The sequence below is a fragment of the Callorhinus ursinus genome, unplaced genomic scaffold, assembly GCF_003265705.2.
Source record: "Callorhinus ursinus isolate GAN/ISIS: 27379988/994484 unplaced genomic scaffold, GSC_fseal_2.0 scaffold12, whole genome shotgun sequence".
Classification (NCBI taxonomy): Eukaryota; Metazoa; Chordata; class Mammalia; order Carnivora; family Otariidae; genus Callorhinus; species Callorhinus ursinus.
This window is the reverse complement of record NW_027397074.1, coordinates 48318824-48463002: the sequence shown is the minus strand read 5'-3', so window position 1 is coordinate 48463002 and position 144179 is coordinate 48318824.

Sequence of the window (144179 nt, the reverse complement as noted above, 5' to 3'; positions counted from 1 at the left end):
ATTCTTGACCTACTGAAATGTGGAGAATAACAAAATATGTTGAAAAGTCATATTACTACAACTTCAACTTTCCCTTTTATCCAACTTTCCCTTCCATCCAACTCTTTCTCTTTCGTCCAACACAACAAGCTAAACACAGTACATCAGGTCATTCAAATTCCCTCTTCCTTCCCAAGAGAAGCTTCTGGAGCCATTTTAGTAAGCAATGATATTTTATCAATAGTGGATCTTGGAAGGGTCCAGGGAAGACAGCTGCAGAAAACTGATGGTCCAAGGGTACAGGTAGTAGAGAAGTAGCCCAAGCCAACTACATATTCCTCCTTCTGGCCCTCTAACTAGTGGACTTCTATGGTCTTGGATCATAACTGAGACATCTTGTTCCCAGACTTTGGATACAGCTGGCCTGCACCTGCCTGCACCTGTGGCCTCTCCAGCCTGGGCAATCATCCCAATGCCCCTTTCAAGCCATTCTTGATGTCCTTGCATTTGTGTTTATCTCCCTGCTTCCTAGATTTCTGGCTCCATTCCTTATGCTCTTACATGTGACCCTTTTGATCAGCAACTCACCAGCTTCCTGGTCTGAAGATTTAGCCTTCAATTTCCACCTCCCCCAAAACGTGTTCTCAGTTCTATTTAATTCTTGGTTGGATTATCTTTTATAGTCTGAAAAAACAAAACAAAACAAAAAAAACAACTCTAGTCCTGGCCCCAACAAGTTCCCCTGGACAAAGCATTCTTAATACTTTACTGCTCTCTTCCTACTAGATCTTCTTCCTATCCCTAAAACCTAAGCTAACCTGTAATTGTGCCAAACCAAACAGTTTCAGGTAGAAATGATCAGCTTCAGGAAACAATGAAGTTAAATACAGTTCTAATCACTGGAGTACTATGTGGAGAGTTTTTCACTAAAGCCAAGAGGACAGAGTGATTTATGATCTACAGCACCCTGAACAGGACATCGCCACTACAGCTGGTGACGGCAGTGTGGCTGCGCCACATGGTGCAGGGAGGAGGACAGGTGTGCGAGATGTGGTCAGACAGGCTTCCTGTATTACCTGCTCTAAACTGTGCCAGGCATATGAAGACAGCCAACAGACACAAACAGCTCAACCACCCCTCCAATAATCATGGCAAAGGGAGCGTTCACCAGCACAGAGGACTCTTGCAACCTGGCTTTTAAAGAGGACCCTCTGGCTGCAATGAGAAGGGTGGTGGAGAGGGGGAGCACAGAGGCGCAGTCCTGTCACAAGGAGAGCAGACAGGAGTGCCCAAATGGAGCAGTGGCGTTGGGAAAAGGAAAGACGGTAGAAATCAAGAGATCCTGCAAAAGCAGAATGGAAAGGTTTTCATGGCGAAGGAGAGCAGGAAAGGTGAATCCCAGGTCTCTGATTTGGGTAAATGTGTGAATGCTGACGGCTTTAGCTCTAATGGAGGTTGGGGGCAATGTGGTGCTGAGTTTGTTTTGGGACATATTATGTTCAAGGCCCCGGAGGGACTTGGAAAATGTTTACATCATCAGAGATCTCTACCTGAGAGTTAAAGCACTATTTCTTTATAACTTGATAATATAGTATCAAGACAAGGGTGCCTGGGTAGCTCAGTCAGTTAAGCGTCCGACTTTTGGTTTTAGCTCAGGTCATGATCTTGGGGCCCTGGGACTGAGCCCCATGTTGGGCTCCACACTCGGTGAGAAGTCTGCTTGCGGATTCTCTCTCTTCCTCTGCCGCTCTCCCAACTCGTGCTCTCTCACCTCCCCCTCTCTCTCAAACAAATAAATCTTTAAAAAAAATATGGTATCAAGACAAAGAAAACAGTATCATATATATTTCCTGACAAAGTTGCTTTCATAGGAGAACTGCTCTATGAACTCACCGGAGTATGAGAAAGAGATAACAAAATAATGGATAGCATAAGGTTTTAGGCAAAGAATATTATGTTCCTTGTGAACTATAGAAAGGGGTGTGTGTGTGTGTGTGTGTGTGTGTGTGTGTGTGTGTGTGTGTACATCTGTCTGTCTACATGTGTCTGTAGGGCCAGGACTAGAAGGGGTCTCCAAAAACCACAGTAATCAAGACAAATAATTTTTTCTCCATCATTTTAATGCAATATTTTTTAAAATAAAAATTAATACAAAAATGCATAATAAACAAAATATCAAAGTTTTAAATGAATACAGGATCAGTTACAGCGCCATTCCATGCTGAACTATTTTGGAACCTAAAGCAAAGGAAAAATCAATAAAATTAACCCTGCCTCTATTTATAGTTTTTTATATTCTATTCATCATGGGGGGGTTGCATTAATTTTGATTTTTAAAAATATTGCATGAAAATGTTATTTATCTTGATGTGTGTATTTTTTGGTACTCCTTTAAATTTTATGCCCAGGGCAAGTGTCTCCCTCACCTCCCTTTAATCCCGACCGTATGTGTGTGTGTGTGTGTGTGTGTGTGTGTGTGTGTGTGTGTGTGTAGTGTGTGTAAATGAGAGAGAAAGAGTGAGAACAAGCACATCAAGTCAAGCAGACTTTTACAGAAAATTTAAGATTCTTAGTATGTGCTGTCATTCTGCCCCAAGCAAAACTTTTAACCTCAGATTTCATGCTGTCCATTATGGTTGTCCAAGATACAGATATAGGGCTCAAGACCACATTTAAACACCAGCAGTCTGATACAATCATCTTTAAGCACATCAGTAGTGTTAAAGAGTCCATGGCCTTCCTTCTACCACCCAGCAAACTATTCTCAAAACTGTGCTGCCTGGATCCCAAGAGGACCTGAGCTTCTCCTCCCAAATGGGCCCCTCTTTTATGATCCTTAATTATCAGAGGCCACATAGGTACCGGGGACACAGGACAGAGCTGGCTGGAATCAGTGACTGGCACTTCGTTGGGCCCATCACAGTACAAAGGCTTCCCCATGTCGACATATCTTTTACTGGACGCAGGAAGTAATACAGCCACAGGCAAAAGAGAGTGGCTCAGATCACCTGAGTTGTGCAGATCATCTGAGAACATGTGGAAACATGTCCAAAAAAACAAGGCTCCAGGCCTTCAAGGTCAATGATAGCCCAGAAGCAGAGTAATAGAAAGGAAAAGATGGCTGCCACTACAGTGGCCAGAGAGAAGGCAGCACATTCAGGACCATGCGGCAGAGCAGAGAGGCGCTGGGTGTAGAAAAGCAAAAGGCTTGGAATCTGGGCTCTCCTCCCTGCCTGATGGCTCAGGCTGAGATCTCCGGGTTTCAGAATAAGGGAGCATGAGACTTGTTCCTAGTCAGCTGCCCTTGCCCAGTATGACATTGGGGGCAATCTAGATTGACACTTATGTCTAGACAATCTAATGTCACCAACAGATTGGATCTCAGTGACACGGGCCCACGTGGGAAAGAGACCATCATCGGTCCTCTAAACTTCATCCATTCTGAGGTGGTGTGTAGGAAAACGAAAGCAAGCCTTTGGCTTTCTAAAACCATTTGACACATTTCCCAGATTCTGAAGGTCAGTTCAGCTGAAATCTGAGCATCCACAATTTGGGTGTTGCGTTCAAAACGGCTAGATGACTCATATGCCAGCCGAATCAATTATCATGACTGTGGTTTGCAACTAGATAATCAAAATGGTTTCTGAGACTGTCTACAGGAATGGCTTCTGCAACCTTTGGGGTGCCAAGTAATGTTACATTTGAAAAGAGCCTGTCAGGCTGCCAAATATAAATTCACCTCATGGTTCAACTTCTTAACACAATTATACTCCTTCAGAATGTGGAAATCCTTAAATCACTTTAATTTTGTTTTAAATGTCGCCTTATTTTATTTGTGGGCGGGTCTTCAATTATTAGCCCTGCATGTTTAGTTTTATAAAAAAAAAAAGACATGCCATGATTATGGAAAGGAGGTATTATAAGCCCTCCACCTGTCAGGTCATAATTTGAGAAGTAGCTAGGGAACTGCAAGGGAAAGAAGTAAAAAAGATCCAGATGAAATCAACCAGCCAGCTTAAGACTCCCTAGAATAGAATTTAGAGTGCTTTTCCCTGTGCCATCTGAAATGGCTTGAGAAATGGGATTTCCAACCCTTCATTAAAAATACATAGCAGCCCAGTGGGTCCAGTGTTTATATTTTTTCCCTGCTGGAATTTCCCTATGCAAAGTTTTATCCAGAATCATGTAGGAATCTGTGCTAAATGAATGCAACTCACTACTTCCTTAATACCTTCAGATCTGAATGTGCAGGGCTACGTTGGGTTCTTTTACTTTATGTGTTTACTGGGCCTTGATTTTTCTTTAGAGCACTTCTTTTGGTTTTTAATTATATATTCATTATCTGCTTGCTTGGTTAATATCTGTCTCTCCCCTTGAACTGTAAGCTCTGTGACTGCAGGAAACCTATCCATTTCGTTCACCACTTATATTATTAGTTTGCTAGGGTGGCTGCAACAAATTCACATAAACTGGCTGGCTTAAACAACAGAAATATATTATCCCATAATTCTGGGGCCTAGAAACATATTATCCCATAATTCTGGGTCCTGAAAACAAGGTGTTTGTTCACAAGGCTGGTTCCTTCTGAGGGCTGTGAGGGAAGGATCTGTTCCAGGCCTCTCTCCTTGGCTCCATAGATGGCTGTCTTCATGTTCACATGATATTCTAACTATTCCTTCACATTGTCTTCTTTCTACATGTATCTCTGTGTCCAAATTTCCCCTTTTTAAAAAGATACCAGTCATATTGGATGGGAGCCCACCATAAAGACCTCACTTTGATTAACTCCATACCAAGTGTATCTCCAAATACAGTCCCATTCTGATTCCAACCTATATTTTGGGATGCAATTCAACCCATAAAATCACTGCATCCCCAGCATTTAACAGTTGGCACTGAGTGGGAGCTCAATAAACATTTGCAGAATAAATGAATGAAATGCCCACCAATTTAGCTCAGGGCCATCCCAAAAGCTTGGCCAGTGTAAGAACCCGTTATAGGCTATCTTGCCTGACTGAGAGAATGGAGAAAAGAGGCAGAACCCAGGCAAAGGATTAAGCACATCTAGGCATAGCCTCAGTTTCAGACTTTCCTCAGCTCCTTAGTTATCTCTCAAAAAGGCAACACTGGTGCTTTGCCATATTGAGCTTTCCTGTTGCATTAGCAAGCAAGACTTTCAGCAACAACATGATAACAAGGCAAACCACCCGTGTTATATGTCAGTTCTGTACATGTGAAAATACATTTCACTAACAAACAAAATTATCTATCTGTATTGTTTTAGTGTGATCAATATTCTCTAACTACTCACATTGGACACATGATCCACAAAAAGTACAGCTTTCCTGGGGCTTATATTCAAGTCAATTAATTTCAAACCTATAAACATTTTACTGAATGACAGCCATGAATAGAGAACAGAACTTTACACTTTGGAGATTGGTAAAAATGAAAAGTCAAGGCTCCTGCTTTCAAATAGCTTATAATTGAATGAGAGATTAAATTGTCTTCTCAGAACGTTTGGTGACAAAGGAGGATGTGCTCAAATACAGAGCAGAGGTATAAATGGGACATGATGTGGTAAGGAGGATCAGAGAATAACTAGTAGGCAAAAGATGAGTTTTCATTCCACAAGCAGAAATAAAAGGGAAAGGATGATACTTCTAAGGGAACAGCATGAGCAAAGGTAGAAATAAGATGAGCCCAGCCTTAGTAGGTATCATAGGTGATATAAAGATGAGTTAGAGCTTAGCAGGGAAATAAACTATGGTGAGAGAGAGAATGGGATGACAGAAGACGGGGAGAGAATGGAGAAGGCTTAATAAGTAAGAGGCAAGTCTTTGAGATAGACCTTAAAAGAAAGTTGCGTTTTCAGAGAGATGGAAGCAGGTCAGTCAAGGCTAAAGGAACAAATTGATGACAGATGGAGAACAAAAGCACAGAGAATGCTTGGGGAACTACAGGACCCCTTTTTCTCATTTTTTTTTTAGCAGACTACATGATGGAGAAAGTAGAAAGGTAAGTTGGAGCTCACTGTAGAGGGCCCTGAGGACCATATTGAGGATTTTGAATCAGATATTGTAAGAAAGTGGAGCCAGGCAAGTTTTTGAGTGAGGGCAGGCAGGCCTATGGTCAGCAGTTCCCTGGACAACAGTGCATGCGATGGACTGGAGAGGTCAGGGGCTGGGCACCTAGAATGCCTCAGGCCAATTCCTCTAGAATGTCACCATCACATGGACATGGATGTTTGTTTTGCTCACTGCTGTATCCTTGATGTCTTGGCCAGTGCCCACTACATGGCAGGCATTCCACTGATTTTGGATTTTGAGCAGGAGCTAGGAGAGAACTTTCCTATGTGACCATGAAGCTATGAAAATGTGAGTCCATATCCACTGATACTCCTGGGTCCCTCCTCATGGCAAAGTTGATGGGCACACAGTTAGAGAACCACCTAAGAATCCTGAAGCCATTTCCGGTCTCTGCTCTCCCTGCATTAGATTGTGAGAACCAGCTTTGGCCCAAGCTTGCTTGAGTTAGGTTTGGTTACTTAACCGAAAGAGCACCACCGTCACTCTGTACAGCCCCGCCTCAGCTTAACCACCTTCATTCAGTGAGAGGTCTTGAAATCAGTGCAATGACAGCTCCTGTGCATTGTTCCTAGTTCTGTCTCCTGGAGCTATGCAGAGAAAGTGCACTTGCTTCTTTACTTAAAGGTGGCTTTCATGGTGTGTGTGTGTGTGTGTGTGTGTGTGTGTGTGTGTGTGTGTGTGTTCTTCTCTTCTACAGGCTTTCATGGTGTGTGTGTGTGTGTGTGTGTGTGTGTGTGCCTTCTTCTCTTCTACAGGCTTTCATGGTGTGTGTGTGCGTGTGTGTGTGTGTGTGTGTGTGTGTGTTCTTCTCTTCCACAGGTAAGAGGCCCCAGTTCTTCCCATTCCATCTCTTCAGATAATCCAAATCCTGGCTGGTCCTCTTTCAGTAATCTCCAGGCTGTCAATATACCTTTTAAAACCTAGTGCCCAGAGATAAGCACATGCTTTCAGGAGTGGTCAGACTCTGAGGTCCCCTTGAGCACCATTATTCATTGGTGGTCACTGTAACTCAATTTACACAGCCTGAGCCTTATCCTAACACACTGTTGTCTCACGCTGATTTAATGTGTTGTCTCATAACAACCAGGTCTTTTGGTTTCCTCACCTGTAAATGGGTTGGGAAGGAGGGAATACTGACTTAACTTTTCTCAGAATTTCTTTCCCTTATGTCATGATATGATTCTAAGTACATGACTGGTCTTAATCAAAGATTGTTCTCCTGGACGTAGCCTTTTGTCCTCTTCCCTGATAGCCAGAACATCCTCTTAAAGACTGACAAAAGATTAACAAAACCCAGGGAGCAGGAGATTCTGACCAGGAAACAAAAATCCCTGATAGATTCCAAAAATTGCCTGGATAGTAGGCAGCTTTTGAAATGGCTTTCAATGATCCCCACTTTGTGGTATTCACATCCTTGTGTAATTCCTTCCACATGAATGTGGCTGGACTAGTGGCTTCAAAATCTATAAATGGAATCCTACAAAAGTTACTTCCAGGATTGGGTGATAAAAGACAGTGACTTCCATCTTGCTTGCCCTGTTTTGTTTTCTTACTTGTTGCTCTGATGGAGTTTGGTTTCTATGATGTGCACAGCTCTGTGGAGACCCCACATGGCCAGGACTAGGGGTGCCCTTCTTCCAAAACCCACCAAGGAATGGAAGCCCTCAGTTCAACAGCCACATGTATGAGCTTGGAAGTGGGCCCTGTTCCAGTCAAAACTTGAGAGGACCACAGCCCTGGCCAACACCTTGACTGCAGCCTGTGAGAGACTGGGAGCTTGAGGACCCAGCTAAGCTGTGCCTGGATTGTTCACTCACAGAAACTGGGAGATAATAAATGTCATTATGGGAAATTCATTCCACAATAAGCAATAATTAATATACTTAGCATATGTTCTGCTCATTAGGTAACACTACAAATTACTTGAGCTGGAATTTCACAGGATAATTTTTTTCACAATTAACTTTGATAGCAACTAGCTTAAGGAAGTAAGATATTGAAAAGAAGATGCTTTACCTCAGAAGTCGACAGCCTCAAATCTCATCCTTATTTACTCCCCACCTCCATTAATGTACCAACCATCCTGCTTGTTCATGATGTAACCTCTTCTCTTCTTGAGTTTATCTGCTCAAGGGATCCTCTGTTGTCTGCTACAGATTCAAGTGTGTTTGCCATTTTTCCAAGCCTTAGAATTAAAGCCCTTGCAGATCAAGACCATGTCAGGTTCAGCAATTATTCTACCTTCTGTTCTGGCATCATATTTAATAGGTTCAATCACATGACATTGCCCATATTTAATTTTTTCTGACCTACAAAGATGGTCATTTCATATGGTTCAACTTAACACCTCTTTGATATTGCTTACTGTTCTGTGTTATCATTCTTTTTCATGTTTCAATCTCCTCTTCTAGACTGTGGCAACTTTAGGGAAAGAAACGGTGATTTACCCATGTTTGAATCCCTGGCACCTGGCCCAGTAGATGCCACATGGCAGACACCGACAAAAATTTCAGAATTGAATTGTTGATTTGTTTCCATTATCTTGTGAAGCAATTAATTATTCATCAATTCAATAAATATTTCCAAAGAACCTGAGTGTCAGGACTGGGCTAGGTGCCAAAGTGACAGAGATGAATCAGTCCCTGTCCCTGAAGTGCTATGACCTAACAGTAGAGAGATATGTAAATAAACAGAAAATTACAATTCAAAATGGAAAGAGCTTAAATAAAGGTATTAACAGTGATTTAAAAGTCACAAACAGAGCTAATTATATTTAGAGTAGAAAAGTGTCTTAAAGGAGGTAAATTCACAGCTAACAGAAAAGTGACTGATGTGTCAGTTCCCAGGCATGCCCAGAGGGCAGGGAAGTTAATACCACACAGGCTTCCCTCAATCAGAGGAAGACAATGTCCCAGCCTCCTTTCCTTCGGGGGACAATTCCGAAGACTCTTCTATTTACTTCCTCAGAGGTCCCAGCATGATGGAACCCCTGAGATTTCCCAGTTAACCTGCTCAATAATACACCCTTTAATGTACTAAAAACCATCACATTGTATGCTTTAAATGTGTGAATTGTATAGTATTCCCTTAAGAATGTAAGAAAAAGAATAAGCTTCCCTTTATCTGTTCCAATTATATCTCAATAAACCTATTACAAAAAAAAAAAAAACCCAACTCTTTATGGGCTGTCCCTGATTTACACTCCTGCTTCCTGAGGTCACCTCCTAAATCAACCACCTACACCCAAGTCCTTGACAAGTTCTGTTTTAGGCAGAACCTAAACTAGGGCAGGCCCATATAATTGCTCACTGAGTCACATTTTCGTTCCTCCACTGACATTAATTGAGGATGCTACAAAAACAGTCTTACGGCTCGTGCAGTGGAGATATTGCCAGGAAATACGTCTGCCTCATCTTTTTTTAAAAATTTTTTTATTGTTATGTTAATCACCATACATTACATACGTTTGCCTCATCTCTTGATGTCAACAGATAAAGTCCCGTATTCGTGTCTCTCAGGTTGAGGGCTCTAAAACTTTGCCTCTACACCACGGAGGGGCTTTGCTTCAGCCACTAGGAAATATCATCCAATCTCAGCTTGACTAATGCAATTAAGTAGGACATTATGGCCTATAAATGTGGGCTCTATTTTTATCTTTCAGTCTTGACACTGTATTTAAGTTTATTTCTTCTTCAATCCTGATTTTCTAATTGTGTTGAATCATTTTATCGTACACATTTCTTATAATTAGCCTCACATTTTTATGGATAAAATGAAGCACAATTAAATTAAATAATGTTACTTTTGTCATACCTTTTAATGAACTGTTCAGTTCTTCAAAAAAAATAACACCACAATTACAAATTTTTTAATTATAAGAGTAATGCATGTTTCTCGCAGGAAACATGGTGCATATGGAAAACTGAGAAAAAAACTGCCATAATCCCACCAGCCAGATATAAACCAAAATGTATTAGTGATTATGTACTTCTAGTCTTTTTCCTGTATATATGTTATTTACCAAAGTTAATTTAATTAATTCATTTCATTCCCTGTTTTTTTCCACTTAACATTATATCGGGAAAATATTTCTTTCTCCATCTCTAAAAAAGTCTTTCAAGGGCACCTGGGTGGCTCAGTTGGTTAAGCCACTGCCTTCGGCTCAGGTCATGATCCAGGAGTCCCGGGATCAAGTCCCACTTGGGCTCCCTGCTCAGCAGGGAGTCTGCTTCTCCCTCTGACCCTCTTCCCTCTTGTGCTCTCTATCTCTCATTCTCTCTCTCTCAAATAAATAAATAAAATCTTTAAAAAAAAAAAGTCTTTCAAAATGATTTTTGTGTCTCCAGAATATGTATGTCATAATTTATTTAACTATCCTCTTATATTGGGAATTTTGTTATTTGTATATATACCTCTATGTATATTACTAATTATGTCCCTAGGATAAATTATGAAAAGAGGCATTACCGAATGACGTGTACAAATACTTTAATCCAAAAACCCGTAACAATTTACAGTCTTATCGGAAATGTAGGAGTATGACCATTTCCCAACCTCTCACCAATGTTGGGTACTATCTTTTTAAAAAACGTCAACTTCATAATGTACTGCTCAAAATTAAGGAGTCCAACTAAAGAGAGTGGACCCCTCTGCAAGTCACTTTCTCTTAAAATAACCCCTCCCTATAAGTTCTTCAGCTTCTATTTAAAAGCAAAAATATTTGATTAGATAAATACGTATTGACCATCTACTGGTGTAAACAAGGTCCTCGATTCTCAGTTTCTTTAGGCAGTACCAGATGAAATTTCTTGGCTCATGTAAAAAGTAAGACTTTGCCATGTGCCTGGGAGGCTCAGCATTACAAATACAGCCAACAAGAGGAAAATCCACAGCTACACATTTTGGTGCCCAATGCCACCATTTGTCAGACACTATTATAAATAATGTCTTTGAGTGTGTTAGAAGTGTGCACTGTGCCTGGGAGGTGGGACATATGTTAAGTTCCCCTGGAGTGTCAATTTTGAAATGAATTCCAATGACAAGGTCACCACTTCAGCTAGATTTCTCCTCCCAGAATGGCAGCTCTGCAGGAACCCCCATAGTCCTAGAGGCCACCACTCGTGGGGGGTGAGAAGGTGAGATGAAAACAAATCTTCTTTGAGGTCTATGTCACGTGGAAAATAATTAACTTTAACAGGTGGTTTTGACATCTTTGAAATCCTGGCTTTAAGGTAACCCATAAAAGGAAAATTTCAGTTGAATTAAGTTGCTACAGAAAAAGAATTTTCCCCCAGACAAGGGCAATCAAGCAACTCGTCAGGCAAGGCTTCGCTTGGGAATCCAGAGTACATTCCAGTACCAGCCATTCTCGGCCAAGAGGTAAGAGGTGGTGGGATGGGGATGGCCTTCGAGCTACATCCCATTGCCTTCCTCTTCTCAGAGATCCATCGTGCTAGTCCACTGTCTGCCCTGATATGCTCCAAACTTCGGGCTCTCCTCTGAGGGGGACACATAGGGACGAGGTCAGATTTCCTGGCTGGAAACTCAGAGGTGATGGCTATTGCTCTTACACAGGCCAGCAAGCATGGGCCCATTCTGGCAGACGTGGAATCCATTCCCTCTGTAACACCCAGAATCCCAGAATCCTCTCTTTGTCTGGCACTGGTTCATTTCCCCCAGTTATCATCCCACTGCACAAGCTCACGTGTGCACACACACACGCACCTACATGCAGTGAGTCATGTGCCCAGTAGGTCCTTTTGCATAGGAACTTACTGTTTGGTTTTCCTGAAATTTAGTTCATTTTTCATTCCTATTTTTTCCACCTTTTAGCATCATGATAATGGGAGGGACTAAGGAAATTCAACAGATCCTTCACCATTCCTTTGGTTTGTGTATTATGTCCTTCAAAAATGAAGAAAATTCACATTACTCAATGTCTACCCATGATATAAATAAATGTTTTATATGCAGCAGAGTATAATTGCTATGCTCCAAGTTAAATTAACCCATTTTAAAACTTTACAGGAAACATGTTGATTTTCTTTAGATTCCCAAGAAAGAAAGACTGAGAAAATAAATATCTCCACCCTTCTACAAAGTATTAAAAAATAGCACATTTTGGCACAATTTGGATTCAGAGAAAAGCCAAGAAAAAAAGAGTTAGCACATGAACATATAGCCACATATTTTTGTATCCCACCTTCTTCCCTAAAGGATTTATCATGGAGGAGAAGAAAACACACCAAGATTATGGCAACTTTCACCTCAATCTGCCAGGGTTAAAAGGAAAAACCCAATCCTCCATTTGGATTTGGGTTTTTAGGACTTTATCTTAACCACTCTCCAAGACTGTGAGCAGAAGTTCAAGGAAACTTAAGAGAGAAAGCAACCAACTCAAGATTTTATGGGTCAAATCTAATTTATTTTTTGCCTTAGGATTCACCATAGTGCAAAACAACTTCCCCTTAACTGCCCCCAAGTTTTGCCCACCAAGGAGAACATGCTCCATTCTGGAGAGGAAGTCACATGTACTTTTTTGGTATGTTTTTCACATCATGAAACAAGCAATCTGAACTTTAGGGCAGGAGCCACAAACAGCCAACAAAATGGAGTGAGGCTATGAGTCAAGAGGAGTCATGAGTCAACAGCAGAAAGGCTGCCCCCATCCTGAGTTGATCCCGCCAGTAGGTGTTACTTTAGCCATTAATCCGGGGCGCTCCATGGATGGAGGATGGTCCCTTCCTGCCAAGAAGCACACAACAAAACTCCAAACCAAACTGAAATCTACCAGTTCTGCAAGTCTCTGAACACAGAGTTGGGCCACTAAGACAGGATGCAGAGCTTGCCTGAGAGGCCTGACAGCCGACCTACCTGGCTGGAATAGCAATGGAGAGCCTCCTGGTCACCACTGCAGGCCACTTCACTTCATCATTCAAAGTGGCTTTTGGCATTGGGATTAGTATGATTTAATGCAATCACAACAATAACCATCCTCACCTACTGTCTGAGGCCACCAGAGCCCATCCAGCACTGTTTATTAGCTTTGGCTTCATACCCCATGATCAAGTTCTTTTCAAGCATGCTTTCCTTGTCCTCCTTTGGTTTTACTTCTCTCCAAAGGAGCTTTACCCTCTAGTTTAAGGACCCAAATTCCCCTAGTTTCCCCAATTAAAGCTTGTGTTTTAGGAATTCAAAGGACTCAGGAGCAAAGAGAAACTTTCTTACTGACCTGCTGTGACCACCATATTGAAAAGGAGTTCGCCAGTGCTCGCTTCGGCAGCACATATACTGAAAAGGAGTTCGCCAGTCTGATTCCTGTACAATTTGTTACTTTGTGGTCCTCGAGTCTACATTACATGCAAAAGGTCCTCCTGGCCAGCAGGGGGCGGTGCAATCTGTCACCTTAGGACAATTGGCTTGTGGATTATTTGCAAGTTGCTTTCTTGTTCACTGACTCAGATCTATACCTCTAACTTCCCCTTTCTTCCTTTCTCACTCTCCTTCTTTTTCCTGAGGTTAGAGGCTTAAAAAATGTAAAGATGTCCTCAGAGATTATTCATGCCAGACATCAGCAAGCTTTTTCTGCAAAGGGCCAGACAGTAAATCTTTTATGCTTCGCAGGTTATACAGTCTTGCCACTGTTCAATGCTGCTCTTGTAGCTGGAAAGCTGGCTGGATAATATGTAAACAAATGAGTGTGACTATGTTCTAATAAAACTTCATTTACAAAAACTGGCAATAGGCAGGACCTGCCCAAAGGTGGGACTCCTTATAATCTAATATCCTCATTTCTTCTTCCTTTCTTTCTTGCTTTCTTCCTTTCCTTCCTTTCTTTCTTTTTTCTTTTTTTTTCTTTCTTTCCTTTTATCTTTTCTGTTTTTTAACAAAACAGAATCCCAGAGAGCTCTACTGATTTGCACAAGGTCACGTGGCTAGTAACTGAGAGAAGGAGGAGGAATCAAGGTTTCTAGACCCCTTTTATAGAGCTCTTTATTCTCTGTGCTATTTTCTATAATGGAATTTTACCCAAAAGGCCTGAAAAAATCTCTTAGGTGTCTGTGATTGGCTAAGATCTATCAAACACCGACTGAATGAAAGCACTTTACTACTCACACAAAATGGTACAGAAACATGATGCTATAAATACTAACTTCCTTGATTCTGGCCCCTGGGTTGGCTCACTCACTGACTTCACAGTAGACAGAAGCAGTTCTGGTTCTAATGCCTGTACAGATCTCTTACCTTTCTTGTAGTTCACAAATCCATATTATATCTTAAACTATGATCATCAACGTCTTATCTATTTCCCAAACTTCACCCTGGTCACAAGAGGACAAGATGAGAGAGTATGTGGAAGCACGGGATAAATCCAACTCCTCCCCACTGGAAAACAACTGAAAGAATATGCTCCCCTTTCAAATAGCTTTCAAATAAACTAATTTGCCCTATTATTAGATGAGTACCACTGTTTGAGAGGTATCATGATGAAGCAGAAATTATGTTGTCAGATCCTTTTTGTGTTGTGTTGAGTTGTATGGGTTGAACTAGTTTTCAGAGACTCAGTGTCCAGATGTGAATAGTGGAAGTAATGGAATTTTCCCTAAAGAGCTCTTACTCAGATTATACATAGGATGACCATATAATTTATTGTCCATACCAGGATACTTCTGAGAGTAAAGGGAGTTCCGTTATTACTTATGCTAGGTCAATAGGCAAAATCAGGGATGTGGCATACGGCCACTTAAGTTATACAACATGGTGTCTGGCACAAAGATATTTGACAAATCTTAGTTTTCTTTCTCTTCCTTTTTCTCAAGAATCCAAGCAATTCTACAGTAAGATCTTTCTCTTCTGTTTCTAAATGTACTCCAGTTGGTCATTCGAGCACTCTGACTGGACGGTGAAGCCCCCATTTACTAGCCGTAGGTAACACTCCCCCTCCACCACCCCTTTCCTAATACTACACAACACTGGAGCTGTGTGATTCCGCACACCCTGCCTTGCTCACACTGCCCTTCCAACTTCTCCGTGATACCAACGATGTTGGGGGGGAGGGCGGCAAGGGTGGGGGGAGATGGCATTCATTATTCTGCCAAAAGCACAGATGGTAATTTGAAACAACAACATTCCTATTTGGGAAGGAGAAACGTTGTGCTGTGAATACAGCTTATGAAAGCATAAAGACTGAACGCCTTGGATGTGGCAAAGGGCCGCGTGGGGGTTTCTGATCAGTTCAACCCATGTACACTGCATGAACTCACTTAGAAATAATAAAGCCTCTATGCTCCCTCAGTCTTGTATTTGTCTTAAACTCAGGCCCACCAAATTGTGCCAAATTATGTGTTGTTCAACTTGCACTGCCCCGAGAACAGTAAGCTCATTTTGCAAGTTAACTGTGCCGTATTTGTAAGATTTCAGCGTTTCAACCAGGAGTTATCGACAGAGAAAGGGAAATAAACAGATAATTTTTCAGCCATTTTTCACTTCAAGCTTGAATCCAGGTTAAATTCGTTCATGTCCCTCTGTGACAGTTACACACACGTAGGCAGAACTCACGCTACACAGTATATTCTATGTATGGGAACATGGAAATAAAGAGGATTAAGATAAACATCATGCATTGAATTTCTGAATTTTGTGTCTATTTTAAGACAGAACATTTTGGATGAACTTTGCTTTCACTCCATAGAGTATCCTTTTTTCTATATGAAAGTGTAATTTGTTCATTTCTATTTCAAGCTAGCTATTTTTCCCAGGCCAAGAAAATAATCATAATTTAATAATTCATTGAAATGTTACATATCCAATAGTTTTTAGAAGTTTCTTCCCCTTCTCCCTCCACTCTTCCAATCCCCTCCAGTATCAGGCACTAAGGCATACACTGTGGTTGGGATTTTGGAGTATGGGATCAGATCCGAGCGTTTCTACTTCCTACAATGTGGCATTGATCAAGTTCCTTGATGCCTCTAAGCCTCAGTTTCCTCATCTGAAAATGGGACTAATGATAGTTCCTACTTCACAGAGTTTCTATAAGGATTTTTTTTTTTTTTTTTAAGCAGGCTCCACATTCAGTGCAGGACCTGATGCGGGGCTCAAACTCACGACCCTGAGATCAAGACCTGAGCTGAAATCAAGAGGCAGATGCTTAACCGACTGAGCCACGCAGGCGCCGTTGTAAGGATTAATACATGCAGAGTACTTAGCAGTTTGGCAGGCACATGGAAAGCAGTCCAAAAAGGCTGGCCCTTACTCCTTCCCCTAATGACTCAGCGCAGTCGCTTCCTCTCCTGTACAACCTCTCTCTCCTCTCTCCCTCTCCCTTCTGTGGTAACCAGAGTTCGGGGCCTCTTTGCTGCACCCCTGCACTGGGGCAGTGGTCTTCTCTCCAGTTTCTGTGCCACCGATCTCATCCCACTTGCCTAGCTGTTCTGTGACCACCTACCAAATGTCTTCCTAAACGAGCATTCTCATTCATGCCGCCTCAAAAACAACTCTGAAGTCTCTCCATTCCTATGGGATAAAATTCAAATTCCCCAAATGTGACAATTTAATGTCAGGCACGCCAATCTCCCTTTCCAACCTTACCTTGATCCCCAAATATGAATTACTAATTGCCTCCCATACCCCAACAAGAGCCAGACCCTTCTCTGCTGCATACTTTTCCTTCTCCAGGGACCATTTTAATTTCCCTTCCTCTCTAAAATTTTGTCTACCTTCTCCATCATCACTGACTCTCCCCTACAGCAAGTGCACTCTGTCTACTATTGCCATAGCTCATTTGGCACTTAGTTATAAACTATTTTGTGACAGCTCTATGATCAATGGACTTAGGGAAAGCCAAGACTATCTTTTAGATTGTTCTAGATCTCTGTCACTTCCACAGAGTAGATGCTCAATAAAAAGTTTGTTGAATGAATGAATAAATTAAGAGAAATTAAAATATAGAATCTAAGAGATCAGGATTTCACAATCTAAGAATCACACTCTGATAAAGGCCCTAACTTATTCTTACTGTAATAAACTTTTCTGCACTATAAATGCATAAAATGCTATCACTCATAAAAATTATATTGAGAAATATGATTGACATTCTTTTGAGCTACTTCTTGTGGATGAATATTTCAGAGAATTTGGTCAAATCCAAAATAAATGCAAAAAAAAAAAGCTATACTTAGCTATCATATTAAACTCATTTCAGGGGCACAATCCCCTGAGATCAATCTTACCTTTTACTAACTTTCCAGGGAACAAAGTCCATTAAATGATATCTAACCTACATATACCAACCCATCAAATATAATAAGTTAGAGATTCAAATGGATCTTCATTTTCTAAATATAAACAAAATACCTCAAAGCCCCCTTTAAACCAACATTCATCGCAAAGGCAAGATAATTTGCTATGCATGGAGAAACTTGATAATGTCTCAACATTGCCCAAATGTCTGAGACATATGCTACCCATCAGACCCCCAAAAAATGTTTAAATGCATCTGTTTTTACTCAGAGCCCCCTTTTACATCTTTATGAAGTGAGCAAAACTGAAAAGTCACAAGGAATAAAAAGACGGTTGTAACATACACAGTACTAATCGCTTAATCCTCTTACTAGGACCCGGGCCGTCAGGGCCAAGGACGGTAATGCCGATGCTAATACACGCTGTCTGCGGGAGCTGTCACTGCCACCCGTGTCGCCGAGGTCTGTGTGTCAATACCGGAGGGATTACAGAGAGACAAAGTACGTAACTGAGTAACATTTGTGTCCAACGTGGATCCCGTTTCCCTGTTTGTCAGTGAGTGCTGACGGAGCCGGGAGGACAGGGATGACACCAGCTGAGCCCTCTGCAGGCAGAATTCCTGTTCCAGCACAAGTAATAGTCCCAAGAGTCCAGAAAGAACAATGCAGCGGACCCGAGCTCCAAAACAGCAGGGCTCACTTAGCACATACTTCAGCAGAGAAGTTCCCCTACAGGTGAAATCTAACAGGAGAAGGTGTTGGCTTTTAAAACATCTGGGTGTTTGGAAACCAAAATTCAAAGACCACCTCCATCGCTGCTGGAGCCAGAGCCGTCCCACTGCCGGCCTCGGCCTCCCCCCGCTCTGTATGAAGAGCAATAGGAAGAACAACTGCTCAGGAGATTCAGTGAGACTCGGGGAAGCAAAAGAAGCAAATGGCCCTGGTCTGGTTCCTGCAATTCCTGGAGACGGCTTGCAAGGTGAGGAGGCAGAACCCACTGTTGGGTGGCCCTGACCTGAGGAGCGGCACAACTCTCTCTCTGCTTTGGCCGGGGATGCCCAGGGTAGGTGTGGCACCATGCTTGGCTCATCTTTATTTAAAGACTGCCATCTAAAACCCCAGTTCTGCCCCACCACACCTTCCTGAAAACCTCCATTCCAATCCAGCTGGCATTCCGAGACAGAACAGATTGGGTCAAGAAGCCAGTCTTCACTGGAGTGAAGGCTGATAACAGCTAGAAGAAAAACAGGGAGGCAGTGAAAGGAAAAACTCCTCTCACCTATAAGCTCTATGACTTTTGGGGCCTCACCTGGAAAGTGGAGATCGTCATGTCCACCACCTCAGTCTAGTGCCAACACTGAAGGAGATGATTTATGTAAAAAGTACCTGGCATTGTTTCTAGAACTTGGTAGCCACTCAAAATTAGGTGATTAACATCATCTTCCTGAACACAGAGGAGTCCCAGAACATGAAATGTTTAGGGACAGTGAGGCCAGAGGGGCTGGTCTTGGACTCTACCAGATCCATGGAGCATAAGAAAAAGGCTGTCAATCCCACAGAAAGAAATACTCCATCAATACCTTCACAGCTGCTCTGACAAAAAGGGGCTTCGTTTTCCACACTCCCCCTGTAGGACATAATGTCACTTTAGCAGGATGTAAGAGGCCTTAGCCACAGCCCTTTGTGCCTCGACAGAGATTGGAAAACACAAAGGTGAAAGTTGGGGGGTTCTCAGTCTAACATAGCAAGGGTCCAGTCAGCTTTTCCAGATACTTTTTTCTCTTACATAACAGAAAAACGTGCTGGGAGGCTCAGTGCATATCCAGCTTAGGGGAGGGACAAATAGATTAGGGGAAATTTCCTGCAGGCATTAACAAAACTGAGGCTTACATTTGCCCAAAGTTTGCTTTCCATCACACTGTTCAATTTTTAATGTGACAGAGAATACCACATGTTAAATTTCTTACTAAACACACTGTGTATGTTCCAAACCTCCGAGGACCATTCCAGGCAAGGGAGGTGGTAAAAGGAAAGACTTGGGGTGAGCTCTAGTCCCTGTGAGTACTGGAAATAACAACCTAGACATTCAGACTTCAGTGTCTCTAGTTCCCTAACTTGCCTGATGGTCTCTGAAGATTGTCCTCTTTATGCCCCCGATGAAGTTAAAGGACACAGTGTCATGTAAAGATTGTGAGAAGCCAGCACCTAGAAATTCGATAACAGTCCCAGATGGTCTTTGATCCTCCACTAGGGTTCACATGAGAACCTGTGCTAGACACAGATTCTGAGCCAATTTTTGTGAGTTATTCTTGTTACACAATCCAACACTGAAGCACCTCCCTGACTTCGTTTCTCACTACTCTCCCCTGGCTCCACACAATCCAGAGCCACACTGGCCCCCTTGATATTCCTTGAAAATGCATGCATGCTCCAACCCCAGGGCCTTTGTACTTACTGTTTCCTCCACTCACAACACTCTTCCCCAGATATATGCATGGCTTGTTTTTCACATCACTCAGTTTCTGCTCATTGTCAACTTCTCAAGAGATCTTTCTCAATCACTGCAACTTACATAACGCCATCAGACCTCACCACCCTCCATCACTCCTTACACTTCAGTGTTTTGCCCTACTTAGTTTTACTTCCCAGCAGTTACTACCTGATATGTTACATACTCATTTGTATTTTGTTTCTTGTCTGTCTCTCTCATTGATATGTAAGTTCCCTGACAGCAGAGGTTTTTCTTATTTTGTTTATTGTTGAATCCTCAGTTACTACATTTGTGTTTGGCACTTACTAGGTGCTCAATAAATATCTGCTGAATAAAGAAAAGAATAGAGTTCTTCATATCAGAGGATGCTAGAGCTGTGAGACTTGTAAACTACTGGTTTCATCCTTTGTTTCATAGATGAGGAGGCTGAGCCTGCTGAAGGGAAATAGCTTACCTCCAGCCAGTAAATCTAACAAGTTGGGAGGCACAAGAGGTGATCTGCATAAAAAAGCAAACATATCTAGTGTGGAGAAAAAGTTCTGGCCAAAAAGAAAAGTGAAAAGGAGAAAGAAAGGAAGAAAGAAGGAAGGGAAGGAGCAAGGATAGCTACACATTTTACTGGCTGAACAAGAGACTCTGGAATCCAAACATGTTTAGATAAGGCTGAACTAAGATTTTGTATCTAAAAATTACCTTGCAAATTGTATCTCTTGCAAGTAGACGGTCCACATTTAGGAATGGCCCCTGAGAGGTCCAGCTCTCCATTCCTCATTGCGGTGCAGTGGGAATATTCTAACAGCTGAGGTTTATCTAAAGAACAATTATCCTCTGGGTTCAACTCTCCTACCTGCAGCAGAACTCCTCATGCTAGACAGAGAAGGGGAAGGGGGAGGAAAGAGGTATTGAACTAGGCACTATGCCAGGGGCTTTCAAGGATCTCAGTTCATTTTTATGACATTCCTGCGACCACTTTACAGATGAGAAAACTAAGTCTCTCAGAGGGTTAAAAAGGCTCAAGATCCCCTAGTTGATCAGTGGCAAAGACAGGACACTAACTCAGGTAGTCCAATTCTAGATCTCACGGTTTTTCACTCTACTTGGCTGTTCTCTCCAATGTGTAAAGAACTTCAGAGGAGAAAACTTCCCCATGTGTGTTTTCACGAGCTTTTTTATACCCACCCTGAGGCAAGGTTGAGTCACCAGTCCTCTTTAGGCACCTCCGCTTTCACAAAAGGATCTGATTCCACCACCCAATCATTAGTCTGCAAAAGCATTCAGATTTGGTGACACAGAACACATGTATCCTTCAGTATCCCCAAAGCCACTTCTAAATAAACATACAATCCAAGTAAAAACAGCGCACTTGCTGCATAAGTGCAATTTTGAAACTCCTGGTGGAGCAGGGTCCAATTGTTTGGGTTTGCCTGGGACTGAGGTGCATCTGGTGATGTGGGATTTTCAGTCCCCAAACCGAGAAAGTTCTGGGCAAACTGGAAAAAGTTGGTCACTCTACCCAACACCCACCTGCAAACCAGACTATCCCTCTTAAGCCTCCACCCCATGAAGAAATTCTAAGGCCACTACTTTCCTTATATAACAACTTTTGATTGAAGCTCCATTGATAAAAATGTCATTTATGGAAGATGGATTAAAACATAGGCATTTTATTCATTTCTAAATTTTAGCTTTTAATCCTGGATTCATTGGAGCTCTAGAATCCATTCATTTATGGAAGATGGATTAAAACATAGGCATTTTATTCATTTCTAAATTTTAGCTTTTAATCCTGGATTCATTGGCACATAGAAATATGTGCCAATGGACCACATTTGTTTAGTGTTTTCACATAATTCTTCTCAGTGGACTGTGCTTTGGTATTTTGCCTTTTTGTGATACTGAAGAGACCACAGAAATACTATTGAATTTAGCAGGGAGGAGGGGAGTCATGAGGACAATGGTCACTACATGATCCAGTGTCATCCTTAATCTCCTAGAGAATTTATTTCAGATCTAAGTGCCAGGGAAATCTCTGTCTCCCTTGAGAAACTGTATTTTCTATGGTGTTTTCTTTATGAAAATTAATATATACCTGATCTTGTTTCCCTTTTTATTTTGACCAGCAGGCAACTAATTGCCAAATTTGTTGTTCAATAGTAAATATTGTACAGGACTCTTTTGTCTGTATGTTCACATTTTAACTTACTACATTTTCCAGATTTTAATTATTTATGTAATATAACAAGGTGATAGGTGAGAATAAGATCATTGGCATACTTCATTATAATTTTCAGTTTCTCCTCACAAGTGAAGTGGGTATTTTTGGGGGGATTTAAAGTTCATGCTGGAATCTGTCAGAGAAAGGAGAACTTCTGGTTCAGCATTGGAATGGGAATTTAAGACAAGAGCCAGCTGAACAAACATAGAAATGATTGGTTCACAATTTCCTAATTTATTTCAACATTTGTCAACACCTTCTATACATTACCTAGGACAGGTAGAGAATACCCAAGTGAAAGTTTCATGGCTCCCACCCCTAATTCACTCTATTCACATGATCTCAGGTAAAGGGGGAACAGACTCAATTCCTGTTGATCAATAGGTGACAAATAATCCGCCTGAGGACATCTGGTTTTATATTCTCAAGTTACCAAAGGGGCAGCCTGGTACAGGGCAGGTGATGGGTTTGGAATGGACTCTCAGCCCCAGTGTTTGTCACCAGTGTGACCCTGGGTATGTCATCTAAAGAGTCTGACTCTCCATTTTCTCTTTGGTAAAGGAGGAGTAGTAATATCCACCTTAGAGAGTTATTCGGAACACTAATTAAAATCACGCATATGAAAGCATCTCCCCCACCCCCACCCTCACCCCCCACTGCACTGTGCTTGGCATATAGTGAGACCTAAAAAAAAAAAAAGATCCTCGTTGTTACTACAGAAAAGTTAATCCTCGGACTGACAGGGTTCACACTGTCCCTGGCAGTGACTGGAGATTTTATCATAAACCTCTGGCAGCGTTGCCTAATATAACTTTGGCCACTTTTGCTCATTTGTTAAAGGATACTACACAGGCCCAAAGCAGGGGCCCCACATTAAAGCGGTTACTATGGCGGGTCACTGGGGTTCTTTTTCCCTAGGCAACAATGAAACTGCATTAACAAGCATTCACCAGGGCAAACCATAGGCAAGGAACATTAGAACTTTGCAAAAATAATAAACTCTTAAAGAGATACACTGCTACACAGGCTAGCCTTTGGTGATTCTTGCTTTTTGCACATGCTAAGCTGGCTGGAGCCCAACCATTAAAGCAGAAGTGTGCTCTGCAACACGATGTGTGTTCATCCTTGGATACCTGAGATCCAGCCTATGAGAAGTTGCAGATACCTCTCAGATTTTGTGAGCTCAGGACACATTGCCTTGTTTGGTCCCTCTCACCTCCTGCTCACTTCCTTCCTGTCTCCACTCAGCATCCCACCCTGACTGAATTCGATATTCTGTGAACTTTCCCACCCACCAGCCTCTCCAAATTCAGGTGCTGAAAGAGGCAGAATAAACAGAACTGATTACAAATTTAGCCCCATCTTTCAGATCCCAGATTCCAACCACCAGAAACAGAGACCAACAAGGAAGAGCAACAAGGTCACAGCTCCTGAATCACCAGTGGGAAGTGTCAGATGCTTCTGAAATGCTCCACACTAGAGAGAGGGAAGGGATAGTGCCAGGAAACAGAATGGCAGAGTACCTCCAATAAGTTCTACTCCAGGGTGTGATTTGAACATGAGGAGTTATTCAAGCACAGATTCTCAGAGCTGACTCTGAGAGGTTGTCTGGACCAGCCCTGATCTGATTTATAAATCAATCTCAGAAAATTTTTACTAACAGAGAAATGAAACCCACCTGAGGCAGCCCACACTCCCTTTGCAACAACTATAATGTACAAACTGGCCTTCCTTTGTCACACTAAGCCTATGCAATTTCTCCTTCATATTGAAACTAGTTATGAATGTGATGAGCACGTGTTGTGGTGTCAGGCTTTGGGCAAAGGGGGTGAAATGGGGAATTCCAAAACAAGAGACACATCCTTTGCCCTGGTGAAGCTTATAGTCTAGACGGCGAGACAGACATTAATCAAACATGACTGATGGGTATGGGATCAATACTCCAAAGGAAAGAGAAACGATAGTTCCGTGGCCTGGTGCCACTTAGGCTGCAGGTAAAGGGGCAGGGGAGAGGGTAGCTGGAAATGCTCCTCAGCTCTCACAGAGAGCTGAACAATAAATAAAGAGTTAACTCTTGAATGCAGGTAGGGACCAAGGACATGCCAGAAAGAACAGCTTGTGGCAAGAGGGATTTGTAGCAGGAGGGATCATGATGCACTCAAGGAACCAAAAGATAGCCCACATGATTCCAGTGTAAGGCAAGTGCAGGAGCCAGAGGCGATGCAAAGATTTCTGTCTTTATTCTCAGACGGCGGGAACAATTCAAGGGGTGGGTGTGTGTGTGTGTGTGTTGGACCCAACATCTGCACATACTGATTCCTGCCTCAATCCTTTCCCGGACCCCTGGCTGCTTACTTTCAGGGAGCCTTGAATGACACAGCCAAGGGAGCTGCCACCTCACTCTGAGCACTAGCCACTGTCTAGGCCCCCCGACTGCATGCATGTCAGTCAGCAGCCTAGGCTCCTGGGTTGGCCCAGCCCGGTCAGTTAGCCCCTGTGGAGGCTCTGTCTCCTCCTACCACTTCTTGGATGAAAGGAAACTCCATGTCTTAGGACTGTTGTCTGACTTGTGCGGGAAATGCATCCTTAGGAGATGGGAAGGAATCAACAAATAAATTCTTTCACCTTGCTTGTCCTCCCTTCTATGGATTGTCAGGAGTGCCAGTGGTTCCACATGGCCTGTTTGGAGATGCCCAGCTGAACGAGCCACTGCCTGTGTTTCTTTGTGGAGCTGTAGCTAGTCTCATGATCACACCATCACCTCATATTTTCTTCCCTTTTTCCCTACCTTACTTCTCTTCTACCTGGCTCCTTGTCCCAGACCTCCAACAAAGCTTTACTTCAGGCTCTGTGTTCCAGAGAAACTGTATGTGGACGACAGGATTATGTAGACGTGTGTGTGTGTGTGTGTGTGTGTGTGTATCTGTGACTGTGTATATGTACATGTGTGCTCCTTGGGTGTATCTGGTGAGGAGGGAAGGAGACAGAACCATGACAAAGTCATACAGAGTCAAAACATTCATGTTTTGAAAAGGTTACATGTGGTTGCATGTGGTAAATGGAATGGGGTGCCGAAGGCAACGGCAGCCCTCCAGGTGAGAGGCGATGTTGACCTCCTGTTCCCCGTTAGCTCTTTTCGTGTCCCAAGACAGCATTCACCCACCTCTGAAGCCTTCTCCTCTTCAGGTGAAATACTTGAGCTCCTTCACTTTACAACTGCTGTGAGTTTTCTCAGCCTCTTGTTCACTCTCATCTGCATAGGTTAGCTTGTGAATATTCCTCTTAAAATGTGTTGTCTGGAACTAGACGAAATAGTCCAGGTATCCTCTGGCCAGCCAGAGTAGAAAGAATTGTCAATTTCCTTCTTCCAGATGGTGTATTCCACCAACATGGCGAAGTGCTAAGCCACCATTTCCTTTCCGGTTGTGCTTCAAGTCATGGAGCCACACCACCAGTCCTGTCGTCAAAGAACATCTTGCTCGTTCTCCGCCTGTATCCTAGTTACTACTATTTTTGTTGTTGTTGTTTTAACTGACATGTTGGGCCATGTATTCATTCCAATCAAATTCCATCCTATTGCTTTTGGTCCACTGCCCCAGCCTGTTGCAGTTTGAAAGGAGATATCGTGTAATGGTGAAGAGCAGGGGCCCAGAAAGCAGACAGTCCTGACTCCAATCCTGGCTCCTTCTCTTATTAGGTATGTGATTTGGGGGGTATTGTTTTAAGTTCTCTAAACCTAAATTTACTCACTGAGGAGATGGGTAGAAAAAGGGTACTGTTGTGTAAGTCAGTTTCTGTTGAATAATAACAAACATTCTCAAAATTTCAATGGCTTACAGCAACACATTTATTTTTACACTCATGGGTCCACAGATTGGCTGGGATTCTGGCAACGAAGGTTGGATTCAGGCTTCCAGTTGCATTCAGATCTGCTTCACCTAAAGTCCAAACTGGTACCTACGCTGAAGGGCTAGACATTCTGGAGCTTGCTCTTCATATCACAGTAGTGAAAGCAGATCACGGTAGTGAAAGAAACCAAGCCAAATGCCCCAAAGTCATATAAACTGCTCTTTTTGATGTCTGCTAATATCCCATTGGCCACAGCAAGTCTCTTAGCCAAAGCTAACATTGATAGGGTGGGAGCTTATACTCTGCCTACACTAATACTGCAAAGTCACAGGGTATAATCATCCTTGGGCTATTTTAAGGAGTACTTAGGTCAGGTCTGTGAAGTGCTTAGCACGGTGCCCAGGCCAGAGCAACATGAGGTCATTGCTAACCCATCATCACAGTTTGTTCCAAAGCTGTCACCCAGCATTCTCACTGTTTTTCCCAGAAATGGGCCATCCATAGACACACCTGTCCTCTTTAACAAGGCAAATTCTTTGTCACTGATATAATTCATTACAGTCTGGTGCAGAAAAGGAACAGCTCTGTAACTCCGCCAGGAGCTTGGGGAAATGAGCAGTAGTAAAGAAAAACAGCCAACCCCATATAGGCAGAGACTAAATGAGGCAGTTATGCCTCCCTTAGGCTCCTGTGACATTGAGGACCGCTTCTTGTAGAAGAAGGATGTGTGTCAGGGAGAAAGGGCAGGCCTTTGAAAAGTTCAAGAATTTTTCAGGAGAATTTTGCCACTAACGGGATTAAAAAAAAAAAAAAAGGCAAGCTTCTTATATATCACCTAGATGACCCTTTCCCAGCTGGAAAAGAGGAGAAAACTGGCAAACTGGCAGAGAAGAAAAAGTGACTTATCGCCCAGACTACAGTGAGCCTTCTCTCACCAGCTTGTTTTGGAGGGATCATCTGAGTGTAAGCACTCCCGGATGGTCGAACGGAAATGTTTATGACAAGAGAGCAATTTCTCAATACAACCTTCACTCTTGTATTTATACAGAAAAAGTAATATGTAAACATACGAAAAAGCGCTCACTCCCAATAGTCTTCGGGGAAATGTAAATTAAAACCACAGTGAGATACTGCTACACACTGAGCAGATCGGCTAAAATGAAAAAGACGGACAATAACAAGTGAAGGTAGGATGTCGAGCAACTGGAATTTTCAAACACATCCCAGTGGGAGTGCAAATTTACACAACCACTCTAGAAAACTGTTGGGCAGTAACTCTTAAATCTGACCATACACACACCCTATGATCCAGCAATTTTACTCCTAAGTATACACCTCTCAAAAATGCTTACATATGTGCACCACCAACTAACATGTACAAGAATTTTCAAAATAGCACTGTTCATAATAACTCCAAATTGGAAACAACACAAAAGTCCATCAACAGCAGAATGGATGAAAAAGCGGTACATGATGAAATATACTATGTATCTATGAAAATTAACAGGGTACTTTACATGTATTTCATAAATAGGGGTGTATTTCATAAATACAATGTAGAATAAAAGAAGCCAGATGTAAAAGACAACACAGTGTATGATTCTACTTATATAGTTTTTGAACAGGTTAAAAATAACCCCTCCTGTTAGGAGGGATAATAATTATCTATGGAGGTGAGAGAGGGGTAGAGCTTGGCAGGGGATGCAAGGACCTTCTATTTCTTGACCTGGGTGGTAGCTATATGGTGATTTGGGCTGGATCATATCCCCCAAAAGATATGTCCACCCAGAACCTCAGAACATGACCTTATCTGGAATAAGTGTCTTTGCACATGTAATTAAGGTAAGGATCTTGAGAGAAATCACCTGGGTGTCCTTCTAAGAGACAGAAAAGGAAAAAACACACAGAGACATGGAGTGGAGAGGGCCATGGGAAGACTTCTGTGAAGACAGAGGCAGAGATTGGAGGGAGGCAGCTGCAAGCCAAGGAATGCTTGCAACCACCAGAAGCTGAAGAGGCAAGGAAAGATTCACTCCAAGAGCCTTCAGAGAGAGTATGGCCCTGCTGAGAATGTGGATTTCGGACTTCTGGCCTCCAGATGTGTGACAGAATACTTTTCTGTTGTTTTATGCCACCATGTTTGTGGTAATTTGTTATAACAACTCTAGGAAACCAGTACAGATTTTGGTCCTGAGGAGTGGGGTGGTGGTGTAACAAAATGCCTGAAAATGTGGAAGTGGCTTTGGAATTGGATAATAGGCAGAAGTTAAGAGTTTTGAGACACAAATGAGAAAAAGCCCAGGCTGCCTTGAAGAGATGGTGGAAATACCGGCTTTAAAGGGGATTCTGGTGAGGTCAGACTAGCAGTGAAGGGCAAGGAAGAGAAATCTTCTAACCTCTTAAGACTACATGTATCATCATAAAGAGAGTCTTAAAAGAGAGGTAAACATTAAAGGTACTTCTGGTGAGGAATACGTTTTTAGAAACTGGGGGAAAAGCAATCCACGTTATAGAGTATGAAAACACTTGGCTAAATTGAGTTCTACTGTTGGGTGGAGGGCAGAACTTGTAAGCTGTGAACTGGATATTTATTTAGCTGAGGAAATCCCCAAGCGAAGTGTAGAAGATGCAGCCTGGTCTTTCCTTGCTGCTTACAGTAACATTCAAGAGGAAAGGGATAAATTGAGGAAGGAACTGCTAAGCAAAAAGGAAGTAGCACTTGATGATGTGAGAGGTTCTTGGCATATCCAGTCGCAAAGGATGCTAAGATTAGGAACTAATACAACAGGCACGCTTGCTTTGTGATAATACATCAAGCTGGTGTTTACAAGTTATACATTTTTATGTACATTTGTTATATTTTTTTAAAGAGCAATACAAGTTCATGGTGGGAAAATTAGGAAATAGATAAGCAAAGTAAGAAAAATTTTAAAATTAAAAATAAAATTAAAAAATTTTTCATTATCCATATTTCTAATCTCTAGAGACAACTCCTGTTGACATTTTGTTTTATGTGCATTAAGATTTTCTTCTACACATTTTTATATTTCTACATATATTTTTGCCAAAATGGGAAATGTCTTATCACACATTTGGATTTATTGGCTACTTTCCTCTCTATTGGCAATAATTTTCCCAATAAATATACTCCTATAGGATCACTCTCCTAACCCTCAAGGATAAGGAAGATGGTAAGTGCTTGGGAGATTTATACAAATTTCATAGTAGCAAATTTTATTTTTTATTTTATTCAAATGTCTTTTTTTAATTTATTAAGGAATATAGATATTTATAAAGTAAAAAAAAAGCCTATTCCTTAGGGTAACTTATTTAAATTTGCATTTCTTTGATTACAAGCAATATGAAATACATTTTCATATGTGTATTACCATTTCTGTTTCTTCACCGTAAAATGCCTATTTATAGCCTTTGTCTCTTTATTTCTAATATAGTGTTTATTTTTTCTTATGAACTTGTGATGATTCTTTACATATTAAAGACAGTAATTTCCTGTTTGTCTCAACTTATATGTTATAAACATTTTTCTCGGTTTTGCTACTTGCTTTTCATTTTGTTTATGATAACTTTTTTTTAAGATTTATTTATTTTTGAGAGAGAATCTCAGGCAGTCTCCCCACTGAGCACCCTGAGATCACCACCTGAACCAAAACTAAAAGTCGGAGGCTCAACCAACTGAGCCACCCAGGCGCCCCTATGTTAACTTTTTTATGCATAATTTGATACTTATGTAGTTACCTATCTACACTTCTTTATAGTTTCTGCCTTGGGGTTATGCCTGGAAAGACCTACCATATACCCAGATTATACGAATAGTAAACTAAGGTTTCCTCTGGGTTTTGTTTTTTTTTTTTTAAGATTTATTTATTTGTTTGGGGTGGGGGGCAGAGGGAGAGGAGAGAGAGTATCCCAAGCAGACTCAGCCCTGAGTGTGGAGCCTGACACAGGGCTCCATCCCACAATTGATGATATTATGACCTGAGCTAAAACCAAGAGTCCAATGCTTAACCGACTGAGCCACCTAGGCACCGCCCCTCTGGTGTTTTTATGGTATATTCTATCTTTTTTGATCTTCCTAGTATTTGTTTTAGTGTATGGTGAGAGGTCAAGGATTAACTTATTTTTCTTATGTAAAAATTATTCCAGCATCATTTATTGGATAATCCTTTATTCACATTATTTTAAAAATGCTGGATTTTTTTCCCCCAGATACTAAAAATAGACATATCCTTGCATTTGGGGTCTATTTCATTATCTTATCTATTCTATTTCATTATCCCATCTACTCTACACGTTTATTTGAATGCAGCTTTATGTTACAATTTACTGCCTCCCACTGTAAGGTTCCCCTCCAATTTCTTCCTTTTAAATATATTTTTGCTATTCATGGGCATCTCTTCTTTCAGATAAATTTAAAAGTTACAAAAACAAATCTATTTGCATTTCAATTGTCCCCTTATCTGAAGGGGATACGGTCCAAGACCCCCAGTAGGTGCCTGAAACCGTGGATAGCACTGAACCCTATGTATACTGCCAAAAAAAGCAGTATGAGATGAACAGCAATAACTACTAATAAAATAGAACAATTGTAACAATATAGTGTAATAAAAGTTAAGTGAATGCACTGTCTCCCTCTCAAAATATCGGCCTGGACTCACCCTTCTTGCGCTGACGCGCGATGATAAAACGCGTACAAGATGAGACGCAGGCATCATGAGGTAAGTTAGGCGGATATTGACTGTCTGATGATTCGTCAGAAGGGGGATCATCTGCTTTCAGGACCGCGGTTGACGGTGGAAAATTGAAACTGCGGAAAGGGAAACACGGATAAGCAGGTAGTACCATAGATTAATTTTGTGAAGAACTGCTATCCTTTTACTAAATACAGAGTATTCAGGAACAGAAATGCTGAGCATCTGGGGAAACAGTAAGAAACACAACTGTGTGATTGGAGAGAAGTATTCCTGTAGAATTCTGTAGAAGCAGAGAGACAGGTAACACTGGATCTTTAGGTTGTGGCCTGACGGTATTTAGGTTTCTCTTGGAAGCAGTATAAAGCACTTTCAAGGAAAATTAGTCTCACAAACACACATACACTAATGAAAATGGAGAGACGTAGAATGCAAGAGACTGGGGGCTCCTGCAGTGGTTTGGTGGTAAAAGGACTAGGAAGGATCACAGAAGTCAGGACCGGATGCCTCTGCAGGTGTGAGGGAAGAGAGACGACGCTCTTGCGATATTGCTGAGATGGCAGGCTCATCTGACCGGGAGAAGCTGCTGCCCGCCACAGAAATCAGGAAGTCAGGAAGTAGCTCCTAAAAGGCAAAGGAGATGCCCAGCTCGGGTTTAAACAGGCTGAGATCAAGAGATGGTGCGACTTCTAAGTGGAAACATTCTGAAACCAATCATAGATCTGGAGCTCCCTGAGGGTGAGGATTGCAGAAAACAGAGAACATGGTGCACAGGGGACCTTTGATAAATGTATGACGTTGAACTAAACAAGTGGTAGGTTTAACAGGATGTGAGAGCTGAAAATCATGTTGCAGAAGAGGAAAGATTCAAGGAGTGTCCCTAAACCTTGTTGAATACCATATCTATGGGACAGAAAGAAAACGAAGAGTCAGAAAATAAGCAGATAAAAACAAACCAGCAAGCAAGCAAACAAGTGGGCAGGATGGTTGTGATTATGAGCAACATTGCTGAACATCATCTAATGATGATTCAAGGTGAACACAAATGCACAGAGGTGGGTTTTAAATAACTTTATTTGATCCCTGTAACAATTCTGAGGGTGGGAAATACTAGAATGCTTCCACCAGCAAGAAGTGGCTCTAACTCATCTAAAATTTGCATAGCTCATTTGAGCTACATAGCTTTTATTTAAGGACATGACTTCAATTCTATAGGGTCAGCAAGAAAGAAAAATATCTAAATAGTGTTGTCATGGGTAGGGAAAGACTAGTCATTGGAATGTTTGGAGTGCTCACTGGAACCTGTAGAGAACCGAACACCTCATGGCTTATCATTGTTGTAACAGGCTGTATGCACGGAATATGGTGAGCAATTTAAGGGATTTTCAAGGGTAATCTTGACTCTACATGATTTTTGCCTTTGACAATGACTTCCAGATTTAAATTCTTTCATGACATATGACTTCACTCTAACTTGGTCCTTTCATATAGTTTTTATCATGTCATTTTATTACACTCAAGTTGTCATGACCCCATTATCTGAGCTTAACCAAGAAGAATGTCTACGTAGAAATCTTACACAGATCACAGAGATGGAAGGGATGCAACTGGGATCCACACTGAGATCTGTGGCCCACAGACCTTTCCATCACTACTACAGGGAGAGTAATATGGTGGCTAAAATAATGGATTCTAGAGTCAAACTCTGTGTTCAAATCTTAGCCCTACAACTTTTCATCTGTGTGATCTTGGGCTAGATACTTAATCTCTCTGAACTTCAGTGGTCTCATCTGTAAAATGAAGCTAAGAATAGTACCTATCCCATGAAACTGTATTTAGGTAATTGTTAAATGAGTTTGATATATGTGAAAATTTTAGAACACCATTTGGCTTATTATAGATCCTCCTTAAATACTAGCTATTAATTTTAATTAGCACTCCACATAATTTTCCATCTGGTTAAGTAATTAGATAATTTACTCAAATATATACAGCTAGTAAGTGGCTAAACTTAGACTCATAGGCTTCTTGATTAATTCAAAATTTTGTCTACTATTTTATACTTGCTCAAACTTTGTGTATAGTCAAAGTATTGAGCTATGTCTAATTTGGGTAACAATATATATTTGGCAAAAAGCAAGGACTGCTTAATTTAATTAATTTCATTTAATTTTATTTTGTGCAGGCTTTCTGTGAGGTATGTTTGATATATTTGTACACACACATACACAAATACATGATTCTATATGACTGACATGTTATTGATCATGCCACTAAGGATTGTTCTAGAGCCCCTAGGAAGAATGAAGAGCCACCACAGCCAGTCAATCAATGACACGGGCCCTCTTGTACAAACTTCCAAGTTTGAAGAATGAAACCAATAATGAGTACCATTTATTGGGAGCCTATGGTATGCCATGGTATGATAAGCTCTTTATAAATATTTTCTCTAAAATAAGTCTCATCATTCCTATTTTATAAAGGCGAAAAATGGGGCTTACGGAGGTTATATGACTTCTTGAAAGTCAACCTACTAGTAAGAGATGAAATAAGTAGCCAAGTCTGGGTCTAATACCAAAGCCCTTATTTCTCCCTTACTCAACCATGCTGCTTCAACCAAAGCTAACAGAAATTAAAGAAGAAATTAAGTGGTTGAGATTTAGAGATGATGAACTACCATAAAAGTTCACTCTTGTGAACTTTAAAAGGGGGAAAGCTAGGAAAGCTAGCCAGTTGAACATTGGTTAAGGGAATGCTTTTATAATGAATACATGTTTTCCTTTATTTTTCATGTTGTCCCAAAACAAGAGAACAAAGGGTCAACCCAAGTTCATGGCAGGTAAATTTAGGGATAAAAAAAGAAGAAGAAGAAAATATTTTTTGCCCCTCAGCATGGAGCCCTTCTATGGAATTCCCATATTTGCAGAGTCCAATTTCAGAGCTATAGTTTTTAAAGGCATTTGGTTTGATTTAATGCCCAACAACAATGCTGGCTGTTACTGGGCAAAGATTAGAGTAACCAAACCACCCGCTTCAGGGCTTCAGCTGGTTTCTGCAGAAGCCAAAGAGGCAGTTTTCTTCTTCCTCTCACTCTCACCATCTGCCACAGAACCCAAGAATCCAGAGGTCCTCTCACTGTCTTGTGGAGCTCCAAGTTCCCAGCAGGGCCAGTATGTCACTGACAATCCAACTACCCAAGGCCAAAAGACTCAGTCCCCACAGAAGTAGCTAATCCAGTCATTGAAGGGTTACCCAGTCCAAACCCCCAGCCACAAAGTGAAAACAGAGCAAGGTCTTTGTTTATTGATTTGCCTAGGACCCTCTGACTGGCAAAGGAAGAAAAAAATAACCCGGCACAAAATAAATGTTCGATTTCTTTTATGTAAACAAGATCAGGACCAACTTGGCTGTACAAAGCCATTCTTTGCATGTAAAGCAAAAAATAGCTCCCCTGAGGAGGAAGGAACCCAAGCCCTACTCAGCCTTCTTTCTCCACCCTTCCCCCAGCCTTTTCAGTTACCACTGCTTTTCTGCCAATGAATGTCTTATTCAGGGTCCCTGTGCGGGAGTCACTGCAGGCAATGAGCTCACCCCCTCCCCACCACCCTATTCAAAATGTTTTCTGATCAAGATAAAGGCTATGGAGTCTATGCTGAAAGTCAGTATTATTGCAAATTATCTCCATAAAAAGGAAAAACGTTTATCCAAAAATCTCAGTCTCCTATTTCTTTCTGTGGGGCTCCAACCAGTCCCAAACTGCTTTTATGTGGGTTTAGAAGTGGACCAAAGGGAGAACTTAAAAAAAAAAAAATCCAACCTCTTTTTTTGTCGAACACTCAGATGGTAGATGGCAATTTGGATACTAATCCCTTAAACAAGGATCTCAAAAACTTAGTTCACCTTTTGGGACCAAGGAAGTTAATACTAAATCCTTGTTCAATCTTTATTCATGCCAAACTCTAGTGACTTAAACAAAACATCTGCCAACTTGGATCACATGACTTGACTTCACTAGCCAGTATATCTATGGATAGGAACATTTTAAGGAAAACAAAAATCTAGCTGAACCCTCACCCAAATCTCAACGCCAACACAAACGAAGACACTCATATTTCAGAAGACCTGATTTCCTGTGGAAAAGGGGCTGCTTTCATTTTTATATAGGTCGCATTTTCTTAGTGCTTTCAAAATGAAGCCTGGACAAATCTCTCTTGAAAATCTAGTTCCCTTACAGTCCAGTGACACCAAGCCAACTGGGCATCAGGCATTTAGGGGAGAGGGTATTTGTAATGCTTCTAAAGCTTTAACTGTTAGGGAAACATTTGGGCTCGTAAGGTTCCCACATTATTGAGGTACTCAGTGAATGCAAAGAAGATGGGAAAAAAAGGATTCCTGCACCTGATGCACTAACATTTCTCCCACTGAGAACCCAAATTCTGGGAGAAGACCCTGAGAGCATTAAAATGCCCACTGACTAAGGTTTGCAGGTGCAAGAATGTTTTTCCTGGATGTACTCTACATGAAAAATCCTCCACAAGAACGCATGGGGTGCTCATTAGAACAAAACTGGGACCATGGTGGTGTCAATACCATCTTACCGTCCTGATTGCTATGGTTTCATCACTTGGTAAGGAATGCTCCAGGAACTGAGTGGCCTGGTTATTATACAGGATGGGAGGGGACATAGAGGCATACCCTCTCGAACGTAATCCTGCCCCCTCCCTACGGTTCTGGTTTCAGGGGAGAGCTCTTGGGTGTGGAAAGAGGCAGGTGTAAGGAACAAATGAGCAAGTCTTAGAGATGCATATGCAAATTCCTAGTACCCTAACCATACAGCTCCCCCAGGTCTCGAGTGAACTATGGAAACTCAACTTTTCTATCTAGCAATAAGAACCACCTAAGAAAATGAGGAACAAGAGCTATTGACAGAAATATGTCTTCACATAGGGATGCATTTATAGCCTAATTTATTCCACAAATTATTGGAGGTGCAATGACTTCATCTCAAAGGCTCAGATGAGGCTCTTCATAATGGTTATTATCTCAACTCAAGTAGAGGATTCAAAAAACATAGGACAAAATTAAGGAAGCAATCAACACCACGTCAACAGGCCCCACCTGCCTGTAAGTCTTTGGGTAGAAAATGCTCTGGCGGTTAAGACTTTTCTGTATTTGGTATTTCCACTCTAGTACAAACTATATGCCACAGACGGTGCTTCTTGTCACTTACTGTGGTGTTTGCCTTACCCACAGGCTGTAAATCAACTATCTGCAAGGCCAAGCTCATACAAGGTTTACCAGAGGGGAAGGATGAGAATTACCATGGCATGAAAGGAGAGAATTATCAAGGGATATAAAGCATCCACCCTTCCCTATCAAAAAATTACAAATCTCTAAGGCAATTATTAGGAGAGAGGCTAATTTGAATTAGAAAAAAAACTGAATTTTAAACCCTATAAAAAATAGATTTTCTTTTTTAGAGCAGATTGAGGTTCACAGCAAATTCAAGCAAAAAGTACAGAGTTCCCATATAACCCCTTTGCCCCAACACACACACAGCATCTCCCATTATCAGCATCCCTCACCAGGATGGTGCATTTGTTTAACTGATGAGCCTACACTGACACATCATCATCACCCAAAGCCCATGGTTTATATTAGGGTTCACTCTTGATGTATATGCTATGGGTTTTGACAAACGTATAATCACATGTATCCACCATTATAGCATCATACAGAATGATTTCACTGCCCTAAAAATCCTCTGTGCTTCCACTATTCATCCTTCCCTCCCCACTAGCCCCTGGCAACCACTGATGTTTTCACTGTCTTCATAGTTTTGCCTTTTCCAGAATGTCGCATAGTTGAAACCCTACAGTATGTAGCCTTTTCAGATTGACTTATTTCTCTCAGTAATCTGCATTCAAGATTCCTCTGTTGTCTTTTCAAGGCTTGATAGCTCATTTCTTTTTAGCGCTGAATACTATTCTGTCCGGACATACCACAGTTTATTTTTCCATCCACCTACTGAAGGACATCTTGGTTGCTTCCAAGTTTTAACAATTATGAATAAAGCTGTTATAAATATCTATGTGCAAGTTTTTGTGTGGACATAAATTTTGTATTCATTTTCATAAATACCAAGGCATGTAATTGCTGGATTGTATGATAAGAATTTGCTTAGGGGCACCTGGGTGGCTTAGTCAGTTAAATGTCTGCCTTTGGCTCAGGTCATGATCCTGGGGTCCTGGGATCAAGTCCCATATCAGGCTCCCTGCTCAGCGGGGAGCCTGATTCTCCCTCTCCCTCCGTCCCTCTCCCCCTGCTCATGCACACACACACACTCTCTCTCTCAGATAAATAAATAAAATCTTAAAAAAAGAATATGCTTAGTTTTGCAAGGAACTGCCAAACTGTCTTCCATATTGGCTGTTCCATATTCTATTCCCACCAGCAATGAATGAGAGTTCGTGTTGTTCCACATCCTCATCAGCATTTGGTGTTGTCAGTGTTTTGGATTTTGGTCAGTCCCTAAATAAGTCCAGAAAGTTTTTCTACAAGTACATAGGTAGCAGTGATAGAGAAAGAGCTTTGCCAATTATTGGCTATGCAGGAAGGATGGTTTTTACAGAGAATTTAGAATTATTGATTTCATCAGGGGTGAGGAATAGCCTTGGAGATACTTAGTACAGCACAGTGAAAGACACACTCTCTCCTCTAATTCTCCTTGCACCCCCTGGACAGGGAAAGACTGTACCCCTACTTAATATATGAGAAAAATGGAGTTCAGGAATTTGCCAGAGATCAAACAGCAAGCTAAAGAGCCAAGATGTGACCACCAAGCTGTCCAACCCGCAGATCCAGCCACACTGCTACTACCCCACATTGCAGAAGGCAGATAATTTTTGCCTAAATTACTTTTCCTCAAGGATCAATTTCACTTGCCCTCCCAGGACCTTCATTGTGAAGGGAAGGTTGTAGTAGGTGATCTCCAAGGACCCTGTAAACTCTAGCACTGCCAGAGGCTTAATGTGATTTTTAAGCCAAGATGGGGCGGGTTTCACAAAACTGCTTAGGTAGAGAAAACTGCCTTTATAGCTCCACCTCTGATATAACTGTGAATTAACTGCCTTGATTTTCCCATTTCAAAAAAGGGACCTGTACCAAACCCACCACTTGCTTCTCTCCAAATATATCCTACATTCGTTCCTGAGAGACATATTTATAACTAAACAAAAAATGAAGATTGATTATAACGTCATGAGAAAAAGCAGGGAACAAACTATTTTGCCAAATCTAACAAGGTTATCACTCCTGTTTGAAAGTATTCTTTTAAAAATGCTGATCATTATGCACTAAGCAGAGGAATTCAGTCCAAGGCAAAGTATAAGGAATGGGTTGAGTGCCTCACAATCTCTGTCTTCTTCCCCTCTTTGAAGTATGGGGGCTAGAGTCTCACTAGCCCCGCAGAGGCAGAGTGGTGCCAAGAGCATGGGTGGTAAATATTTAAATTCAGTGTCAATTGACTTTTAATCTGCACCAGACAGTTTACTACACTTTGAGAAAAAAGATGGCCAAGATGATATAGTCCTTGCCCGCAAGAGCTCCTGGTCTTTCTTGGAGATCTTTGTTTCTATCATAACACATATAACTAATGACTTTCATAGCCCTGGAACACTAAGATAAATGATCACAATGTTTAGTTATATATAATTCATATTCTGGAGCTATACCTCCACCACTTTCTCTCAATCTCTCTCTCTCTCTCACACACACACTCTTTTTCTCTCTCTCATAGGGATATATGTTGAAATAAGGAAAGCAAAGCCAGCGTATCTCATTCACAGTAAGAGTGAACTAGCAATGATGATCTTGGCTTTCTTTAACTCATAATAAAGAAGGAACGTGTTTGAAAATGTGTGTACTTTATTATCAGATAGGACTGACTTGCAACCACCAACTAATGTATGGACACAGCAGTACACAGAACATAAGATGAGCCTGAGAATCATTGGTCATGTGGGAACTGAGGCTCAAGTTCAGGTTGCCGCATCCTGCCTTGCAGGTTGTAAACTGCACAACTCCAGAGGATGCCATTCACATAGCCTAGGATGCAAATGATGCCCCCGGAATGTGTAATGAGATGAGGCTGCCCAGATTGGACTTTAAAACCAGCTTGTAGCCTCTCCCATAACCACTTTGACCAGACTAAACTTCCACCCCACAACCTACTCAAGCCTTTAGCATAACTTGGTTTCTTACGAAGCTGGGATCTTTAAGACAGAGTAGGATCCATCTCTAGAGGAGGAGAAACAAAAGGTAAGAAGGTATGTCTCCACTCCATTGTTTTCTTTTGTCAAAGGAAAACAGTAATCAAAACCTAGGGCCGATCACATGGAAGGGCTGTAGAGCACAGCACTTGCAAAACACCTCACAGGTGCTGGAGGCACGGGAGTTCTGGGGTGCAGGCAGTGCCACAGGCCCCTTCTAGGGACAGCAGGTAGCCCCACCTCTGCTCTGGTGACAGTGTGTGACCTGGGCCAAAAGTAGTTCCAAGAGGTTGAAAGGGATGCAGGATGTCTTGACTTTGTCAGGGGCTCTCCTATTCATTAAAGCTCCTTTAAAGACTGTGTGTGAAGAGGGTTTATGAGTCGGGTACGTTGGGCTGTCCTGTGAAAATGCCTCCCCCTCCCCTGATAAATAAGCCCAGATGTTTTGGGCATCTTTTTAATATATCCTCATCAAAGTTTCCACACGGAAAAAAGCTGTTAGAAGTAAGTGCTCCTCATTCCCCGAGAAAACTTCCCAGTCGTCATGGCTGCTTCCATTTCCCTGGACAAGCTGCTCCAAAGTTATTTCAAGATGGCAGCAGTAGAAAGATGGATTACCTCTGTCAACAGGGAGTCCTAAAGTCCTGCCATTCACTGAGCAAAGAAACGTGTGCCTGCCATGGGCGGCTGATAAGGGAAGTGGACACAGGATAAACTTCAGCCCAGCCAGCTGACAAAGCTCAAACACAGCCTTTGAAAAAAACAGCAACTCCCGGGCCTCTGCTTTGTGAAGGCAAAGACTGCAGGCTTTGTTCGATTACCAGGCTGTTACCGTCAGCGGGAGGCATGCAATCCTGAGCGGCTGTTGCCTTCTGCAGAGACAACAGGACACTTTCCTCATAGGGAACTAGAAGCACAGGTTGTCCAAAAAGGGCCTTTCACCTCCAATGCCTCACCTCGGTCCCTCAACCCCACCCCGTGAACCTCTCCATTCTGATTCATTTTAAGGAGCAGGCCATGATTTGAAAGTGATGGACTTCCCGATGTGTATTTCAGAACTGGATAACCCCTGACACTTATTGGAGCAGTGAGTACGGGCTTCATTAAGAATAGTAAAAGTTTTACATGCAAAAATCTCATTGAATCTTCACAACACTCTGGTGTCATTAAGCACAGCATTTTATAGATGAAGACATGGAGTTATAATACGGTGAAGTGCCTTACCTAAGCTCACACAGTTAGTAAGCTGTCAGTCCAGGATTTGACCCCCAGCCGGATGGGTTTGGTTTCAAGACCGAATCCTCTTCTACTAAGTGCACTGCTTCCCTTGCCCCTTCTTAGTCTATGGAAAGAGGTCATATTGAGAGAAGCTTCATAGCTTGCAAAGGCTTTGGAAGCCCTTTGCCTGAATTACAGGTTTGGAGAATCATAAACTGTGCATGCTCCAATGCAATAAAATAATAACCATGTGATGCTAATAATAACCATGTCTCCTTTCGGGAGTCCCTTGTGTCTGTGCTTGTCCCCTTTCAAAAGATTGTCCACTTTGCTCGTTCCTATCTTATCTTGGTTAATCAAGCCATATTTTACTTTTCTCTGGCTCCTATAAAGCCCTCCCCCACTAGATAAGCCTCCCAGGGTTCTTTCTCTTTGCCATTAGTCACAATTTCCTAATGTTGAGCTTCTGCCAGAAGACAGAGGAAGCAGCTCCAAATGCAAGTGATTAGCTTGTGTGTGGGGCTTTGACACAAAGTTTTGGTCACTTACAAAGGCAAACACAGGGCTGGCCCAAGGGCAGTTGCTTGTCATTTTCCATCACTGAAAAAATGCAAATCCCAGTAACTAGTTGCTTCAAAACATCTAGTCCCCTCACTTCTGTGGGGATAACGAGGCAGACATCTGAAGGCAGTTACTGGATCTCCACAACATTCAGGCCAGTCTAAGAGCTCAACTAATCAAGGCAATGTGCACATTGTTGAGTGCTGTTTTCTAAAGAGCAGTGACGGTCCATTAGAACCAATCATCCAACCATACAGAGATTTACAAATGAAACTTGTTATTCCTGTGCCATTTCTTTAACAAACATTCCCCTCATTGCAGTGCAAGGTCCAGAGCCAGAACACAAAACTGCACAGGAAACTTAATGAAAACTGTTATCAAAAAGAGCAGTTTTGAATTGGATTTAAGTACATTTCTCGAGTGGCCGTTATTTTTTAACAGGCATGGAAAGACTCTATTTTTATTAATGGCTTTCTGTTTATCTCTGGGACTTAAATACCTTATTTACGTATGCATTCCTTCAACCAACATTTCACGGAACACCTACTACGCCTTGCAAGACAATAGGAATGCCAAGAGAATACACTGAAGCCCACTGAGGAGTTCACTGTCCCATAGGGATGACATACATTGTCTCAGGAAAGATTAGCCAGGTTATGCTGCAGTGACATACAGCCCCAATATCTCATTGGCCAAAATTAGCAAAGGTTCTCGTTCATGTTACATGGCCATCGTGGGTCAGCAGGAGCCTAGGTTGATGAAGCAGTCACCATCTTTAACGTTGCCAGTCAACATGCTAGAAGAAAATGTCTGAAGAGCCTTGCAAAGGCAATGATATGCTCCATTCCAGAAATGACACTCATCTCTTCCATTCTCAATTCATTGTCCACAACTAGTCATTGGTCCCACCCAACCATAAGGAAGCCAGAAAGGACAATTTTCTACCTTATAGCTAGATTTGGGAAGATCCAGAAACATTTGAAGAATAGTCCTAGTGAATACCACATACATGTTAGCAGATAATTGTGATACAATAGGGAAAGTGCTGTAATAGAGAAATGGGAAAAAGAGGGACCAATAAACTCACAAATTTCATGGAGTAATTACAAAAATTTCCCATAGGAGGTAGGATTTGAGTTCAATGTTGAAGGATGAAAGGTGTCTTCCTGGGGAGCTAAGATATGAGCATTCTAGAAAAAGAGGCATTGCTAAGGCAGAGAACAGGAAAACACCTTTCACTGGATGATTGGAGGGAAATTCAGTGCGGCTGAAGCACCACATCTGGGAGGGGAGGAGAGAGGGGGAGCAGGGGTGAAGGCAGGAGGCCAATTGTAGAGGATATTTGCCTTTCTTAGGAGTTTGGTCTCACCCGGCAGGCAACAGCAGATAACAGAGAGTGTCCTACAGGGGAGAGTTGTACAGTGGAGTGTCAGGAGTATGTTTGTTTGTTTTTTAGGGAGATAACACAGAGAAGCACAGATGAGGAACTGGATGGGAGAGGGAGGCCCGCTAAGGGGCCGTGGCTGTAATTCAGGTGAGAGACAGTGAGCCCAGCCTCTGGCCTGCCAGAGAAATCTGAGATATAAGAGGCATTTCTGAGGAAGAACTGATAAAACCCTAATGTTTTCTCATGAAAATCATTGTTTTTAATTAATTGGGGGCTGATGACAAGGAAACCTCCAAGACCACTTCAAGGCTGCTGGTTTAAGAAATGAGGAAATGCTACACCACTCCCAAGACAGGGAATACAGCTGGAGATGAAAAGCTTAGAGGCAGGAGGATGATGAGCTCAGATTTGGACATGTTGAACTTGAGGTGCCTGTGGAGATTCAGGTGGAGGTGGCCACTGGAATATAGGGCCCCGGAGTCTAAATCCATTAGGAGATATGAATTTCTGATCAATGCAATTTGCAAATAATGCATGTAGTTGGCAGCTGAGCCCTGCTAATACAGTGTCTCCTAGGGAAAACTGAAGAGTTAAGTGCAAAAATACAGAAACATTCGGAAGTCGGTTTTGTTAAACATTTAAAAACATATGTATATGTATAGTAAAAGCTCAGGGGCAAAAAGTTTGGGAATATCTCATCCATCCAAATGCCCTGAGAAAATTCTTCCAAAATTTCAGTTAATATCTACCCCCATTGAAGCAAAAAGTTCTTGCCTAGGAAAATGTAGATAATTTAGAACAAGGAAATGCATATATTTCACTCAGAACTGATTTGATGTTTAACCTGAGGAAAGAATTTTGAAACCAAACTTTTAATGACAATTATAAGTAATCAATGCAATTTTTTAAGTGACTAATCAAGTTTGCAGAGTTTCTGCAAATTTGGGTGGCCATCTGTAGGAATTTTCACTAGACTGGGTTTTTTTTTCCTTTTAAGTTTTAATCAAATTGGCCTAAGTCAGCAATCAAAGTTTCCATGTTACCGTGTAATGTATAGGGTAGCAAGTACACTGGGCTCCCACAAGCTCCAAAAGAGATCATTTAGAAGGCCAGAGGGAGAAATCTGAACTCTCATTGTCAACGTTCCAAGAGATAAACAGAGCATTATAAGTCGTTCTGAGGCAACGGGATCAGGGTTTTTAAATAAATCATATTAATATGTGAATAAGACAAGCATTATTCTCTTCTTTCAAAATTTAATAGAACTTTTGTTTTTGCCAAGTAGGAAGGTGACTGTTGAGCTGTGTGGCTAGGGAGCACATCTCAGACTTTCTGGTCTTGCCTCTCCTGTGCATGCCTGGGTTACATCCGCTTTCTAGGTAGTTAACCCTGACTCCTGGGGTCAGTCCACTTCAGGCCAGCTCAGGCAGTCCCCAGGGGCTAGCTACCTGTTATGGCAGGAAAAAGAAAAAAAACAAAAACGAAAAAAACCTGTCTTCTGGGAGGCAGACCATCTAGGAATTGGTAACAATCCACCCATTTCCAGAAGTGAGAGGAAAAAACAAACAGGTTTGATTCAATGAGGCTATTTTCTAAGTTTGACTTTGTCCTAAGCCCAGGCGACTGACATGGAGGGGTTCAAGTCTGTATTCTTTACATGCAGGCCCACACAAAGAAGTGTGAATCTGTCTAAACCTACTTTTCCCTCCCTTGCTAATCTATTATTCTGAAAAGCACTGGCTTTCAAACTTTGGGGGCCTGACTCACACTAAGAAATACATGCAAATATCACCCAAACAAAAGTTTCACAAAGCGGCATTTGCCCGAACAGTGTGTGATGTACCTGACATTTCCCAGTCTGTTATGTTTCATTTAGAAAGCCCTGCTTATGTCCTTCTAAATGACTCATGACTCACTAATTGATTTTGACCCACAGTTTGACACATAGTATTGTAGAGTATCCCTTCCCCAAATATACATTTAAATCTACATTGAAGAAAGCAAATAACGTTGGTAATGCCTTGACACTCTCAACAAGTACATGAAACTATTGAGTCTCTGAGGTCATCTGTTCGGGGCTGGTTATCTCCCATTTCACATGGACATTGAGCAGATTCCAGTGGGCCTCAACTCTGTGGAACCATCTGTTGCTTTTGAATGAATTTTCACCACCAGCATGTTTACTCTGTTTGGCCTTTACCTTCTCAAACAGAGCCCCACCCTTTATCCATTCAACTTTAAGCTAAGAGGCACTTGACTTCACTGATCCTAGACTAGCACTATTCAACAGAACTTTCTGTATTGATGGAAAAGTTCTAGACCTGCACCGTTCAAAATGCTGGCCACTAGCAACAAGTGGCTAGGAACATTTGAGATGGGGCTAATGAAACTGAGGAACTGCCTTTTAAATTTTATTTAATTTCAATAATTTAAACTTAAGTAGTCATGTTGTAGTTAGTAATTATCATAGCGAATAGTGCCAACTCTAGATAAACCCTCAAAATATGTTTCCATTTCTTCAGTATATATCTTCCCCTCTTATTGCTTACAGTTAATTGCACTGACATCACATTGACTTTGTACTCTTTACACATTACCTCGTTACTTGTGGTCCTTTAAAATCATGTTTATGGACAAATGATTCAATCCATGCATTCAGCGCTCTCCATTTTCCTGCCATTTTCATTTTTTAAATGAATTTTTCCTTTTATTTCCATCATAGCCTCATCTTCCTAGACCTTTCAACATATTCATTTTTGCAATATAACTTTTTTTTTGCAATACAATTTGTTGTTTTTTTTTTTTCAATTTAAAACAACCTGAACACTGGGGCACCTGGGTGGCTCAATTGTTAAGGGTCTGCCTTTGTCTCAGGTCATGATCCCAGGGTCCTGGGATCTAGCCCTGCATCAGGCTCCCTGCTCAGTGGAGAGCCTGCTTCTCCCTCTCCCATTCCCCCTGCTTGTGTTCCCTCTCTCGCTGTCTCTCTCTCTCTGTGTCAAATAAATAAATAAATCTTAAAAAAAAAAAAAACAACCTTCACACTAATCACAGACTCAGTATGCCAGGTATGGGCTGGTGAACAGGCAGTAGTTAAGCCTGAAGTGACCAATCCCAAATGTTGTTTGGTGGTGGTAGGTAGTGTAGACTGGCTTTGGCTCCGGACTGTACCTTTTTGGCATCTATATGTTGGAAATGTGTATATTTTGTATCTGAAACTGGAAAGTATATAAGTAGAGAAACTACCATACTTGAACAGAGTGATATGTTGGGGAGTAAAAAATGATCTTTTAAGAAGACACTTTCCACCCTCTAGGGAGCTTTTGATTGAGGGAGGTAGACAAACATAGGTAGAAGTAACTTCCCTATGAGACTCCTCAGGAGATGACGCTGTGAGAGTGGTATAGTATTAAGGGTATTGGGGAAAGAAGAGTTCTGAGTTGGGAATGGAGGTATTAAGGGCTTCTTAGAAGAGGTACCTTGTAAGCTGGGTCTTATGGATTGGTGCTTATAAGTATTTGGGGACAGGGAAGAGCACTCTGGGCTAGGAAACATAGTTAAGGGAGAATTATAGAGCTTGAGTGTGTGGCCTGTTCAAAGAAAGTTAAGTTCTCTCGTGTCTTAATGTCTAATGTGTCTAATCAGGCCTGCATTTTAGGAAAATGCATTCATCCACAAATATTTACTTTGGACAGCAAGATAAAAATACTTAGTTAGAGGAAAATAAAACTGGAGCAGGGAGGTCAGCTCCTCGAGTAATGAGATAAACTCAGTGAGAGATAACCACCCTCTAAACCAGGAGATGGCAAACTGTCCCATGGGCTGTATCAGACCAGAAATATGTTTTTGCAACTAAAGTTTCATTTAAACACATTCACATATTGCCTATGGCTGCTTTCATGTTCAATAGTTGCAACAAAGACAGTATGTATGACAAGCAAAACCCTAAAATATTTACTATGGAGCTCTTTCAAGAAGTTTGTCAACCTGGGGTCTAAACTAGAGTAGTGGAAGTGGAAAGGGTGGAATGCATACCAGGGAAATGATAGCAGCGAAATCTACAGGATTCAGAGACAGATGGCCCAATGGGATTCATTAACAAGAGAAGTTTAATTCAAGGGGTCTTTAGGGTCTCTCACTGGGGAGACATAAAGGAAAGCAATTTTACTAGCTAAGATAGGGATGAGAAGAAGACAAGCTAGGGAAAAAAAGGTAAGAAGTGATGTGTTGTTTTTGAGGCATCTGTGGCACACACACACACACATGTGAAGATGAACACACTCATCTCTTGAACCAAGGAGAGATGCCACAACTGGACAGGTAGACTTGAGAGCCATCCACCTAGAGTCTAGAGGTGGTGAGAAGATGATGGACCAAAGAGAGAAGAAAGGAGAGAACAGGAACAGACAGAAACCTGGGAGGGCATGTCAATTTAAGCATCACACAGAGAAAAGAGAACCAGTGAAGGATTCAACAGAAGGGTAGCAGGAACAGCATGGCATTATGGAACTAACAGGAAGCAAAAAACATGGGAGAGACGACTGGCCAGTAGAATCAAAAGCTGTCCTAAGAGTCAAACTGAATGAGGATGTTTTAGAGGCAGTGACTGAACATATCAAGAGCATCACTGTTGGTATTTGCAGACAGAATCCAAGGAATGAACAGAAGAGAACAAATTGTGACAGCAAATGAAGACTAATCCTTTGAGATCTTTAGCTATTGAGGAAAGATAAAGACCAGCTGGAAGCTGGAAGAGAAAGCAGGTCGAAAGAGGGCTTTCTTGAGGAGAGGAGAGCTTTGGATAAGCTTATTTTACACAAATGTCAATAGACTCTGGCATGAAGACATTTCCCAGACTTTGGACAGTTTACAAATCACTCAGAAGCCTTTGTTTGCTTCCTCTGGAACATACATCACTGCTATGGTCTGAAAGGTGGATGCTTCTGGAACCCAAGCACAAGCTAAATGAAATGCTCCTTCTAACTCAGCCATGTTGGAATTTACAAGGTTGAGGAGAGGTTAGTATCTGGAGTCTTTGGCTTCCCCCCCAACTGGAACACCACTCTTTCCTAAGCCCAGAAGGTTTGTCCCCAGACCTACCTTTATGGGGCCCAGGGTTGCGGCTCTCAGGGATGTGCCTCTTCCACTGCTATTGTCTTTGAACCATCGATTTGACATTTAATTGCTGATAGCTTTACCTTAGAGAGAATGAAACAGAAAACTAAAAACTTTCAGGTTTGTAGGAGGGGAAGAATGAAGGGGGGGAAATCAGAGGGGGAGATGATCCATGAGAGATGATGGATTCTGAAAAACAAACTGAGGGTTCTAGAGGGGAGGGGGATGGGGGGATGGGTTAGCCTGGTGATGGGTATTAAAGAGGGCACGTTCTGCGTGGAGTACTGGGTGTTATACGCAAACAATAAATCATGGAACACTACGTCAAAAACTAATGATGTGATGTATGGTGATTAACATAACATAATAATAAATAAATAAATAGATAGATAGATAGATAAATGTTATATAAACCCAAGCTCTAATCACTGCTTTGAATTACTCATTATAACTGCTCCCATGTATATTTGTGATGGATGTGTTAATAAACTTCTGTTTTTCTCTTATTAAAAATAAAAAAAGAATACTTTCAGGTCTGGAACCAAGTGGTAAAGAAGGCAAAATGGAGAGAGAAAAAGCAAGAGTCTTTTGTGTCATCATTCAGTTAGTCATCAAACTATGCCTGGAAGACACTACACCATCGATCTTCTGCTCATGTAAAATATCTCATGCCCCTACTGCTTAAGCTACCTTGTATCCCGGTTTTATGATGTTTGTAACCAAGATCATTCCTACTAATATAGTTTTTTGTCTTCTTTTTTTTTTTCCTCTTTAGGAAGCAATGTCTGAATGAAAGAAATTATCTCTAATCATAGAAATTTAGGCCTTTGAAGTCGGGGAGAGTATTTTTAGAACCTTTCAGAAGCAAGGCGTATTCCATCTATATTCTTTATTCTTTTGCCTGCCATCCTGCCTGTGCCAGGCTCTCCTTCAAAACTCAATTCACTCAGCACCTTGTCTTTGAAGCCCTCTCTGAATTCCCCCTCTTCCCTTCTCCAAAACAAAGTAGATTTTCTCCCTCCATGCTTTTGGTGTATACAAATTGCATATCATGTTGCATTTTTTTTTTTACAAGTCTGTAAGACTCCCAACTCCCCAGAGGCCAGGTTGTTATATCATTTTTTCCCCCTGTATCTCCAGTGCCCCCCATAAAAGTACTCAATAAAAGTGTCAAGGACTGAACTGTGTCCACCCAAAGTTTATATGCTGTACCTCTGAGCCCCAATGTGACTGTATATGGAGATGGGGCCTTTAAAGACATAATTAAGGTTAAATGAGGTCATAGGGTGAGCCCTATTCCAATAGGACCGGTGTCCTTAAAAGAAGAGGAAGGGACACCACTGATACACAGGAAAGGCCATGTGAGGACACAGAGAGAAAGGAGTCATCTGCAAGCGAGGAGAGAGACTTCAGGAGAACCCAAGCTTGACGGCACCTTGATCTTGGACGTCCAGCCTCCAGAACTGGGAGAAAATGAATTTCTGTTGCTTAGGCCTCCCAGTCTGTGGCACTTTGTCGTGGCAGCCTGAGCAGATGAATACAAAAGGAGTGCTGAATGAATGAGTGAGTGTCCTTTAAGAAAGATAGTTCACCTTGCCCCGTAATGGCTGGGACCAGGCCCATCCCTTCTCCACAGAACTGTAATGGTCGGAACGAAACGTCACCGAGGTGGCTTCTCCGTGGCTGAGAGGCAGAAGGGGTGGAATTTGCGCGTGGGCCCCCTCAGCGTCCCCAGTGAGGGCAGGAGAGAGAAGCCATCCTCCTCTCCCATCTCACTCCCTGAGGCCGGGGGCTGAGAGAAAGCCCTGTCCTCCCCTCAGAGGTCAGAGGGGCTGCTCTCTCTCCCATGGTGCCAACGCCCATGTGTGTTGTGTGTGTGAGCAATCCTGCGTGTGGGGGGAAATAAACACCTGGCACTGAAAAAAAAAAAAAGGAAAGAAAGATAGTTCACACATACATATTCATCTGCTGCTATTAAGCACTTAGGTGCTTCCACTACTCCAAGAATATGATTTCAACACAACTCTGACAAATTAGTTTTATTTTAGCTAAGAAAAGGGAGAAAACAACCTATCTCTTTGCCATGGAAAATAAAGAAAGATATTTTCTCCTTAAGTCTTTCCATATCCCTGACTTCTGACTTTTTCTCATTTAGGTTTGCTTTACGCAGAGAATGATGAACCCAGTGGAGACCTGGGAACTATACACAAAGAGGAAATACGACCAAAGAAAGGGGTCGCTTTCATCTCCCATGAAAGCAACGCTGTTTTTGTTGATACATATGGAAAAAATCAGGGCCAATTATGCATTGTGATTTGGCACTGGGGCTGCAGGCTCCCCACAGGCCTTTTCGTTCTTTCCACAGATATACCATTACAGTCCACGGGAGCCCCTCACCCTCTGTTACTGGCAAAGCCATTCCTCAGCGAGATGGACTTAGCCAGAGGCGTCTCTGTCACTGTCAGAATGGGCTTCAAGCACAAAGAGCGTTTCCTGTCCGTTGACTCCAAGGAAGAAGAACCGTACTTGGTCAAGGGAGAACCAAGTTAGGCTCCCGATGGAGACAGTCACACACTGTTTCACACTGCAGGTGTGGGCACCCTTGTCTTGGCACCCTCTCAAGCCTCAGGGAACCCTTAAAACTGCTCCAGTCTCCTGGTATTTCACCGGCTGCTTATTTCACGTGGGCTTTGGGTTGATAATGATTAATCCCCTTCTCTAATCTCCTGGTCTAAATCATTGATATTGAGAATTTTTGAAGTGGAGAATATCAGGGTGTTAGTAGACCTGGTTCTGGACCTGCTGTTTGCTAACTTACTGTATGACTTTGGGCGAGTTCCTGCCCCACTAAGAACCTCAGTCTCCTCATCTATGAAACCAAAGGGTTGGACTGAGTGGTCTCCCAGCTGAAACCATCTCCTGGTTTCAGCTGCCCTCTACAGTAGCCATTAACCACACGTGGCTGTTTATATTTAAATTAATTAAGTGAAATTTAAAATGCAGTTCCTCAGCCTCACATTTCAAGGACTTTAATAGCCACCATGTGGCTAGTGACTCCCATGTTGAACAGCACAGATAAAGCATATTTCCATCATTGCAGAGAGACCAATTGGACAGCCTGGGTCTAATGCTCTCATTTTATCACGACTTTAAACAGATAATTTCGTAGCAAAGCCTGACAGTTGAATAGTACTTTTGTGTTTATTGTGTATTTCAATACATCATAACATTTTTAAAAAGATTTTATTTATTTATCCAAGAGAGAGAGCAAGCGCATGAACAGGAGATGGGGGGGGGGGGGTAGAGGAGGCAGAGGGAGAGGGAGAAGCAGATTCCCCGCTGAGCAGGGAGTCATGACCCCCAGAGATCATGACCTGAGCTGAAGGCAGACGCTTAACCAACTGAGTCACCCAGGCGCCCCTTCGATGCATCATAACTTTTAACCACCCAAAATAGGTAGGAGAGGTATTACTATGCCTGCCTTGTCAGATGAGCACCCTAACTCAAAGAGTAAATGAGCTCAAACTCCTGTAGGGTCATGCTGCTGATGACCACAGCGCTTTCCAAATCCAGCACTCTCTCTAACACCTGGCACCTTGTCACAGGGAAAAGACGTATGTGGCCTGGCTAAGGTCCCTCCAACCCATGGCAGCATGGGAAATAAGACCCAGCCATTAAGAGCAGATCTAGGGACACTGTGCCTTAGTTTAAGATTTTACCTCCGCACGCCCTCGCTGTGGGACCACAGACCAGTTATTTAACGTCTCCGGGCTCCTTTTCCCTCATCTGTCAAATGAGATTGGCAAGAGTACCCACTGCTTGTGAGAATTACAGGAGCAGACACAAATGAAGGGCTTAGGTCAGGAAGTCAGGCACATAACAACTGTTCACTAAAAGCTAGCGACTGTGATGACTACCGTTAGCACTGCCTTTATTCTTCTCCAGGACTGCACTTCCTCTCGGCCCCCTCGGACCCACTGACAGCCCTTGCACACTTCCTGCCAGCTTATCTAAGGAAAGACGCCACTCTTACACATGGACAACAGCTCCCTTTTTTGAAACTTACTGAGAGATTTGGCCTCATAACCTCCTGTGGCCACGAGTTCCCCGGATTAATTACAAGTTGTTTAGGAAGAGCTCTCTCAGAGGGATTGGATTAATCCGTCTGGGCAGCGTGCCACAAGCAAATGGCTTTTCCCATTTAATTTTTCCAGAACTCTTTGGTGCCAGGAACACATCATGTGCCTGCCCCCAAGGAAGGCCTGGCCACAGGAGGTGCCACCAGGGCATGCGGATGAGGGGCGGGGGTAGAGGGCACCTGCAGAGCCTCCTGCAGGGTTTCTCCTCCAGAGCAGGGTCCAACAGCCCGAATGCAAAGCTGGCTCTGCCCAGCGTGCATTTCATCTTCTGGGAAAGGCACGGTAGACACGTGTCCCCCAGTGATGACTTTTCCTTCCCTGTCCCACCACAGTGGAGTGCCGCAAAGAACAATATTTATGCCGACGGAGCCACAGAGCATGGGGGGCCAGGCTACAAAGCCCGGCTCTCTGAGAGCTTAGGAGGTGGGGGGCTGCCCCCGAGTGGGCCGGCAGGGCACAGGCCTGAGTCCACAGGTGTTTCCGCCAACCCGCCCATGCTCTCCTGGGGCCCAGCCAAGGATCCCCAAGTAAACAAGGATCCTTCAGCCATGCTTCATTTCTCTAGGAGCCAGGAATGGAACTGTGGTCAGACCCTTGGTGTCTCTCGAGGCAAGAAAATGAAGTGCTTTTGCTACAGGATGCAGCCATGGAGCATCATGGCACACGAGGGGTGGCGCCGAGCATTAACGGGGCCCTGTTTGTGGAGTCTACCTGCTGACTACCATGGAGCACCTCAACCCAAGCCGCATGCACACCTACGGGGAAGAGGCACTCACTCGTTCATTCGTTTGTTTGTTCATTCATTCATTCAACAATAACTTCCTGAGCACTTGGTCTTGGGAGGATTCTGAGATAAGTAAAATCCAGTCGCTCTTGCAAGAACCCCAGAGAGCTGTGGGAAGTAGAAAGGAGGAAAGAAAAATGAGGTGACAGTAGAGGAAGTGCTCAAACTGAGACCCCAGCAGAGGGCTAAGAGGCCCACACAGGTCCGAGGGAATGACATGGGAGCTGGGTCTCAGGGGCTGACTGAGAATTTAGAGATGCCGGGCTGGGGGAGAGGAGCTGTCGGGGAGATCTCTTTGTGCAGCCTGGTCGAATACTATACAGACTTTTGGTCCAAAAGATGGAGAAAGCCTTTGGTGGGCTGTGAGGAAAGGTGTGATGTGATCTGAATGCTGTTCTGTCGATAACAGATTGTTGAGGGGAAGGATGGGAGCAAGAAGACCGGTTTGGGGGGCTCTTACAATAATTCAAATGACAGACGATGTGGGCTTGTTGTATAGCAGACACACTATCAGTGTTGGAGGAAGGACACACGCAGGCATCATCCCATCCACTCGTGATATTCTTTACCATCTGGCCAGACAAAACCTTCTCCCTCCTTCAGCAAGGATAACCCTCAAGTAATAGTTAGAGCCTCTATCTTCCTATTCCTTGCTCTAATTTTCCTCCAAGTCTTCAAATAGCCACTAGGCTCGTTGAGTTTCCCTTCATAGCATGCTCTCGGAATCTAAGAGCTTTGCAGAGTGCCTGCTCCATCTCTGGGGTAGTAGGAACCCCATTCCGTGGAATCAAGGGGACCCCGCTTTGGAGAATAATATTGGATCAAGCCAAACTTGAGCACAGGGGAAGCCTAAAAATCCCCACAGACCCAAGCACTGCTCTGAGGCTTCAGTACGAGAGATAGGGAATGACAGATACCTAAACTCCACGAGAGTACAATAGATGCTATTCTTTCCGGAGTTCTTAGGAGAGACCCTAGCTGACTTAGAGCAGACTCTCTTTTGTTTCATTTCTCTCCCTTACATGGTGAGCAGTGTCCTTCAAAGGAAGCATTTAGAGGAAAATGTCTCCACAGGCCTGATCCTTTTCTTTGAAAACATAATAACGCTCAAGAATGACAACAATGTAAATCACCAGAATCATTAGGCAGAATCTCAATGAATTAAAATTGCTTACATCAGGGGAAGATTAGGTCAGCTGCCTTGAAGGGAACCAGAGAGCTGGGGTTCGCTGACTCCCAGCCTTTCAAAAGCAAATATTGTCAGAGCTGCACCATCTCGGTAGCCTGGATAGTCAAGCCTGATAAGCCCATCCTTGTCTGGAAAAGAACAAATTACCCTGCCACTCAGGGTCCAAGACCCCTTCACTACCCAGCCCACAAAGACAAATTACCCTGGAAATGCTGATAGGATTGACCCTCCAGAAAGCCTAGGTCTGTCCCACAAGCATGGGCTACCTCTGCTCATAAAATTTGGGTTGGAGGGGACAGGGCTCCCATGCAAGTCCAAGATGCTGCCTCCTGAGAAAAGTTACATTCAAATGGCCAAGCAAACCCAGGAAGGTCTGAATGCCCCAAGGGGGAGGGAAATCCTCGGAAAAGCAAAATAGAGCCATTATGTCTCAGGCCTAGGAAAAGCCTGAGAGATTCTAGCGCCTGAAACGAATAACAGGAAAAATATGTCAGATGTGCGGTTGTGGCATAAATCATGAACAAAAACACAATTATCAGACTCCGGAGAAGCAGGAGGAGTAGTCGCCCGAGTACGATTCTCAATAACTATTGAATACAATTTCCACCGCCCCCCAGGGGCAGGCAGTTTGTAACCACGTTTATTTTAGGATGTCAGGAGTGATTGCCCTGGGAAGTTATGGCGTACTCTTTTTTTTTTTTTTTCCCATTTGTAATAAAGTAACATTTATCTCCAAGAAATTGGGACTTGATTCCTTCTGAGAGTTAAACGCAGTCCAGACCTCCAGTGACCCAGACGAGGAAGGAGAGAATGGCCTGAGGGATTAAATGGTGCAAGCCCCCAGTTGTGTAGGGATCCCACCTTCCATTTCCTGGTGTCCTTCCTCTTCACAGGCGAGCCTTGATGTATCTGATTTGTGCTTCATGATTTGGGCCCTCCTTTGCAATCTCTCCTGACCGGGTGAAGCAACCCCCTGGTGGATGAAAGCGCAGTGCTTAATGCTTGGGTTGGGGGTAAGACCGCCGGGTTCAAGTTCGAGACCCGCCGCTTCTTAGTTGAATAGTCTTGGGGAAGTTGGGTAATAACTCCGTACCTCCCCTCCTTCTCAATAAAACAGGAAGAAAGCAGTCGAGAAGATTAAATTAGATCATCCATGTAAAACCACTCAGCTCTCATGAAATACCTGCAGAACGGAATTAAGAATAGACTAGGGATGAGGAGAAGGAAAGAACAAGGGTCTGCATGATGCGTGAAACACAAGCCTTAAGCCCCTGCTCCCTGGATAATCAAGAGCTGACCTAGTGAAAACGGTAGTGACTATCCAACAGCAAACCGTTTTCACCTTGGAGAGAAATATTTTTATATTTTAAAAATTAGCAAGAGAAAAATGACTTAAGATGGGTAGCAATCCAGAGGGTCAGTTATCAACTGTCATCAAAATAGAGGCAAGTGACTCAAAGCAGCCCAGGCAGAGAGAAATACCTAGGAAAGATTTATCTGCAGCCTCTGAGCATGGCCATTCTCTGCTACACGGCAAGGAATCGTCTCGGTCCGTCACAGGGAATTTAAAATAGAGGATGCAGGAGCCAGCCTTCTCAGAAAATGAGAGACCCAGAATGGAAAGGTCCAACAATTCATTTTTATGATGTTACATGATTCTCAAATATTATTTAAATAATAACAGCTCAATGAAGTATCCCCATTTTACAGATGAGGAGATTTGAGGCTCAGGAAGGGACCAAAAGTCATGTCACCCGTTAGGTGGAAAGGCTGGGATTACACACAAGTTTGTCTGACTTCCAAGCCAGTGCATCCAAACATCGGAGGGTCACTAACCACACACATGTGGAAAGAGATATCGATTAATCTACTATGCCCATTAACAAGTCAGTCTTTCGTTAACAACAGATGGAAATGATGGTAAAGCGACCTTTATTCTTCCTTTACTGGGTCTTCCCCGCCCCCCCCCCAGTAAAGCAGTTACCCTCGGGCATGTTTCTGTGAGGCAATTTGAGGTTTCAGTGTCCCATAATGTCAAGCTGCCAAGCAGAAAAGGAAAGCCAGTTTTAACAATGCATCTCATTTTTCACCTAATTAGTACCAACACACTTAGGGATGTTAAGGGTGAAGTCTGAGCTGTCAGCTGCTGGCAAACACAAACCCATCAGTGTAAATCTCATCCCGGACCGGGGAAGGGGGGGGTGCGTTTCCCCAGTTGAAGGCTGTTTTTCTTGGCTGGGTGGTTGACAAAGCAGGGTCCCTTTCCTTCTATGTCTCTGGTTCTGGGTGAGTCTGGTGCTGCCTCAAACAAGGCTGACCTCCCTTCCAGCCTAGGAGTTTCTTGTGATCCTTTACACCCAAGAAGCCTGGCTCTGAGGGAGTGAAGCGACAGGGCCACCCCTTCTTTCGCCCGGGGAATAGAAGCTGCATTATATCAACTGTCCACCACTATGGATTCTCCCTGCACTCTATTTACAAAATGGAAACAGATGAATTCAATCAAACATAAGCCCCCCGAATTATGGCTTCCTTTATACCTTGTGGTAAAGGAATTTATACATAATTGGCACATGATTTTCTCCAGTGGTTTCAAGTTGTTCCCAAACGTAAAAAGGAACCTTTCAGTTTGGGAATGAGATGGTTTTGTTTCAAACCAATCCATCATGCCTTCCAAAGGCAGAGAGAGGGTGGTTCGGCTGAGCGAAACCAGGAAAGCGGCCAGGGGTCGTGGCCTCGCTGCTTTAATTGGGGCGGATGGAGGCAGGCGGAGGGTCAGTGAGAAGAGCAGCACAAAACCTCCTTTTGGCACTTGTGCGGGTTCTGGGGAGTGAGACTGTTACGTTGGAGATGGAAAGCCATGGACTCCCCCACATTTATCACTGCAGTCTGTTATTGGACCACGAGATACAGAGGTAAGTCCTCCCCCTTTGCAGGTCAAGGTCAGCCAACACCCAATGACTCCACCTTTTACAGACTCTATAGATCAAAAACACCCTCCACCAGCAAAAGCCAATTGACATAATTGGCTGGCACCAAAAAGCAACGTAGTCATCTTTCAGCTATGTTTACGCAAATCTTTAATGAGAGTCAACATAGAAAACAAGGAAAGACCACTCTACATTTGGCTTTAAAAAGCTGGGTTTGGAGCCTGAGAGGTCTTCCTAAATTACTATTAACACAGTCAACAGGTTAATATGTGTTCAAGGCTTCCATCCAAATGGGGCAGCTAGATAATGATCTGATTACACTAAGGTAAACAAAAGGGCAATTGAGCTCTCGCCCCTGGATCAGGAGGCATCTTAAAAGCTCTTTCATATTTATTTTCCACAATTTAGCAAGCTCAAAAGGGAAATGTTCAACTTCGTTAGAGAGGATTGTTTACATGTTGTGGAAACAGCAGGTCACTCCAGGTTCTCAAGGCATTAAAGATTCATGTAGGATTTTTACGGAGGTCTTAGGCCTTAATGGTTCCACCTGCAAACTTCCCTCAGAGACGGTGGATACAAATTTGGGACGATAGAAGCACCATTCGATGAGAGAGAACATCTGCCATAACCTGTTACAAATTTCTGTTTGGGGGCAAGGAGGCCTTTGTTATCAAGAGAGTCTGGATCAATTGTGAACCCATGGTCTTGCAAGCGCAGGACATCAAATGTGACTCTTTGGGATGCTACATTGAGTTTGGTTCCTCTCTGATCCCTCTCCCAGAAAAACAGGAGCCAGGAGCTCTGGTCCACAGAGGAGAGTAACCTGGCAGGAGCCCAGGCCAAGTGTGCATCCAGTAGTGAAAGCCAAAGGGCTCAGGGTCCTGGGAGAGCTTTGTAAGAATATCACTGAAATTAAAGCCTGGACCATGGGCCCAGCTGAGGGTAGTGGGTAGGGACCACTGGAAGTAGAGCAGTGGTTTGGAGATTATGAGACAGCCCCTGAGAAGGAGCCCCATGACCACTATTTATGAGACCTGTGGCACACAGCCTCTAAGATGACCCCCCAATGATCACTACCTCCTGGTATTACAGCCTCGTGCAACACCATCCCCAGAGTATGATCTGGACCTAGTGACGAGCTTTTAACCAATAGAAAATGGGATGCTATGAGATTCCTGTCAAAGTAAACCAGAGCCAAACAGAAGTTAGAGCAGTGAAGGCAAACTTTATTTGGGAACTATTGCAATAGAGGAAGAGTGGTCTCACTTTAGAATCGGGCACGATTCTAAATCCAAGAAGGACAAGTGGGGATTTTGGCCATGGCGCAGGATGGCGATCAGTGGATGGAAAATGACTAAGAGGAAACATGAGGAATGAGGGGCATCTGGCTAACCTGACACAGCAGAATTCTTCCTGAAGGCAGGCCAGGCTGATAAGATATGGAGGGTTGGGAATGAGGAATTTTACCAGTTATCAAGAGTGGTCAGATACCAAGGGTAGAGGATTCTGGCTAAACTGACTCCATAGGATTCTTGCTAAACCTGGAGTAAGCAGGCCAAAGACAGAACCAAGTTCTGCGCTTGAAGGACTTAGAGGAGCCTGACTCATGTTAAGTCAAGTAAGGTTATTACAAAAAGAGGTGGCTTCTGCCTTACCCTTCTTGCTCTCCCATGTGCTTGCTCTGATGGAATCCAGCTGCCATGTTACGAGATGCCCTATGGAGAGGTCCACATGGCAAGGAACTGAAGAAGGACTCCAGCTGAAAGAAAGCGAAGAACTGAAATTCTCCAACCAGTAGGCTTCAAGGAACTGAATTCTGCTTGGGCGTGGTCCCCCCCCCTCAGCCTTCAGATGAGACCACAGCCACAGCTGACACCACGGTGGCAACCTTGTGAAAGACCTTTGAGGCAGAGACACCCATCTAAGCCACACCTACCTTGCAGAAAGTGTAACATAAATGTTTCTGACTTTAAGCTGCTAGGTTTGGGGGGTAATTCATTACACAATAAAAGAAAATGAATACAGGGCCTCTATGGTCCCAGATGGAGAGGAAGTCACCGAAGTTTCTCGTGGGCACTAGGACTTGATCTTCAGAGCCTCTGGGCATCTAGAGGGCGGCTGCCTTAGTGGTCGGGTGATTCCTTCATTTGCTATGGAAGCACATGAGCAGGAGTCCTGCTGTAACTCACCATCATTAAGCAACACAGCAAATCACAAAGGGCACACAGCAATTGTGGAATAGCAGTACAAAGCAAAGGGAACAGAGAGGAAAACCTACCAGGGTAGTCTCTGCAGATAAGTTTTACGACCGAAAAGAACAGAATCCATGTCCAGGATAATAACAACCAAATGGAAGAAAGCCTTAGGGTTTACAAAGTGTTTTATATCTGTGATGTCCTCTACCCCTCACAAACACCCTGCAAGTTTCTTCTTGGACCTGGAGGGATCATTTGGAAGGATTAGTAGAGGAGCACAATTTCCCACATACCCAAATCAGAAGGATGGTCCTTGTCTATTTGAGGAGACTGACCTCTTTGACCAAGCACAAAGCTTCAGGTGAGGAAGGAAAGGGCTGCCTGCCTAGCCAGCTGGATGGGCTGCATCGATCCCAGCCAACACAGAGAAAGGCCACAAGTAAGTCATACTCACACCTGTACCCCAGGGCAGAGGCTATTTCCAAGTGTGCCGATGAGGACATTACAATTTGTGGAGCTTGTCCAAGTTAGCACAGCCGGGACATGGTACGAGTGGAAATTGGGCCCAGGTCTGACATCACACCCTGTGGCTTTTCTACATCCCAAGCTAAGTTGTTGACCACTTAGCATACAAGTCCAAGTTAAGACCTCTTCCTAAGTTGCCCAAGCACTTTCCTCCAGGCCTCAGCAGTAAACAAATGAACAAGGAGAATAGGAGAATATTAATAAAGGGGCTTCCGCATTTGGAAGTCTCTCATACCCTCTGATATAAAAGATCAGGATGAATAGGCATGCCCCTCATTCCCAGTCCATGCTCTAGCTGAAGCTAATTGTTCTTCCTCTTCTCCACTCCTCAGTTCCAGTCAACCCCAGTCCTTTGCCCTCCAACATATGGAGCAAATCTGCTTCTTCTCTCCTCTACTGTTTGCACGGCCGTAGCGCAGGTGACACCCTCCCTCCCCTTGCCGGCTTCATAACCAGCAACCTCATCTCTGGGCTGGGGCCTTATCCACAGAGCGAATCTGTCCAAACCCAGATCTGACCCTACTGCTTGTTTCTTTCAAACCCCACAATGTCTCCCTGTATATTACAGGATGAATTTCATCTCTTTAAATCACATACACGGTCTTCCATGGACGGTCTGACCACCATCCATCTCAGCAGCTCAGTTCTGCCCCCTCCTTGCCCCCTTGTTTATGTTCCAGCCATGGCTGGGACAGCTTCTGTTTCCTCAAACAGATCATGTTGTCCCACGCTCCAGACCTTTCCTAGAACTGTTCCCTCAATGGGAACCACCCCTTTCCTCTTACACACTTGACTAAATCCTATCCCATCCCTAAAACCTAGGCATCTCTTCCTACCCCCCCTTCCCCTCTCCAATATAGTCCCTCCTTCCTCCGCGCTCCCATTATACTCTCAGCGTCCATCCACCATCACATCACATTATAGCATCATCCATGTATGCGGCCTGCCTCCCACGCCAGCTTGGGGCAGGAGCCTGCGCGAGGAAGGAAGCATGCACGAGTGGCCAGGGTGCTTGTATGCAAAATAAAAAGACAAGAAAAGGCATGGGTTCACACACTTACCTTGGACACAGATTCCGGCTTGCTCACTCACTCTTTTCTCAGAGCAAAATGTTCATACAACCATACCTAAGTGGCAAAAGATAAAAAATAAAATTTAAAAAATCCTCTTTCTGGATTCAAATCTAGCACGACTGAGGGAGCCCCAGGCGATGTGCGGGAATGTCAGGCTAAGCAGCTGCAGAGATATGGGTGTGTTTCTCAGAACGATAATGCCACCAAATGCCCCACTGAAAAGCGTTTGAGGTGCAAATGGATTTGTAAGGGCCCTAGTATTGTCTCTTTCTGGGGGAAAATAAAAGCATTTGCAGGTCAAATAAATTTGAGAAATGCTGCATAATTGTATATTAAAAGCTCTGACACGTTCTGAAGTTGTTGTTTTTAAAAGGTGTATAAATGTCTTCAATCTAACATTCCCCAAATACATGTGATTATGGCCCATCCCTCCCTGTGTCTCTTTTCCACACATCATCATCCACAGTATTCCCAGTCTAAGCACATTTTAAGAAGCGCTAGTTGAATGAAAGTGTGTTTAAGCTATAGAATCAAGCAGACCCTGGTTTGACTCTGCTCACCAGGTTCTAGCAGTAGGTGCGGCTCATTTGAATATCCCAACCTTACTGAATTTCCTCACCTCTGCAAAAAGCTCAGTAATGTCCACCTGGGGGATTGTTGTGAGGATTAAAAGAGATACTTTAAGTTAATCACTTGACACTTGGTAAGTATTTAGTTGCTAATTCAATTTCTTTCCCCAGCATTTCCTTACTTTCCCCCTAGGGCCCTCCCTGTAGGGCCTTAAACCCTCTGGTAAAGAGGTAAATGTCAACTGCAGGATTATTTGCTTTTTAGGACACCAAGCAAGCAAACACCAAGCTTTACTAATTTTTTTCTACTAAACCAACCTAAAATCGTATTTACTGCAGGCAATCCAGCAAGTCCTCCTGTTCAAACTGACTAATCGTTATTTCCAAATAATGACTTCTTTTGTGCCACAGATATCAGAAGACCATGACACAGACAATAAAGCAGAATGTCCTGGCGCCCGTGAGACGCTCAGTTATAAATTAGCTCCCCAACTAGAGAACTGGGGCCACCAGGGTACTATTCAGAACACACAGCACACACAACCTTCATTTTGTTTCTCTTCCTTTGAATAAAAATGTGTCTGATGCTTCACCTACAATGAAAATATTCTACAAGCTGTAAAAAACAAAAGTAATAACACACTTCATAGGCATGCATAACCATGAGATAATTGTGCTTCTCAGTTCGTTGATGTCACCCCCCCCCTCCCAACGGGGGTGTTATAATGCATGCCTTGTTGTGTGGTAGTTCCCCAAAATATTATTCGTAGGAGGTTTATAATAACAAAGCATTACCATAATAAATACTGGTCACAAGAGTCTTCTATCAGAGAAGCCTACTAAACTTGCTCACATTCCCTACCCTTGAATCAAGATTAAATTTCACTTTTTTAATCAAAGATTCTAAATCCTAAGAACTCTGAACCTTGAAATTGATACCCTTTTTAGAAAGAAAAATTAGATCGGAACTGTCAGAAGGAGAGATCAAAATGACAGGAGGCAAATCAGATGACGTGCGTGTAAGAGGTTTTCTTTAGTTCAGCTGTCAGGGAAACACTGAAGCGTCTTATCTCCCCAAAAGCCCCAAAGCCACTGTCCCAGGCCAGGCAAGCCAAAATTGTTTTAAGAAAAAATAAAGGCACAAAAGCTTTCTTAGGAAAGTCACATTTAAAGTGTTACTTAAGCCCACATCTTCGACCAGTAACAAACAGGAGACCAGGATGGTAGTAGGCAAATGAGAGAAGAAATTATTTATACTAAAGATCAAATCCTGTTAAAAAGAACTCTAAAGAGACCAGGGTTGTTTAATTATTCTACCCTATTACCCTATCAAATATTCTTTCAAGTAAGTGGGTCAGGATTTAGACCTTGGAAATTTAATTATTATACATAATTTCGTTGGAGAAGCATTTGTTAGAATGTGATCTGACCTTCAGCTTTGATTGAAAAGAGAGCGTATTTTTTTAAAAAAATCCCTTTATAATGAAGTATTGGTGACTTCTTTTGAGGGGTCACTGTCCGAAAGTCTCTCGGATCATTTAAAGTTGACAGTGCGGCAGGGTTAAATCTGTAGTTAAGAAAGATGTGACATAGAGGTTTTTAAAGCTGTTGTGCTCTGAAAGTTAGCTGGGATGCCACTTGCCTTTGCCCCTACAAGAAAATATTCAGAAAGGGTTTGCACACAGGCTCCCTGTCTTTGTAAGGAGTACATAGTGATCCTGGGAGAATGAATGACTGGTCCCAATTCTTTACTCTCCCTTGCCCTGGCCTCGTCATGGGCCAAGTGTACTTCCCTAGCTGCATCAGGAAGGGTTCCATCAGAGAAGCAGAATCATGATGAGGGATATGCTGGATTTATTATAGGACTGAGACCTTCTGTGATCTCGGGAGTGAGTTAAACAGTCCCTTGAAGGGCATCGTGCTTGCATCTGGTGCCAGGCCTGAGGCCAGCAAGGCCAGCACTTGGGCAGAAAAACTGTATGCAAAGCAGGGCAGAGCGATGGCCAACCAGAGCCCACAAGAATGCGCTAGTTCCTACATGGGTGTCTCACTGCCTCCAAGCCCCCTACATTTAGACAGATCCGCAGAAGAGTTGGTGCATTCCTCCTCTGAGCCCCGCCCCGCCCCGGCCCCACTTGGAGCTGCCCAGGAGCCCAGCCCATGTTTCAGAGCAGCTGAAGAAAGAAAGCCTGGTGGAACCAAAGGAGCTGTGGGGTGGCTGCCGCCCACACCAACAAGGCAAGCCAGCAGACGGCCTGTGAGAGCAGCAGCTAGAGATCTGACCCTGGCAGCACTTCCACCGTGCAGAGAGTGTGCCCATTTCCCCTGTGGGGCCAGCCCGATTCCCGAATCATGCAAGAAAGGCCATTCTGAGAAACAGAGCTCCAGCTTAGCTAAGCCACCACACTGCCCCAACTTTGAATTCAGCCCTATGACTTGCCTTGACCAATGGCAAGAAGTGACGGCATACCCGTTCGATGTCCAGAACTTCAGAGACCTCAAGTTCTGCCGGACCTCTTACGCAGAACTGAAGAGTCGCAGAGCGAGCTCAACGCAACATCAGCAGCCACGGCCTGAAGCAGAGGACTCCAACCAAGCCCCAACTAGATGAGCTAAATTGCCACCAATCTGCAGATGTGTGAGCAACCGCAGAGATGGTTATTGAAGCCCCTGGGTTTGGGGAAGCAACTGATGCAGACCCAACTTTACTTGATGATTAAGGACCCCTCTCCCTACCCATCACCCTCAGAGCCTGAATTTCCGCAGTTGTACCAGGCCCCTGCTGCCCACGAGCACATGCCCACGATGTGAGGCAGCAGAAACCCCACAACGGGAATCCAGCCCACTTGCCTGATTTCAGGGCACCCTCTTTCCAAAAACAAAAGAGCACCAATTCAACATTAAACCTCAACTATTGCCACAACAGAACAAAACCTTGAGAAATACAGTGAAAGCAATGCACAAGTCATGCATAGAGACAAATCTAAAATCTGATTGAGGGACGTGAAAAAATGGGAAGAGACACGATGTTCCTACTGGGAAGAATCAGCATTGTCAAGAGGCTAGTCCTCCAAATTAAATTATGTATGTCCTGTAATTGTACTTAAAACCCCAGTGGGGTTTGGGTGGGGAAAGCCTGCTAACATTATGAGGGAAAAGAAATGCGTGGGAATAGCTGAGAATTACTTTTTTCCAAGGTAAGGGAAACACACTTGGAGCCTGGTGGTGAAGGCCCTTCTGACTCCAAGGACGCCATGAACACTGGCTTCAAAGACCTCCACTTCTGTTTCCTCTCAAGGACATGCCAAGGCACTCCGTTTAGAGACTCAATAAAAACTGATGAGGTAAGCACATATCCACAAACACGCAAATAAAAGTTTTGTGTGTGTGTGTGTGCGCGCGGGCACGCGTGAGTGTGTTTGAATTTCTTGTTTTAGGCACGCCTTTCCATTCTTCGAGCTACTTCAAAAGCCTAGAAGTTGGGATTTGTCCCTGGACAAGAGAGAAACCAAGAGGCAACCCAGTGGCTTCCAAATACACCCTTGATGGTGCAGAAGCTGTCAAGTGCTTGGTGGTGATTTAGACTCAAAACAGATCACTGCCCAGGCCAGCGGGCGAGAGACTGATATGAAAAGTCTCAAGTTTTGCAGCAGATCTGAGATGGACAGAGCTGAGGTTGGTTAGTTTGGTCTTTCAGAAAAAGGCTTCATTTGCACTCAAAAGCCTTCTGTTTCTAACCATCAAAGCCCTGAGTATCAAGGAAATCACACACCAGCCCCCTAAGACTCACCTGTGGGTTTTCCTGACTGCTAGGCTGTTCCTTATGTGAGCAGCATCAGCTACAGACTTTTGAGTCGAAGGCCACACCAACCGTGATAAGATTTTGAGAGAGAGCTCAAGCAAGCAAGTTTACATCAGCCAACAAATAGTCCCCAGCTCCTTCTGTGGGCCAGAGCCAAGGGCAACTCAGAGAATAATGATGGGGCTGCTCCCAAGAAGGCTGCAGCCCAGAGGGGGCCTGGAGCTGGAGTGAGGTCCATGGATAACCAATGCGGGGCTGAGTGTGGTGAGTGGGGTAGGTCAGTTAGGGAGAGGATTCAATAGTAGAAAGTCCTGGGTTTAAACCCCTCTTCCATAGACCATTATCACTGTGAGCAAACTACCTGGCCTCTAAGAGGCTCTCCTTTCCACCAGCAGAAGTTAGGTAATCCTGGTTCCCACTTGCTAGATCCTCCTGGGATTCAGTAAGAAAGTTAAGTAAAGCCCTTTACACTGTGCCTGACACACAGTAGCACTCTGTAGATGTTTTGCATATAAATGATTGTTGAAAACAATGTTGTTACGTGCTGGGCTGTAGACACTTTCAATCGGCAGCAGCGGGTGGGATTGGGGCTATTGAATGAGCCTAAGGAGTTGGATTAGACTTCTCAAGAGGAGGGCATGTTTGAACTGGAGCTTCAAGACTGAAGGGGGTTTCAACAATGCGTGATGAGGGAGCGCTTTCCAGGATGAAGAAAGAACAGGTGCAGAAGGGTAGAGGTGAAAAGTGACATAGAGGAGGCTAGCCCAGGCTGTGGGGTGCCCGGTGTGCCGTGGTGAGGGGCGGGGGCTTCATCACATAGGCAATGGGGTGGTCATGGAAATGTGTAAAGTAGGACTGATGACATCCTGGTCAGATAACATCCATTTCTTATACCAACTTTCCCTTCTAAAGAAAAAAAACTTCAAATCAGAGAAAAGTAAGTGAGGGACGGCTAACAAGCAGGCAGCCCCAGAGTCCACTCGTCCATCACACTTCGGATCCTGTACAGCCTATTATGCTCTACTTTGTGGGACCTATTCTTCCCACCATACCCTGGCCAGGCAAGCCTGGTTGCCAGGCTGTTCCATTTTCCCAAAGCCCCTTCAGGTATAAGAAAATATTTTTCCACTGGGAGTCTACTAAATGTCATGTCTAATTTAATCCTAAATACATTTCCACAGAAAAAGGAGTCAGATGAGTAAACCTCTCCTAAGTCCCTGATTTCTTGTTTCCCTAGCCCTTCACCCACATCTCCGTTCCATCTTATTTTTTCTTTCTTTCTTTCTTTTTTTTTTTTTTCTTTGTAAGGAAAGTAAAAGTGGACAGGGGAGGGGAGGGGACAACTCTGCCACTTACTGATTTGTTTTCCATCCTTAGCCCTGGATTTCTTTCTCTCTGACCTGCACTGAGACAGGACAGATGGAACAGTGCCAAAGGGAGACTAACTTATTTATCTTGAAAGCATAAATTACCTCCAATTATCAGAATACCAATCATATCCAAGTAAGCACCTCTGCCTCTCCTTAAACCTCTTGGTTTTCTCAGCTGCTCACTTAAGTTTTCGCAAGATAGCAGAAGGTCAGAAAGTCAGGGACAAACTTAGCTTTGCTGTAGACCTAAGCCCCCTCCCCATTCCACCTCTGTTTTCTTCCCTGCTCTTCTTTGCGGGTAGACCTTCAATGATTCCAATCAGAGTGACATGGTGGGAAGAGCCCTGGTTAGGAACAGGAGACCGGGCTTAGCATGGGCTTTGCCACCACAGTCCCATGGGAAGCCACCCTCTTCTTTCCCCTGAGGCTCACACTCCACATATGTAGGACAAGGGAACTGAAAAGTTTCTCCCCCAAGACCCCTTCCCATTCTCACTGCCATGATTTCAAGATTCCAACTCGAGTTCACCTTTTGTTTCTGAATCATGCTCAGTTTGATTTCAAATAATTTATTAAAGCCTCCTTGTGCTGTATGCGTTAGCACAGAGCTACCTGAAGTGTGGCTATGGACCCAGGCCAGTCTGCAGACTGTTACTGATGAGATAAGCTGGCAAAGTTGAGAGCAAGTGACAGAAACTTTCTGGCAGTTTGACATGGCTGTGACATCCACATGCATGACAAGCCACCTCGTTGGTTGCACTTGCCCAATGAGTTGCATGTGGCACGAACTGTGTCTGAGCTATATGCCATAGGAGCATATATAAACAGAATGGAAATCAGAAAGAAACAAATACTCCAACCAGGTGTCAAGGTCAGCATCAACAGTCACAAATCATGTGGCTAGTTTGTACCATTGATATGATGTGATGAGGATGGCCTCTGTGGTCTTCGTCCCAATAACTCATAACCCCAGTCTTCTCATGAGAAAAAATATCAGACAAATTCCAGTAATGGGACATTCTACAAAATACTTGCCCACTGCCCCTTAAAACTGTCAAAGTCATCAAAAAAAGGCAAGTCTGAAAAATGCCATAGCCGAGAGGAGCTAAGGAGTCAAGCTGATTAAATATAATGTGGTATCCTGGAGGGGATACTAGAACAGATAAGGGACATTAGGTAAAAACTAAGGAAATCTAAATAACCATGCACTTTAGTTAATTCATTTCTTAAAAAGAGAAACAAACTGGTCCTTACCACAGATAATTTAAGAAGAATCATTCTAGCATATATTAATTTATTTAATCCTCCCAAAAGCCCTGGGAGGTATGGAGAGTAAGCGTTATGGTTGGTATTTTATGGAAATTTTGACTCCACTTCTCTTGACTTCTATTGTCTCTCTTGCTCTTACCCACTTGCTTTTCTGGGTACACATTTATCCAACTTTAAGCTATTTTTCTGATTAAAAATAATATGCTTGGTGTAAAAAAATAGAAAATATATACAAGAATAAACAGATTCCTTTAAAAAAAAATCACCAATTATTTCCCCAATCCATAGCCAACGGTTGTTAAACTTCAGTCTTTTTCTGAGCACCTACCATTCCTAAGTGCGAAGAGGAGAGAGTGTGGTCCCGGAACTGAGAGAGACAGCAAGCAACCCCCGGGCAAAGAGGGTCATCCACCAAGAGATCAGCAGATGGGACCTCCGCTGGAGAGATATAGCCAGACTGCTGGAAAAGGGAGGGGACAAAGTGAGGAGCAGCCTGATGGTCCATACACAAATGAGAAGGTGCTCCTTGAGGTGAAGGGGCTGCAAAGGCAAGGGAGAGAGGGCTAGACAGTAAAACAAGGCACTGGAGGAGGTGAGAGGGGCGGGGTCAAGAGCCGTGGTGGGGGGTGGGGAGGCAAGCATTAGAACAAAGGACTGGATTCCTCAGAAACGAAGTGAAACAATGAGGAAGGATAAAAATACAGGGATTTCTAAAGCACAAAGGACACTTCAAGTCAAACGACCTCATCTTTTTTCGGCAAAGTAGGTTATGAGGTCACCTACTACTGAGGAGGAGACAAAAACACAATCCGAGTTTAAGTGTGAAACATTTCTCAGCTGTGTCCATGGACAGCCGCTACACTTGAACAAACTGTGGAGTTGGCATTGGTGCGCTTTCAACCTTGTGACAGCAAACCCTGAAAGGAAGCCCCGTAGTCACCCGTGAGCTTTCCCAAGCTGGGCACAGATTGCTTCATCAGCCAAGAGTTGAATTCAACATTCCCCACGTACAGAGTTGTGTGACTCAGCATGAGACAGACTTTTAACCCTCATTACCTAGAGGATGAAGTGATCTCGCACCGTATGATATTCCAGTGAGGAACCTGAGGTCATGAAGAACATCAGAACCCACTACAAACAGAGAAAGCAAACCACAGTGAGAACGGAGTTCTATAAAATGTTGACTAGAGGCCCGGAGGAGTTATGGATGTGTCCCGAGGAGTAAAGAGGAGGGAATCCTCCGCTAGGTCTGGTAGCCACTACTACCATCAGGATGGTATACCCTCTCCCCTTCTACCTTGGAAACGAGCCCTGATTTTGTTGGGAACAACAAGATGCTCAGCCAAGAGACTATATTTCCACCCCTCCTCTTCAGGTGGAATGGCATGTGGCATGGTTCTAGTTAAGTTATATAAGCAGAAGCTGTTGGACGAAGTTACCAGAGAGCCCCTTAAGATGTGGGGATGGGAGAAGGAAAAGGAGGAGCGCGGACTCAGCCATCTCCTGCAGTTTCTCTCTTTGTCTACCCCCTTCATCGTCTCTAGAACATGAAAGAGATGCCAGAGGAGAAGGGCAGGGCGCAACCATTGCTCTGCAGAGAAGAAAGCCAAGAGATCACCAAGAACCTGGACCCTGACATCCTGAGCCATGGTTCTGAGATCAGCAGCTGTGTGCCTCCAGACTGCTCATTGTCAAAGTAAAATAGGACCGGTAATTTGTTTAAGGCTCTGCTTTTGGGGGCTTTGTTCCTCCCAGCCCAATATAATCCCCAGTCCACGGACTAGGCAACATTTCATTTCAATCATTAATTTAGAAATAGTGTGTCAGATATTTGCTTGTACTTGAGTTTCATGTAGCAAATGCCCCTTGAAAGAACCAGGCCATCATTTAGGGGCTTGGAAATCTTTTTGTAGAACTGAGTGTTTTGTTTTGGGGGTGTCTGTCTTTGCTGTAAAGCGAGCTGACCTACATGCACAACATACGATAAGCATGAAGCAGCCCAACTGGTTTTATTAGTTTTCCTTGGGCTTTGGTCTAAAAAGGCTTCTTGCTGAGTTGATTTCACCCCCGATAACTTCCTTCACACTCCACTTCCTAATCGAAAAAGGCCCACATCAGGGGTAGAGAAACAGAGACCAGTCCTTTCCCACCCCTCTCTTGGGACTCCTTAGCTCTTTACTATACCGCTGGGCTGGCTTAGCAAAAGCAATCTGATGTCCAGAATTTCCTGGCAGCCTTCCATGAGTCTGTCTGCCTCATCAGAAAACTCCAATCAGTAAGTCTGTGGGCAAAAGGGAGTCTGATCTCACTGGTGGTGTTGCCACACTTTTGTTCTTTTTCTGATATATTCTGTATTCATAGTGGTTTTGTTCCTTTTCAGTTCTGAAAGCTGACATGATTTTGGAAAGTGAACCGCGCTTCGCTAAATTCTGGCCCATCCCCCGCCTCAGGTGAAACTCTCTAAGCCGTTAAGCTTCAGGTAAATCTCCCCAGAGGAGGGCTTTTTGTATTAGATTCCAAGAGCTACCATTCCTTACCGCCTTGATTTTAAAGATTTTTTATTTATTTTTTGACAGAGAAGACACAGTGAGAGAGGGAACACAAGCAAGGGGAGTGGGAGAGGGAGAAGCAGGCTCCCCGCAGAGCAAGGAGCCCGATGCGGGGCTCGATCCCAGGACCCTGGGATCATGACCTGAGCCGAAGGCAGACGCTTAATGACTGAGCCACCCAGGCGCCCCACCGCCTTGATTTTAAAACTGTTAGTTGCAATGTAGCTTTTCTAAATTAAAGCAAAAGGGGAAGGCCAATACATAAAACCAGTAAAAGCAGGGTTGTTCTCATTAAAGTGTAGGTGGGTGAGGGAAGGGAAGAGGTGTGTGAGGGGAAAACAGCTGGGAGACCCTGCGGATTTACCATAGCCTTTCCCCAAGGAAAACATCCATGGGGATCCTTCAAGGAACCCTGGGATTCCAAGGAACACTGTCCAAAACCCATTTTGCCAGTAAGTCCAGAGTGGCAGGAAGAGGTTTCATCACTGTCTTTAAGATAAGGAAGCTAAAGGCAACTTGAATCCAGGACACTGGGGATGTGGGATGAAAAGAGTCTACTTAAAACCTCCCCTCCATTCCAAATAGTAGTGATCATTTTCAAGCCCTTTGCATTTTGTCTGGATTTGTCTTCAATGGGCTCGAAAAGCTTGTTGATTTGCCAAACCTAAATGGACTTGGATCGTTACTATAGCTCCCTAGCATTTTCTAAGTTGCAAAGTAATGAGCCTGTGGTATAGGCGGATGAGCCATATTATATGACCCACAAGCAGTGATTGTGAATTAGGGACTGGATTAAGGGACACGTTCTTTGGGGTGAGGTCCTTAGCGTAAACAGAAGGTATTCCCTCGCCCACAATGCCAAATTCTATTCATGTGTTCTACAAGACACAAGACAAAAGGCTCTTATCCACCAGAAGCTCAGTTTCCTTATCAGCAAAATGGAAAGAGTAATCCCAGGTATTTCCTAGAGTAGCCCTGGGGGCCAAAGGAAATAAGGTCACAAAGTTCTTTGTGCCCAACATACCCTAGAAGTTCAATTTCCTGTGTCCTTCCTTCTATTTGCCTTATAGGGCAGCAGGAGAGGACAGGGTGGACCTGCTCTGATTAATTTAAGAAAGGCAGAGTAGTGAGTGGTTGGCACCCCCGGGCTCAGGACCACAGGTAAAGCTCGGCCCTGGGCCCCCACCAAGCTCTCCAAGCTCAGAACGTCCCAGCTCTTCCATCTTCACACACACCAGCGCTCTCTTTCTTTCCTCGGTTTGTTCTTTTCTTCACTTGTCAGGTCGCTGGGAGGGGCCCCTCACCACTTGCAATGACCGTCTTTGCTCTGCCTTCAACAACGCAGCTTCCATTTCATTCTGAGCGTGCTGGCTCCTTAAAAAGGGGTTCCTTTGACCAATAGCAGAGTTGAATGTGAGAGTGAGGAAAATGTTTCCCCTTTCCTGCTCTGATTTGGACCCATTTTTGACAGAGTAGAGAGTCCAGGACCCCATGTGGCATCGCCTGCAAACTGTGGCCAAGAAGCCATTTATTTCCACTCAGGACTGGTCCTGCAACCTGAAAATCCCACCACAAAGCTGTCTTCAAATTACCCCAGTGGTTAGAAGCTGCATTACTTTCAGATCTGATGGGAGTCCACCAAGATTTTGGTAGCAACCAGTGGAAGAAAACCCCCCGATACTGTCTACCTCCCACTCCATCTTGCCTTTTAACACTTCTAAGGAAGTTTCTCTTCTGTCTCTTGCTAAAAACTAGTGGTAGTCGTAAGAGAACTAATATAGTTGGATTTCCTCTTTCAAGCCTGGCCTCATGCGAGACACTTGACACTACTTTAACCCATGCCATAGCCCTTAGGGCCAAGTATCATTATCACCATTTTAAGTGAAGACACTGAGGTTAAACGCTGCAAAGTTCATCATTCAAGTTGAGCTTTTAGAGAGCGGAGCTGTGCTTTGTTCACTTTTGTCGCCAGACCACAGTTCCTGGAATATCGTGGGGACTCTCTCAGAAGGGTCAGCTCTCTGGGTACAGGGATGGTGACTAAGATTAGGAACCCAGGCCAGGAGTAAGGTGTCAGGGAGTGCACTCAGGCTGACGAAGGGGAAGGTCTGGAGAAAGGCCTTCTGCGTGGAGCGTGGAGCTTGCTGTCTGGCTTTCCCCAGTGATGGGTTCGAGGTTGCAAAGGGAAGCAGGCTTTAGAGTGGGAGGGAAACACCCGAGCTTGGATTCCCATTCTGCCGGTTTACAATCTCTGTCACTTTTGTCATCTTATATGATCTCTTTGAGCCTTCATTTTCCATCTGAAACAAACAGAGATAACAATATTTATCTCAGACAGTCATGAGTATTAAATGAGAGAACATATGTGAAATTTCCTAGCCCAGATCTTGGCATACAAACGATGCTCCATAAACACTTGTTTCTGCCTTCCCTTCCCCCACCAGCCCAAAGCATCAACTGACTCTTTATAAGGTGACAGGTTTGTACTAAGTACCATCACAACCTCCAATGTTCACAATCTCGATGTCTTTATGAAATGGTACAGTATCTAGAAATGACGATTTAAAAAAAAATTCAGAATACTGAAATGAGAATACGATACAGTGGATTACTGTCTTCATTTCACGTCCCCCCCCCCGTAATTGAAACCACTTTCAAGTTTTATTTAGTACAAAATTAATTTCACATTTTCATCAAGGAACTCATGTGGATCCCAGGGTGATTCAAATTTTCCAATACAGAAATTCATAGCATTCATTACTGGTATTTTTCAAGACAAAAGAGTTTATGCCAGAGGAGACCATTTTGGTCCTGCTGTATGAGCAAAATAAAAAACTTTTTACATGACACTTCCAAATTTAGGCTTGACATTAATGTTTCATAAGAGAACTGATTAAAAAAAAGTCCTCATCGGTTACCCAGCCTCAACTTTCTCATTTCCCAAATAAAAAGCGCAATTTCATTTACCTTAGAAATGAACTGGCTTCCTCTTGTCCTCAACCCAGAAACGACACTGGGCTTGCTTGTCAGGGAGAAATGGACATTATGTCAACATATGTGGGTGAAGTTCTGACCACGGAAACCGGGACAGTTGGCGTCCTGCGCTTTCTTGCTGGTCCAGGCTACCCGGAGCGACCCCGGGACAGTTCACAGTGGCTCGAGCGATACCTCGTGGCATCAGGACAAGGACCCACCTAGGCTGGATTCTATCCCAGGCAAAGAAAAGCAGAGGCTGTGCTTTGGGACATCAGTCCTACGCATTTTAGGGAGCACTCGCTGCTGTTATTCTCTAGGACATAAGCTAGGGTCAGAAAAAACAGCCAAACTGGGGCAGGTGAGCAGGGGCCAGTGGCCAGAGAAAGGTGAGGGGGTGCCTTCTGGACACCCCTGTGCCCACGCTGCCTCAGCATGTTCCCACTTGTCCTGACCCCAAAATTCCTCACCTGCCTCTTTCTGGTGCTGGAATCAAAACCATCGTCTTTCCTAGCCCTGCCCCAGGCCCTGGGAGCACCTCTCAGCCATCCTTGGGATGCAGTCAGTCTTCGGTTCCCTAGCACTTAGGAGATCTGACATTTGTGCCCAGGCTTAACACTCTTAGTTCATGGTCCCTCTCTTTTTTTGAGGTAAAATTCCCTTGACATTAAAGGTAAAATTGAGGTAATTTGGGGTAAAATTCCCTTAACATTAAAATTCACCATTTTAACCATTTTAAGGTGTGCAATTCAGGGGCTTTTAGTAAATTCACCATGTTGTGCAACCATCACCACTATCTCATTCCAGAACATTTTCATTATCCCCAGAGAAACCCTGTCCCCACTAAGTAGCCACTCCATATTCCCCGCTCCCCCCCCCCCCCCCCCCCCCCGCCCCCAGCTCCTGGCAACAGCTAATCCACTCCTGTCTCTATGGATCTGCCTATTCTGGACAATCCGTCATAAGCAGCACTTTTGCCTTGGGCAAAACCATGAGAAATGAAGTTCAGAAGAAGGCCCAACCCGTTTTTAAGATATCAACATGTCGTCAACAAAACAGTAAATTGCCCTCAGAGTAGATTGCATGTATTTTGTTCTATTATCTCATTCCCTAAAATCCATCTGTGGCATTGCAATAAACCCAGAGTCTTAGTCAACAGCATGCATGCACGGATAGCTACATGGGTCCAAATATGTCCCTGCACATGCATGTATGTCACCGTACATACACGTTCTGTTTACCCAGAAAGGTGACGTTCCCTGGTCTCTGCACTGAAAGGCCTTGCTACTGTCAAATGAGAGGTAGCACATTTTGAGACGGGCTAGTGAGAAGGGCTCTCGATTACAGCCTGGCACAGTGGGAAAAACAGCGCCGATGGATTTGGGCCAAGTCACTCTTGCACTTGGGTCTCATGGACTCTGTTCCCCCTCTCGATCTATTCTCTGTGCTCCTAGAAGTTCAGGAAGGGGGCTGTAATGCACTGATCTGTCTGAGGCTTCCTGGCAGCACTAGGGGAGCACAATACGGTTTTGTAGAATCATGTTCAAAGGTCAGCCCTACTTGTTAAGATTCTTAAGGTGTCTGTTTCATTTAAATCAAGTTTTGTGTTTGTACATGTGTGTTTTTTAAGGGAGAATGGAATCTCCTGAGAGAACAATCCCACTTAAATTAGAAACACGTGGGGGCATTCAGTAGGCCAGCTCTGTAAAGATGTGTTATTGTATCTTACGTTTATAGGAATTTTATTCACAGACAAGGCCACATATGAATTACAGGATCCTCTGGTGCCCAGGCTACCTGGTTCTTCCCATCCTGATGGAGTCGTTTAGATACAAAAACTCTTTTCCTCTCCTTTAGGTAGAGATAAGGAAGAAAAATCTATTATAAATTAAAGAGTGGAACATTAGCTAAATATTATGGGAACACTTATGAAACATTTCAGTGTGGCATCACACTTGATACCAAAAAAGTGGAAAAGACCCAAGGTCTGTGTGGACCACGTTGCTTTCAAAAGCATTGGCCTGTTTTGCTTTCGCTGTAATAGCACTGTCCACCTAGAGGCCAAAGACCTGTCTAAATATGAGACAGATTTAGAGACAAGATAAATATTGTTCATAGGACTTTCTGCACTTAAAATTAAATACATAAAACTATATTTCATAGGCTGTTCACAATTACTGCTTCTTCCCCTGCCTTCCCAAAATTGCTTTATCACATACGTCAGTCTAATGGGCTAGGGAAGCAGGAAAAAGAAGGAAAAGAAAACCAACATGTATTGAGTGCTTTGTCCCTATATTAGGTTTTACTCTATTTGATCTCATTTTTATTTCTTACAACGACCGTGTGGGGCAGATAGAATTCTCTCCATTTTACAGATGAGAAAACTGAGACTCAGAGAGATTGAGTAATCCATCTGAGCCCACATAGCAACCAAGAACGGGAGCTGGAATTGGAAGCCAGCCTGGCCCAACTTTAAGAATCACATAATGCTGTTGGTGTTTGACCAGAGGCTCCCAAATACAGTGGGCGGCGCCAGGCCATCCTGCTCTAGTCCATATTCCACCGCTCTCTGGGTAATGCTGTGAAGAGCCAAGGATTCTCAGGGCTTCACTCTCCCCAGTGGTGTCATGGCAATAACACTGTCTGTCCCTTCTGCCTCTCAGGGATATCATGAACCTCATATAAGGAAATTTATGGTAGGGGACAGGGGAGAGACCTTGGAATACAAGATTAAAGTAGTTGTTAATAGGGTTTTGTGATCTACAGCTCTCCCCAAAGTGGGGTGCATGGGATACTTCATTGGAGTATGGGAAGAAATTAAGTATTTAAGCTTCTATTTATATTTCATTTACCTTTGAAAAAAGAAAAATATAGATATTAATAATAGTAGATATACATAGTTTATCGGTAAATTTACAGATATTAGGAGTGGATGCCCCCCAATTTTTTACTGATTAGGAGCATGATCAGAAAAATTTGAAGACCACAAATCTATATAATAAACAATGTATATCCAAAAGATTGTGATATTGTTAGGGGCATATGAGTAGTGGTGGCTGTAGACACATAACGAAACTACCCAAGTGAGTAGCTCAGAGTTCTAATATTTGTTTTTAATCCCCAAGCATCTCAGCATAATGGAAAAACCATAAAAGTCACTTTTTTTCTTTTTTGTCTTTTAATGGATGAGTTGAATTATTCATTATCTCGGTTCAAACACGCGGGCATCATTGGTCTACATAAGGTGACCTTTTGTTTCACTCATTCATTTAGGCATTCGTTCAGTTACAATGCCATGAATACTCATGAGCCCATTACTCTCTTTAAGAACATGAAGTATATTTACCTCTATTTATCTATGTGCCTATTATCCTATATCCTGCCTTCCCACACAGAAGTAACTGGGATCCAGAATATTATGACTATTATTCCTTTGCTTAAAAAGTTCAATCAAATATATATAAATGCCTAAATAATAAAGTGTTTGAACTTTATAAGAAGAGTGTACTGTTCTAAGAAGTCACTTGGGACTTGTTTTCATTTAATATTATACTGACTGAAATCCATACTGTTGTGGGTGGCTGTAGGTCAGTCCATTTCACTGCTGTGTCATATTCCATTGTGTGATTATACCATAAGTTATTCATTCGTTTCCTTGAGGATGGGCATTTGGATTATTTCCAGTTCTCTGCTACTAAGAACAATACTTCTTTGAACATTCTTATACGTATCTCCTGGTGCTCATACATAGGAATTTCCTACAGGAAGTGGAAATTGGGGGCAGTAAGGATATGTGAAGGTTCAATTTAACAGAATAAAACCGCATTATTTTCCAGAGCAGTTATACCACAGGTTCACTTTTTTAGCCAATTTATTCAGTTTTCTCATATGGGAAACCTGACTAAAATGATTACCTTACCGGTACTGGTGAAGATTAAAGTAATTAAACAAGAAAGTACCAGCACCCTTTTTAGAAAACAAAAGACTGTCAATAAATGAGTGTTAAATCTCTTTCGCCGGGTTAGCTTAAGACTCTGCCTTGTGCAGAGCTTCCTTCCCATCTATACCCCGAGGGAGCTGGAGAGCAGGGACCCTAAGCCCACTACAGCTCTAACACTTTCTAAGTTGGTGACAAACGCTGGACCAGTAACCCCTCATGGCAGGTTCCAGAGGCTTAGCTTTACAGTGGGATATGCTTTCTCCCCACCCTGGTACTTATTCCCTGGTCTGTGGAGCAGATACTCACTGGAACTCCTGCAAAATCGGGTGACAGATGACAGGTTCTTGGTGCTAAATAATGGTTGCAATTACAACAGGAAGAAAACAAAACTACTGATAAAACTGTACTTGGAATGAAATCCAAACTCTCTCCCAAGGTCATGTGTAACCCATCCTTGCTGACCTCTCCTGCCTCAGCCCTCCCTAGCGGTTCACCTCTTTGCTCTTCGGGCCACAGCTGTTGTTCTTTTTTGGTTCCTGGAACACTCCAGGTTACTCTCTGCCTCAGGGCTACTGCATAGGCTATTCCTTCTGCTCAGAATGCTTTACAGCCTGCTCTTTCCATGGATGGTTCTTTCTCATGCTTTAGCTCTCTGCTTAAAGCTATGTGCTCAAAAGGCATGTCCTCTCCTACCCCATGTGAAGTAGTTTCACCCTTCCTCCAAATAGTCTCAGCCTTCGGGGTCTCCATGACATTTGCCTACATTTGTGGTGATTCTATATATATTTACCTGTTTACTTTTATTTTCCCCTTTCTCTACTAAAATGTTAGCCCTATGAGGGCAGAATCTATCCATCTTAATCATTCTTGTACTCCCCAGCCTCTAACACTGTGCCAAATGTTAGCTGAATGAATGGATGTATTAAGTGTCCACTAGGCATCAAGTTTTATGTAAGCCATTCTACGCATGTGACTGTTTTTCATTATCTCAACAACCCTGTGACATAGCTATTATTAACCCCATTTAGAAGGTAAGGAAACAGGCTTATGGAGGTTAAGGAACAGCTCCAAAGGCTCACTTCTAGGGAGTGGTAGAGCTGGGATTTGAACAAAGATCTGACTTCAAAGTCTGTGCACTTCCCACTGACTCATGAAGCCCATAGGGAAAGGTATTTAAGGAATCCAACTGATGTCGGGTGGCCTTTTCAAACTGCCAACCCAGAGTTTCCCTGGGAATTTCTCATTTTCTATGCTAAATCTCAGAGCTGTTAGTTTTGCAATATTGCACAACATACTGATAGAAAATGTCACCTGACTTCTTTATCTGTTAAACAAACATTAAGAACAGCTATTTGGCCAAACTTATGCTATTGTTCCCGCATCTATCACAATACAGTATTACTTATCAATGGAAAACCATGTTCCCAAAATGTCACAGTAGGACTTTAAAAGTTAAATAGACCCATAAATCATTCTTTCAAAAACAACAAAGCTGACCTCTTCTTTAGCACTCAAGATATTTAATCTGTAAATTATTTAGCTTGTGTCATTTCTTTTCCCCAAAGTTTAAATAGTAAAGCTGCTATTTTCACTTCTTTTTCTTATTCCCCAAGTAATTAGGAAGTAGCACTCTTCAGAAACACAGGCTGCAGTTATATTTTCAATAAATAGATTAAACGAATAGGTTTCCTTGGCCCATGGACATACTGTACTCTCACTCAAGGGACCCAAACACCAAGGGAAAATGGTTAGAATACAGGTAACTTCCAATTTTCAGGTATTAGTGGGACAGTTACTCTTCTGTGGGCCATCATTTTAGAAAAGACTAAAGTCATACCTTTCTGCCAACCACAAACATCATTTCTCTCAAGATTTAACTAAAGATTGTGTGTCCACCCCAGGAACTCTCACCTGGACTAGTCCCAATTCCTGCTGCTTAATTCCATTCTCAACACCTACAGATGACACTCATACCACATTATTAACTTTGGGTTTAGGTGCTACCTTTTGTTTTTGTTAGTTCCAAAAGTTTGCTGTGTGAGTAAATGTCCAGTCTTATCATATTTAGATGGCAAGCGTTTCAAGTGCCTGGACAACTTCTTCTTATTCTTTTGTGTTCCACACATGTCTATGAATGCATACATTCAGTCTTCTATCCCTCCAGCCACTCCAGATTTCTTCAGAGCAACTCTAAGGTTTTAGAAATGGTGGTAGAGGCTCTTGAAAGATATACATGCAATTTGAATTCAATCAAAATGAAGCGATACTAATTCAATATGTATAGGAAAAAAACTACAGCATAATGTTGACAGCATTTGCCTCAATTAAGGTGAATAGAGTTCCTTTACTGATTTTTTCTACATTTTCAATAAGAGTATAGGTTTATCTTATATCACAGAAAAGCTATTTTAAACCCAATCTAATCTTTAAATTAAAAGAATGAAGTCAACTGGGTATTTACCCCAAAGATACAAATGTAGGGATCCGAAGGGGTACGTGCACCCCAATGTTTATAGCAGCAATGTCCACAATAGCCAAACTGTGGAAAGAGCCAAGATGTCCATCGACAGATGAATGGATAAAGAAGATGTGGTATATATACACAAAGGAATATTATGCAGCCATCAAAAGGAATGAGATCTTGCCATTTGCAACGACGTGGATGGAACTGGAGGGTGTTATGCTGAGTGAAATAAGTCAATCAGAGAAAGACATGTATCATATGACCTCACTGATATGAGGAATTCTTAATCTCAGGAAACAAACTGAGGGTTGCTGGAGTGGTGGGGGTGGGAGGGATGCGGTGGCTGGGTGATAGACATTGGGGAAGGTATGTGCTATGGTGAGCGCTGTGAATTGTGCAAGACTGTTGAATCACAGATCTGTACCTCTGAAACAAATAATGCAATATATGTTAAGAAAAAAAAAAGAAGAAGATAGCAGGAGGGGAAGAATGAAGGGGGGGAAATCAGAGGGGGAGACGAACCATGAGAAATGATGGACTCTGAGAAACAAACTGAGGGTTCTAGAGGGGAGGGGGTGGGGGGATGGGTTAGCCTGGTGATGGGTATTAAAGAGGGCACGTTCTGCGTGGAGCACTGGGTATTATGCACAAACAATGAGTCATGGAACACTACATTAAAAACTAATGATGTAATAATGTATGGTGATTAACATAACAATAAAAATTAAAAAAAAAAGAATGAAGTCAGACTTACAGAACAAAGAGGCAGAAGTACAGTGAGTGAGCACTCAGATAGGACTTAAAAGTTTGAATCTGAGTTGGGACTTTGCCCCTTACTAACTGCGTGATCTTTTCAAGACTTGGTGTCCTCGTCTATAAATTGAAGATGAAAATATCTCAGAACAACTCTATAGAGTTGTTCCTTTATAGAGTTGTTCTGAGGCTTATACGAGATAATGTGACTGAAAATGCTTTACAAGATTGTAAAAAGCATTAAGTAATGAAAGGTATTATTACTTATGTTGTGAATTGGGTCTAATTTCAATTGGCCAGTGCTGGAAGTCAGACCTATTGCAGACACCACTAAGCATATTATGGGATTAGGAGGCTCAAGGCCAATTATCCACAACAGTGGTTTAAATGTTTGGTTCTTCCAACCCCATGGATGTCACAATTTGGTCCAGATGAGTGAATGTCAAAAATGTCTTACCAATTCAAGTGCCCTCCCTACTTGAAATTAAGACCCAGGCATTGGGGCACCACAGAGGGTGGGTTGGTGATCCCTTGGGCTCATGTTTCTTTTGTCTTTTTCTGGGCTAGGATAAAATTACAAAGATCTATTTTGAATTTATTCTCATAAGTCAGGGAAACTATAGGGAACACGTTGACTTATTTCTCCAGTTCATAAAAAAGAAAAAAAAACCCACAGTGGAGTCTATATCTAAGATAAGATGGTGAACTTTGGTTTAGAGGAGAAAAAAGTTGCATTTCTACCATGACCAAGTCTCAACTTCCTAATATCTTGTATTATTCCTCTTCTAAAACTCCATTAATAGTTTTGGAATTTACTGTACCTCCTGCAAAGCTCTGTGGCAAATATTCACTCCACATGTCACTTACCTAACTATGGAAACAAACCCTTCAGAGCATATGCTAATGTATTATTTCCCGTCATTCTAAATTTCTATGCACCAAGCAAAAGAAGTGCATTTCCAGAAGTACTTGACAAAGGTTGGCTGAAGTCAAAACTGACCAAAGAACTGCCAAGTAGGTCACCAAACATAAGGCATCCCCACCTCCTCTGAACCTCAAGTTTTCAAGCATCCTCTCCTCTCTCTCTCTCTCTCTTTCATTAAATGGAAAGAGAACAGCTGTTAGAGTCAGATTACCCTGGGTTCAAATTCTGACTCCACTTATAAGGTTTATGGATGTGGGTAAACAGGTTGGCTTCTTGAAGCCCCAGTTTCTTCTTGCTAGTAAGAATACCTAATGTACAAAACTGTTATGAGGATTAAATGAGATGATTGTAAGGCATCAAGCACAATGCCTGGCACATTATCAGGCTCGATGAATGCTAGTTTCTATCTCCCCCTCCTTGGCCTACTTCATGCTAGTTTGAGCACAGCACATGTCCTGATTGTACATTCATCACAAATTCCTGGACCTCTGGCACATCCAATGTTCCAAGCATTCAGAGGTAATAAACTGGAGGGAGCCCCCAGGGCTGTGGGAAGCCTGGCTTCCCAGCCCCTTAGGCAGACCACCTACTGCTGCCTGAAAGCAGCCACCCTGTGAGGAAAGCAGCTGCCAGATACAGGGACAGGGGATGGGCCTCCATCTGTACCTCCAACCCTCTTGCCTCTGTGCACAGAGCGCAGCGACGGTTCCCCAGGAGACACCAGGGAGAGGTTTCAGTGTTTCAGATGACATAGCAGCCTATGCTCTCTGACCCAGATTAGACTCAAGCCAGAACCAGCTCACCCGCCTATGTCACCAGCAAATGATTTTAATTCACTCCCAGGAGACTGTAAGGAACACTTGGACCAGGAACACGTGTAATCTGGCTGAGCCCTGCAGTGAGCATTCACAAGGCTGTAGGTTTCACATGTTCCCCTAATATTTCACTGGCCTGTCAGCCCCAGCTTGCCTGTGGGAGCCAGGCTGCACATTCAGCACTCCTGGGTCCCTGGAAAGTTGGGGGAGCGAGAAATGAGGAGGAGGCTGGAGGAGACTCCAAAGGCAAGAAGAAAGGAAGGCATACTTCAGCCCTGACACAGTGGTTCTCAGAGTGTGGCCTCCAGACCAGCAGCAGCAAGAGCATCACTGAGAGCTTGTTGGAAATGAAAACTCTCAGGTCCTGCCAGGGCCCTATTCAATCAGAAACTCAGTGGTGGGGCTCAGCTGTTTGTGTTTTCACAAGTGCCCCGGTGAATCTGATGCATGCGATAGTCTGAGAACCACTGACCCAGCTAAATAATGTTTAGGTAGACTGAAAAGTCTAAGTTCAAGGAGAAAAGCAAGAACCCAGCAAGTACAATTGTGATAAAGGAGAAAAGCTCCAGATTTGATCCCGAGGCCTTCGTCTGAATTCTAACTGCAATAATTGCTAGCTGTGTGATCTCGGGCAAGTTGCTTCACTTTTCTGAGCCTCACTTTCCCTGCGTGTGAAACAGAGGTAGTTAGTTAGACCTCCCCTGCAGAGGAGAGATAAGCTCTCCACAGCTGGCTTGGTGTTTATAAGCCTTGTTCTTACACCACTACATCACACAGCTTCTCCTATAGAGCCTCAGGTCAGGCTCTCTCAACCTTGACACTATTAACATTGGAGTCTGATCATTCTTTGTTGTGAAAGCTGGCCTATGCATTGCAGGATGTTAACAGCATCCCTGGCCTCTACCCACTAGGTGCCTATAGCTGCCCAACCCCATTGTAAAAACCAAAAATGTCCCCTGGCATTGCCAAATGTCCCCTGAGGGGCCAAATTGCCACTGGTTGAGGACCACCGCATTAGAGTGTTCAGATGCAGCAGAAGCAAAAAGCAAGAGCATTGTATTCAATTAGAACTAAGATCCACAGGCCAGTTTGTCTACCAACTAGATATCTGACCTCAGATGTAACTAGTAACCAGAGCTTTGATTCCTCACCTTCAGGATGGAGATTAGAACCATCACAGGGATGGGGTAAAAGCGAAGATTTGTCATATAAAAGATGCTCAACAAATTTCCATTTCAATTCACAGAGAAAATCTGATCTCTGTGCTTTTGATTTAACTACTAAGAGGCAGAGTGATAGAGGATACAAACTTCAGATGGCCTCTCTTAAATCACAAGGTAAAGGACAGCCAGACTCATGAAATAAAAGGAAGGCAAGCGAAGGTCCAAGAGGAGGGCTGGGTCTTCGCCCTGCTGAGCCTGGCATGACAAAGCACCTCTCTTCAGGAAAAGGACAGGAACAGGCAACTCTTCGGACAGGTCATATGACAGCCCACTTCCCTAGGCCCCCCTCTGAAGCCTGGGGCCACGTTCCCATCGGATTACCTGTTGTACCGGTCATATTGGCATGGCCGAATGAGAAGCGGTGAAGAAAAGGGAGCGGTTAAGAGCTTGTGGTCTGATTCTCACAGACCTGAGTTCAAATCCTGGGTCTACACATATTGGTTCTGTGAGCTTGGCCAAATGACGTACACTCTCTGAACCTCAATTTCCTTATTTAAACGAAGAGACAAATAGTAGCCACCTGAGCGTCTTAGCAAAAAGCTCTATGAGTTCATGTGTGTGCAACACTCAGCACAGTGCTGAAAAGGTATCATAACATTACTGTATCCGAACCAAAAGAACTATGATCTTTGTCACATCATCACATTTGGCCAGGCTCAGGGCAAGTGTGCATGAGAAAACTATCTCTTAGCAACAAGCACAAAAAATGATACACTGCAGTACAATGAGAACTGGTTCTGCATTTCATTCTCCACCATTCAGTCTTTTCAAGATCATTCTGAGCCTCAAGACTGTCCAAGCAGAGAGGCTGTAGCTTTTGCCAAGCCCTAAAAGATAAGGCACAATACAGCTTGAAAAGACCCCCTTTGAGCAGCTGGGTGGTTCAGTCTGTTAAGCATCCTGATTTCAGCACAGGTCATGATCTCAGCATCGTGAGATTGAGCCCCACGGCAGGCTCCATGCCGGAGCCTGCTTAGGATTCTCTCTCTCCCTCCCCTCTGCCCCTCTCCACTAGTGTGTGTGTGTGTGTGTGTGTGTGTGTGTGTGTGTGTGTGTGTGTGTACAGAATGACAGAGAACAAGAGAGAGAGTCTTCTTGAACTCAGTAACAATTGGCTAGAATGTCTCACCTCAAGGACAGGAAGGAAAAACCTCTCCCCATAATATCATTTAGAATTCACTTACAACACCACGGCTCAGTGTGTTATACACACTACTCATTTTATCCTCACAGCCATAAATTGAGGTACATACGACTGTAGTCCCCAATTTATAGATGAAGAAACTGAGGCTGATAGGGCTAATTATGTCTATATCATATTAGGCAGACAGAGAACTGGCCTAAGTAACTATTTTCCTAATTCTTAGAGAGATTTTCCAGCCAGTCTCTGTCATCTATTTCACTGTCTAATATTTTCCACAGTCAGAAGAATTATCTTCTTCTGCACTTTGTTCAAGTTGCTCCGAAACCTGATTTAGGGAGGTGAGAGGCGCTGGGCTGAAGCCCGGGTCACCGGCTGGATTTATGGTCTCTCCCAAGCATCTTTATACCCAGGCCAGGGAAAGAAAGTCACAAAGCTCTAGTTTGTTGTCCCGAATGTCTGTACCAGGCTGGAGCCCTTGGCCTGGATAACGCCTCTGTGATTATGCCTGAATGGCAGCTGGGCGACACCTGTCTACACCTTGGCCATATCTGGCTCCATTCCAGGAAGCTGAGGCCCTCCTTTCCCCTTTGAAGGTTACCAGACGTCACTGATTCACACACTCTTCATTTTTAGAATCCCGGCTGGCCATAAATGTAATGGCTCTGAAATCTGTCCATTTATTCTGGGTCTGCATGGACTGAGCCATCAACAATCTCTGGACATCTTGGGTGGTTTTTCAGACACAGTTTTATTTTGCTATCCTCCTGAATTCTCTAGAATCTAGACACCAAGACTACAATGAACCAGGCTCTGAAAATTCTCCCCCTGGACTCTCTTCAGTAGTTTCCTGCAACCATCCCAGTAAGGGTTTGCTGAAAGATTATTAGGTTCATAATCTCATGGCCCTGATTAAAGGGTAAATGATAAATTTTAGAGGTCATCTCTAATTTTCTTGATAAAGTTCCCTTTATGCCTTTAGGGATACTTTAGTCCCTTCTAGCTCTTTTCTCTTCAGAAAAAAATAAAATCAACTCCCGCCTGTGCCCCAGTGTGAGTCCACCTGAAACCATTTAGGACAGCTCATTAGGAAGATGCTTAGTCAGGGATGGAATTGGAGGTGGGGTGGAGATGAGTAGGTGACTGTTAGGATTAGCTTCTAATGCAAAGACTGGCTGGGAATCACTTAGGCCATAAAACTTCCACCTCTTAAGCTTAGTCCCCTTGTCAGCAGGAGAAACCAAACAACAAGCATGCTTTGTAACTGGATTCAAGAATGCTGTGTCTAGGGCATCTAAAGGATCTGGGCCCTGAGCCCCAGCACTCACTAGGCAGTGGGAATGAACATAGAGGAATTGAGGAACATGGCCTGTATTGATCCCTAATCTAGTAAAATTCTAGCTCATGCTGGAACTAAACTTGTCTCCAAGGTTTTGAGCAACATTTGGTCTTACCATCTTTTCCTCTCCCAAACACATCTGGACGGCTGGGCTCCAGGCTAAGTGGGAATGAAACAAACACTGAAATCTTGCAGCCGGAAAACCTGTTTATTTTTATTTGAAGGTCTTAAAAATTGTATCCGGGAGGAAGTGTGGTCTAATTGTGAAAATTGTGAATGATCCCTAATATCCTGGGTTCTAGTCTCTTTTACTGTTAGTAACTCATCATACAAGACCTTGGGTGATTTCATTTAAACTAAACATGGCCTAATTTTCCCAGTGAGTCCCAAGACCTTAGAATTAAAGATGTTATTCATACACACGTAAGCAGCTGAAATGGAGAATTTCATCCTGGGCAAGGCGCTTGAATTTATGACCAAACTTGGCCAAGAAAGAGATGGAGGTATTACTTTTGGGGAAGCAGCATCACCATCCTGGATTTTATAAAATGTCTACCGGGCACCCAAGAATTAATGATTTGGTTCTCAAACTGGCTTCAAAGACATCCCCCCACCCAGAAGCCTTCAAAGGCACGTATGTGTATTGATGAACAATTCCCATCACTTCGAAAAGCCCAGTAGAAACTGTATGTTTATCCTTGATGAGACTAGTCAGGCACACTGTCTAAACCTCTTTCTTTGATTTTAGCTGGAGCAACAAACTCATCTGGTAACAGTTGTCATATTCTGAGCAGAAGATCTGACGCAGTCTTTGATTAATAAAAATCCAAAAATAAATCTTTATTACTAAATTAAGTTTGTTTGCTAGGCCAAAGCATTTAAAATATGGGGTCTATAAGGAAAAGAATAATTTTAAAATGGTCCCCGGTGCAGATGTTTGCTCACTGGACCATTGGGGTGTGGGTTTCTTTTGAGGAGGGTTGGGGAAGTGGGGCAGGAAGCTGAATACTCATGAAAGAAAATAGAGTAGCCAGCAAACAACCCACAAAACTTTAATAAATTAAGGGTAACCAATTATAGCACCATCTAATTGTCAGAGAGGTTTTTGCTGTGATAATTTCTTTAGGCTTCATTCATTTATCACTTTTTCTTTAACTCAACCAGAAGATGGAAAAATAATGGTTCTCTCAATAGGATGCTCTCAGGATGTGAAACCCTAGGTACTTCCACGGTACCTTCAGGTGTGTCCTCCTTCCTCCAATGAGCCCCTGAAATGCCGATTGACCACAACGTGATGGTTTGTCTGGAGTGGTAATCGGGAGGCATTCTTTTTGTGGCCGTTTCTTCCCCATGAGTACAATGCATGGCTACAACACATTGTTAAAACTTATAAGAACAATACATTGCTACCAACTTAGAAGAATTGGGCTACTTGTTGATCTACATTACTACTCAACACAAATTTCACACAGGCACAATTCCGCCAGAAGGTGGGCTGGGTCTCCTGGCAACCTGAGGAGAAGGCCAGCAGATGCTTATTCTCCCCAGAGCACATATTCCAGACATTGTTAATCAGCCACAGATCCCAATAAGGATCTCTCTCAACACTGCAAGCCAGGCACTACTACTAATTGAATTTCACATAAATTTTATTTGCCTACCCAGCCTTAAGACGAAGAGATCACTTAAACTTAAAATATCACTGTTGGGAGGGAGGAAGACATAGGAGTATGGGCCCACAGTCACATTAAATTGGTCTCAAATTCCAACTCAGTCACTCAACTAGCTCTGTGTGCTTGGGCAAATTATTTTGCCTCTCTGGGTTCTGGCTTTGTTCTCTCTTAAACAACGATTATAGGGGCATCTGGGTGGCTCCATCGACTAAGTGTCCAACTCTTGATTTCAGCCCAGGTCATGATCTTGGGGTCATGGTATAGAGCCCGGCATCAGGCTCAGCACTTGGCAGGAAGTCTGCTTGAGATTCTCTCTCTCTACTTCTCCCTCTGCCCCTCCCCCCACCCACGCTCTTTCTCTCAAATGAATAAACCTTTAAAAAAATAACAAGGATTATATCATCCACCAACAGGAATACTGTGAGGATTGAGAGAACGTTCCAAGCCTGGCAGCCCAGTGCCTGGAATTTTGTGTGTTTAACAAATGCTGATTCCCTTTCCTGACAGTATGAATGACAAAAGGAGTTCAGCACCTTACCTAGAACTCCAAATTCTCTTTGACTCTTCAGCTCCTGAGTATACTGGATTTAGCTGACAAGCAACGATATGAAAACGGCAATACATAAACTCTATTGTGAATTTAAGGATAAGTTGAAGAACTAAACACAGACGGAGAGACGCCAAACATTAAGTTTTATGGGTCAGCTTTGACCCTATACAACTTAGTATACAACCAAGTATTAACAGTCCTGTTGTGCCCAAAGTAGGCACTAAACAGATGGTTAAGCCTCTGAAATCACATACATATACCACTAAAGCAGAGGGGAGAAAAGCAATTAGGGGGGCAGAACTGAGAAGACCCACCATTCCCTTGACCATTTCTGGCCAAAACCTTTGTTCCAGGTCCTGTGACAGAGAATCATCTGCCTCGGCAATCCAACTTCACCACGCAATCTTCTTCTGCTTCCTTCCTCTGGAATAAATAGAGCTTGTCTAGAGTCTGTGTGACCTGATTGTCCGTGCAGATACCAGCTCCCACTGAACTCACAAGCATTGAGGGGAAAAAAACCAAAGAATCAACAAAGAGAGAAGGCTACTACCTTGATCTATTTCTAAAGAGCAACCCCGCTGGTTTTGAGGGGCACACAGGAGCTGTGAATGTAATTATGACCAACGTTAAGATTAAACCCATGAATGATTTGGCTTGAGCTTTTGCAAGAGATCGGAATTGTGTAGCATAGCAGTGTTTACTACAGGTTTATAGATCTGCCTGGGGCGTCTGACGCCCTTGACTATGATTTATTATTACAGGACAGAGATTATCTCAGACTGGGCTGGAAATGGATCTTGGCTGAGTTATTTACTCACCGGATGCAATGTGTGAGAGTTGATGGCCTTGTTTCTCAATTTGTCAGTTGTAAAGGGAGTCCCCAAGGCTCGATTTCAGACCCAGTATTGTTTATATAGCCCAGCAATAATACATCACATGTGGCAAAATATTACAAATTCATTTCTATGCTGATGATATGGCTCATGCATAATAGCAGCTAATGTGCTTCTCTTTTTAGTTGAAATTGCAGCTAAGTTTCTAAAGGCACAAAGGGGCTTTTGTGTTTTGAAGCATAAAGAAGAGAAAGTATATGACAGTTTTTAGAAGGACTAGTGAAGAGTTTGATCTGCCTCGGCTGCCATCTGTAAGAGTCCCATTATAGCAGTTACGGTCATTATAATACCATACCATCTGAAGATATCTGTCAGGATTTTTAATACTATTATTATTTTATTATTATTATTATTATTTTGGAAGCTATGGGAAATGACTTCCCATTTTACTGTTTGCATTTAGGTGATGGGAAAGGAATAATTTGAAGGATGATTTCCACCTGGTCCTTTATTCAAATGGCTCACACCAACCATATGGAGACAACACTCTAGCACATACACTGCGTGCGTACCAAGGGATACACTATGCTTTAAACAATCTCCGCATAAATCAACTCACTGTGGGTCACAACAAACTGCCTGCACTCTGTCTCTGAAGAATCTTTAGCAGAAAAAACACCAGCATGTTTTAAGGAACCGAGAGATGCCCCAAAGAGGCAAAAGCTGCCTTTGGTTTCTGGATTTGGACTCTGAGAATGCAAATCCTGGGCATCTTTCTCAAGAAAGAGCCATGCCTTTTAAATAAGATTTCATGCTCCAAGACACTAACGAATTAAAAAATAAACAAATAAAGCGGCAGCCTCCTCAGGAATTTGGTATGTTTCAAATGAATATTTACAAAAAGGGAAAAGGACAAAGCCATTTCATAGCTTTTTTTCGGGCGTGTCCTAGCTCTACAAAGCCCTACCTTTCCCCACACTGAAAGACAGCAAGTAGCTGCTTGGCCACGGGTAATTTGGGTTTAATTGTGTTTGTTTAAACCATACATTCCACTCCCAAACTGTAAAAAGGAATCCTAGAAATCTCAAAGACTTGAAAAGTCTAGAGCCTATGTCCTGTTTGCCTTCTCAAAGGAAGATTCCCAGGAAAGCTTCATTGCAACCTGTGTGTTAACCTCTGATATCTTTCTAACACACTCCAAATGCTCAGCAGCTCCTCATTTTAAAGCATTATACAGAAGATCAAAAGATGCAGACAAAGTGCCTCCAAGCAGTGATATCATAGCCAACTGTGAGAGGAGGTGAGTCAGAGGAAGCAAGAAGGGATTCCCAAAGCCTTTCCTCTCATTGGCATATGGCCCAAGGTGCTTACAATCATTCATTCATTTGTTTTTTCAACAAACTTTCACTGAGCACCTAATATATGCTGAAGAGAGAAAGGTACAGTAGTGAGGGTACAGGCTTGAAAGTTGGTGGACCTGAGTTCAATAAATGGCTTTGTAACTTTCTAAATGAGTGACGGTGGGCAAGTCACTTAACCCCTTTAAGCCTGACACATAGTACGAGGTCAGTGAAGATATGTCAAAGAAATAACTAAGTTTTTGTTCCTTAATCTGTAAGCCACGGCGATCAGGCCCTACCTTGTAGGGGTGTAGCAGATCTGATGAGAAAATGGATGGATAGTGCTTTACTAGTAGGAGTTCTTTCCTAGTAATTGGTGGTCTCCGACCTTTGATCTCATGGGAAAGGCAGACCGGGAAATCAACAATTATTACTCTGCAGTGTGATTGAAAACCAAAACATAGTCGGGGGGAGGAGGCACCAGTGGTGAGATTCAGACAAGGTTCCCAGGGGAAACTACCCTAGAGCTGCTTTAGAAGGCAGGTGAAACCTAGCCAGGCACCAGAAGGGAGGAACGGCATTCCAGACAAAGGAACTGGAATGTATAGAGGCAGAAGCATGTGGGCACCGCGTGCCCTGATCAGGCTACTCGGTATGGTTCGACGTTGGGGCCTGAAGAAGCAGGCCACGTGCACGGCTGCCGGGTCTCACAGGCTCACAGGAGGAGCCTGAACCGTGCCCCGAAAGCTGGGAGCTATGAAGAGCACATGAGGACACTTTGGCTCTTCAATTCAAACCAAGTGACAATGACGGAGGCTGTGATGCTGTGATTTATAAGAAGACATACAGATCTGATATTCATCCCCATTTCTAACTGAGAGCTCCTACAATTATTGGAATTTCCTAAGTGACAAGAGCAGTAAAGGCGTAAATGAGATGACTTGGGGCTGGTTGGCAGAAGAACCAACCATGAGATTAGAGGGTTAGAACTTTCTATCCCACCCCCTTTACCACCAGGTAGAGAAGAGGGGCTGCAGGTTGAATCCATGGCCAGAGGCCAATGACTTCATCAATCACACATGTGTAATGAGGCCCTCATACAAATCCCAAAGGACAGGGTGCAGAGGGGTTCCGGGTGGGTGAACACACAGAAATGTGGGGACAGTGGCACATCAGGAGGGGACATGGAAGCTCCGTGCCCTTTCCCCAAACTGTGCCTGAGGCAACTCTTTCATCTAGCTCTTAATAAGTCACATCCTTTTATAACAAACCAGTAATCTAGTGAGTCAAATGCACCTTCTGAGTTCTGTGAACCACTCTAGCACATTAATTGAAGGAAGGGGACCATTAGAACTTCCGATAATCTACAGCCGGTGGGTCTCAAGCGCAGCTGACCACCTGGATTTGAGACTGGCATCTGAAGTGTTGAGGGGGCACGGAGCACGGTCTTGAAGGACAGAGCCCTAACCTGAGGGATCTGATGCTGTCTCCAGGTACACAGGGTCAGAATTGAGTTGAATTGTAGGACCCCCAGCTGGTGTCAGGTAGCTGTTTGCTTGCATGTGTGGGAACCTCCCCCCCTCCCCCACACACACCCCGACACAGGTTGGAATTGGGTGCAGAATCTTTAGGAGCACAGGTAAGACAGAAACCTGCCGGCAGGAAACCACCCCCCCATCCCCCCAGTGGGAGGTTCCAGGAGCCAGCTCTTACAGAAGCCACCAGAAAATCTGTGGGAGCCACCAAGAAACCTACCACTCCCCTGAAGCACTCAACTGTAAAGGACTTGTGAAATCTTCGTTTTCCTATTCACAGCCTAGGCTCTTCAGTCCTGAATTCCTGAATGTAATGGCTAATCCCATCTGCTTTCACATTTTCAGCTTTTCATCCAGGAGCCTTTTATCTTAACATTTTACCTCTTCTGCTTTTATGTTTTTATCCTTTTATCTTATTAGCTTCTAGCCTTTTATCTTTTATTCTAAATGTTACCCATTTTATTTCATGTCCCTTATCTTATAAAGATTTTAAATGGATTTTTAACTAATACTGCATTCCTTTTCCTTTACCTTTTTTTTTTTTTTTTTTCTCGCCTTGATGGCAGCGTTGTAGCTATATTCTCCTGGTAACTTTCTAGCTTCCTTTTATTTTAAAAGACTGCCTTCCTCCCTTTCTCATTTTCCTCTTCCTCCCCCATCTTTGCCTTCTTCCTCTTCTTCTATTTGACCCAGTTTGTATTTGTTTTTTTAATGTCTGAGAAGACAAATGCTGGTCGGGAAGGAAGGGTGGTAAGAGGCTGCCCGTGGACAGAGGAGGCTGATGTCTTCCTCAGGGCACGGCCGTGCCTCCCCCAGGCTGCTCAGCCACCCCTGAAATAGAACCTGAACTCTTTTCCCCCTACCTGCAACCCACACCCTGCACCCCCAGCTCCACCAATAACTTGCTGGGCCCTTTAAGGCCTGGATTAAGAGAGAGAAAGGAAACTTGCCTAAGAGAATAATGGGCTAACCCCTTCCAGGGTTATGGTTCTGTGACAGAGTATACACACACGAGTTACTGCCGTAGTTCTTCTTTCTGACATTGTATCCGTCAGACCTTCTGGGCAGTTTTGCATGTGTAGAAGCAGTGTGAGTGTGTGCGTGTGTGTGTGTGTGTGTGTGTACACATGTATGTGCATCTTTCCTTCTTTAAGAAGATGAGCTTATACTGTACATACTATAAGGTAATATGCTTACATCATTTACTTAATTACAATACATTTCCACATCAGGAAAACTCATCCAACATGATTTATTTTTTAATTTTTTTTACTTCAATATGATTTTTAATTCTTATCCCATTTTATGGGTGAACTATAATTTGTGTAATTCCTGTCATGTCATTTGTAGATACTAGAACCAATACAGCAACCAACATCTTTGTAGCTACATTTTTGGGCACACGCAGGATTATTTCCTTCAGTAAATTTCCTAGAAAGAGTCTTCCTCAAGACTGTACATGTCTTCATGTGTTTTTATATTGCCTAACCGCCCTGCCTAACACAAGAAGGTTGTGTCAATTTCGTAATATCAAAAGTACTGGTTTCTAGGTATGAGGCTGATTATTCTTTTGAATTATTCTTTGTGACCCTCGCCAATGTGATAGCTGAAAAGTGACACTGCGTTTGCATTTTGTAGATTCCCCGTGAGGTTGAAGATCTCGTACGGACACATTCCTGGTTCCACCGTCATCCCTTCCCAAACTGCTTTTCCCAGCCTGAACTTTGGAGTATTGCCCTGAACATACATTGGCCGACACTGTGAAGAAAAGTCCCACAACATGTGTTTGTATACACTGTAAGAATGTTGTGAAAGGTTCGGGTCACTATGAAAAACAACGTCTTTCCTTAGGACCCACTTTAGTACTAGGAATAGCTGTGCTTTTTATGAATATCCAATTTATTTTTATCTTACTGATACCACGGAATGTGCATTTGACTGCGTTGTCTTTTTATTTTTTTTTTCTTCCAGCAGCAGCTAGAAAGCTCAGAGCCAGTTTTCCTCCAACCTCCAGCAAGTTTATTCCACATGCCTGTTTGTGTACCGACCTCACTCTGGGCTCCTTCTTATCTTTCCAATCCTTATTTCCCCTTTGTCATATTTTCTTCATATTTCAAATTGGATTGCGTCTTGTTGGGCAGGCATGTATGCAATGCTGGGCATAAATAAATAAAACATGGTACTCTCTGAGTTGACGGGGGCTCCTTGTGGTTGGTGCCACCCCAGTGCCTTAGCAGTCACTGATACGGAGCCCGCGTGGGGCTTCCCAGAGCTCTTCACATCACGGTGAACATTGAAAATGATGATGTTGGTACGATTACTGACGTAAATGGAGGAGATGCTCAGAGGCAGAGGAGATGGCTGAGGGGTCCTACCCCCACCCTGTCCCATTCCCCAAGGTGGAGAAGACATTCCTGTAGCCCTTTGGTGGCACACATTCAGCCACAGAGGCACTGGGCTCGTGGGGAAAAAAATACCTCACAAAAGTAAAACTAATAAAAGTAAAATAAAAGTCATTCCATTTTTGTGCCTACTTCAAAAGCAATGCTGTTTTCCCCTCAAAGAAATGTTTATTCTGTAGATATACTACAAATAAAATAAGAACAATTCCCTGTATGGAGATAACCTATGGACAGCTGCTACCTTTCCATCCTTTCTGGAATTTGTGCCTGCCTATCCCTTCTTCCTTCCTTTCCCCCCATGTTCCTCTAATAGTATTCACTCTCTCCTCAGAGCCTAAAGGGGGCATTTTCTCTTCATGGAGCTCGTGGATTCTTTGGCTCTTCACCTCCTCAGCTAACTCCTGGCTATCCCTTTCTCTTTGCTGCAGGCTCCACAAACTCTGCCCCTCCCCCCAATTTTTTCTCAGCAGCATCCACCTTCTCCAACTCTTAGTTCCCTCTCCCATCAAGACTGGCATCAGAGTAGGACTCAGACAACTAAATTCAATATTTTTGCTCTCTCGCGGGGGCAGAGGTGAATTAGAGGTTCACCATACGTGTTTCACTTTCCTAGGCACACAGCAAAGCCACCTTTCCTAACCCACATAGACCCGGGTGGGGTGCAGGACTGCATTTCACCCATGGAATGTGAGAGAATTGGCAAGGTCACTTCTAGGCCAGGGAGCTAAGAGTGTGTGTTTTTTTCCTCTCTTTCTCTCTTCCCTCATCTACAGCCAGATCATACCAGGGCAGCTCAAAGTCCCATTCTCAAGATGGCAAAGCCACAGAGTGGGAGGAGTATGGATCCCTAAATGACTGTATGGAGCAGAGTTCCCTACTAACTGCATTAGATGGTGGCAGGGTGGGGAAATCAACTGTTATAGTCTAAGATCACTGAGACCTGGGGAACTGTTTATTATAGCAGTTAGCATATACTAATTAGCATATCCATTTTTCTTGTTGTTTCTAAAGAAAGAAAAAATAGGCCTTTCTAACTTTTTTATAGCTTGTTCTTATTAATCACAGGGGAACAAGATCAAAAAAAAAAAAAAAAGCAGGAGAGGTTTCAGAATTATCAAATTCTTAGAACAATGTTTCCCAAAGAGTGGTTTGTAGAACACTAGTTAGTGCTCCAGGAAGTACATGGTAAAAAGCGGAAAAGCAGGCTTTCTAGCTTAATAAGATTAGGGAATGCAGAATGAGAAAAAAAGAGGCTTCCTTGCTGCAGGACTTCTCAGAGCCTTTAATATAAAGCTGTACATTGTGATTCTCCACAAGGGGTCTCTGTGGAACAAATTTGTCTCAGCCTGAGAGACTGAAGATCAAATCTGAGAACACAACAAGAACTGGCTCCTTTCAGATGTGAGATCTGTACCTCTGAGTACCTTTAGATGCAGAAATTCTATTCCATTGGAACTCTGCTATAGTGTAGAGTTCCTTCTAAAACTGACCTTCTAAGGACTTCTTACTCCCCAGAAGAGGAGCCAATCCAGAGTTGACTGTTCCATCATCTGCCTTGTCATCATGCACCAAACCCACCAGTTTTGGCAGTGCCTCTCCCCCAGCATAAGCAACAGGCCCCTCCCACTTCTGAGCTCCTGCTACATGAAACAATCATGGCCTCTTTCTGGGAAGGCAGTAGAAATGACCGTCTCTGACTGCTCAACAGCTACTACCGTTGAATAGTTGATCGGGTACAACTAAAGAGAAGGATGGTGAGGGGCATACCATGTGTGGCATGAAGGGAAAGAGTGAGAAAAGACCATAGAATGGAGGAAACCCAATGAGGAAAGCAAACAATTGGAGCATGTGCTTAATGATAGTCCAGGGGGGCAAGATGTGTTTGTGTCCAAATTCCATATGAGCACATAGGAAGCCAACTGCCTACAAGCTTCCTGGCAAACAGAGTTGAGATTTACATAGATTTCTGAAGGGGAGACTGTCTGATCTTGCCCTGAATCACATTCAACTGAATGTTGTAATGCTGTAGTCTTCAGGCCTCAACAGCAACTCCAAATGTAACACCTGCCTCTGCCTAAAATCTCCAGACTCCATCCCCAAGGGGGATCACAGAGCACAGATCTCAGCAGACAAGACTACTTGTGAGATACTTTTAAGACACACTACATATGCATTTTAGGTTTTTGGAAGATTGCTAGCACCAAGGCCAGGAGAGGCCTCTGTCAGCTCCAAACCAGAAGGAACCACTGTCATCCCCAGAAAGGAAGCAGAATGAGGCCTGACCACAGGACTGCAAACCAGTGGTGCTCACTAATGACCTTTACATCTATAAACTAATGGAGGGACAAATGCCAGCTGATGTTATGGAAGTCATCCAGCACCCAGGATCCTGGACTGCTCCTTCCTCTGTGTTTCCCACAGTACCAGCCATACTAGAGTTCAACAGATACAAGTAATTCAATAATCAATAATCCAAAGAGGTGAAGTGGGATAGAACACATGCAATAATGCATTTATGATCTCTAACTCCGACTCAAGTAGCCAACAGTCTCTTTTGTTCACCTTTGGTTTCTTCACTGTATCTCCTAAGTGTGTTTAATTGTTTGCCAGCATCATGATCTCCTGGGTACTTTTTTTTTTTTTTTTTAGAGAGCGAGCGAGCACGTGAGCCGTTGGGGGGAGAGAGAGAGAGAATACCAAGCAGGCTCCATGCTCATCATGGAGCCCAGCGCAGGGCCCAATCCCACAGCCCCAAGATCACAACTGAAGCTAGAATCAAGACTCAGACACCCAACAGACTGAGCCATCCAGGCACCCCTCCTGAGTACTTTTTTAAAGTGCAATGCCCAGGCCCCTGATTAGACATTTCAAAGCAGAGTCAGAGAGGAGTCCAGGAACCTGTATTCTGAAAACTCTGCCCAAGAGATGCTTCTGTACACACAGTCTGAAGAGTGCTGCTCTGGGGTCTGCACTGCCAGCAGTCACCCCTCTCACCAAGAATGAACTGCAGCCCTACCCCACAGGCTCACCTCCCCCGCTTCCCTGAGAACACCAGAGCTACCCACTGGCACTCCCCCCACCCCGCCACCAAGCCAGTGGGCCCTTGCCTCTGAGGCAGAGTTGTATCCTTCCCACTCTTGCCCCAAATCCCTCCTCTCCCGCCTCATCCAGGAAATTGCTCAATCATATGTACTTCAACCCACAAGTACTGCCAAATGAGATTCCCGTCCTGCTGCATCCATGAGGACCCTCAGAACATCCCCATTCTTTGGAGTTTTTTTCCCCTTTACAACCAAATCTGTTAAACCTACTGCCTGCACCTGTTCTCCTCATTCTCTACCTCCTACTCACTCTTCAATCCTCCACCGTCAGACTTCTCCCCACACTCTACTGAATCAAATCTGCAGCACTTGTCATGAGAATAATGATATATTACACCCAAAGTGTACTTTGCTGTTAATAAAATACTTTCACACACATTTTGCCATTTGGACTTCGTGACCCCGTGAAAAAAAAAGTATGTCAGATCTCAGAGATTCCCAGACTTCAGTGTACATTATTGTGCCACCTTCCCAATTTTTGCCGTATCTATTGGCCCCGCATTATTATCTACTTGGTGTTTTTCTTAAAATGACTCACATATTTTAACTTGTTTATTTTGAAAGAAAAATGTATGTAAGTGGAGAATCAATATCATTTGTCATAAATAAGAGGAACTGGTATAAAGAAATTCAGTGAAAACAAAATAATGTGATTAAATTTTAAAGTCAAAGTGACTCTGGCCTGTGGGATGATAATCAAAGGTAGACTTCTGAACCCCTTGGGAAAGTCAGCTCTCTGGATTCCCCACTGCTCCCACCCAGGGTGTAGGAAGCCTCAGCCCTACTGAGCTCCCTTATGGCCTTTCTGGGTTCACAGAGCCTGGTTTACTTGCAAGTGGTCAATATCAACCCTTTCCCCTCCCCAAATACCAGGTCTTTCCCAGGACCTAGACCCAGACACAGCGCCCCAACCACTATCCAGCCTGGGGCGGGGGGGTACGAATCACCACAGCTGTTCTCCCATAAGGATCTCAGCAGATCCCAGGGCCTCACTCACATCCAGTTGCCCACAGGTTTCTACCACAGCCCCAGGAGAGGCAAAGAATGAGGGGTAAAGCCCCCCTTCAGGTGGCCATGTTTTTAGCATCTCTTCTATAATTCTAGTTGGAAACCATCACTTCCCAAGGCTTTGAGGCCAAAGACCATTCACACCTTGTTTAAAAATGACATCATCATCATTGGGTGCCTGGGTGGCATAGTCGGTTGAGGGTCTGACTCTTGGTTTCGGCTCAGGTCTGATCTCAGAGTCATGAGATCAAGGCCCCACATGGGGACATGGGGCTCCACATTCAGCATGGAGTCTATTTGAGTTTCTCTCCCCTCTTCCTCTGCCCTTCCCCACTGCATGCTCTCTCTTTCACTGAAATAAGTAAATAAATCTTTAAAGGTGAGATCATTGCATACATTTGATGGTTATTATCAAGAAAGAAAGAAACAAAGAAAGAAAAAGAAAGAAAAGAAAGAAAGGAAGGAAGGAAGGAAGGAAGACGGAAAAGAAAGAAAGAAAGAAAGAAAGAAAGAAAGAAAGAAAGAAAGAAAAGAAAGAGGAAGGAAGAAACAAATGTTGGTGTGTATGTGGAAAAATTAAAACTCTTGGGCATTGCTGCTGGGAATATAAAGTGGTGCAGCCACTGTGGAAAATAGTATGGTGGTTCCTCAAAAATGTAAGCATAGAATTACCATGAAGCTGAGATGAAGCTGGAAAGATCCAGCAATTCCTCTACACAAAAGGATGGAAAGTAGGGTCTTGAAGAGCTATTTGTAAACCTGTATTCATAGCAACATTATTCACAATAGTGAAAAGGTGGTAACATGCAAATGTCCATCAATGGATGGAATATTATTTAGCCTTAATAAAGAATGAAATTCAGATACATGCAACAACATAGTCGAACCTTAAAGACATTATGCGTAGTGAAATAAGCCAGTCACAAAAGAACAAATACTGTATGATTCCACTTATATGAGATACCTAGAGTAGTCAAATTCATAAAGACAGAAGGTAGAAGGGTGGTTACCAGGGGCTCTAGGGAGGGAGAAATGAGGAGTTATTTCTACAGCTACAGAGTTTCAGTATGGGATGATGAAAAGTTCCAGAGATGGATCGTAATAACGGTTGTACAACAATGTGAATGTATTTAATGCTACTGAACTTCATACTTCAAAACAGTTAAAATGGCAGATTTTCTGTTATACATATTTTACCACAATTTTTAAAAAATGAAATCAGCAGTTACATGTTAGAAAGGTGTTAAAATCAGATTAGCACTGAGTTGCGACTCTCTACTTGACCAAATCAAGACTGAAATTGAACTGGAGAGCAGATAAGTTTCCTACCATGCGTTTCAATATTATCGAAGGTCACATTCCAGCATCTCCAAAACCACCAGTAAAACGTTTACCAAGTTTTGAGAAAACACTCTAATAATATCTTATACACTCGATACGCAGATAAGGACACTGAATCCCAGACACAATAGATATCATAAGTGAATTTCCCAAGGTCACACATAGTCAATGGCTTGATCTAGGTTGTCTTGAGTCAGCCCCAATAACTCCTAGTGTTCCTTCCCACCTTCTCTCTTTTCTTCTCCTTTGGTATCCAAGACACTGAACCCTTTTTGTTTTACTCCTACCCATTTTTCTTTCTCTACTTGTTTTTTTGTGATTAAAAACAATTAATAGACTTTATATATTTAAGCAGTTTTAGGTTTACAGAAAAACTGAGCTGAAAGTACAGAGAATTCCCGTATGCCACCCCTCCCCCCAGTTTCCCCCATTAGTAACATCTGCATTAGTGTAGCACATTTGTTATCATTGATGAGCTAATATTGATACAACATAATTAATTAAAGTCCATAGTTTACAGTAGGGTTTACTCTGTCTTCATACATTCTGTTGGTTTTGAAAAATGTATGATGACTTGCATTCACCATTACAGAATCATACAGAATAGTATGATTCTGTTTCACTACCCTAAAAACCCTCTGTTTCTTTCTCCTTTTTCACCCAAGTCAAACAATTCCCCCAAAGTTCTGATCCTGATCCATTTCTCTTCTTGTTCCAGTCTCTCCCTTGGGGGATCATTTTCATCCCCACATTTTCAGGGACCACTTCCATTCTGACAACTCCCTAAGTTAAACGTCTGCTGGCCTGCTGCACATCTCCACTTGGATGTCAGAAGCAAGCCAGCTGTGTACTCAGCCCCCAGCCCCTGACCACCTATTTCTCTTAATGACAAGGCACCCTCCTAGTCACCTCATCACCCTGGAATCAACTTTGACTCTTCCTTCCTTATCCTTTGAGGCAGAGGCCTTAAAAAGAGGGGGGAGGGCACCCAGTGACAGGTTGGAGTCTTGTTCGTGATGAGCTTAGACTCTCTGGCTGCAGGAATCTGTCTTCAAGTCCTCTGACCCATGCAAGGTGAATGGCAAAAATAATGACCTGGTGAGCTAGCAGCCATTTTCACAGAAGTGCTTCTTTGTAGTCAACCTAGCCAAGACCTCTCCCTCTTTTTTCACTCTTTTTTCACATCAAACAGGTCTTCCCCTCTCCAACCCCCACCCCCTGTTGCCTTTGATGTCTTCTCTAACCCAGGTCTTGGCCACTGGTGGGAAAGAAAGTCAGGATGAGACCAGATTCACTGATCACCAGTAGAGTGATGGAGCTTATTCTCTGTGGTCAAAGCTCAAAGAAGCCATTAAAAGTTTCTTTTAAATATAAACTCATCAGTTTAATAAAAATGTACTGTACAATGCTCACTATAACTTAATGTTTGCCCTCAAGGAGTTCACTGAAGAGTTGAGGAGAAGCTTATGTAAATAAGTCATGAAAATTAAGTGTGACATGTATAGTAATAGAAATTTTACAAGTTTTAAAAAAAAAGAAATTTTATAAGTTTCGAAAAAGACAAAGGAGTGCATTGGGTAGAATTGTGGCCAGGTGCATGAAACAAGAAACTGCCAACAGTGACATCAGCAAATCGGGGTCATTTTTCTCAAGTAACAAGAAGTGCAGAGGTTAAGCAATCTAAGGCAGGTATAGAAGCTCCATGAAGCCATCAGGGACCGAACTCTTTTTATCATTCCCCTCTGCTGTTCCTCGTTTGTGACTTTCATCATCTTGCTTGCAAGATGACTGCTTGCATATCCAGACATCAACTATGAGTTTGGGGCAGGAAAAGCAGAAAAGGGTAAAGGTTAAAAGGTATGCACCAAGTGAAACTGTCCCTTTTGACCAAGAAATAAGAGCTTTCCTAGAAGTTCCTCCCAGGAAATATAAGCTTCGCATATATTTCATTAGCTCGAATGGTGTCACAGGGCTGCCTTCAGTGCATGTGAGCCCAGGAATTCCAGATTGTAAGGTGGGTGCACTGCTGCATGGAAGAAAATTTAAGATCAGTAAAAATGAAGATCTGGGACCAGCCAGCCATCATATTGTGTGGATACTCCATCAGCTCTATGAAGAGATCTACATGGTGAGGAGTTAGGGCACCATGCCAACAACCAGCACTATTATGCCAGCCATGCAAGTGAGGCATCTTAGACTCTGGTGGCTCCAGCACCAGTCAAGCCTTCAGATGAATGTGGCCCAGCTATCACCTAAATGCAGCCTCATGAGAGACCCTTAGCCAGAACCACCCAGCTCAGCCACTCCTGAATCCCTAACTCTCAGAAGCAGTGTGACATTTTAAGTGATGATTATTGTTTTAAATCCCTTTCTCAGGGCAACTCATTATGCTGCAATGGATAACTAATATGGAAAATAAGAAAGAAGAGATGGAGGGAACATGGATTGAGCACCTAGTTGTGCAGGTGGGAGACTGCTTGTAGGTAGAGAGAAGGCATGCACAGCTCACTGAGCCAACATGGTGTGGTCATGGGAGTTGGAAGGAACACCACCACTTCCGTCTTGCTTCCATCTATTGCTGGCATGATAGCGGTGGGGTGTTGGGGGAGAGAAACATGAAAGAAGCAGGAGACGAATGCAAGGGCTGGATCATAAGTGCTCTTGAAATTCTTCTTAGGTATCTTGGTTTTATCTTACAGGCAACTGAGACCCAGTAAAGGTTGTTCGGAGGGGATAGTCATGATAAGATTATATTTGAAAAAGATCACCCTAACAGTAGAGGGGAGCACAAATGAGACACAAGCTGCCTAGAACACTTAAAAAGAAGATTCTGTTTGTACACTTAGATGTTCAATTTTTGTCAAACATATAGCTTTTAGGTGCTTTAAGTTTTGCAGAGATCATGGACTATTTCCGCAAAGTTTTGCAGAGATCATGGACTATTTCCGCAAAGTTTTGCAGAGATCATGGACTATTTCCACAGGACCCGAAAACAATAGAGTATTTAGCATGCTTATATCCAAAATGCAAATAGGGGACAATGGGCAGAGTATACCTGCCTGGGTTCTGGACCTAGACTGGGACCCGAATCATACTCTGCTACTTAGGCAGCACCTCACCATGCGTGACCCTCTGAGCCCCAGAGCCCTTGCCTGCAAAATGAGGATAGTAATGAAGCCTCCCGCGTAGCAGTGGATAAGCCTCAGAACTATGTAAAGATCCCAGCAAAATGCCTGGCACATGGAAGAGTATATTTAATACTCTTCTGTTGATAATTTTACCTTCAAAAATGTTTCTTGAGTGAGATGGATTGGGCTGAGTGATCCATTTTACAGAGGCAGAAACCAAAACCAAGATGATTAATGTGTACAGCAGAGTTAGGATTTGAATCTGGGTGTCTTGCCTGTCAATCCAATGCTACTCTACTCAGCCAACACACAGCCAAGCAATCACGCTGTCACTTCTTTTGGGGTGGTAAGAGTAAGAGTTGAGAAACACTTATGAAAGATGAAATGAATAACTAAAATAAGAGCAAAGGATTATTTCCACAAAAATGATCTTTAGTCTTCTCTCCCCTGCTTCCAACTTAAAAATCTCCAGTCCAACTTTCTTTATTCTTTGCTCTTATTCATAATGTGCCCCAAGGCAGCTGACAGAAAATGATACACTTTTCTGAGAATTATGTCCTTTTACTCTCCTAATTGTTGAGTAAGAAGAAATCAGCACTTGGTTTTGTCACATATGTTACAGGTACATTATTTTAATTCAGAAGAAATTGAGGACATAACATGTGCTGGTTATTGGGTCCTTAAAAAGGTACGTAAGCCAAGTCTCAGCCTGGAGGAGTCTAGTATTTATAGTGGGAAAGTCAGACCTTGAGCGAATACCTATCATGCCGGATGGTAAGCCCTACCCTAGAGGATAAACACCCTGCCCTGAGGAGCCCAGACGAGGGAACAGTTCGGTCCGTTCAGAGTGGAGGTAAGGAGGACGGATGGCCCCTAAAGTCATAATGAGGGCACCCTGGAATTAGGTTTTGAAGAAGGAGTGGAAGCTCACCAAAAAGAGAGGCATTTGAGCCAAAGGGGGTTAGCATGAGTCATGTCCAGGGGCATAGATAGGTAAGCTGTTTGGGAAATATAAAGTATTTTGGCACTGTCAGAGGGAAGGGCATACAGGCAGAGTGGGAAGAGATGAAGCTGGAAAGAAAGGCCCTCACTAGGAAGGTTAGGCTTCATTTTGAAGGCAGCGGGAAGCACCTGGAATGTCTGTAAACATTATGTTCAGCTATTGGACTTTGGAAGAGGCACCTCCCATGGGCTTCTTTCTCTGACCACTCGTCTGGTCTTCCAGTACTGGGGTTCTTCACACAGCAGGCACCCGCGGGGAAGGCGAGTATCCAGTTTATTAGGGACTGAGTCTGTCTTTCTTGTGAGCCCACTGGAGTCACAAATGAGAAATAATGTGAGTGAATTACATGACCAAAAGACATTTAATCTGGGCCAAATCCATTTGGTCATGAGGGTGATTTATCAAGAAAGCAAACCCATTGCCAAGATAGAGGAGGAGAAAGCACCTAGGGTTGATTTATGCTTGCCCAGTAGAACATCAATGTCACTGCGTTTCACTTTCCAGCCAGTCACTGCTCCCTGGCCACTTGAATGCCCCACGCCCCTGCACAGGACTACGTGGAAATGGAACAGCACCGTCCAGACCATGGCACCACACAGATAGCACTAACCAAGCAGAAAGGCTCTGCAGTTCACAAAAGTTGTCCCAAGTCTCCCCTCCAACCTGGGCTCGTAATGCAATTGCAGCCCTCATGGTGGCCTCGTCTGGGGGCCAACCAGGGTGCTCCACAGAGACACCAGGCGCCACGAGGACTGAAGATGTTATTTATCACCTGTAGCTTACAGGGTTGCAGGAGGAGGAAAACCTAGAAAACTCCAAGCATCCCATGGTTCAAGGAACACCCTGCCCAAATATTATTCTGCGCCAGGCGTTTACTGCCCTTCTCCTCTGTGCTCTGGATTCCGGCTCTGGGGCATTGCCATGCCCTGTGGGAGGAAGCCCCTGGTATCTCCACCAGCCCATCCAGCCCTCTCAAGTGACATCGGACCCAGCCAAGGAGCATACCAATCTCGCCGGCAACAGCCGCCTCACTACCCAGGAGACACATAAGTATCTCGGGGCCAGGACCTCACCCTGTTTTGTAACATAAGCACTTTCCACGCAGGGTGCATAAGTCGAGGAGGGTCTGATTGTGGACTCCAAATAGTCCCTATCGCCATGTTATTGTAGCCTCCCCTCCTTCCTCCTGATTACACCACTCAACATAATCTACAGCCTTCAGCGATAAACCTGCTGGCGCTCAATTTATAGGCAAACAATTCCCGTCTCTTTTCAGCCACTTATCTTTTCCAGCAGTCAAAGAAAAACTATATATAGTGTCTCTCTGGCGTCTAATTCTCTCTCTCTCTCTCTCTCTCTCTCTCTCTCTGACACAAGGGAGACATCGAGTTTCCACGTGGGGTAAAAGAGCCGAATCTAGCTGCTTCTCCCTGGCACATAGCAAATAGCTGCGCACCAGGGCAGGGCGGGCGGGTGATGCATGACTGCGTGATGAGCCCCAACACACAAACTCGGATGTGATAAAAGCAGAATCAGTGTTAGCAAACAAAACAGCAATGATACCAATTAATAACAGTAGTCCTTTACAGAAACACCGCTTCTTCACGGGGCTTGGTGTCATGGAAATGGCATGAGAGGTCTGTGCGGTATTTTATTTATTAAGCAGTTTTAAAATATCTGATCGCATTCCTGTAACAATCCTAGAAAGCAGGCAGAGATGAGAATTAGCCTCATTTTTAGATGAGAAAATTGATCCAGCATATCTGCTTGCCAGTGGTCCTAGCACTACTCAGTAGGAAAGAGAAGGATAAAATGGGCAGGTTTCTGACATTTAATCCACTGCTTTTCTCATTCACTCTTTTGTAGTTTTGTCCACCTTAGGCTAACTCGGTTGTACCCACGCTCAGTTACATCCACACATCCGCACCTAACTATAAGTACTCAAGCAGGAGAAGCCAGGAAAAGTCAAAACATCTCCCTGTGCCAACATTTATAATATTCTCTATCCTCTACGTAGATGCAGTTAGTCACTGCTAACAAAATGTTTTTAGCACTGCAGAAGGAAAGCTAGATTTAATCAGAAGTCAGCAAAAGAAACCTTCGCTCAGTTGAGTATTTTCTGCTCTCTACTTTTGGAGAAAAATATAAAATCCCCAGAAAACAAGTAGATAAACAGGGCTTTTTCAAGGCTATGCCCCCAGATTACTCAGCTTTATTCCCAAACCTGCATTTTTTAGTCCTTTATCCTATGAACAGAAAGTGAGCATCCCATTTGCTATCCCTTCACCTACTGAAACAGGAAAGAGATATGCAGTTTAGGCAAAATAGCATCAAGAATTAAAAACTACAAGGGGTTTTGCTTATGACAAATTAAAAGAACAAAACTCCCCATTTCCCAAGTGTTACAGGTAATCCAAGTTTTTCTCTACAGGACTTTTGGAGGTTTTTACAAAATTTTTCAGAACAAAATGTAAAAATCACTCATCATTGAAAAGCACCTGCCTATTATTTTTAAATGTGTGGTTTTTTTTTTTTTTTAAGATTTCATCTATTTATTTGGCAGAGAGACAGAGCACAAGCAGGGGGAGTGGTAGGCAGAGGGAGAGGGAGAAGCAGGCTCTCCGCTGAGCAGAGAGCCTGACTCAAGGCTTGATCCCAGGACCCTGAGATCATGACCTGAGATGAAGGCAGATGCTTAACCAACTGAGCCACCCAGCTGCCCCTAAATGTGTTTTTAAAGACTAGACTTATTCTTTATCCCAAATTCCAGATCAAATTCTGTCAGAAATGCTACAATGACAAAGTGTTTCATTCCCAGCCTTTAGTCCTGGACCTATTTGGTTCTAACAAGACTTCTTACCAGCAACACTTCTTGCACATGGATTGTGTTGGGAATCCTGTGTCATATAGGTCCAGGAAAGAAAGGGTTCTGACAAAATGTGGGGACAAATTCCAGACATATGAGGTGCTCAACAAGGGTGTGTCAGATGGAGCACAGAGCCACATGCAATTCAAGAGTAAGGAAAGCTATTTTGACCCAAAACAGGAAGAGAGCACTGGGGACCAGACAGAAAGATCTTGGTCCTCGTGGAAGAGAGAAGCTAAGTGAAGTCTGCCCTTGGAGCAGATGACACAGGCTCTGCTCTGTTCTTGAGGAGCTCATGGTCTAACGGAATGAACCACCAAGCTAATAAGTACCATGCATGTGAACAAAGAATGACCAGGCTCAGGAGGGGTTGTAAGTGAGCCTGCCTGATAGTGTAGTTCAGGCAAAGTATCGTACGTGAAGGTGACCCCCCCAGAGTGGAGACTTGCAGGATTTTTCTAGCTAGAGAAGGGCTGGGGAATCACTTGAACACAGTTAAAGAGATTGCAGTGGGTTGAATGGGGGCCCCCAAAGGTACACCCACATCCCAGGCCCTGCAACCTGGGAATGCAGCCTTTTTTGGAAAAGATGTAAATGAGTGAAGGATCTCAAGATGAGGTCATCCTGAAAGATCTGAGTGGGTCCCAAATCCAATGACAAGGGTCACACAGAGGAGAGACCCCCAGAGAGAGGGGAGGGCCACGTGAAGAGGGAGACAGAGATTGGAGGGGTGCCGCCACAGCCAAGGAACCCCTGAAACCACGAGAAGCTGGAAGAGGCAGGGAAGGATTCTCTCCCAGAGCCTCAGAAGGGAGTGTAGACTTGCTGACACCTGATTTTGAACTTGTGGCCTCCAGAACGGTAAGAGAATAAATTTCGGTTGTGCTAATGCTTGTGGCAGCCACAGGCAACGAACGCAGGGGTGTGAGAGGAAGACTGGTCCTGGGCTCTGTTCCCGGTGGCCGGGGCGGACCCCTGCGGGCTCCAATCTCCCAGACTCCTGTGCTTTCCAGTGGGCTCAGCCGACAGGAGGCGCTTGGCGGGGGATGGAGGGTGGGAAGAAGGGAATAGTCAGCGTATTTCTTCCTTCTGCCTCAGCCTCCAGAGGTATACCTCCAGTAGCAGCCATGTCTCTGCCTCGGCTCCCACACCTACCAAATAGCATCCTGTGATCCCACATCTCCCTGGGTGATCCTAGCCCCTGGTTCTAAGTCACAATAGTTTCCAGAAATAAAGAGTCCAGTGTGATTTGGACACAGGTCTTTTTCGGGAAAGAATGGGAGAAGAGTTTGAAAGAGTAGGCCACGCTGGATTGGGCTGGGCGGGTCCACATACACAGAAAGCCATCAGGGCACCAGAAGCAGAGCTTTGAGGCTCCTCTAACAAAACAAAAATCTCAACAGAAGTCACGGGCTCTTATCCCCGACTCGACATCTACTGGTACCCAGCTTAGTCACCATGAAGTCTCCAGACAGTTCCTGGCAGGGGACTGCATTACTTTGTGAGGGCTGCCATAACTGGGTGGCTTAAACAACAGAAATTTACTTGCTCACAGTTCTAGAGGCTAAAGTCTGAGAGTTTTGGCAGGGGTGGTTTCTTCTGAGGCTTCTCTCCTTGGATTGTAGATGGCTGTCATCAACCTGTGTCTTCACATGGTCTTCCCTCTGTACCTTTCCAAGTCTAAATCTCCTCCTCTTATAAGGACAGCAGTCATATTGAATTCGGGTCCACCCTAATGACCTCATTTAACTTAATTATCCCTGTAAAGACTCTGTCTCCAAATACAGTCATATTCTGAGGTAGTTGCGGTTAGGGACTTCAATATATGAACTTGGAAAGAACACAAACCAGCCCGTGACAGGGATTTACGGATCCATGGCAGACAGAAACGGTAAGAATCATGGCGTCCCCAATAGGAATCAGATGTAACCAGCAGGTGTTCAGTAAGAAACAAAGGTGCTGGGTGGACTTAGGGGTACCTGGCAGAAACTGGAAGGTGCTCGACAGGTGCCAGCAGCCTGCCCGGCAGAAGAGGCCAGAGCAGGGGAAAAGAAGGAAAAAGGAAGATGCCTTGCGGGATCTGACCGTATGGACAGCTGGACTAGCTCCTGGGAGCACGTGAGAAGCCAGCAAGCACTTCCAGAAAGCTGGAGTTGAGATTCTAGTGGCTGTTAAGGACGAGAGTGAGCAAAAGAAAGTTTTGCATTATTAATGGGATTTTTGTGTACCCCCAGGTTGATAAAATCTACAAGGTAAAATCTGTGCATTTTGAAAGGGATAAAGTTCTTCCTACCAGCACACCCTCCCCACCACAACACAAACATACACAGATGGTGTCTGGCCTCCTTTACACAGCATCCCTGTGGAGATAAAAACAAGAAAGCAGGGCCCACGAGCAGCCACTGCAAGGGAAGACAAAATCAGACAGCGGCAGCGGGGACTTGACTGGGGGCCCGGTTCAGGCAGAACAGCTATGTTTGCGTGTTGGCCACATGCAGACGTGCCGCAGCTCTAGGACCATAAGCCTATGTCCAAGGGAGCCATATACACGTGCTTTTGCAGATGAGACGCAATTTATTAATATGAGACTCTGCAGGGTGCATAGCAATAAATTGTAATTCGTGAAATTTATAAACTGAGATAGCACTAGTGAGGGTCCTGTGAATTGTAATTCTCTCCACCTGACAAATGAACTGCTCCGAGCAGCAATAGCGTCAGCGGGGTGAGAGAAATAAATCAGCCCGCTGAACTGGGGTAAGAAAGCAAACAGTTTTATGGGTCTACGGATCTTGAGAAATGTTGATTAAGTCAGATCTGGAATCCCCCCATGGTTGTTTTACAAGCGGCTTTATCCTGGAGACCCCCCAGGCCTCCCCATATTAACCACAATCTCCCAGGAAAAACGGGAAATGAGTTATACCGTGTTTGGGGTAGGAAACAAAAATATATTTCTTTATGGTCTTGGGAAAAGGTTAAGTCTGACCATCCAAGGAGTCTTCTGTGTTTCCAAGGTCTGTATTAGAAGAAAACTTTATGGGAGGTTTTCCACAACATTGATAACCTTCAGTTGTGGGACCCTTTGTGTGGGAATACATTTAGAATAAGCAGAACTCATCAGAGGTTAGCCTCTGAACTCACAAAGTATGGGTTTTACTCAGCAAGGGCAGAAAAAAGAGAACGTGGTGGGCAATATTAAACCAGAGACACTTGAACAAACTGCTTTTAATTACCTTTGTGTCCTAAGAGAACCCATTTGCTATCAAATAACTAATGTGCTAATGACAATTCAGTTCGTCCATTCTAGGAAACAGTTTGGTTTCAACAAATGGTCACATTTATTCTGAACTGTGGCCTTCAAATTTAAAATGTCATGTATTCAAGACTCATATTCCCTCTAGTTGATCTGAACTCCCAGACAGGAACTATTTAACTCGGAAGTTGAGTTGCAAGAAACAGCAGGAGAGAGGCAGCAACTCTGGAGAGGCAAGGGATAGGAGGACCAACATTGATTAGCCACCCATGTGCCAGCTGGTATGCTCAGGCTCTCCCAACCTTCGAGAAGCTACTACCATCTCCTTTTAGACAGAAAAGCGAGACTCAGAGAACTGAAAAAGGCACGATTGAACTGACAACTAAGTTTACACCCTTTCCTTTCAAAGTTGAGAACCCTAGAATCTTCCAGTTGAAAGAGTTCTCTCTCTGCTACCCACCCTTTCTTTCTCCCGACAGATGCAGACCCAACCCCGTCCCAGACCTAGATTACTGTGTCCCTGGTTCTTGACCACCTCCAGGGAAGGAGCAACCGCCTCCTCCTTAGGGCGAGAGGTCCAGGACACGCGGTCTGTGGCGCCCATTTAGCAAGGTCACCAGGTTTGAACAGAAAGAGAAGGTGTTGGGGCAATGCTCCTCATACCCCATTTGAAGTAGAGCCCGCAAGGCCCTGGGAATGTCCAGTTTCAGGAGCTGGCTGCCTGAAGACTGAGAAAAGCAGGTCACATCGGCGCTGTGGGGCAGACCCTAACAATTTGTTGCAGCTGCGGGAAACTTCTGAGATGTCTTTCACAGAAGCCCTGGCTCCACCAGGAGCGGCCGCGTGTTTGTGGGGCTGCAGGGCACTGGCAGCCCCGGCTCTGTCCCGGCTCCCCCCGGGGTCTGGCAGATAAGCAGCCACAGCCATGAAGCCTGACTTCAAAAACAGATCCTGGGGATGGCCACTTCCTGAAAACACACATTTCCTAATGTTGTGCAAAGTCTGGGCTGATCACCACGGGTGCTGCCACCTGAGCGGAAGCCAGGAGTCATTGCTCCGGTGAAAAGACTTACCTGGTCTGACTCTCCTCCTCAGGGTTGTGGCCAGGGGCTCCTACGTGAGGGTTCTCCAACCATCCCAGTGGACTCATTCCTAAACACATCCACCATCATGTTACCCTCCAGCTCCAAATCTTTCTCGCTTCCTCTCAGCCTAGAGCAGTGTTTGAATGAAGATACAGATCTCCTGGGGTTCCTTTTAAAATGCAGACTGTGATCTCCTAGGTCTGGGGTGAGCCCCGACTCTGCCTTTCTAGCAAGCTCTCTGGTGACTAGGATGCTTAGTCTTCGGACCACACTTTGAGAGGCAAAGACCCATACCGCAGGTCCCAGATTCCTAAACTGGGTGTTAAACACTCTGGGCCACCTCCTTCCACCTCCCACTACCCTCCTAACCTATTTTATCTCCCCCCCAACCTACTTCTGCTCTGCTCCAGGCAGACAACACCTAGCCCCCGGGACCCCTTGCTCAACCCCCTGCGGGGTTCCGGGCCTACCGTTTCCCGTGCCAGCAAAGCATGCATCCTTCTCTTTGCTTTCCATATCTTTCTCCCTTGCAACCCTAGCCTTCCCACAAGGACCATTGTCTTCCTAACAGGAAGAGCTGCTTTCCAGAGTTGTGGCACACACGGGAGCCAGCCCCGCTTTCTCAGGAAGTATCAAAACCAGGGATTGTTTGGGAGACAAAGACCTGGACCACCTCCCTCCATATGAAGCAAGCCCAGAAAACTGCCCCGGGCTGGCCCATCATTCTCCAGCTGGAAGCCCTGCTCCATGATGGTCATTTTGGAAGCAGCAGACTTTAGCTATGTGCCACTATTTAGGGACCAGAGCGCTTCATGTGCTGAACGGATACAACACTGTGTCCGAGCATCCAGCGGACATAGGTAGAGTTGAATGTTCCTGCTTCACGCTGGTGAGGCCAAATACCAGCTGATGGAAAGTGGATCGTGTACTTTCTAGAAAAATACTTTGTACCGTCTGATATTTAATTGGGAAATGTACTCTTAGCCATCCTTTGTTTCGATTTAAATATTCAAAAGCCTCTATCCTGACAAAGCCCCCTAAGAAAGGCTATCTGAGGCACTCCTTAATTTTCCCTTTTTGCTTCCAAACAGTGAAACTGCAGCCAAAATTTTCTGGTTATGGAACCTCTTCTGATCCTGATATCTCACGGGCTGTGGAAATTATTGAGAACTGGAATGAAAATTTCCATCTTATCTGCCCTCTGTTATTTGGCAGGGAAGGGTGTGGTGTTAAGAGTGTGCAGTGGGGCTTAGGGGAGGTTTAGCTTTGCAGAGACTGCAGTGGGTTCTCTCTTCCCCAGCTTTGCTGTCAGTTGTTTTGAGGGAAATGGGTAACCGGATCTTAGAATCCCTGGATGTGACGAGATAACATTGACTATAGGCAATTCTATTTACTGATAAAAATAATATATAGTTTTCAAATAGTCCCATAATGAGTCACTTCTAAATAGTCAGAAATACGTTTCCTGCAATTCTTCTTTGAGACTTGAATTAATAGTTTTATAAAATTACTCCCCTCACAAAGGTAGTCTATTGAATGCACATAGAATTAGCAACACGGTCTTAAACCTGCCGCAACCTAGACTTTGGGGACCCACCAGATATGCATCAAAGTCCAGAGCATATTCTCTAATAAGAAATATATTCCACTTCTAGCTCCTCTTCCTGAAAGTAACAACAACAAAAAATAGCATAAGAACAAGAGTTAGACGAAATCTATCAGCAAGTTTCCAGATTGCCAGATCACTGCCAAAAGCCAAACATCCCACATCACTGACAGATGTCGCTGAAGCCTAATCTAAAATCGTGAGTGAAACTGGGGACTCCTGAAGAAAAAGTAAAGTAGACTTGAATGCCTCATCTTGCTCTGCCACTTAGCTCTGTAACTTTGGGCAAGTCTTTTAAACCCTCTGAACCTCAGTTTCCTTATCTGGAAAATGGGATTAACAATTGCCCCACCTATCTTGCAGAGTGGCTCTGACCGCCAAATAAGATCATCCCCGAGCAAGCACCTTCTTAATTTACAATGATTTTAATGCCATGTAGTTGGCAGGCAGTGTCTTCTGCTGACCTCTTCCTCTGCTGCCCGCCCAGCCCTTCCCCCATAGCTTGGTGACTTCTGTAAAGGTGGAAGTGGAAGGAAGGAAAGCGACCAGTATTTTAGAGGAAACAGAATCTTACCCTGTTTCACCATGTGGTTCTTTAAATCTCTCTCTTCCATTTTCCTCACCGAGTCCCCAAATTCTCTGGTCCTATCTTGTTACCTTTCTCGGTAACAGAACTGACTAATTCTAATTAGTCTGGACAACCTATCTTTCCCCCAGCCCCAGGAAGTGGAGGCTATCATTGTGTTTCTAAAGGCTCTCTGAGGGGAGATGATTGGTTATCTTCACCAAATGATGGAGAAGGGAACTGAAAAGAATTCTAGGGCCTCCTCCAGGACGAGAAAGGGCTAGAGACCTGTGTTCCCAGGCAGAAAGGTTCTGAAAGCCCTCTAGGAAGACGGCAGGGCCTCGGGGAGAAATTACAGCCATGGCAAAGCTCTGCCAAGAGAAGGCAGAGCCACCAGCCTCCAAGGATGATGAGGACCTGGCAAATGAAACACATCCACGGTCACCCATGTGGACCGAAGACCAGAGGGCCATCCCTGAATGTGCCGGGTGGACATTCACAGGAACTGAGAGTAAGGGGGCATTTCTGGAAGGTCTGAGACTGAATTTCCCACCAGCCTGGCAGGATGGCTACAATAGCATATCAAATTTAATTTGGAGTAATAAAAGAAATGTGACATTTCTTATGCCTGATCATGTGGCATAGAATTCACACGCCTGTTGTTCTTTCTGGGACATTCTGGCAGATAACTCTGCTTTCTTTGGATGCTCCAGAGTTTGGGGGAAACGGTTTTAAAGATCAGCATAAGCTCTTTCTGAAGTTACCTTCCGCTCCCACCCCCAGTGAGAATTTACCCAGGGAAATACCAACCCAGCAAGTATTTCCTTCATAACTTGAAACTCAAACCCTGAGTGGCCTGCCTCCCCTTCACTCACACAGATTTCTCAGCAAAGCTTTAGTGGAAGAGAATGTTTGATCTTTCCTATATCCAAAATGTTACAAACAGTAAACACATCAAGAAACAAATATAAAACATCATGACTAGCAAGCACTGTCCATGGTTCCCAGGCAGGAATGAATGCTGAACTGCTACCAACTAAACTCACAATTTGGAAATAGATGTATCATTGTCCATATTTTACTCTGAGGAAACTGAGGCCCAGAGGTATTAACTAACTCGCTAAAGATTTCAAGCTATTAAGTGGCAGAGCGAGGACTAGAACCCACCTCTGCGTTCTGTTCTAGCGGGTTACCTAATCCCAATTATCTGCCTTCTTCAGCAAGATGCTTCTCTGTCAGTGTGTGTGTGTGTGTGTGTGTGTGTGTGTGTTGTGTGTGTGATGTGTGTGGGCGCACGCGCGCGTGCTCTGCTGCTGGATGTAGAACAGAGAGCACAGATTTTTAACTGTAACCATTGCCATATTTGTTTAACTCTGGGAGGAGAAACTATGAGCTCCAGTAGGCGTCCGCTGAGCTACGGCTGAAATGTGCCCATTGCTGATTTAATGTGATAATCAGGGGTGGGGGCCCTGGTGACAGACTGTGATGTATTGGCTGTTGTTCTGCACTTTGATGTTCTTTGGAATTTGTCAAAACTTCACTTCAGCACTCCAGAAAGTGCCATGGCGTCATCTGTCCCTCTCTCTGACCGCAGGAGCAAATGGCAGGGGAGTGGCTGCCACTTGAGTTCAGGTCAGCACCAGGTCAGAAAGTGGCAGACCTTTCCTGAGGACAGCCGGCGGCAGCCGCTCCCCAGGCTCACCACCGCCCACCCAGAGGATTCCTGTCTCGGGGGGATAAACATCTTTGCTGTCCCCAGCTGAAGAGGGACTGCAGATCCCTCCTGTCTCAGCTCAGTCACGGGGCTTCTGGAGAAAGGAATCATGTTCCATACCCTGGGTCATGGGGGATTGAGCCACAGGCAAGGAGGAGGGCTTGGAATGCAGGGGGCACGGCGGCTGAGCTTGCTACCTCCAGAAGGCTCCCTCTCAGGGCCGGGAAGCCGGCAGCATGCAGCCTCAGACCCCAGCCTCCGCCACGACTTTTGGCCACCAAGGTCACGGCAGAGGCAGCAGCAGACAGGAGGGCATGCTGATGCTCAGGTTCTCGCGGCCAGATGAGTCAGCCTGGGTCTCGCCAGCTGGAGAGGGATGTCTGTTTCCCAAGGCTGGTCTGGGCAGCATAAAGATTTTGGAACAATGTTGGCAGCCAGCACTGGGGACCTGTACAGCCATCTTGAGAGCAGCTGATTTCAGAAGGGTCACGCTGTCCTAGAGGTGAGGAACGGCAAATTTTGGTTGCCCCAACTCTCCTGTTGGAGGAGAGAGTGGTTTGCCTAGAAAACCCCATCACATTATTGGGTGACTTCATGTTGGCCTCTTGAGGACACTGGATATATCAGGTAGAATCTCAGTGGGTCCCCGTTACTGTGACATTGGCATCCTTGTTCTAATCTTTCTGGAACAAGGTGATACCACCTCTACAGCCAACCCTCAAGAAAACCAAGAAAAAGCCATGTAATCCTTCATTTTATTTTTAGCTCTCCAAATCTTAATTCCCACATCTATAACATGAGGTTTGTAAAGTTCTAACCTAGGGAGTTGTCTTAAGAGTTAAAGGCGACTATGTACATTAAAATATTTCAGCACAGTGCCTAATGCATACTAGATGCTCAATAAATCTTCATTTGTCCCCTTCTTCCTTGTCCCCTCCCTTTTCAGGATCCACTGTCACATTCTCTAAATGTCCAAATTAAAACGAACACCATTTTATAATAACCAAAGCTTAGGAAAGATGATGTGATGTTGTCTACCATGACAAAGTCAGGGATTCAGTGTGGTCTTGAGAGACAGCAGGATGCTTCCCACTTCCTAGTCTACTGTTTGAAGCCACATTATTGTCCCCCAAGCTAGGGGCAGAAAATTGTGCTGAGCCTTTATGGATGGTGCCTAGCTAGTGAGTGTGACAGTTATTACAACTCATGGAGGCAAAGAGGCAAAGATTTAAAGTTATGAGGCTTGGACAGCCCAGACGTGGGTCTGCAGGAGAGAGAACCTCAGCCCAGAGAAGCCATCAATTTCCCTTCCACTTAGGCTTGAAGGAGGAGCTTCCTTGCCAACTTCAGGGACCCAGAGAGGGCCACTGCTCGCTGTAAGCCAACAATTTCTGACAGGGAAGTGGCCTCAAGGGTCACCTGGGATTAACTACTGGGAAATGATTCCAGAAAGAGGCCACAGACATCGAGACAGTTTGGCTCCCTGTGCTGAGAAAGTGACGTCAGCCATGCAGATAAATTCCAAAGAATCTATCCCTCCCCCCCCACCCCCCACGACAATGCTTTACTAGCTTGTAAAATGTTCCTGAGCTCTTTCCATACTGACGACTTCTGGGGGCTGTCCAGGGCATCCTGGAAAATTACAGCAAGAGGGTGGCTTTCCAATTCTTCCTCACCCAGAGCCTAATTTCTTTTAGACTTAGTCTAATTTCTTTCCATTCTATCAATTCTTGTTAAATGCAGAAGCTTGTTCTAGTACTAATGTTGAATGCTGCTCAGAGTAGCCTGGGAAAATTACCAGTCTCAAGGTTCTGATCAGAAGATATACTACTGGATTTGGATGATGACTGCAACATTGCAATTATTACAATTTTCCTCTTGAGTTCTCACTAAGTTGTTTCTCAAGGTCTGCTTATGGGTACTTGTGTATACATTCTACAGACTAACAAACTGAGGTATAATCTGCTTATGGGCATTCAGCAAAACAGCTGCCCAATCAATCTAGAAGTCATGCTTCCTTGCTCCCGGACCTCCTCACCATCCTTCTTTAGGAAAAGAAAGAGACTCAAGAGATCAGACAAAGGTGGGAAGAGAAGGGTCTAAATTGAGCAGGAGTTCCCTTGATCTACCAAGCCCCCCAGTGTCCTGAAGGGAGCTCTTTGAGAGAAGAGATTTCCATGGGGTGGGGGGTGTATGGGAACCAATAAAATCCAAACAATTTGCTGCCAGCCCAGGTCACTTGATGGAGAAGGCAATCTACTTCTACAAAGAGCTTTTGAAAATATATAATATTTTCTCACTTTTTGCTGACAACAGAGCTATGACTATAGACTTACTATTGCCATTTTCCAGACAAGGAAACAGAAGTCTGGAGAAGGTAACTTGCCCAAAGTCATACAGCTAATAAGCAGTAAAACCAGACCACCCGGCAACCCAGCTTTTCTGAATCCAAGTCCACTGTTCTCTGCCCTATATTTCAGAAGTTATTACATGGAGGATTTAGCCAGAGCTTGTATCGGTGGATGGCAAAGGAAACATTTATCAAAAGAGATGTGACTGTGCACTAGGGGAGCTGACTTTTAAAAGAACATTCACTTGTCAGCTCCCTAAACTATTCACATAAAACTCAAATGGCAGAGGGTTCTAGGATAGCGATCACCTAAGGATCCTACTCTGGGTTAGGAGAAGTCTTAGAAGCCTTTCTCTGCCCAGACAACCCCTTAGGGCTGGTGTCTGTCCAAGATAGGAGTCTCATGTTCACTTTAATATGGGTCCAGGATGGGCCCCAAGACCTTGAACCCTAGAGCCTTAGAGGGATGCCCCAGGATATTTCAGCCCTCCTGAAATCCTAGAATCTGCTCTAAAAGGGTACAAACCTAGGCCTCATGTTCTTCCAGGATCTTGCAAAAGACCCAGCCTCCTGTTCTCTATCATATTCTGCACACATAGAGCTGGACCTCCAGAGGTAAAGTGGGGATACGACAATGTCCCCAGGTATCCACTCCAGCCTAGGCTCCGGCTTTGGGAGCCCAGTCTACAGCCAAATGGCTTGCCCTGGCCAACACAGTCATAAGCAGAGGCAATCACACTCCAAGCTAAAAAGGCGGAAAACCAGTAGGCAGGGAAACTGTTTTGTCATCCAAGGACAATAAAGTTTATGTATTCCCAGATGTGGGTCCTCCCACTTAATCAAAGCAGAGGCCCATTCCAGTGAAAAGAGCTTTTCTCCAGCAAAATGGAAAGGCAGCTTCTTTAGGGCTAAATTTAGACTTCACCCACAGGGGAAGGACTCCAGTTCTTCAGGGCTGCCGACAGAACAAGCAAACGGTTCAGTGTCCCAGCTGGCCACAGCCAGCTCCAGAGCTGAGCCAGTATGAGTCTGAAATGTTCCCAGCCCAGGAGTGTGGGCTGTACTGTCCCTGGGGCTAGGCTCTGCCCTCAGCTTGATCACAGCTTAGAGGGTATCCAGCTTTGGGCATTTGGCTGGTGTGTCATCTCTATTCACCTACTCTGCCCAGGGGGCAGCCACTCGATGCTCATTACCCCAAAGACTGGGGCTCCAGAGGATTCAAGGTGCTAGAAGGCCAAACTTCTGCCCTCAGGCATATTCTAATGGTATCTTGGAGATCCAACACTGAAAAGGGTGATGCTTGGCAAAATGGCCAAATTAATATACAGAGCAATATACAGGGTAATATGGTCCCAAAGAAGAGAGAATAAATTACTCATGGTCATGGAAGGCTTCAGTGGAGGAGTGGGAGTTTTTCTCCTGCAGCAGGGCCTCTTTCTCCATCTAAAGCTTGCAGTGTCCTCTCACTAAGTCAGTACTTTTTCTAAATGGCCCAAAAGCAATCATGGCAGAATACTGAGAGGCTTGCCCTGTTTTGGGAAAAAGTTAGTGTGGTCCCTGCCAAAGAAAGCCAAACAAGTTCCATTCATTTCTCTCTTTGGCCAAGTAAAAAGGAAGGTGGAGGAAAGTGACATTTTCCCAAAGGCATCAAGATCAGGCTTCCCATCCTTAGCTCTCGGACAGTATGTGCCAGTGTTCACCCATTCACTATTGTCAAATCTAATCACAACTTTGTACCAGGCAGGGCTGGGAAGACTTGGAGGGGGAGTGATAACAGTAAAAATGGACTACATCCTTCTCATCCAGCATTCCTGTAGATATGAATCAAGGTTCGCTTAGAAGGTGAAATAAGATGAAAAATACACCTCCTGAAACAAGTCACATTGCACACAGACACAGTTCTACCTCCTGAGAAACCTCTTGCTGACACAGCCAATCACCACCTTCACTGTGCTCTCCGGGTCCTGCCCCCTTATAGCTCAGTTGCAGCACTTATCCCTCTGTAGGGTCATTAATGGTTTATATGAGCCTCCCCCAGAGACTAGGTACTACTTAAAAAAAAAAAAAAGTGTCTTGATCTTATTTCCTTTTGAATCTCCAATTCCTGGCATACGGCAGGCCTTCCACTGACATTAAATGAATGAATGCATTGAACGAATGAATGATACTCAAATGTATAAACCATCTTACTTAAATATCTCGGTGTCTTTCTTAATAAAAGAAGTTGGTACGATTCAAAGATTAATAGAGTTCCATGAAAAAGAAATGGTATTCCAGATCTTTCCCCAACTATACTCACTAGTTCTCATTAACTGAAAAGAACAAAGCTACCTTGTGTATCTCTCTCTCTTTCTGCTTCCCAGAGGAGGCTACCCTGCCTTACTCTAATGTGATTCCCCTGGCAGTAAATTAAAGCAGTATATCAAAGACCCAACTGTACTCACTCTCTGCATTGAAGCCCCTCAGCAACTTCCCAGCCTATCTGTCCCTGCACCAATGATATGGCTACTAGTAGGCACTATGGGAGGGAGTTCCTAGACATACCAGATAGACTCCAGAGATCAGTTTCTTTGAAGAACTCTCCCCACCAATCCTTATATGAAATACATATAGGGAAAGTCAGAAAACAGAGAATACAGGTGGGAGAATTCCCACTTAAGGAGTGGGAGGATTCTCAGATGACCTAATCAAGCAAAACAATGATCCTATCTTATAATATCAATGCCAGGGATATAAATAATCAAAAGAGAAGCATGCCTGTGTTATCGTTTCTGAGCCACAATTTGTTCTGCATTTTGCCCAGTCAACCAGGAAGAGAGAGAATGTATCCTTTTTTTTTTAAAGATAAATTGCATGGCAGCTAGACACAGCCAAAAGACGCTTGGGCTACAAGGCAATGTATCGAACAAGAATACCGGAGATCGCTGAATGGAAGGATTACTAGGATGGACGTGTGTGTTTCCTGTAACAATAAATATAAATGATTATACATTACCATGATTGAACTTCAACTTGATGTTTTAAGACATTGGACTTAGCTGATAGGAACTACTGCCCTCTACTGGATGGAATGTCACAGGAATGTCATGATTGCATATTTGCTGTTGCCTGGATGCTTTCATGCTTCCAGGGGAGAAAAGGCCATGATGGTGGCAATGATGAGATCAATGATGGGAGAAGAGGAGGGAGAAGAGAAGAGAGAGAAGGAAGAGATAATAACTATGGCCTTGGGAAGAATCCCTTAGATTTATACAGCACTTTAGTTAATCTTAGAAAGGGTGTTCACACAAATGGTCTTACTCGAGCTTCACAATTTTCACAATTATCCTGTGAGGATGATGGTGTTGCAAATGAAAAGACTTAGCAAAGATGTCAAACCATTTGCCTATAGATTCAGAGCCAGTAAGGGGAAGAGCTGAGATTCCGACTTGGGCTTCCCAAATCCAAACCCTGGAATAATTTTCCTTCACTCTACTTATTTGGTGGGTTTTACTTATATTTTCTTCAATCTACGTTTTTGGGAAGAGTTTCTAAAGTCTCCTTTATGTGTCAAAGACATAATTCATTCATAAACATTTATTATACACCTGCTCTGTGCCTGGTCCTCAAGCTATAAACTGGGGAACAGCAGAGAACAAAACAAAGTCCAGCTCTCGTGGAAGGGGCAGTCAACAAACATGGGAACAAATCCATAAGGATCGTGAAGTCAGAGTAATAAATGGTTGGGAGGCAAAGAAACAAGGTGAAAATGTACAATGGCCCCAAAGTGAGAATGCAAATAGTAAATGACAAGTTTTGACTGCTAGTATTTTTAGAAAGGTCACCTCTAATGGCAGAGCACCAGCCTTGGTCTTCCCAAACGTAAGTCCAAAAATCATTGGTCGATATCAGAAGAGTGACCTGGAAATGGGCATTTGCCAAGACACCCCTTTAAGAAGCCCCTGAAGTATACAGGTAGGAAAGAACTCCTCTAGAAATGTGTATATTTTTCTATTGACAAAGATTAAGAGAGCTCGTTTCTAAAATATCTCTATGACTGTTATATATTTAATTTGTCCAACCAGTTACATGACTTGAGCACCTTTTTTTATAATACCCCAAACCTATAAACAACCCAATGTCCTTCAACAGATAAATGGTAATACAAATTATAGAGCAACCACATCATGGAATAGTATTCAGCAATGAAAAGAAACAAACTATTGATACATGCAGCAATTTGGATAGATCTCAAGGGCATTATACAGTGTGAAAATAACCCAATCCCAAGAAGTTGTACAAGTGTATGATTCCATTTGATTCCATTGACACAACATTTTTGAAGTGACAATTTTGTAGAGATAGAGCCTAGGTAAATGGCTGTCTGTGGATAGAAGAGTGAAGGAGGCTATGGCTACAAAGGGTGGCTCCTTTGTGGTGACAGAACAGTTCTGGAACTTGATGTGGTAGAGGCTGTATGAATCTATACAAACTATAAAATATCATAGAATTACATACAAAGACATACCAAAAAATGTGTGCATGTACTCTCAAATACAGAAAACAAAGTAGCGGTTGCCAGAAGGAAGATGGATGGGAGAATGGGTGAAATAGATCAAGGAGATTAAGAGGTATGAACTTCTAGTTATAAAATAAATAAGTCCTGGCGATGAAAAGTACAGCATAGGAGGTACAGTCAACAATATTGTAATAACACTGTGTAGTGACAGGTGGTGACTATGCTTATCATGGTGAGCACTGAGTAATCCATGGAAATGTTAAATCAATATGTTGCACACCTTAAGCTAATAAAACACTGATGTTAATTATACAAGAATGAAAAAAAGCAAAAAAAAAGTGTGCATGTAAAAACTGGTGAAATATGATAAGATTTATAGTCTAGTTGATGGTTTTGAGCCAATTTCCTTGCTTCATAATGCTCTGTTACATGAGAGGGCATCATTGGAGAAAGATGGGTGATGGGTACACTGGACGTTTCTGTTCTACTATTACAATTTATTGTGAGTCTATAATTTTTCAAAATTAAAAAAAAAACAACAGAAGAAGAAGAAGGCCTCCTTGGTACGACCCAACTGGTTCTGCTGTTTCCCTTAAAGAGGAGAACCCTGGGATCCTTGTCTTTAGAGGCGTGTACAGTGGGCAAATAATCTGACAATGATGAGATGCCATATGATTCGCAGGAAACAAAAACAGAAGAAATCAGGATTCACGATGAATACCGCGTTTTCAGATATAACAAAGTTCTGCCCTGAAAATTCACCCCACCAACCCAAGACCCAATCAGCACCCTGCAGTGCAGAAAAGAGTGCAGGGAAGCACCAGGCTGGGACAGATCCTTCAGCCTTGACCTCCTTAATGCGGCTTCTCTGTGGTTCATAGGGCCCAGAGCTGGGGCAGCAGCGAGAGCATCTGTCGGCCCCACTCACAGCAGTCAGGTGGGAACCATGGGGGCTGTGGTGGCTCACATGGAAGCTGCTCCAAGGCTGGGGACACAGTGGGAAGAGCCAGGAGAGGGCATGGTCTTGGGCACTTTGGGGAGCACTCAGGGGAACACTTGGGTGGGGGGCTGGCACTGCTGCTGGGTTTGCTGGCTGGACATCTTGGGAATTCAGTCAACTCCGAAAGACGTATATCTTTATTTTGGATTAGATGGTTCTCAGGATGATTCCAGCCCTAATATTCTGCATTTCTGTGAGTCATCTAAGCTAATCGAGTCACTGTGATTCAGCACTCACTTGTACTCTTTGCCCTCAGCTTCCTGGCAGGCAAAGTGAAGTCACTTTTTTGTGTACCAAATATTTGACACTCATCATGGACAACTTGTATTATTGACTATGGTTTTATAAGTATTTTGTCCCACAACTTGCTAATGAATTTCCTGCTTGCTTATTCTCAGAATTTGTAAACAAACTTCCCTGCTGACAAACCTGAAGCCTGGCAAGACAGAACATGGAATGAGCAGGAAGTTGATCGGCAGATCCCAGCCCCCACAGCATGATCAGCAAGATTTCCAGCAAAGCACTCAGCCCTGGAGGGTCAGGGGGCTCTCTGGTTTCTCTCTTTGCTGAGGCCAAAAAAGAGCACAGGTAAGTAGAGAAGGACCGCCTGGTGTGAAAGACAAAGCCAGTGGCTTGAGACGTTTTGGGGAGCAGGGGACATATGATTTGCAAAAAAAAAAAAAAAAAGTTATTTTTCCTTTCTGTTAAAGTTGCCAAGACCTGAAGGTGCTATTGTTATTGCAGATAATACTGTTGTTTAGCTAGAAAGTGCAAGAATGAACCATTAGCATGGAGCATTTAGCAAAGTGATGATTATAAAATGAATAGCTACATGCCAATGGGAGCGGGGAGGAAATGTTGTCTAATACCAAAAAGAAATCCTCTTAAGGAAGAGATAAACATGACATTATGATGAGCCATTGGAAAAATTGCCCCCAGGGATGAGCAGGTGGCCTAGGAGTAAGACCAAGACAGCCTTCAGCTGCCCTGCCTCCTAGACGAGCAGGAGCTTGGGAGGCTTGGGGCAAGGACACTGGGAGGAGGGAGAAGAAGAAGAACCTAGAATCTGTGTAGAAATTAACATTGCTGAAAATTTCTCCAGGGTTGGAACAATCTACAAACTTCCAGGAACAAGAATAACGCCCCTTCCCCTAAAAAAAAAAAAAAAAAAAAAAAAAAAGTCTGAGTCCTAATCCCTAGAACCTGTGAGTGTTACCTTATATGAAAAAAAAAAAAGGAATCTGCAGATGGGATTATTCTCCCAGATTTTCCAGATGGTCCCTAAATATAATTGCATGTATACTTCTGAGAGAGGCAGAGGGAGATTTGACCACAGAAGAGAAGGCAATGTGGCTACAGAGGTAGAGATTGGAATGGTATGGCCACAAGCCAATGCCAGAATCCACCAGAAGCTGGGAGAGATAAGGAAAAAACTACAGCGTCCAGAGGGAGCGCAGCTCGGCTGACACCTTGACTTGAGTCCAGGGATGCTGATTTTGGACTTCTGGCCTCTAGATCTGTGAAAGAATACATTTCTGTCATTTTAAGCCATCAAGTTTGTGGTCAATTTTTATAGCAGCTACAGGAAATGAATACAATAGCTGACCTCAATTTTGAGAAATTTGCTTTGCTGTTCTGATAAATAATCCCTACCATACTGCTAAACGGTCATATCAGCTTTGCTTATAAAAGCAAAAAATTGGAAACACTCTAGAATTTCTATAAATAGCAGTTTAGTTTAACAAATGATGCTATTTTGTTAAGTGGTGTACTATACAACTATTAAAAAGAAATGGCAGAAGTATGTTTGCTGACATGGCATTAAGTTCATAATACACGTAGTATTTGAGTAAAAACGCAATACCAGTTATGTGCTAATTTTTTTAGATTTAAATTTTGATCCATTTGGAAGTTATCCTGGCATATGTCATGAGGTACAGAGATAGCTTTATCTCTTTCTGATTGGCTATGATTTTATGATCTGTTCTAATACCACTTATAGAGTAGCACAGACTTCCTCCACTGATTTCCCATATATTCGATTCCTATTTACTGAGGCTTATTTTTGGACTCTTCAGTGTATTCCACTGATCTGTCTGTGTGTTTTCATGCATCACTACCACATCAGTGCTATTTCTAAGTAGTTATAATTTAATATCTATAGGATGACTTCCCTCACTATTTTTTTCAGAATTTTCCTGTTCTCTTATAAAAAATTTTTATTATTAAATTGTAGTTGACATACAGTGTTATATTAGTTTCAGGTGTACAACATAGTGATTCAACAGTTCTATACATGACTCATGCTCATCATGGTAAGTGTAGTTACCATCTATCATCATACAATGTTATTACAATATTATTGGCTATATTCCCTTTGCTGTATTTCAAATCTCTGTGAGTTATTTATTTTATAACTGGAAGCTTCCTGCTCTTCTTGGTTGAGAATTACCTCAGCTATTTTTTTAAAGTCCTATAGGTTATTTTTTGTTATGATCATGTTAAATTTATAATTAGTGAAAATTGACCATTAGTGAAAATGGTATTCTTCCCATCCGAGAATTGGTATGTCCCCCGATTTGTTTGTGTGTATATGTGTGCACATGCATGCTCTTCAGAAGTGATTTTGAAGTTTTCTTCCTATAGTTTTTTAATCCTTATGAAGTTTACTCTTAAGTATTTTATCTATTTTGTTACTATTAAACATGTGATTTTTTTTATTATACTTTCTAACTTTGAAAGCTATTTATTTCTTTTTATTAACTTTGTACCCTGATATATTACTAAATTTTCTCACTTTTTGGTGGTTTTTCAGGTATGTTCTTGGATTCAACAGATTTATAATAATATCTTCCACAAAGAGTGATAGCTTTATTTCCTCCTTTCTAGTTTTCGTAGCTATAATCTTTCTTATATATCAGTGTGCACCTCCAGTACAATGATAAATAATAGCAGTATTTATATAATATTCTTGAATTCGGTGAGAATGCTCTTAGCATTAAGTATGGTACTAGCTTTTGGGTTTGAGATACATGTCAATGAGGTATCTGTTATTAATTTATTGAGTGTTTCATTAAGAATGGACATGGGATTATGGCAAATGATTTTTCTCAGCATCTATTAAAATAATTTTTATAAAAAATTATTTTTCTTACATTAATACAATGAATTGATTTGAAAATTTCTTAATATTGAACCAAACTTGCATTCCTAGAATACCTACCTAGATATAATACATTATTGTTTTAATTTGCCATTGAATCATGTTTCTTCATATTTAATTTAAGATTCTAGAATAAATGTTCATAGAAAAATTACTCTTTAACTATTTTTTGTAATCTTTTAAGGGTTTTGGTATCAACATAATGTATTTTGTCAAACAAAATTGGAAGTTTTTCTTCTTTTTCTATGCTATGGAATTATTTAAAGATTATTTAAATAATATTAAATAAATTACTTAAATTTGTTTAAAGATGTGGTAGAATTGCCCAGTGAAACCATCCAGGCATAGTGCTTTTGTGGTGGATTACTCTTTGACAGCTTTCTCTATCGGAACTGATTGGTTTGGATTTTCTTTCTCTTCTTGGGTCGGTTTTGGGAAAATTATATTTTCCTGGAAAATTTTCCATTTCATCTGGGTGTCAAAATTATTTGCATATGGTTGAACAATACAGTCTTTTATTATTCTTATTTGCTCTATTTCTCTTACCTTTCTTTACTATTTCATATTTATATAGAAAAATAGGAAAATTTTTAAATTTAACTTTTAAAAGGTTTTAAAAATATGACTCACCATCCAGAACCCATAAAATAGAATGGACAAATTCTGCCATATAAAATTTTAAAAAAATCTTTGCATAGCAAAAGTGCTATAAGCAAAATCAAAAGTTTGACAACAAATTGAGGTAACATTTCCAACTTACATAATAAATCAAGAATTAATATCCTTATATATTTATGAGATATGTTTTAAAAGCTTTTGTAAATACAAAGGGAAAAAACCAACAGCCAATAGAAAATTTACCAAAGGATACAACGGAAAAAACATTACATATGGCTCTTGAACGTAGGGACAGATGCTTGCTCACTCATAAGAGAAAGGCACATTAAAACATAAGTGAAATACCATAGTTTAGACATATATTGGCAAAATGTAAAAGTCTGAGTACATGCTCTTTGTGCGGGGGTGGGGGGAAGCTGGGGGAAACAGTTACACTCATATAGTGCAGGTGGAAGTAGAATTTCATAAAATATTTAAGCAGGAAAAGTTGAGTGTCTCCAAAAACCAGGAAAATGCTTTGACCCAGACATTCCACCTGCAGAAACAAGCTACATTTCCCAGATTGACAGGCAAATGCATCCTCTGACACCATCTCTGCTTCCAGCAAGTTCCACAAACTCTCACCGGATGGGGACAGTTTTCACACAATGGAGGACAGGCACCACAACGTGCTGACAAAATCACACTTGCTGATGTTGGCCAGAATATTTCTTACAGCTGGTTCTCTTTCCTCAGGATCTCGCACCTCTCAACAGACCTTGCTATTCCATCACACAACACAGCACCTCTGAATCCAAACGGCGAAAAACCACAAATGAGACAGGTACTCCCACCATGGACTGCTCTGAGATGTGATATGAATTAAAGTCACCCTTCCCCCCCACACACACACACTTTTTAATTCAGACCCTCTATTACTTTTTTTCAGACCCTCTATTAATTTTGTTACTCAGGGGTGATTACCCCAATTTTTCTAAATTTTATTTAACAGTCTGCCCTTCCCTTCAACTTTATGCCATGTTTCTAGAGAAGGCTTTTGGTTGAAAGTATCCTCCTTCCTTGTACTTATGAGTCTGCGCATACTGTCTTCCCTGCTTTCTCATAATTCCATATTCTTCATGGCAATAGGAAAAGTGACATGAACTCTCTTTACCAAAAATGGTCATGATCCTAATATAACATAACCCATTTCTATCACCTTCTGCACTTTCCCCCCAGATCAGTGCAGCCCTCCCTGTCCTCCTGCTCTACTACTGGAATAAGAGATAATCAGAGATGGGGTCCTGGGCCCATAAGAAAGGCGATGATCAAAGGGTTAACCCCTTTCCTCCACAGAGTGAAGCATTTTTGCTGACCCAGTGTGAGATGGGTTGGCCCAAATTCGATTTAACTGCAGTCAACAGGAAAGTGGGAAGGAAAATAGGATTTCACAAACAAAGCATTAAAAAAAAAAAAAAAAAAAGGAGTCCATGGCAGGAAATAATTATTTGGGCAATTGTTCACTTTGTGAAGGGGCTGGCCTGTATGAGTATCTATCAGGATGCAATGCTGTGTCCGGGGTTTCTCCGCAGCACCCTGTCTGGTCTAATTAGTTACAAAAGTGGTTCTATGGGCTGAAGAAATCTGCAATTGTGTTGGATTTCAGGGGAATGAACACATATGTCATTGAAGTGGAGTCTGGCACTAGCTTATTCTGGTGAAGCCTCAAGTGGCCGGCCAGAATGGAATCAATACGAAAGGAAGCTCTGAATGCCAACAGAAGTGGTTTACAAAAATAATTCACTGACCATTCCATCTGCCTCGGATTAAGCATGTTAAACGGTTCAGTTCAAGTTAACATTTCTAATATATAGATATACATAAATAAACAAAACCACATATTTTTATCAAATATTTGCGTTTGAAAACCTCCACCGACACACACGGAACTCGAACTGAGCTCTTTCATCTAACCATATATTTTCCCCTTTAGAACAGTTACACTAAAAACATGTAATCTGAAAAAGAACTTGGATTGTTCCATTAGAGAAGAGTAAACCCCCTTTGGAAAGGAAAGTGAAAATAATATTTTCAGAATGAAAATCCCTCAATCTGTAAAGGAGTTTTAGATTTGAGTCTCAAGAAGGTCAGCCAAAGATTCAATTGACATGGGAAACAGAGGGGGTCTTGGGGAACCCAAGCCTAGCAGATTGGTTTATTCACTGTCCCAACAATGGGTGCTAGAACCAAATGCATAATCTGCTGGTGTCATAAAAACATCAATTTGCATGTAAAATCCATCAACTGCATCTTAAAATCACATAGAAGGTGACATGATGTAATAGACAGATCATAAATAAAAGATGTCAACATATATTGAATACTTGCTAAACTAAATCCTTCTCATGTAATTGTTGCAACCCACCCTATGGGGTGGGTATTTTATTATTACCCTTATTTAACAGATGTGGAAACTGAAGCACAGAGTGGTTAAGTAACTTGCCCAAGGTCACAAAGCCAGTGAATACACAAAGCCTGGAATGGGACCCAGGATCTGATTCCAGATCACGCTCTACTATGCTCCCTCATGTACGTAAAAAAGGCAAGAGAGGGGGCGCCTCGGTGGCTCAGTCAGTTAGCATTGGACTCTTGATTTCGTCTCAGGTCGTATGTCTCAGGTCATAATCTCAGGGTCATGGGATGGAGCCCCACATCGGGCTCCATGCTGGGCATGGAGGATGCTTGGAATTCTCTCTCTCTCCCTCTGCCCCTCCCCACCCCACTTGCATTCTCTCTCTTTCTCTCTAAAAAAAAAAAGGGGGGGGGGGCAAGAGATTGGGGATAAACAGAAACCCAAAGCAGTTTCCCAGAGCAAGTCCTAGGAACAGACAGAGCAAGATTCACCAACTCATCTGTAGGCCTTTACCTCCCCTTTACACCCCCATATCCACACCTCCACGGGGTTCTAAAATAAAGAGGGCATAATGGGATAACTTTAACATTCCATCAGGAAAAGGAAGCTGGCTGCTTCCCTGGAAACGAATCCCCAGGCCCAGCTAAAGGATGGCTTTGCAGAATGTCAAACTCAACCCTGCAAATGAACGTGTCCTGCCAAGTCAAGTTTAAGCCTTAGTGCTTTGGTGCCCCTGTAGGGTCACATGGTGCGTGATTTACTTTATCTAGTAAAGAAGTAGAGAGTGGAACAGGAAGGCAAAGGCCTGATGATTTGTGAGCACCTACCATGAGCTCACACGATTCTTGGTGTGATAAGCATTTTCCCAGCTCACCTCATTTGAGCCTCACACCAAATCCATGGTTACAGATGGTGAAACCAGAGCTCCGAGTGTTTAAGTGGCTTGTGCAGAGTCACACAGGCAGGAAGTGACAGAGAGAGGATTTGAGCCGGGCTCTGACTCCAAAGCCCTTGTTTGCCTGGTGATGCCTGGCAGCCCTGCCACCAGCCTCAAAGGCCACTTTGTGCAAGTTTGTCAAAGGTGCCCTTGCTCAAGACACTTTTCTACCAACTGCCAGGAAACTGTCGTAATCATTATAAAAATGTACAAGATGAACGGCTGCCCGTAAGGGGTAGCCCTGATCCTGGACAATAGGAACTTAGGTCCCCAGCATGTTCTCCGTGTTGGGTCCCGTTGGCCCCGACAGAGTGGACCCCTTGACTGTAACCCTCCTACATGGGCAGAGGCACGTCCTGCTTCGGGTGGTGTGGGGTGTGAGCTCATGCAGCTCCTGTTCAAGCTGAGCAAGACCACGGAGAGTTTCCAGCACTCAAGGTAACGGGAAATGTTGCGCAAAGTAGGTGAAAAGCCTTGTCTAATATTTCCATTTATCTACTTTGTCTGTCTGAATAAGTGTCATTAATTCAAACCATTTCAAAATGGGGCTTAATGATGTGTGAGAGCGGAAACCCCCAAGCGCCAGGCCTCTCCACACCACATCCTTGCTGACGCTATCTCTTGCTTGAAGCGATCAATTGAACCCCAGCAAATGCGCTGTGAATAGTGCAGCTAACCTGACCGCTAATGCGCATGTGTCTGTGTGTCTGCGGCAGGGGGAAGAGCGGTTGAGAGAGGCAGCCAGGGCTGCTCTTCCCAGATGCATTTCCCCGGCCTGACTTCCCTTCCTCCCCACAGCGACCCCTCCTTCTCAGAGCCCCCCACTTTGAGACCACACGAGGGACACTTCAAAGGAAGAAAAGACAGATGAGCGTGATTTTCTCTCTAGGAAATACCCCGCAAATCAACTACTTTGCCGACTTCTCGCTGCTAATGCGGTTCGTAGAGACAGCAGAGTTCTTCCTGCAACACTGGCCAGCCTCTCTAATGCTGCAAAAGTCCCTCAGCCAGGAGGAAAACCCATCCCTTTCCAAAAGCAAGAGAAAAGTCTGAAAGCTTAGCAACGCACAACTTTAATATTTTGGTTGATAACATGCCATGAACTCAGAGTATTTTCCATTTCCTCTTTGTCATGTTTCCAATGATTTCAAAGGTCTTTATTGAATCTATCAAAATCTAAATATGGTAAAATTAGGTAACTTTTTTTTCTAAAAAAGTATATGCATCCAAATAAGTCTCATCCTCTTCATAGCAGATTACTATATGAGACCTGGATTTATTTGAGTGCAGCCTCTCTCCCCACTTTTCCCCAACACACACACACACACACACACACACACACACACACACACACACACAATCAGTTATCTGTCTGTGTGAGAAATTCCCTTGCAATTGCGTTCAATGCTTAGCCCATCATTTTTTAATCTTCATGATTGCATAGTATGATTTGTGGGAAAAGTCCAAGAAGATGAGTGCTTTATTTCAAAGAAATAATCAACCTGGAGTATAGTATTTGAGGGTCAAAATTAGATTGCTCTAGAGCAAAAAAAAAAAAAAAAAAGCTGATTTTTATCACATGGCTTATAAGTGGGCTCTGCAAGCTATTTCAGGGCCGCAAGTACCAACATATTCTGAGCAGACTGAAGCATCTCCAGCTAAATGGATACTGAGGACATTGTGAAACTTCAAGGAACCTGTTTCCTCACTGGCAAGACCGAAAAATTAACAGCTGTCCCACCTGCCCCACAAGGCCCCCTGAAAACCATTTCAGGAAGACATGTTTTTCCAGAAGTCATGTGCATTCTAGTCCAATACCCAAAACATATCAAAGCATAGCTGTTCCAGTCTGAGCACCAAGGAGGAGGGCAGAGCCCTGCCTGTTTAACCCCTGGTACTCAAACCCTCCCCACATGTCACCCATCCCTGAGGCACCTTTGAGATCTCCTACCCTCATCCACAAGGAGCCCAGCATTCATAAATCTAAGCCAACTCTAGAGAAGTCTTTGTTACCTGTGAAGCCTGGGATAAACATGAGTCTATTGTCCCCAGCTTGCTCAATTAGCCACAAGGTCCATCCTCTGTAGATGTTTATGGTCACTGATAAAATGATAATCATTTCAAAACATTTGTCTACTGGTTGACCCTGGCCCTGACCTCTAGCAACTTACTGGACATAAATTGTCTTTCTAACAGTTACCACTGTGGTAGGCAGAATTTTAAGATGTCCTCCAAGATTCTCATCCCTACACGTCGAATCCAAAACTAACTGAGGCACTCCCCATCCACAAGTCACACCTTAGACTAATTACATCAACACCTCAGGAAGGTGAGGGTCAATATGTTTTAAACCTCCTAGGTGACTCCAGTGAAAGCCAAATTTGGGGACCACTGTGATCTGAGGGTAGAACAAGATTTGACTAGTTGGGAGAAGGCTTTATCTCCTGGTAGAACTCAAAGAAAATGCTCAAGAGCAAAAACTCATATTCAGGTGTTGGTAGGTTATTCCGATGGAGTGTATCTCCATTGTTGGATTGCTCAACAGAGAAAGGCACAGACATTATCTGTCTTGAAAACTTTCATATCCCCCAGGATTTATCTGCACATAGTTGGTGCTCAAAATGTTTATGAAGATCCTATCGTTCAGTGATTCTCAGTTCCACTTGGAGGAGTATGGAAATACTGCAAAGTTTCCTAATGTAAAAATCAAGTGCATTCACAAAAGAAACAGGCCTTCTGCTCACCTTTGCCAGGAGCAGGCTTTCGTAGGACATAGAAGGTTTTTTCTCAGAAATGAGGAGGAGCGTAGTGTGGAAAGACTGTCATTAGACTTTTCCTTAAGTCCTTGAGCCCTTATGGAATTGACATTCTACAACGTGGGATAATGGCAGGTTTTCCTGCATTTATGAGTTTCCAGAGAGTGTTTTAGAATCCTCACATTATTTTGTGTATTCTTAATACTTGGACACCAGGGCAGGGTGGGAGGGAGGGACATTTGTGCTTCTGGTGACATACTCCGTTGAATAAGGCCTGTAAGATGCATTTGCTGGCTAAAGTGTGAGACCTTAGATACCAGGTGGATTCAGTGTGATCACTTTCCAGAATCCTTCCCACATGAATTGCATCCTTGGGCCTTCTCTGCTCCTCCTGATGTTGGCATGATGAGCTGGCATTCTCAATTGCCTGGAGTTTTTCCCACATTCCAAACACCTGAGATTGCCCCTCTGTGGATTCTCTCACAGTGACTCCAGTGAAAATTCTAATGGGAGATTTTCCCACACTGCCAACGTGCAAGTTTTCTCTCCTGAGGTCAGTTTATGGCTGAAGCTTCTCCCCACGGTGGCCCTGTGGATCTCACAGTCTCATGAGCACATATGCTAATCACATTTTGAGATACTCTGAAAATGTAAGTTATTTCAAGTGTCCTTCTACTTCAAATGTGTGAATCTGTTTTTATTTGGCCAATGGCCTAGACAAATACCATTAGCATTTTGAGCATAGGTTGGCACAACAAACTTTTCCATAAAACGTTTTTTGAACACACAAACAGCACTTTGTCAGAGGCTTTCCCTGCTGCTATTCCCTGGCCCAGGAACCTGAAGCTCAAACCTCTCAGCTGCCACTGTGCACTGCTTCTTTGCAGCCTTTAAGCTTAAAGACCACCAGTAAGCTTAAAGGGAAATGCAGACCTGGGGAAGCAATGTCTGGGGAGGGTAGTCTGAAGATAAAAATTGTGCAACTAAAAGGTTTCCACAGTTAATGCAGCTCTTTCCCACTGCAAAAGGGTACCTTTAAGAGCTGCCATTTCCTTTACATTAACTAAAACTGGACACATCTGTTGAAAGAAGCGTGAGAGGAGAAGACAACAGCTATTATGATAGTCGGGCAAAATGAGAGTTGTGTGTGTGTGCGCGCGTGTATGTGTGTGTGCACGCACGCATGTGTGTGCCCATAAACCACTAAAGAAAGTGCAAAGAGGCGAGTCTGGTGGAAAGAGTACCGTGGAGTTGCTGTCAGTTATTATTTATACAGCATCATAAATGCATGGCTGTCAAAGCCAACGGCCATCTTACTTAACTGCTACCTAAGTGCTGGCAATGCAAGACCTCAGAAGAATGACTCTCCTATTTAATATTTAACCAGATGCTTCCATTTTTGAAAATATACTTTGCTCCTTGTGGAGGAAGGAGGGGAGGCTGACTTTCAACTTCTGTGATGTATGGACTGTTGTTGGAGTAAGAGAACACCAGGTTTTGTTCTTCTAACTTCACTGTCAATATTTCTATCATGTTGGTGAACAGAGCATTTGTCTACAAGTTTGAATCACTCCCCTACATTATTATATTCATGAACATGCTGACGAAATAGGCTAAGGTGTAGTTACCATGATCCTATAATGGAGATGTGACAACTAAGGCAGAAGGGGCAAAGCAAACCAAAGGAGAGATGGACCAGAACCTGACTTTTTTTTTAGGGCTTGAATCTTATGATATCACAGAAAGGCCATGTTAGCTAGACTGCTGAAGTCCCCAAGAATTTACCCAGACTACCAAACGGACACAGGACTGCCAGTTCCACTCCATACACTGTGATGGGAAGGATGGGGGGTGTCCGTTTTACCCTCCTACAAACTGGCTGACTTCCCATCTCTCTTCCTTGAGTTCTCCCTCTCCCTGTCTCAGGCACACCCGTTGCTTCTCCATCATTTCCTATGCTTGCCCTTCATCTCTGGGCCTCCTCCAAGGCCCTAGAAAGTACTCTCTCAGACACCACAGCCATTACTGACCATGCATGAGACCACATGCTCATGCATCACCAGGTCCCCTCTGGAAACCAACTTAGATGGCTATCAGTTCATCAATACTGCAGCCACAGGTACACAGTGAAGAGACACTAGGAGCCTCTGAAGTTCACCTGCCAGGATGCCCCTTCCCCTGTTCTGCATCATGAAGAATTTACTGTTCTCGTGGCTCTCTATCTTTGCTTCCATCTGAGTGTGTGGCCAATCTCTAAATGGCTGTGAGCCTCTCTGCCCACGATGAGGGTACACATGGAAGTGGTCAGCCCCTTGAAAGGCCCTCTATTATTCCAGCACTATTATTGTTACAGGCCGACTGTCAAGCTCTTTCTCCCATATCTCTCACACATCATTTCCTCCTGTGCCCATATATTTTAAATGAAAAATGCAAGGACAATAAGACAGTCTGAGAACAAGAGAGCAATATCCCCAAGAAGGAAGACTGTCTGTTCTTGTTGATCTTGGTTTACTTTAATCTCACCTTTGGGTCTCTTTAATACATCCCACCCTCCTAAAGGGAAAATCAGAGAGACAGAGGAGGTTTGAACAATGAAGCATTTCTCTGCTCCCTTCCCCACCTCCCCCATCCCACTGCCCCAGACCCCCTAGGGCCAAGAACGACTCCCATGCTTCATGAAATTTCAGATGATATTGAGGGGGATGTCAGAATGACTTCACTGGCCGGTACAGACAGCATCTGTATGGGCTCCTGAGGGAGACAGGCTCGGACACAGAGCAACCCCTTGTGCTGGGGACGGCATAAGAGGGTCCCATTATCTGCAGAAGGGATGTGAAATTGGAACAACTCCAGCTGAGAATGCAGCAAGCCACACCATTTACATGAAATATACGGTGTTGGGTCCGCCACAAAGCCGACTGGCTTTGATCTTGGTGAACTTTTGAATCATGTGTGACTAAAGAATTCTTTACAAAGAATTATTTCAGCTTTCTGAGTTAATGAAAAGCCAGCCCGCAGAATTTATGGAAGCAAGAGACCAAGCATTAGAGGGAGGGGAAAAAAGTCATAAAAAAAATCCCCAGGAGCCTTTAATGCGACAGTCCTCATGGTCTGTGCGGATCTCTAACTCCACATTTTTCTGTCAGATTTATTGGGTTTTATTGGAATTCATTCTTCTCAGCATTGGGGTTTGTGGAGATAATCTTAGGGAGAAAAATGTGTCTGAGGCAAAATGAACCAGATTGATGAAACAAAATCAAGGAAATAAGTCCCTAATTGTCAGGCAGTGATCAACCTATGTACACAACACACCATGCTGCATTACAAAACCAGCGTCACATAAACACCACCGTGGTCCCCAGGAGGAGGTTACCAGAGTCTCTGTTGCCTGGGATCAATTGCTTGTAACAGACGTGGCAGAATTCTACAAAATCAACCTGCCATTTTTATTGTGTGAAGTGGTTCTGCTTCCTAACCTACTTCATGGTAGACAACATATTCTTGGGGGAAAAGAAATATGGGAAGCCAGGGGAAAGTGACCACTTAAAAGCAGAGTGCATGTGTCTTCTGACATGCATAACGTCTGCGCACGTTGGCCGGGAATTTGCTACAGAGCCATCATCCAGACAGTAAATCATAGGATGTGTACAAAGAGAAAAATTAGAGCAAAAAGGTTAAGATGTGAGTCATCTCAGATGTGGGAAACCACTTCTCTCCCAAGCCTGAGCATCATTCACTTTCATTTATCCTTTCCCAAGATTTTTCTTTCAAGAAGAGATTAAAGATAGCAGTGATCTCTGAGAAGTTTTCATTCTTTACGCTGTGGTAATAATAAATCTAATCCCTTTCGCTAGTTATCTCTCTCAATGAAAAACATTTTATCCATAAGCTGTCCTCTGGATAGTGAGAGAGTAGTGCTTGGGATAATTTTTCCACTACAGGGAGGCAGACTGGTGCCGAGGTTAAAAGCCTGGTCTCAGCCCCGTGCCACCTTGGTTTGAACCCCCTTCCTAGTTAGTTCTCTCCCTTCCCTGGGGGGCTCTGCACTTAAGAGTTATTCTCTGAGGTTCAATTTTCTCATGGGAGTAATGATAGTGTCTCCCTCCTCGGGTTTTTATAAGGACCAAATGAGATAATAGGTACTAAATGCTTTCTGGTACACCGTAAACCCTCAATAAATATTAAATGACATCCTAAAACTAGGTGCCTTGAAAAACTGATTACAGATTAGGTCCTTTTTACTTACTGTAAGAGGCTTTCAAATTTGAGGAGGAAAAAAACATGCTATTTAAAAAACGGAACAACTGGAATGAAAATAACATCCACTTATTACTCTAACAGAGCTTTCAATTTAACAAACTCCCAATAGCTATTTTTTAGGATATACCTATGTGAGGGCATCATGCCAGATAATCTGATGCTCATTATCTAATTTTAATTCTCAGTATAAACATTTGGAGGAGATAGCTATCTTGTAGCCTTGAACACGTTCGGTGAGGTTATGTGATCAGCTCACAGTTGCAAGGGTAGAAGCGTCAGGGTTTGCATTTAAACTCAGTTTTTTTTTATTTCAAGTCCATACTCTTTCTAGGCACTTGCTTCCTACTTGGTAATATTCAAAATTCAAATTATTGGATGCATAGACTTTATTAATGCTAATAATAGCTGATCATATTATAAAATAAAGAGTGGAATCATATAATCTGCCCCTTAGACAAATACACATGCCTTTTACAAATCAGGGAAAGCAAATGATGTGCCTCAAGGGCAACTAGGAACAATTACACACAGAATTAAGAATATTCATCATTAAGGGTTGAAATTCAGAGAAAAACTAAAAACTAAGTCAGGGAGTTGAGATGAAGATCAGACAGTTCTACTAAATCTTCAAGAAAATAAAGTGAAGGGCTTTTGTTTTGGGGTTTTGGGGTTTTTTGTTGTTTTTGCTTGGTTTTTAGGTTTTTTTGTTTGTTTTCAGTCATTTGAAAAAGAAAACCACAAAAATACCTTCTCTCCTTAAAAATGTCCTATCAATAACTTGTGAATTCTTTTCACTGCTGGTTAAAAGTATTATTAAAGGGCCCTGAGGGCTTTTTCTTTTTCTTTTTCTTTCCTGTCCAACATTCCACAAAATAAAAGAAAGCTAATCTATGAGGTCTTACTCTCTTCCTATACCATTTTTGAAAGACGAAATGTCCCCATGCCGAGCCATACTGAATTCATAACTCATGCTTGGCATCTCTTGGAAAAAAAAAACTTAAGTTCCCTCCTGTCAGTGCAGAGGAAAGTGAGCAGCTCTGACAGAATGAGGCAGCACCTCAGTAGACCCGTTCCCTCTACTCAAAGCCAGACACCAGAGTTTGGGGGCTGTACTGGTTTACTAGGGCTGCCACACATGGCCACACAACTGGGGAGCTCAAACAATAGAAATGTGCTATCTCACAGTTCTGGAGGCCAGAAGTCCAAAATCAGCGTGTGGCCGGGTTGATTCCTTCTGCTGGCTGTGGGGGAAGGATGTGTTCCTGACCTCTCTCCTTGGCTTGTAGATGGCTACCTTCTCCCTGAGCCTCTTCATGTTGCCTTCCCTCCAGGAATGTTTGTGTCCGAATTTCACCTTTTTATAAGAACAGCAATCAGATTAGGAACCTGCCCTCATCTGGGATGCGCTTATCTTAACTAATTACATCTGCAACGACCCTATTTCCAAATAGTCACAGTCTGGGGTAAGAATTTCAACATATGAATTTTGGGGAGACACAATTCAACCCATAACACTGAGTTATGGCTCTAAAATTTTACCTGACGAAGGTTAGCTCTAGTCACTAAGAGGATGAGTTAAGTATTAGGCAAATAATGTCATGCCCATTAACGTACTTTCTAAGAGCTAATTATTATACAAAAATAGGTGGTGTTGTCTCTATAATCTCCTCAGAAATTATTTCCTCTAAGCAAGTAGATTCCCAACCAGTGTAGTCATAAGCTCTAAAATGGCACTCTGACACCAGACATGCCTACCTTGCTTTAGTTGAATTTCTAACACCCAGAACTAAAAGGAGGAAGGAGCAGGATTGGGGATGGGAAACCAGTAAGATAACATGCAGACACATTATTCTGCTGGACTTACAATCCATCACTAACACAGACCAGTATTTCCTACTGGGAACTAAGGCTTGGGGCTTATTCTAAGTAATTCATTTACAATTAGCGTATTAGAATCAGCTCCACGTGGCTTTCTCTGGATGCTTTTCTCAGAAACCTCCCTCTGCTCCCTTCTACCAAGACGAATGACCTGCCTTTCTCTGGCCTTCCCAGCAACCTGAGTTACTCAGGCACGATGATTATTGGGTTACTGATGTGTCTCCTTCAGAAGATTATAAGATCTTTAAGGGAAGGAGACCATGGTTAATCTCTACAGCCACAATACAAAGACGAGTACAGTAAAGATTTGCTAAATGAAAGGAGTGCAATAAGTGTTTGCTGAGTTAAAATTGGATAAACATGGACCATCTCAACCTAAGAGTTGGCGAATAGCTGGCTGTCCCTACTTTATAGAGAGGAATGGCCAGCCCTTATTTTTTCTGAAGACACCACATAGGGAATACACAGAAAGGCTCGGGAGCTACACTGGGAATGCCCCCCATGCTGGGGGTGGTGCTGGCTGTTTACACCAGTCCCTTGCTGGCAGGCGCACAAGTGACATATCCAAGAGCACAGACCACAGCTGACTGCTGGTCAAGATGGAAAGATCACTTTAAACAATTTGAGTCTCTTTTAATCAAAAGTACTATGGTTTAATCCTTGTCCTCCTTTTCTTGAGCTATCTTTGTTGAATCTCTAGCCAAAGTGCATAGTAAAAAATATATATATCTCTTTTTGCAATAGTTTATCTTTTATGAGACTTTCTCTGTGGCATTCCCCCCTATTTTATTTGGGCACATTTGGTTTCTCCCAAAAGGACTATATTGGCTGGCATTAGGAAACTTTAGAAATGTGTTTACACTAAAACACTCTTGAAATTGAATCTTCAAGATGACCCAAGTCTAAAGGGACTGTTATTTTATTAACACAACTCTGTTTTCTCTAAATTTGCTTTTGTGAAACTAAATTTTCTCACATGTTAAGGTTGGGTCAGGAAGCAACAGACAAACTAAAGTTAACTCCTTATCAACTGTAAGCGATGCCAAGGTGGGAAACATTGACTCCATTTGGGTTCCCATCTCTGAATTAGCTCCGCGTGTGACCAAACTTGTGGTAGCTCGATTTAAACTGCCTTCCAGAGTGCTCTCTTCAAGTGTCTTCTTGAGCTACCTTTGCATCCAAACTCAAATTCAATGGAAAGAGGTTCAGAAAGGTGTCCCAGGATCCCAGGATGATGTGTTCTGCCTAAGGAATCTAAGTCTTAGTTTGACAACATTCTTTAAGCTGCAAAAGAAAAGAAAAATTACCTCCTTATTTAGTGGCCTTTGCATCAGAAGAACTCCAAGCACTTATGAAAAAGGATTCCTTTCACCTCTCATGTGCTTCGTTCTGTATGTGCATTGTTCTGGGACTACGCCCGCAAGGCTTCACCTAGGGAGAGGAAAAGACAGCTATGGTTATTTAACACGCAGTCCACTGCAGTACAGACATACCCCTCTCTTGCTCCACGGAGGACCATATCAAGAGTAGATGTGCAACCAGAAGATAGAGAGCTGAACCCCTTCCCACCACCACCCCTCCCACCCTCCCACTGAACACTGGTAGCCTAACCTAATGTTTACAAAACTGAGCTCTACAAACCACTCCATTGAGCCAGGCTCTATCCATGGAGGAGATGAGCTCTTCTTTTCTTTAAGATAAACCTGATCTTTATCAATTCTCTATTAAATTCAAGAAATAAGGAGAAACTCTATGTATTAGTTTCTTTTTTTTAATTATTATGTTATGTTAATCACCATACATCATTAGTTTTTGATGTAGTGTTCCATGATTCACTGTTTGTGTATAACACCCAGTGCTCCATGCAGAACGTGCCCTCCTTGATACCCATCACCAGGCTAGCCCATCCTCCCACCACCCTCTCCTCTAGAACCCTCAATTTGTTTTTCAGAGTCCATCATCTCTCATGGTTCATCTCCCCCTCCAATTTCACCCCCCTTCATTCTTCCCCTCCTGCTATCTTCTTCTTCTTCTTCTTCTTCTTCTTCTTTTTTAACATATAATATATTATTTGTTTCAGAGGTACAGATCTGTGATTCAACAGTCTTGCACAATTCACAGCGCTCACCATAGCACATACCCACCCCAATGTCTATCACCCAGCCACCCCATCCCTCCCACCCCCAACCACTCTAGCAAACCTCAGGTTGTTTCCTGATATTAAGAATTCCTCATATCAGTGAGGTCATATGATACATGTCTTTCTCTGATTGACTTATTTCACTCAGCATAACACCCTCCAGTTCCATCCACATCGTTGCAAATGGCAAGCTCTCATTCCTTTTGATGGCTGCATAATATTCCATTGTGTATATATACCACTCTTCTTTATCCATTCAACTATCAGTGGACATCTTGGCTCTTTCCAGTTTGGCTATTGTGGACATTGCTGCTATGAACATTGGGGTGCATGTACCCCTTCGGATCCCTACATTTGTATCTTTGTGCTAAATACCCAGTAGTGCAATTGCTGGATCGTAGAGTAGCTCTATTTTCAACTTTTTGAGGAACCTCCATACTATTTTCCAGAGTGGCTGCACCAGCTTGCATTCCCACCAACAATGTAGGAGGGTTCCCCTTTCTCCGCATCCCCGCCAACATCTGTCGTTTCCTGACTTGTTAATTTTAGCCATTCTGACTGGTGTGAGGTGATACCTCCCTGAGGTTTTGATTAGATTTCCCTGATGCTGAGTGATGTTGAGCATTTTTTCATGTGTCTGTTGGCCATCTGGATGTCTTCTTTGGAAAAATGTCTGTTCATGTCTTCTGCCCATTTCTTCATTGGATCATTTATTCTTTGGGTGTTGAGTTTAAGAAGTTCTTTATAGATTTTGGATACTAGCCCTTTATCTGATATGTCATTTGCAAATATCTTCTCCCATTATGTCGGTTGTCTTTTGGTTTTGTGGACTGTTTCTTTTGCTGTGCAAAAGCTTTTGATCTTGATGAAATCCCAATAGTTCATTTTTCCCCTGGCTTCCCTTGCCTTTGGCGATGTTTCTAGGAAGAAGTTGCTGGGGCTGAGGTCGAAGAGGTTGCTACCTGTGTTCTCCTTTAGGATTTTGATGGACTCCTGTCTCACGTTTAGGTCTTTCAACCATTTGGAGTCTATTTTTGTGTGTGGTGTAAGGAAATGGTCCAGTTTCATTCTTCTGCATGTGGCTGTCCAATTTTCCCAACACCACTTGTGGAAGAGACTGTCTTTTTTCCATTGGACATTCTTTCCTGCTTTGTCAAAGATGAGTTGACCATAGAGTTGAGGGTCCATTTCTGGGCTCTCTATTCTGTTCCATTGATCGATGTGTCTGTTTTTGTGCCAGTACCATACTGTCTTGATGATGACAGCTTTGTAATAGAGCTGGAAGTCCGGAATTGTGATGCCGCCAGCTTTGCTTTTCTTTTTCAACATTCCCCTGGCTATCCGGGGTCTTTTCTGGTTCCATACAAATTTTAGGATTATTTGTTCCATTTCTTTGAAAAAAGTGGGTGGTATTTTGATAGGGATTGCATTGAAGGTGTAGATTGCTCTAGGTAGCTTTGACATCTTCACAATGTTTGTTCTTCCAATCCATGAGCATGGAACGTTTTCCCATTTCTTTGTGTCTTCCTCAATTTCTTTCATGAGTATTTTATAGTTTTCTGAGTACAGATTCTTTGCCTCTTTGGTTAGATTTATTCCTAGGTATCTTATGGTTTTGGGTGCAGTTGTGAATGGGATAGACTCCTTAATTTCTCTTTCTTCTGTCTTGTTGTTGGTGTATAGGAATGCCACTGATTTCTGTGCATTGATTTTATATCCTGCCACTTGACTGAATTCCTGTATGAGTTCTAGCAGTTTTGGGGTGGAGTCTTTTGAGTTTTCCACATAGAGTATCATATAATCCGAAAAGAGTGAGAGTTTGACTTCCTCCTTGCCAATTTGGATGCCTTTTATTTTTTTTGTTGTCTGGTTGCTGTGGCTAGGACTTCTAGTACTCTGTTGAATAGCAGTGGTGAGAGTGGACATCCCTGCCGCGTTCCTGACCTTAGGGGGAAAGCTCTCAGGTTTTCCCCATTGAGAATGATATTCGCTGTAGGTTTTTCATAGATGACTTTTATGATATTGAGGTATGTACCCTCCATCCCTATACTCTGAAGAGTTTTGATCAAGAAAGGATGCTGTACTTTGTCAAATGCATTTTCTGCATCTATTGAGAGGATCATATGGTTCTTGTTCTTTCTTTTGTTAATGTATTATATCACGTTGATTGATTTGCGGATGTTGAACCAGCCTTGCAGCCCAGGGACAAATCCCACTTGGTCATGGTGAATAATCCTTTTAATGTACTGTCGGATCCTATTGGCTAGTATTTTGGTGAGAATTTTTGCATCCATGTTCATCAAGGATATTGGTCTGTAATTCTCCTTTTTGATGGGGTCTTTGTCTGGTTTTGGGATCAAGGTAATGGTGGCCTCATAAAACGAGTGTGGAAGTTTTCCTTCCATTTCTATTTTTTGGAACAGTTTCAGAAGAATAGGTATTCATTCTTCATTAAGTGTTTGGTAGAATTCCCCTGGGAAGCCATCTGGCCCTGGGCTTTTGTTTGTTGGGAGATTTTTGATTGCTGCTTCAATTACCTTAGTGGTTATAGATCTGTTCAGGTTTTCTACTTCTTCCTGGTTCAGTTCGGTAGTTGATACATCTCTAGGAATGTATCCATTTCTTCCAGATTATGTAATTTGCTGGCATAGAGTTGCTCATAATATGTTCTTATAATTGTATTTCTTTGGTGTTGGTTGTGATCTCTCCTCTTTCATTCATGATTTTATTTATTGGGTCCTTTCTCTTTTCTTTTTGATCAGTCTGGCCAGGGGTTTATCAATCCTGTTAATTCTTTCAAAGAACCAGCTCCTAGTTTCGTTGATCTGTTCTACAGTTCTTTTGGTTTCTATTTCATTGATTTCTGCTCTGATCTTTATTATTTCTCTTCTCCTGCTGGGTTTAAGCTTTATTTGCTGTTCTTTCTCCAGCTCCTTTAGGTGTAGGGTTAGGTTGTGTATTTGAGACCTTTCTTGTTTCTTGAGAAAGGCTTGTATTGCTATATACTTTCCTCTTAGGACTGCCTTTGCTGCATCCCAAAGATTTTGAACAGTTGTGTTTTCATTTTCATTGGTTTCCATGAATTTTTTTTAAGTCTTCTTTAATTTCCTGGTTGACCCATTCATTCTTTAGTAGGATGCTCTTTAGCCTCCATGTATTTGAGTTCTTTCCGACTTTCCTCTTGTGATTGAGTTCTAGCTTCAAAGCATTGTGGTCTGAAAATATGCAAGGAATGATCCCAATCTTTTGGTACCGGTTGAGACCTGATTTGCGACCTAGGATGTGATCTATTCTGGAGAATGTTCCATGGGCACTAGAGAAGAATGTGTATTCCGTTGCTTTGGGATGGAATGTTCTGAATATGTCTGTGAAGTCCATTTGGTCCGGTGTGTCATTTAAAGTCTTTATTTCCTTGTTGATCTTTTGCTTAGATGATCTGTCCATTTCAGTGAGGGGGGTGTTAAAGTCCCCCACTATTATTGTATTGCTGTCAATGTGTTTCTTCGCTTTTGTTATTAATTGCCTTATATAATTGGCTGCTCCCATGTTAGGGGCATAGATATTTACAATTGTTAGATCTTGTTGGATAGACCCTTTAAATAGGATATAGTGTCCTTCTTCATCTCTTATTACAGTCTTCGTTTTAAAATCTAATTTGTCTCATATAAGGATTGCCACCCCAGCTTTCTTTTGGTGTCCATTAGCATGGTAAATGGTTTTCCAACCCCTCACTTTCAATGTGGGGATGTCTTTGGATCTAAAATGAGTCTCTTGCAGACAGCATAATGATGGGTCTAGTTTTTTTATCCAATCTGATAGCCTGTGTCTTTTGATTGGGGCATTTAGCCCATTTACATTCAGGGTAACTATTGAAAGGTATGAATTTAGTGCCATTGTATTGCCTGTAAGGTGACTGTTACTGTATATTGTCTGTGTTCCTTTCTGGTCTATGTTGCTTTTAGGGTCTCTCTTTGCTTAGAGGACCCCTTTCAATATTTCTTGTAGGTTTCGTGTTTGCAAATTCCTTTAGTTTTTGTTTGTCCTGGAAGCTTTTTATCTCTCCTTCAATTTTCAATGATAGCCTAGCTGGATATAGTATTCTT